Genomic DNA, 121,337 nt, shown 5'->3' on the forward strand with positions numbered 1-121,337 from the left:
GTATCTGCCAGATGTCACACAGGTTATTTAAAGGATGGTAAAATTAGATCACCTCAAAGATGACACATGAAAAATAAACCCGTCATAATAATGGTCACGTGTTCATACAGACCTGCGACAGGCGTAAGGACATTGGCTCCAGCTGGACCTGGCCTTCGATCCGGGGCGTGTTTCTGGACCTCAGAGGCTCCTTGGAGGTGTTTCTTCTGAGCAGCACGGACGCACACACCGGTTCAAAAATGTACTGATGCTCCCGGCTCTGCATGCACTGGGTCATCGCTTCCTGCAGGGTCACAAAATATCAATACTTAGACACACCTTGGGAGACTGTATAACCCTGGGTGATGAATTTGCATCCTCACTCAACATTACAGAGGTCGTGTTGCATGTCTTGAAGCTGCTCTTTATTTATTTCATTATCATTTATTGTCAATTTAAAGGTCACATATTATTCAAACACACTTCCCCATGTTCCTCCAACTCTAACATGTGTCTCTAGTCCGTCTCCCAATCCCCCAATAATGAGAAAAATGTGTACTCAGAGATGTTCCCTTCATGACATCACAAAGGGCAGTAGCCCCTCCCCCAGGTGGGTGACACTCCCACAGCTAGGTGTTTGTTCTGCCCTCTGAGTCTGCCTTCTCACCGTAAACAATAGGACATGGAGCCAGAAAGCAGCGAGTACACCCGAGCCCTTCCAGAGAGGGGGCGTGGTCAGACACAGCTCATTTACATATTTAAAGCTACAGACACAGAAACAGCCTGTTCTGAGCAGGGCTGAAATAGAGGGGTTTATAGACATGATCAAATACAGGATCAGAGTGGATTTACAACAACACACTTCACACACACGATGAAGAGGAGCGAGGACACTGATTTCACCTGAAGAAGAGGAGGTCATGTGACCTTTAAACTTATAAATGATTTCATAAAAAATAAATAAATTCTGCATAAAACAACTGAATCCTCTGAGGTTACTTGAGGGGCTTTTCCAGCTTCTTCACATCTCACTCCAAGTTCAAAACAACAAATCAATATATTTCATGACGGCCTGCTGCCTCGTGCTGCTGAAGGATCTGTACTCTGGAGTCTGAATGGTTGAGTTGGGTCGATCATAATTCAGGACAAACCGTGTGAAAAACAACGGCGTGCTGAAGCTGCAGAGTGCAGCGCAGGCCTGCAGCTCTCACACTGCACGCAGAGAAGCCTCCTCTCTGTTAAAGGTCACTGACCTGGATCTGATTGGCGGGCAGCTTTCCCAGCATCTCGCATTCTGTGTCCCAGTAGACACTGAAGTCCTCGATCTCCAGCTGCTTCTGTCTGAGCAGCCTCTGCGCCTGTGAAAGAGAATCCCAGTTCACCTCAAATGTTCTTCGTTCTACTGAGACGGGACTTCACAGTCTGATAAATATGTTCGACAGACATTAAAGCTACCGAGTCATCAGTTAAAGAAACCCGCCGTGCACCGGAAACAAACATCGTCAGTGATATTTTAACTAATAAAGCCTTAAAGGAGATCTAATATGCTCGAATCAGAACGGAGAGTTAAGTTCTCACTCGCTCCCGCGCAGCTCTTTCAAGGACACGCCCACCAGGAAGCTCACACACACACACACACACACACACACACACACACACACACACACACACACACACACACACACACACACACACACACACACACACACACACACACACACACACACACACACACACACACACACACACACACACACACACACACACACACACACACACACACTTCCCAGCGACGACTAACAGATCTGGCCAATCAGAGGAGAGTGGGCACGAGGGGGCGGGCCTTAAAGACACTGAAGGATCTACCTGACGTGAGTATCAGATGAATTCAGAGGTTTTTTAGCTTCACATTTGACTTCCAGACTTCATGTTGAACGTGGGTTCGATAGATCTCCTTTAATGAAACGAGCTCTCGTGTTTAAAACGCCTCGTAGCGACCGCTTACCGACTCTTTGGAAGGATTCTGAGCTGAAACGTTGTTGATGCAGACGCCAAAGGAAAAGGGTTTCTCCGGGTTGGAGAAGTCGTCTTCAAATCGAAGATGCACATCTTGAATTTTCAGCTACAAAACAAAACCAGAAAAAAACAAAACGTCAGTAACTCAGAGTCCATAGAAAACATTGAGTCCACGCTGAGGCGTTAGAAGGGTTACCTCGATGTTTTCCACGATCCTGGTGACCACGGAGGCGGTGGCGGAGTACCAGTAAGACTCTCCTCTCTGATCACACTCACTCTGCAGGAGACGGACACACACACCCTCATTAACACTGTTAGTGTGCTGTTTATACTGAGACTCACAGAGTGCTGCTTTTTACAGAAACCACTGCTCTGGTCAGGAGAGCTGGGGCGGGATTATGAAGATTTACAATCATTGCTTGGAGTCATTACAAACATCTATGCCGCACACACTTCAGCTTGTCTTTTGTCCCTGAGAGTCTGTGGTGATCTTGAAGCCACATCAGGTCACATTTTCTGACCTGAACTTTTAATCCACCTACTTTAAATTTGTCTTCGAGAGCCTTGAGGAGGCGTTTTTTGCGCTCGCTCTCCTCCTCCTTCTCCTTCTCGCTGTCGTACTCCTGCAGCTGGGCGGGGCCGATGATCAGGTTGAGCTGGGACATGGAGATGACCCACGGGTCGCTGTGAGGCCGGTAGAAAGGGATCTGCAGAGTAATCTTTCCAATGAAGCCTGATGAAGACAAACGGAGAGTCGGGTCACTCAAAAAGAAAACTCAGGCCGAGGTCATTCCAGATAATCTCATTCTGGATAATCCCACTGATGTATGGACATTTGAAGTGCACACACCTGTGGTGCTGCTCGTGTTCAAACCTGGAGCTTCTCTTTAAAGTTAGTGATGCAGCTGTCAATATAACCGTCTGACGGTGCTGATTCATGTCGTCAAACAGAACGATCAAATCCAAACGTGTTTATATGAAGAAGAGGAAGATTTACTTTATTCATCCCTGAAGGGGAACGAGGTTTTTACACTCTGTGAATCATGAAACACACATAGGCTGATCGGTGCCTTGCTCAAGGGCGCCTCAACAGTGCCCAGGAAGTTGCCTGGCATCTCTCCAGTTAACAAACCAGATTTTTTGTTCCGCACAGCGACTCGAACTGTGACTAGATTTAGTATTTCCTTACACACGGAGTATTTAGTCATAAAGTTTATCCTGCATGTAAATCCAAATCTGGGAATTGTAGTTCCGAGAGGAAACTAGACCCAAACAAAACAAAAAAGAAGAAACGAATCCAAAAGAATTCACGTGAACTAAAAGTCCTCGAGCAGAGTTTCCTCATCGTAACCATGGTGACGAGCGCTCCACACATGCAGCCGTTCCTGTGTTTCTGGTTTTTCACTTTGTTGTAGGTTCTGGTCTAGGTGGGGTCCCCATCAGGGGGGGTGAGGACTACACCTGGACCCAGAGTAGTCCTCATCCTCATTTTCACCTGAACGTGTCACGACTGATTTCATGACATTGTAAATAACTGTTTGGAGTGATTCTTTCATAAGAGAGTGACGTGATGAACGAGGGTCCGCTCACAGGCACTCACTGAGCGAGGTCTCGCCACGAGCTCGTCTTCAGACACTCAGCATGAAGAACGCAGCTCCGACCTAATGACATTAAAGCTCACCTCACCAGACGGGAAAATCCTGATTTGATTTCTCGTGGACGGGACACAGAGAGTTCAGAGGTCATGAGAGGAGGGACTAAAGTTCGAGGCAGAAACGTTCTGACAGTCTGTCCGTGTTTCTGTCCCGTCTGCAGGATCGTGGCCTGGAAGTATCGGAAATCTTTAAAACAGACTTTACTCTGTCTGACGCTCCGAACACAAACGTTAGTCTGTCTTCTGAATCTAAATGTTTGATGTGAGCATTTTAACGAGCGAATATTAATTTGAGTATAATTTATGAAATGACCTTCGGCAGTGTGTGAAGAGCAGAGAAGAGAAGAGCGCCGGCTGTGCACGCCGGAGTGTGTGCATGATGCGTGTGTTCGCTGAGAAGAGACGCGCTGCATGCCTTTCCTGTCTCCATGACAACGGCCGTGTCGTCTGACCGACACTGCTCCATTCCTGTGCACTGTGTGTTTTTTTTTTTATTGTTTTTTTTCGGTCGTTTATTTCCCGATCAGACACGGAGCGAAGAGGATGTGAGAACAAGAAACTCTGTGAGAATATCAAACATCTGGAAAAGAGCGCCGGTGACCTCATCAGCGCTCTTTGAAGACTTTGAAGTTGAGCAGTTGTCTCGTCGCGGCTGCACAAAGAAGACGGCGAGCTGTAAACGCTCTCTGCTCATTAAAACCCTGAAGAAAGACGCTGGCACTAAAAAATAAATAAATAAATACAAAGGAGGTGGAAACATGTTGTTGTTGGTACAGATGAGTAAAGTTTTGAGATCCTCCTGCTCGCTGACAACAAATAAAGGTGGACCAATCACATTCACCTGAGCAGTCCACAGACTGTTCAATAAATGAGCAGCCTTCACCTGTAGGAGGACACCTGAGTGTAAAGACAGTCTCACCTGCTTTGACTTCAAAGGGCAGGTCAAACTCTTGGAGAGCATCTTTTCTTAAAGGGAGGTTTTCCAGCTCGACCGCACCTGAGGAACGACAGGAAATACACAAACACTGACTTTACGATGACACACATCTCTGAATGACCGAAGACCAAACGAAGGTTTCTAACAGTTTTTAAACAGTTTAAAAAGATGTGTGTGTGCGGTGGGGGGCAGAGCAGGGGGGGTTCTTTCTATCTAAATGAGTGGCTGAGGAAGGAGGGTGTTTAATGCCCTGCACACAGACTGGAAGGACTCCTGAGACTGTCAGTTATCTGTTGGAAACAATGACAAAACGTGCACGAAGCAGCACCTGTTAAACTGGTTAAGCACTGAGCAAAGTCAACAGCGTGCATGCAGACAATCCCCCACGTAGTTCAAGTTCAAGTGGCACCTGCAGCCTCTGCTCTTAAAATGCCGGATTCCAATGTATTCGCTTGGAACGACATGCAGGAGAGGAGCCACAGGTCGGACCAGATGGGCTGTGCAACCGATCGGCTGCCGACGCCCCGACACGTCGCTCACTCTGATTAGAGATGCACAGAAATGCATCAGAGACAGAGACAGAGAGAGAGAGAGAGAGAGAGAGAGAGAGGGGTATGGCATGCAGGCAATGACGCACTAACCACTAGGCCACCCCCCCCCCCTTTGATACCAGGACTTTATCAAACTGGCCTCACCACTCACGCAGCATCACAAACACGTGTTGACCTAAAACAATCTGATTCTCATCGAGAAGACGAGGACAGAGGAGAAGAAATAAATAAATGTTCTTTAACATCCAGCACGTCACCTTTCAGCAGGGCGATGGAGAGCTGGTCCGTGTTCAGGTTGCTGACATACTTTCCGAGGTACGTGTTCAGCACCCAGGCGACCAGACCTTCCAACATCCTGTCGGCTCCACGAGGACGACCGCCACTCCTGAGAAATCACCTCCAGGTGGTAGCCCCCACTGTGGTGCGTTCAAAGTCTGATAAACCCAAAACACACACACACACACACACACACACACACACACACACACACACAGTTGTGTTAGAGAGGAATGAATGCACTATGTCTAACTTGCAACAATAAGAAGATAAAAAGTTGTTTCGGTGCAGTTGGGAGTCTTCCTGATACGTTGTGAACTATGGGACTTGTATTGACCTTGTTGTGCTTCAACGCAGACGTCTGCTGCACATCGTTTGGTTTTTACTCGAGACTGTATCAAGATTTAACATCAAAGTGAAAGTAGCTCAAACTGAAAGCAAAACTCAGACACGTGCTTGTTTATGAAACCACTAAAAAACAACAGAAGAAGAATATAAAGACTAATCTCTAGTTCAGGTACGATGTGTAGGAGGACATCAGCATCATACATTATGAAGGGTTGCAGAAACAAAAAATAATTAATAAACAATACATTGTAATGTATTATCTAGTTATAATCAGTTGATATGTGTCTGTTGAAAACCAATTATTTTGCTCTACCTTCACTCATTTACTTCACTATTCGTTTCTCTTGTATTTTGTCACTGCTGTCTTACACATGTTTTGTATTGTCAGATCGTTTTTGTGCTTTATTTGTCATGTATATTTCACCTGTTAAAATAAATAAATTAATATTGCACCGTACGAAATGTAAACTATTGCAGAAACATAAATACTTGCAGAGAATGAGTAAATTATAGCAGAAACATAAAAGTATTTAAATGTGGATAAATTCAGATTATTAGCCTTTAGATCACAGCTGATTAAAAGCTCAACTTTGATCCACAAACAGGACTTATCAGGAGGGTAGATCACAGCAGGTTAAATCACCTGTCACAGGTTGGCAGGCTGACAAACACTTTAACATTTATTTAAAGTTAGCAGCTAGCATCACACCGCTAATCAGGATCTTTTTATGTGAAAATAAATAAATGAACTCACCACCTGAAGACGACAAAGTCCATGTCAGTCCAGTCTAAAGCCAGAACCAGTATGTGGTCCTGTCCTGTCAGACATGGACAAGGTTGTGATCCAAACTTAGCTAGCCGCTTAGCTTCAAACTAGCATGCGCAGTTTGAGCAGAAAACAAAAACAAAAATAAACAAACAGCGGGCGGGAAATTTATCGTCTGGTGTCAAACTGGCCCAGAGTCGTTTTCACAGAAAACAAATTAAATCCTCCCAGAATGCTGAAGAAGTCTCTTCGGAGTTGTGTGTGTGTGTGTGTGTGTGTGTGTGTCCGCTTCATAAATAAACGCACTTCCGTACTAGCGCTGAACTTCCAACACACACTTCCGGTCACGTGACAAAAACAAACCATTCCTCTTGTGTTGCATTCAAATGAATCGGGATAAACGGACAGTCAAACAACACAGTTAGATTATGATACGATAAAAAATAACTTTAGGAATTATTTATTATTTTTATCTGAGGAATTTAAAATAGGCTTGGATGGGAAACGTCAAAGTATCGTGGCTTGACCTTTTTTTTTAATTAATAATCAAAAGTGCATTTTTACATGATTATGTAAGTTATTTAGGGTCTCTTAATCTTTAAAAATGTTACAGACAAATTACTGATATACTAGATGAATCTCTGGGAAATTAAATGATTAATAGGAGTTTCAACCAGGAAATTTCATGTTAATAAATAGCTTTCTTTTTTTCTTTTTTTTTACTGTACACTGCAAGGCACGGGGACCAAAAATGACCGTAAACACACCATGACCATGACACCAGCAACGAGAAGTTTTCGTTTCCTCCGAGAGAGGGCGCTGTTTACTACATTAAACAGCATGTAGTATCTTCACTCTGTGACACCTCAGAGAAAAAAATGTAACAAATACAAAGTGACCCAAAACAAAGCAGAACTAAAAATATTACAATAAAAACAATTTTCAGAGAGCATGTTTCCTCTCTGACTCAAAGTATTTCAGATATCGTCTTCACAGTTTGTTCACCCAATAGCAAAATAATAGAGGAGGTCATGACCCTGTCTAAGATGTTTTAGACACCCCCCCCCCCCAACATAACAAACAAAAACCACTTCTCAGATGGGAGGATTCAGAAACCCATGAGGGGCAAAATATGGAGAAGAAATGTTGTGTTTATTATGTTATGGTAACTCCAATTTTTGGCTTATCAGTAACATTTACGAGCCCTTATATCTAAGAGATAATGCACTGTTCCTCTATCCTGGTTACTAAGTGGTTCAAGCCCTCGAGCACAACCAATAAAGAAAGGTAATAAAGAAAAACCTAACCATGAAAGTGATCTGGTGCAGTGATGAAAAACCAATAAAGGGGCTGTAAACTTTTCACTTTTCAATATGTAATTGAGTAAATCCTTGCAAAGTTAGGCAGAGAATAAAAGCGTCCTGGAGCTTCGTGTGATGTAGATTGAAGTGGACTCGGAGGAGGAGGAGCGCTGAGATTTGTGGAGCCGCTGAGTCAACAGAGGAGGACTCAGTGAACATCACTTTAGTGAGCATTTGTTTTATAGTTTTGACAAATGTGACTGTACGAGGTCCCATTTAAGAGTCTTTATTGTGCTTGAAATTTACTGACAAATATGCACAGACCTTAAATTTCTTCCCTTAAAGGTGAAATGAAAATGTTGCAATAGGCTGCACTTTTGCAGCCACATTGATTACCCAGGTGCAAAACATTTCAGTCAGTCAATCAATCAGAGATAAATATTTGTTTTATGTGACATAAAGTTACTGTCAGAGAATCTTTGGTGCTTAAACTCCACAGGGAATCAAGTAGATCAATGATGGATTCCAGACACTGGTGGTGGAGTTTCAGCTGAAGATGTTGTCTGGGGCTGATGGGATGAAGAAGCTGGTTGAAATGGGAAGACTGGGGCGAGAAAGTCCATAAAATCCTCCTTAAACTGTCTCAGATCCATCTCTGAGAGCACCGACTTGCAGCCGTGAAGCACCAGAGATTCGTTCTTCTCCAACCAACTGGTGCCATAAATGTGAATAAAATTCAGCCTGTCCCATTGGTGAATATTAGTTCAGTGTTTGATGTCATTATTTTTATTTTATTTTATTTCGAGCCAAAAAGAAAATGCCTCACACAAAAATTATTTACTTTTAGATTTCATATGTTTTAGTTTCACACCTTTCTCAGAGCCGCTATATATTGCAAAGAAATAGCACACACACACACACACACACACACACACACACACACACACACACAGAGCAGTGGTTGTGGCAGATGTGATTCCCACTTTACATACTGCTGACACTGATAAACCCAAAAGCCCATTGGCTGGCTCTGCTGTCGCCTCCCCTTGTAATCCAGGGCAGCATGATGAAGACCCACAGCTGAGCGGAGGCCATCTGTTCCACCTCACAGATCCACTGTCACGCTTCTACAGCAGTGTGAGACATCACGATCACATCAACCACACACACACACACACACACGAGTATCTGAAATGATTCTGGTCACTTTGATTATATGTTGAACATACTTACATACACAGCTGTGCAGTGATTCATGCAGGGTAACTAAACAAACGTCCGTTCTCTGATTTCATCGATGGGGGGGAAGCTGATGAGAGTCAGGAAAGATGTGGAGGAGAGGGTCAGGGGAAACATGCAAAGGGCCTGGAGTTGAATCTGCACTAACGTTGAGATGTTGTGCAGACATAAATCAACAGTGATGCTGTTGCTCATTTCTCAAAGTCACAGAAGGGGAGATGAACAGCAGGGTGTCATCTGCGTAAAGGTTGACACAGAAAACATGCATGTGTTTGCACAGTTTCTGTAAATCATTAGTTTGCAATCATTATGCCTCAGAATTAAGCACAACAAACAGGACATTCACAGGTCGGGTGATAGCGTTAATGTGGGGATGGATCCCGAGGCTGCAGTGTCCTCAGCAGAGACGACCAGAGGAGGGGAAGTAGGTCAAGTTTCCCGCTGCGCCGCTCAGACTGATGCTGCTGTATCTGTGCACCTGCACTGTGAGGGCAGGAAGACAACACAATGTCATGACTGTAAATTATTAACACGAATGTACCGTCTCACATAAGCTCTGCAGAGAAGCAGCTTCTGCGTCTGTTCAACGTTTCAATAACGAAGCACTTCAAGGGTTTGCATCCAAGGCTTATTAAAAACAGGATTTTTGAGATCAAATCCAACAATGCGATCCATCTGGGGACAGCTATTGTGTGAATCTGAGGCTCTCAGTGCTGAAGCTTAATGACTATTAAATGCGCTTATCACCACTTAATGTGGGGAGTGTTTGGTTCCATCGTTCGGTTCTTACAGTCTTCTTATCTTGGTGATAACGGGACTTAATGGGATCGGGGGGCGGACATAATTTAGTGAGAATGTTCTTCTCTTGGTCTCAACAGTTCATCCTCCCAGCTGGGTGTGATCGTCTCATCTGCCCTCCTCCCTCACTGTGTTGTCCTTCGGCTCACTGGAGTGCGTCTGACATTGTGCTCTAGTTTCTCCACTTCACTGCCACGTGTTCACATCTTCGTTAAAACAATCTGTAACAAATCGTATCCCCAGAGAGACCGACAGCATGTAAAGACGTAAAGCAAGTTTTTTTTTATCAGAGTAGTAAGAGATGTTTCCTGGGATGAAGAACACAGGCAGGTGATCATTAGGCTGTGAATGACCAACATCATGTTCCCCGGCACGAGTCAAAATGACAAAAACACGGCAGTGATTTGTCGTCTGTCGTCAGGAAAGAAGAACAAAACAGACTTACAAAGTTCACATTTGAAATGAAAATAACTTTATTATGTAATTTCTGTTGTGCACCGTCACCCACACCTCTTGTTTCACACACTGAAATGTGCTGACAATCCTCTTTCATCCTCAGTAATCATAACACAAAAAGCCCTTTCAAAGTGGAGATTACAAATCTAGTTGGCACCCAAGTAATTGCACACTCAGACACGTAGTTTGTCCACGGAGAGGCGGAGACTCTTAGCATGCCTCGCGTGCCTCAAAGCCCCCGAGTCGGACCAGCACGGATATTTACAGAGTACCGCTGCTGCTAGTTAGCTTCATGCTTCCACATCCTTCCAGAATGGATAACAATATGGACTTGACTGGAGAAAGACCAGCATGTGAAGGGGGTCAGTAAAAGTCGATTAATAAACAGAGTAAAAGCTGTACCTTCCTGGAGTGAACTGATCGACCAACATCAATAATATGTTCACAAAAAGACATCTTCTGATGATAAATACCAGGAGACGCACCGTCTGATGCTCACCGTCACCAGAGTGGAAGAAAACGATGCAGTTCAACAGAGGGTACGAAGTCATGACAACCATGCAGTTATTTCCTTATACTGTTTCAGACTTGAACGAATAAGATTACCACAGACAGGAAGTGTATGGAGCACAATGCTTTCTGCCTTGTAAACTGCATAAATACACTGTTAAATATAGACAGGATATCTAAGTGATTGATGAACAACTCATGTTTTTTTCTCAGCGTTATGGAGAATGTTTTTAATCTACATTAAGATAACCAGTGAATCAGCAGCTACTGAAGCGATCATCTATGTTGGATATTCGCTCGAAGTCAAGTCGACCTGATTGGAAAACGATTTCACACAACAGCAAAAAAAAAAACAACTTGACAGTAGTTGTGTCTTCTCCCCAATGATTCATACAGAATAACAAAGTCCTTTCCATGAAACTTAAAGGCAGGGTCGGTCGTTTGCTCCAAATTCACTTTTTAAGATTCTGGTTGAAGTTGTCTTTAGGTCCTGACAGAAATTAATAACTCAGGTTCTCTGAAAAAGGAAAAAACAAAAGTCTGTAAAAACTTCGACCAATGTCTGCCACGAGGTACCAATCTGATGAACCAATCACAGCCTCCCTGTCTCCCTGCTCTCTGATGAACCAATCACACGCCTCCCTGTCTGACAATGAAGAGATGAGCTCTTCATTGTGTATTCATTCACTTCATTGAGCTGAAAGTGAGGGGGCGTGGCTTTAGAGGGAGCAAAGAGGGGGCGTGTGCAGATGGAGCACTGAGGGAATGCTACTTTTAAAATTATGCTAGTTTTTGAAAATGACCAACCCTGCCTTTAATTGGAAATTCTGAAAATGAAAAATAAACATTTCCGTGATGCTCTCCTCAACTGTTGTCCACACTGACACGATACTTGTTGGAAAGTCTGAAACGATGCAGTCTAAAAATATGAAAACAAACTTCATTTAACCTTTAAAACACAAATTTTCCAAACCTGGATCACATTAGATTAGGATAAAAATACTATCTTTTATCGGAAGATCTAGAAATGGAATTTTCTAAAGACAACATAAAGTGGCTATTTGTCATCTTAAGGCACTTAAGGCTCCGGCCTTTGGCCATCGTGGCAGTTACTTTGCTACAATTAATGCCAACAACAGTATGCATTGGTTTAATGTTAGAAATAATGATAATCAACAGACGGCTACAAACCTGTGTGTAGTGTGAGTCCCACTGCTCTGTATTTCTTAAGAAAACGGCTGATCAAATTTGAGTTAGAAGACAATATTCAGGAGGAATAATTACACATATATGTTGGATGTATGTGGCTCAAATAACCACAAATACCTGCCTTCATACTCGATGTGAGTCTTCATCCCATTTCTTGGGGTTAGCACCTAGCTTTAATGAAAGGACCTGTGTTTAACACTGGGCCTTAAACTCTGCAGAGTTGATCATCATGTAGTGTTTACCAGTGCAATATGATGAGCCAGAGCAGGCTGCTTCATCATGTTGTAAAGAAGTCTGCATTGGCCAAACCCAACTCGAGTATTGGGTAGTTGTTTGATATTTAAGACAACAGTGAACTTCCAATGCTGTGATATTTTGTGCTTGTCTCTTTGCTGACAATGTTGCACTTCCATAAAGAAATGCCTTCACAGATTGGTGTGGTTTCATCTTAACCGGCCTGCATACGACCTCAACCTCGTCCAACAACCTTGGATTGAACTGGAACACTGGATGAGCCAACATGTCCAAGAAGGGTCTATAAAAGTCCACCTGTGCTGTTTAGAAAACCCATCGTGGTCCAAGCCAGTGTCATCCTCAGTTCCCCTGATTGTCAAACATTGGTGAGCCTGGATGGTTTAAATATGGGCCCTTGATTGGCTTTTGACCTGGACTACATGGGTATTTTATGGCCCACTTGAGGTGCCATTCAGTATTCAAAATTGCACACACATTTCGTTCCCATGGCTAGCCCACTTGGTCTTGTTGGCTTGGTACGATGAGCCAGAACATCAAACATAAGCGTCTGACCTCACTAATGCTCTTAGGTCTGAAATCCAAACAGCCAGATGCCAATAAAATAATCTCCTCCGTCAGTTTCATAATCAATAAGTGAATCCATGTAAACTCCACTTCCCAGAAATCCTTTGAGAGGGGATGTTGCCCATAAAGGCCCAGGAGGTCTGAAGAGCATTTAGCTTTAACCTGACCATTTAGCTTTAAGCTGAAACGTTAATCAGACGTGTTTAGTATTTCTGCCTGCTCTAAAATTGCTTCCTGTTTAATGGTGAACGATGTTTTTAACATTTTTCCTTTTAAACCAAGTAACTAAGTGTTTCTGTTACTTCCAGACTGTGTTTTTAAAAGAGGCGCTAATGCTACCTAGCTAATGTTGTTTCAGCTGGCAAAGAGAGTCCAAATCATCTGTTCTGATATATCATCGCTTCACTGGAAAACAATGAGTTTCTGAAAGGACCAGAAGTTTGCAGGTGCAGAAGGAATCTACAAACTACACTGACAAGCGATGAAACAGACTCCCCAATATCAACTGCAGTGCACTGATGCTAACCCTTGAGCTAAGTAGCTGCAGCTCCACCTCGCAGTGTGGATAACTGTATGTATTGGGATGTAACATGGAGCATTCATTTCAGTGTTGTGAAATCAGTAAAAGGATATTTCAAAAGACCTGTTTTCATTTTTTTTTTCAAACACTTGAATTGTTTTTCATAAACCCAGATGCTGTGGAGCAAGGCACTTAGCCACCAGCTGTACCAGTGGACCCTCTCGGTGAACGTCTTGGGCCGACCCGAACCTCGAAAAAAACAGCTGACCCAACACAAAGCAGGTTTTTACATTTGTGATACATTGCATGAAATCCTTTTTGTAGGCGGGTCTCTTTTTTTAACTATAACCAATAGTCTATGTTGGTCATTGGTAAGATCAGACTACATGGTATCAGACCCTTCAGTGTTTTATCAATGTGTGTTTTGTTATAACCCCCTTTACCTTTCTCAGTTCTGCAACTTCTACAAACTGCTCTGTTGGTCAACTGGAGCAAAATGCCTTCACTTGTGCCCAACTGCATTTTGCATCATGTCATGGCAATGATGTATGATTTAACCAGACAAAATGACCATCTCAGAAGGCTAAAAGCTGCGTAGTAGAATCCTGGTTGATGCCTGTGAAAACCTCTAAAGCACAAGACCAACAACAAAACAAATGACGAGGGTTCCACTTCCAACAAAGACCGTGCCTACTGGAGATTAAATGAACATCTCATGCCAATCACTGATAGCTAATATTCCAAGTCTCAACAGGTTTGTCCCATTATCTGCATCTATAGTATCTTTACAAAAGATTTCATGACGGTAACTGCATATGTGACGCTACAAAAGCCGATGTCAGAGACCTGCAGTGTCTCTAGTGTTAGCAGTGTACACAGTGGTAAAAAATGGCTACATTCAGTGAAACCAAGACTCGTTCACAGTGATTCAAGTCTGTTGGAAGTCTTCCAAACCAGTCTGTGATTCTCATGATAGCTCAGGTACGACCTTTGACTCGACTTAGCTGCAGTCATGTTTACTTGAGCTCTCTCTGGAATACCAAAAGGACCTCTGAGGAGAAGTTTAGTATGCAACACCTGTGCTTTAGCGTACTCCATTTGCCCTTTACTTTCCCCCAATCAGTCATTCCCGTCTTCCTCGTCTCCTTTGCTGCCTTTACTGAGGCGCTGGAAGCAGTGGACTGTGGAAGCGAGGAAGAAGCTGGCCATGATGGCTACTACTGAGACGGAGATGCCGGAGAAGATGACAATGAGGTAGTCGGTGAGGCTGAGGGCACCGCGGCACTCCCGGAAACTTTCCTCAGAGAGTAAACTGAGAGGAACCTGACGCCCATCCATCGGCAGGGAGCACTGGATCCCCTCCATACCTGAAAAGAGAGGAAACAGACACTGAACTTTCACATGTCTAAAAATGCAAGGCGAAAAGTACCACTGTTGCAGGACCGTGTTTACATCATGTTTGCATGAAGCTGTTTTTAGTCAAGGACGAGAAAGAAGAAGGAGAGCAGACTAATTATTTGTTTTTAGATCACGTTCATTCTCTGTCAATGTGTGTGCAACGTAAAGCTACAGGCTAGCACAAGCCTGCTAACACAACAATGCAGGACACAGGTGATTGCAGACACTTTTTGTCCACCACTTGCACTTATTGGTGCTTAACTGTGGTGCGTTCTGATTCATGACTCCTGCGTGCAGCTTGAGTGGCGAGGGGTTGGAGGTGCGCCGCTGGAGAAGAGGTGTCGCCAAAAACAGCAGGATGTTCTGGATTCATGCTGGTGCTTCTACTGGATGAAGAAGTCTCACATTCATCTTTGACTTTGACTTCATCAGACACCTTCATTTTGTTACTGTTCCATATTACACCTTATTTACAGGAACTCAGATTTCCACTCACATCACAGCCAGCGAGACATCCTGGCTCATGGGTCTCGTTACAAAGAGGATTCTTTAACAAATCCAACCTGATCCTAACTGGGTGTCACTGCTGTAATTGCTTCTCTCCCACACACAGTTCTGCGACACACACACACACACACACACACACACATGAACACACCAAAATGAAGACACATGCACCATTCTCTAAATTACAAGTTCCTAAAATGAACAGGGGTAATTTCAAAGCATGGGTAAGCCCCTGATCACTCCCCAGGACAGGCTCCGACAGCTGCAGAGAAGCATGCGCGGGTGCAGACGCCTCGATACCGTACATGCTACGAAGCGTGGGGACCACACATGCCTGGGGCTGTACACACTCACTCACACACTGGATACGTGATGCTAACCTCCAGACAGAGGAGACTTCCTTTGATCCACTGACTCAGCTGAGTGAGTAAAGAGAAACAGTGATGTAGACTCAAGGACACAACATGGACATGCATGAGGCTCATCGTTGGTTTGCTTTTTGGTTTTTTTTGCACATGATTTCCAAAGCTCAAACTTTGAGGGGTGTAAATGTAGCTTCGGATTGCACACACACACACACACACACACATGAACACACCAAGTTAGAATGTGACGTTGGCATCAAAACTGTTGCTCACAAGCACAAATTCATGTCAAGATGGAAATATCCCCTCATGATATCAAGTCTTCAATTAATATACATGATACTGCTTCCATGAGCTTCATTTGGTTCCTGTAATTACCCACAAAGCTTCACTGTGCACAACATCCATGCTGCAGGCCAGCATCTTTTATGCATTTAACCTGATGAATAAACATGATCTGATATGTATTCATGATCGTCGCTGCACGCTGCTGTTTTGCAACACCAAGAAGAAGAAACTCGACGATGTGTCCGCTGTACTGATGCGTTTATCACCTTAAAAACATTTTGTGTTCAGAGAGGCACTAACATCTCGTCCTGACTCCTCTGGAGCGCTGCTGGACCCACGAGTCAGTAGACATCACTGTCAAGCTAATATGTGTGTTTTGGGGTGTGCGTGTGTGTTGCTGTTTGTGTGTGAGTCACTGTAAGACCAGAAGGGATTTTCCACATGAAAAGGGACTCGGTGACCTCATCGCTTGGTGATATTCCAGTCACGTGGCGCTACGACAGGCAGCCAGACTCACACACACACACGCCTCGCACAGACGAGCAGAAGACAGACTGACAGGCTCACACCTCCTCATAGGCAGGCACACACACACACACACACACACACACACACACACACACACACACACACACACACACACACACACACACACACACACACACACACACCTCCTCATAGGCACACACACACACACACACACACACACACACCTCCTCATATGCACACACACACACACACACACACACACACACACACACACCTCCTCATATGCACACACACACACACACACACAGAAACATACAGGGACACACAGAAACACACACACTGAAACACACACACACAAACACACACACTGAAACATATAGGGACACACACACACACAGAAACACACAGGGACACACACACACACCAAACATACAACATACAGACACACACACACACACACACACACACAGAAACACACAGGGACACACACACACACACCAAACATACAACATACAGACACACACACACACACACACACACACACACTGAAACACACAGGTGTGCAGGTGCACATGCAGAAATGCAGGTGCACACACGCGCACGCTTTGCACACAGATACAAACACACACACACACACACACAGAAACACACACACAGAAACACACAGGGACACACACACACACACCAAACATACAACATACAGACACACACACACACACACAGAAACACACACACAGAAACACACAGGTGTGCAGGTGCACATGCAGAAATGCAGTCAGGTGCACACATGCGCACGCTTTGCACACAGATACAAACACACACACACACACACAGAAGAAGGATCTGTGTTGGTTCAGAGACAGGAAGTGACTCTGTCTCAGACTTTAGCTCGGCCTCGTCTCAGTCTCAGACAGCGAGGACCCGTTGATCGGTCAAGACCTCGTCAGGACATCATCAGAATGCAGAGTGTCCAAATGCGGCCAATCACGTGACTCGTTTCTAATCAAATGAAGACATAAGAGCGCGACAGCCTCCTTCTTGGACGAGCGAGTGACAGAGATCTATCAGCAGAGAGTTAGGAACAAAAAGCTTCTTTAAATCCATCGAGGAGACGACAAGTTACTGAGAGAGAGTTCATTTAGAGTTGGAATGAAAGTGTGTGTTGCGTGCACCACGCATGACACCAGGCGTGGGACACGAGGCGTGGGACACGAGGCGTGGGACACGAGGCGTGGGACACGAGGCGTGGGACTCACATGGTCATTGTTTCTGAACCGCGAGTGCAGTGGGAGTGCCACGGCGTGCTTACAGATTCTCCAAGTCTGCAGGACGACCACCTCGAAAAGTCAATCAGCCAATAACCTTAGCAACTTTAATTTGACGTATCAGGTGTGTGTGTGTGTGTGTGTCTGTGTGTGTGTGTGTGTGTGTGTGTCTGTGTGTGTGTGTGTGTGTGTGTGCGTAATAATGAGGACATGTATCTCCGACAGCTCTGACCTCAGCGATGTAAACACAGGATTGTGTTTACAGGAAGTAGGTTGCCTTGTACTCATTGTTATTTAAACGTCAGTGTCAGGAGGACTCAGCTGAGAGGGGACGGACACGTTTCCACTGAAACACTTCAAATCAGTGAAGATCAAGTTACAGAGGTGAAAAAGTAAACAACAACAACAGTGACATGAAAAAAACCTGAAAAAGTGACTGTTGATGGTGTTTTATCTTCTTTAGCAGCAAAAAAACCTGCTATTGTTACAAATACTGTGTTTGACGTTTGTTTAGAGAAACAAATTATTTATCTTTTTGTTTCTTTTGTTCAGATGTTTATATTTTGGTTAAAGTTAAAAAAAGGGAGATCAGCAGCTGGAGGAGACGCTTTCTGCACGCCGTCTGTCTCATCTGTTATCTATGTGAAGTGATGATGAAGGACCTCTGTGCAACGTGTGTTTCTGTGATCACCAGGTGTGTGAGGACCACACCTCCATCATCACGGAGGGACATTTAGCTCAGCGACAGACGGTGACGTAACTCGACGATTGTTTCACGTGAACGAACTCGAACAGGTCACGTCTTTAAGAACGAGCTGGAAGTGAAGCTCCCTGATGCCTCCCACGTGGAGTCAGGAGACTCCTCCTGGCTCTGACTTCTACAGGTGAGGTCTGACAAACTGAGCTCAGAGCAAAGATCAGTAAACGTGATTACATTTCAGTGCTCAGTCAATCAGTGTTTATATAAAGAAATGCATTCTCAGGCAACAAAGGATTTCATCTTAAAGTCGATGAAAAAAACAGAAAATGTGTTCACTCTGTTTTTCTCTGCATTTGTAAATGTCATCCACGTTTAATTAAACTCCGTCAGAATCATTTCTGTCTTCGTCTCATCTTCTAACCTGATTCTGGGGATCCTGAGAAAACGTCCCCTCCAGCAGCAGACACACTCGACTGATTCACCATTTTGGGAAAAACAAACTGCTGATTTGTCTCCTTCAGAACACAAAGATGGAGACATGCTCTCTGTGTTGTTTTTCTCAGTCTGTTCCCTCTGTCCTAATTTCTGCTGCTCAGTCAAGTACTCAGATAAAACGGCTCTATGGGACTGATTTGATTTGTCTTGCTCTGGCGTGGGAGACAGACTGCATGTCCGTGCGATAAGCAGCTTATTTCTTACCATTTGGGAGCTTGTGACGGTTCTCTGTAAGCCATGCAAACAGTTTAGCAAACTGGCAGTTGCAGAGCCAGGGGTTCCCCTCCAGACGCAGCGTCCGGAGGGAGGGCAGCGACTCCAGGACGCCAACGTCCAGCTCTGTGAGACCATTCCTGTCCATCTCCAGCTCCCTCAGAGAGGACAGCCCCGTGAAAGCGTCACTGTCCACCATAGTCAGGAAGGGGTTGTTCCCCAGCCGCAGCTTGATCAGACTCCTGGACTCCCCGAACGTTCCAGAGGGGATTTCTGTCAGGTTGTTGCTCCCCAGGTCCAGGAAGACCAACCTGGAGGAGGTGGTGAGGGTCCCTGGCTCGAGCTGGGAGAGGGAGTTATTCCTCAAGTCCAGGTAGACGAGATCGCTGTAGAGGACCAGGAAGTCCGAGGGGATCCAGGGAATCCAGTTGTTGGAGAGCAAGAGGCGGCGAACATCCAACGGGATGGAGTCCGGGACGCTGGTCAGACCTTGGCCGGTGCAGTCCACGGTGTGGTGGTCCGGACACAAACAGCTGGATGGACAGTTGTTGGCTCGTGTAAGCAAGGTGGAGGAGATCAAGGCGAGGAGAGGCTGCAGCCAGTTAATGCATGGTAACATTGTTGAGGGGGCGATAGGAGACGGGGAAGGGGGGGGGGGTCTCAGCAGGGGGCGAGAAGGGAAGACTGACGAACAGACTGAGGGAGAGAAGGGGGAGGAAAGGTCAGGTGATGGAGGTTCAGCGCGGCGCCGGCATCCTTCTGTTTTCTCTGCACCTCGAAGCGTGAACAACCACGAAATCCATCGTGTAGCGAGGGAGCGCTGTCGTATTCCAGGAGATCATGTAACGAGCGGTCTGGATCAAATAGCAGCCTGCTGAGTAGAGAGAGGGGAGGAGAGAGAGAGAGAGAGAGAGAGAGAGAGAGAGAGAGGGAGAGACACAGAGAGAGAGGGAGAGACACAGAGAGAGAGAGAGAGAGAGAGAGAGAGAGAGAGAGAGAGAGCGTGCAAGAGAGGAAAGGGAAAAGGGGTGATGTGAGAGGGGAGAGGATTAACACAGAGGTAAATAGAGACTAACGAACCAGAGGCGAGGGGGGCGGGGTTTGTGGGTTAAGCCAGCAGACATGTGTTTGCGTGTGTGCATGTGTGTGTGTGTGTGTGTGTGTGTGTGTGTGTGTGTGTGTGTGTGTGTGTGCAGCAGGGGACAGCCCTCCACGCCTCATTAGTCATCCGCTGAGGTAGACCAACCTCTCTCTCCCGTCATCACTGTGATGAGTCGAGCGGAACAGCGGAGAAATCCCGTCTGTGTGGTTTGATGCATCCGCTCCTCCGTCACGCAGGAGTGAGGATGAGGAAGGAGGACGAGGACGCCGTCGTCCTTCTCTGACTCACATGTGACGCTTGTGCAGCGTGCACAGCGGCACACGTTGTCCTGTGGAATCACTGTTGTTTACCTCACTCCTCCTTCACTCCTTCACGCTGCCTCCTTCACTCCTTCACTCCTTCACGCTGCCTCCTTCACTCCTTCACTCCTCCACGCTGCCTCCTTCACTCCTTCACTCCTTCACGCTGCCTCCTTCACTCCTTCACGCTGCCTCCTTCACTCCTCCACGCTGCCTCCTTCACTCCTTCACGCTGCCTCCTTCACTCCTTCACGCTGCCTCCTTCACTCCTTCACGCTGCCTCCTTCACTCCTCCACGCTGCCTCCTTCACTCCTCCACGCTGCCTCCTTCACTCCTCCACGCTGCCTCCTTCACTCCTCCACGCTGCCTCCTTCTCTCCTCCACGCTGCCTCCTTCACTCCTCCACGCTGCCTCCTTCACTCCTTCTCTCCTCCACGCTGCCTCCTTCTCTCCTCCACGCTGCCTCCTTCACTCCTCCACGCTGCCTCCTTGCCTCCTTCACTCCTCCACGCTGCCTCCTTCACTCCTCCACGCTGCCTCCTTCTCTCCTCCACGCTGCCTCCTTCACTCCTCCACGCTGCCTCCTTCACTCCTTCTCTCCTCCACGCTGCCTCCTTCACTCCTCCACGCTGCCTCCTTCACTCCTCCACGCTGCCTCCTTCACTCCTCCACGCTGCCTCCTTCACTCCTTCACTCCTCCACGCTGCCTCCTTCACTCCTTCTCTCCTCCACGCTGCCTCCTTCACTCCTCCACGCTGCCTCCTTCACTCCTTCTCTCCTCCACGCTGCCTCCTTCACTCCTCCACGCTGCCTCCTTCACTCCTCCACGCTGCCTCCTTCACTCCTCCACGCTGCCTCCTTCACTCCTCCACGCTGCCTCCTTCACTCCTCCACGCTGCCTCCTTCACTCCTCCACGCTGCCTCCTTCTCTCCTTCACGCTGCCTCCTTCACTCCTCCACGCTGCCTCCTTCACTCCTCCACGCTGCCTCCTTCACTCCTCCACGCTGCCTCCTTCACTCCTCCACGCTGCCTCCTTCACTCCTCCACGCTGCCTCCTTCACTCCTCCACGCTGCCTCCTTCACTCCTCCACGCTGCCTCCTTCACTCCTCCACGCTGCCTCCTTCACTCCTCCACGCTGCCTCCTTCACTCCTCCACGCTGCCTCCTTCACTCCTTCACTCCTCCACGCTGCCTCCTTCACTCCTTCTCTCCTCCACGCTGCCTCCTTCACTCCTCCACGCTGCCTCCTTCACTCCTTCTCTCCTCCACGCTGCCTCCTTCACTCCTCCACGCTGCCTCCTTCACTCCTCCACGCTGCCTCCTTCACTCCTCCACGCTGCCTCCTTCACTCCTCCACGCTGCCTCCTTCACTCCTCCACGCTGCCTCCTTCACTCCTCCACGCTGCCTCCTTCTCTCCTTCACGCTGCCTCCTTCACTCCTCCACGCTGCCTCCTTCACTCCTCCACGCTGCCTCCTTCACTCCTCCACGCTGCCTCCTTCACTCCTCCACGCTGCCTCCTTCACTCCTCCACGCTGCCTCCTTCACTCCTCCACGCTGCCTCCTTCACTCCTCCACGCTGCCTCCTTCACTCCTCCACGCTGCCTCCTTCACTCCTCCATGCTGCCTCCTTCACTCCTTCACTCCTCCACGCTGCCTCCTTCACTCCTCCACGCTGCCTCCTTCACTCCTCCACGCTGCCTCCTTCACTCCTCCACGCTGCCTCCTTGCCTCCTTCACTCCTCCACGCTGCCTCCTTCACTCCTCCGTGTCTTGTGCTTCACGTTACCGTGCACTGGATAGGGAGGGACAGTATGTACTTCTTTGCCCGTAACCATGACAACTGTTGAAAAACTATGCATGAATGTCACAGGTCCAATACTGGATGTTTTGAGGCAGATTCCAAAATCAATGAAATGGTATAAAAATAGAGTCTGCAAGGGAAGTGTTCGCTGGTATCCGAAACAAACACGTGCACGATTTATTTTCAAAGAAAAATCCACTTTACAAAAATTAAAAGAGAAGTTTGGGGGCAGACGGTGGAGAGGTCAAAGGCCCCCCCCCCCCCCCCCCCCCCCCCCCCCCCCCCGTGGAGGTGTGGGTCCCACCTGTAGCTCCTTACAGCTCTCTCCTCCTAAATGTTGTAATCTTTCCGACCAGGCCAACAGTCCACACATGAAGATGCGACCATGTTTGGATCTGCGTGGACAAACTGCACGTGAACTGCAACTTGCCTCAGTTCATAATCTCTGTTTACAAAGTCGACTTAAAAACAGCAGAATCCGCATTCAGAGGGATATGAGGAGCTTTCTGCTTTGTCAAACTTTTTTTTTTTTTTACTAAAGTGGTATTGACCAATCACGTGTTAACAGGCTTTTGTGTACGCAGGAAAAAAAACAATCTGTTATAGAGCAAAAGCAGGCGGAACGCAATCTTCGTTAATGGCATCGCGGCTCCCACGAGCAGCAATCTGATGATGATTTGTTTATCTCTATAAACAGATATTTGCATTGGAAGTGCAGCTTCACAGATCACTCTGCTCCATGCCAGCTGTGTCTCCTTGCATCCTCTGAAGCCAGTAAGATGTGGTGACTCGGGTCTTCCAAGTGGGCGGAGCTAGTTGGGGTCTTACCTGTGGCTCCTTCCGGTCCCACCATTTGTGTTCCCACCCTTAACCTTTTCATTCCTAAGCAACACCCCTGTCGCCTAGCAACCACAACAGCTGCCTAAGAACTAGCCAATAATACTAACTTATTGTTTCAATTCCCTTCTCTTTCATAAAATGAGTATTGGTGGCATTTCAAGTGAGCTGAAAACGGTTCATTACATTTAAAACAGTTTCTGTTGGGAGCTGTGAGTCATTCAACTATAACCACAAGAAAAGTTCACCGTCACTCCAAGGGGCAAAATCGTGCTCATTAAGAGCAGCCAATGGGCTCTGAGCTTGTGCACCAGGTGATCCCTCCTGCAGACGGACTCAAACCTGCTGCACTCTTATTGTCTGCAGCATCCTGTTTGCTGAAACATCTTTATGCACACAAACACATTCAAACGTGCCTTGTTGAAGTTTTTAAAAATAAAATGTTCCAATATTTCACGCCGAACTGCTCGAACGTCAAACGTGAAAGTCATTAGAAAAGAATCAACGCTGGACTAATCCTGAATCCTCAAATCTTCTCTGAGCCAGCGATGTTGGGTCACAACAAACCCGTCCCTCGAGTCTGCTCTGGTCTCCGTCAAGTTGGGGGAATAAAGTAGGTCACACAGAGGGGCAGAAACATGGGAGAGGCAACACGGCGAGCGCAGGATGTTTGCAGTGCACCGAGCTGACCAATCAAAAAGCAAACAGGAAGAAGCAGAACAAAGCTGGGCTGAGAGGAAACTATTTACGGATTCTGCATAAAAGGGATAAATGTGCAGGCGTGGGACCACTTCATTTAACAACGGCTGCGTGAAGGGAAACAGTCTGAATGGAGAGTAAAAGAGGGGGAACGCCATATTGTCTTTCAGCTCCTCACTCACATCAACAATCAGCTGTTTTTAAATGTTAACCTCAAGGGACGTGAGGTCTCCAAATGCTTTGAATGGTAACTTGAGGTGGACAAACCCAGTGTCCCCAAAACCACCTCGCACCTGCCAAGGCCAGCAGCAGAGCGCCTCACATACCTGACACGAGGCCGGGCCTTCTAATTATAGGTGGAGATGTTTGTAATGACTGGAGGGTCAGACCACGTCAGTCTGAGAGGCGTTGGAAGGAGGAGGCGCTGCCCTCGAAGCTTTTTACAGCTCAGCCTCGAGGAAAGTGTCTGAACCCGTCTGCAACTTGACCCGGGACAGGTTTCTGTTGGTTCACACTCGAGCCTGATTCTGCAGGATTCAGAAACCACTTCACCTGCAGCGATCCGAAAACTCGAACATGTAGGGCATCGCAAATGTGTGCACGTGAAGCTGCACACAGGTGTTTATCCTCGGGTTATCTCACCAACGAGCAGATGACATTTACTGATACAGGTGGAAGAAGCACAAACAGACAGGGAGGCGTGTGATTGGTTCATCAGATTGGTGCCTCGTGGTAGACATTGGTCTACTGCTACAGATCACAGATTGTTCTTCAGAGAACACGGGTTATTAATTTCTGTCAGGACCTAAAGACGATTTAGAAAAAGTGGATCTGGAGAAAATGACCACGCGCTCTGTGTTTCTGTCCTCGGCACGCCGCCTTTGTTCCCGCTGCTTCAAAGACAGACAAAGGAAAGATGTGATCTCAAAGAGAATCATCTCACCTGCATGAAAAATCCAGTTTGGGGTTGTAGGTGTCCGGAGCCGATCCCAGCAGTCATTGGACGAGAGGCGGGGACTGTTCACCTGTCAATCACAGAGACAGACAACCAGCCACACCCACATTCACACCTACAGACAGTTCAGAGTCGGCAGGTAACCAGCGTGTGATTGGACTGTGGGAGGAATCTGGAGAGGACGCACGCCATGCACGGGGAGAACCACACAGAAAGGCTCCTGTCAGACGGGGATTCAAACCAGCAACCTCCTCGCTGTGCGACCTCTGACTGAATTCATCTTCAGTAAAACTTATGCAGCGCTCCGCTTCCCTCTAGTGTCCAACGTTTGTATTACAATGTGACCAAATAAACCTGGTTGCTCAGCTGTCAGTGTGAGCGAATGAAACGCTGCGTTTTCTGCATGTTTTTATTTTTTGATTTTATTGAAGACAGTCGCTACAAAACCGAGTTTGTCGTGATTTATTTTCTTTCTTTACTTTTCTTTTTCTTGTTTTGTACAAAATAAAACAATAACAGTATTACAAATAATTAAAATTGATACATCATTCACAAGTTTACCATCAAATATACATTTATACAGAAAAACAAAACATTTGATTTAAAAATAATAAAAAATAAAAAGTCAGAGTGAGTTCACAGTGGTAGGGCTGAAAGAGAGGCGTGTTTGGCTGTGGTGACCCCAGAAGACTCCGACCCCCCCCCAGAAGACTCCGACCCCCCCCCCCCCCCCCCCCCCCCGTGTCCCGTGTGCTTTGGACCAGAAGGATCTTACTGAACATGTGACCCGGCTGTAAAGAGTGAAGATGTGTTCAGGGCCGCCCGCGTCAGGTGACCTATTCCATGTTTCACTTTTATATGACAGAGAATTCAAAGGATGTGAGTTTGATGCAGAAGAAGAAGAAACGCTGTAACATGGCTGATCTGGAGTGCAAACAGGAGCGTGAAAGTCGTCCATTTTATAACATCCTAAAAATGAAGTTTTGTAATTTAAACATTTAAATACTCACGGCAGAAAATGTTTTCAAATGTGCAAAAAGTGACCACGCTTTCATGTTTCCATTCAGGGTGAAATAAAAACAAAAATCAATCAGTGATGTGTTTCTGTCAGTGCAAGGAAACTACGGAAGCCCAGAGAGGCAGTTTGAAAATAAATCAGGCGATACGTTTTAAATCGCCTTTAAATCTGAGCGTTTTGGTTTTTAGACGAGGTGTTCAGCTGAAGTTTTGGGAGGAAGCGCAAAAAAACAAAATGAACAAAGATTTTTCAGAAAGCTTCAGAATAATTTAAACTTTGAAAAGAAAAAGACTAAAAGAAACATTTTGACAAAGGGTGAAAGACTTCTGTGTCTTCTGCCACTCGTACATTTCTGTCAGCGCTCAGACAAATGCTCTGCATCGTGAACATGTGGAAAAAATGTTTTTCTTATGTTGGATAGTTTCATAAAATCTCATCTTTGTAAAAGTCTTTCAAACTTTTTAATTTCGGTTTTTGCACTTCCCAGCCACCGTAAGTAACATGAGGAATAAAATAATAAAAACAACCCTAAAACAAAAACAAACCTTTGTTGTTGTAATTCCCATCCTGGCCACACGGGGGGGCTGATGTGCTGCTGTACTTCATCATGTGAACAGGACTGACCGTGTTCATGTTTACAGTTACACTCAAAGCTTTAATAAGTAATGAGCATCATGAGAGCCTCTCTAACACAGCTCACTCCTGCAGGGAGGAGTCTGAACTTACAGCATGCTTTACTTCCTGTCTGTAACATCAGGAAGCGGCACACTGCAGCCTCTTGTGGTCAAAAAGAAGTATTACAACCCAGTGGAAAAGAGAGGAAGCGTTCAACGAGAATATTCCCCGCACTGAAAGTAACAAAAAAAACCTGCAAGAACCAGAAACATTTAAGATCTTTGAGAGTCCTGAGACTCAGACGAGGCCCGCACACACACACACACACACACACACACACAGACACACACACACACACACACACACACACACACACACACACACACACACACACACAATCCCAAACAAATCTGGGTGTTCTAACATGCAAGGTTAGATATTCAGGTGGGGGTCATGTGCTGCTCTGTGTGTGTGTGTGTGTGTGTGTGTGTGTGTGTGTGTGTGTGTGTGTGTGCCTGTGTGTGCCTGTGTGTGTGAACAACTTCAGCTTGAGGCTTTCAACACTGTTTCCATGACAACATTAAACCCTTAAAGGAGGGGCCGGAAGGTGTCTGGGGGATAAAATGGTGTCATCATATTTTTTGACTTTCTTCCTTTTTAAAGCAAATTAAAAAGATGTGATGTAGAAAAAAAAAAAAAAAACACTTTTTAAAGAGTTTAAAAAGCGAGCAGCATCACAGGGAGTCCAGAGCGCACCATGCAGACGCACAGCAGCGTCTTTGTGCTGACACGTGGAGGACAGCGGTCACAGTGACGACACGCTGGATCGTCTGCTGGAAGAGTTCTGACATGAGAAGATGTGGAAGCACCAACTGTGGTCGAAATCACACAAAGAGCGGCGTGACGTGACGGCGTGCGGAGCGTGTGGCGTGCTCCACCACACCCAAACACACACATGCACCAGGAAGTACTGAACTCAGATCATTTCTTTAAAACAAACAAACACAAAGTTGGAGCTGGTGTGACCGTCACACTCTCAGCCTCAAAGCATCTCAAGTCCAAAACACAGGAGGAGGGAAGAAGAGGCGTTTCCCCTCCGGAGGTCGAACTGACACAATCAGACGCAGCTCCACGAGTTTGGAGGTAAAAACTCGTGTGTGGTTGAATCTGTGTTTGTTGTCAGTAAAGGAAAAAAGTTCACAACGTGTCGAATGTCCCAGAACAAACAAACAAACAAACAAACAAATAAAAGACACGTTAAAAAAGAGCTGAGAATTCAATGTTTCGCACTGTGACAAATAAATTATTATCAGATCTGAATAAACTTTACAAAAACTTTATCAAAATTCACTTTAAAAAAACAAACAAAAAAACAACAAATCAAGTTGTGAGAGTTTTTCTGTGACGTCCCGTCATGATCCTCGCACGCCGGATCGTTCTGAAGCGTGACGTGTTCACGTGTTCACATGAACACGTGAACACGTGAACACACGTGAAGGGAGACGATGAGTTCAAATGGAGGATCTGAACGCTTCCTGCAGAACGCCTCCTGCAGAACGCCTCCTGCAGAATGCTTCCTGCAGAATGCTTCCTGCAGAACGCTTCCTGCAGAACGCCTCCTGCAGAACGCCTCCTGCAGAACGCTTCCTGCAGAACGCCTCCTGCAGAACGCCTCCTGCAGAATGCTTCCTGCAGAACGCTTCCTGCAGAATGCTTCCTGCAGAACGCCTCCTGCAGAACTCTTCCTGCAGAACGCTTCCTGCAGAACGCTTCCTGCAGAACGCTTCCTGCAGAACGCCTCCTGCAGAACTCTTCCTGCAGAACGCTTCCTGCAGAATGCTTCCTGCAGAACGCCTCCTGCAGAACTCTTCCTGCAGAACACTTCCTGCAGAACGCTTCCTGCAGAACGCTTCCTGCAGAACGCCTCTTGCAGAACGCCTCTTGCAGAACGCCTCTTGCAGAACGCCTCCTGCAGAATGCTTCCTGCAGAACGCCTCCTGCAGAACGCCTCTTGCAGAACGCCTCTTGCAGAACGCTTCCTGCAGAACGCTTCCTGCAGAACGCTTCCTGCAGAACGCTTCCTGCAGAACGCTTCTTGCAGAACGCCTCCTGCAGAACGCCTCTTGCAGAACACTTCCTGCAGAACGCCTCCTGCAGAACGCTTCCTGCAGAACTCTTCCTGCAGAACGCTTCCTGCAGAACGCTTCCTGCAGAACGCCTCCTGCAGAACGCTTCTTGCAGAACACCTCCTGCAGAACACTTCCTGCAGAACGCTTCTTGCAGAACGCTTCCTGCAGAACACTTCCTGCAGAACGCTTCCTGCAGAACGCTTCCTGCAGAATGCTTCCTGCAGAACGCTTCCTGCAGAACTCTTCCTGCAGAACGCTTCCTGCAGAACGCTTCCTGCAGAACGCTTCCTGCAGAACGCTTCCTGCAGAACACTTCCTGCAGAACGCTTCCTGCAGAACGCCGTGCTTTCAGACAAATGTCTGACGAGCTGCAGCAGACGTCAAAGAGAGATGATGTTCTTCCTTCATGCATACGTGTCATCACACGAGGGAACGACGGAGGCTTCAGCTCGTGTTAAAATAAAATCTGCGGCTCACAGATGTTGAGTGCCAGTAAAGAAAACGTCCTCAGTGTTTAAAACGAGTGTTTGAACAAACACAGTGAGCTGCAGATCCTGTGATATTCGAGTTACGCTGCGTGGAAAACACTTCTGTACAATGTTTGTGTGGTTTCTATAAAACGTTTGGGCTGAGGGAACTCGGACAGTCGTGGAAGTTTAATTTAAAAAAAAAAAAAAAAACATGACATAAAGCAACACAATGACGAGAACAAAGATTGCACGTTATCAGTGGAGTGGTGAAAAAAAAGGTTCTTCTTGGGTTGAATGCCAAAACGTAGCAGAGTGTATCGATATGTACAACATGTGTGAGGGGGATTTCTTTAACCTGTAAAACATGAAGTGTAGCAGCAGCTTCATGTTTGTTTCACCCAGGACCTAAAGGTTGACAGGAAGTGGACACAGCTTCACAGTAAAAAGGACGGTGAGATCACAGTGACAGACAGATTTACACACGGCCCATGTTAAAAATGTCCCTTTGTTGGCAAGAAGACGTGTGTAAAAAATACCTTTCAGATGAGCAGCTCACACAGGGTTCATTGAGGAGGCCATCTTTAAAAAGTCTGTGTGTGGACAGGAGCTGGGTGGTTCCTTCAGAAGTCCAGACAGCGTCTGCAGCGTGTGACAGCACAGGCAGCGGAGTGTGTGCTGACCTTTTTAAAAGGCCCTTTTAAAGGGCAAATCTCGACTTGTCCTTCCAGTCTGCTGCTCAGTGATCACCATGAGGACAAACCAACCAGGCCGGCGTCCGAGGAACACTGAAGAACTGTTCAGCAGCGCAGCCGCACGCTGACCACAGCGCACAACTAATCAGCTGTTTTCAACAAGCAAGCTGTTACTGCTGCAGCCTCTACCAGCTGCTCTGATGTGCTGGTTTGCGTGCCGTCGTTACGGCTCCGGCTCGAGTTGGAGCTGAATCGTTTACGTCTAACATGTTCAATAATTACGATTACAGACTGGGCTGCCTCCGAACAGAACTCCTCCAACAGCAGGATTAAATAACACGGCATCTTTTTTTTTTTTTTTATTCACTAGAAAAAACAAAAAAACAAAAGAAACCACACACACACACACACACACACACACACACACAGGTCTCCAGCACTTCTCAAACAAACCAACAGCATTGTGTTGTTCTGGCAGCAAGAACACCAAAGAAGAAGAAATATTCCAAATGAACAGAAATAGGAAGCATCTGATACGTTTCTGTTCTTCTGAGCTGATTTACATCTCTGCAGTGTTCCTCGCACAACTTGTTGTTTTGGCCTGGTGGCAGTAGAGTGACGATAAGTGACGCATAAATAAATAAAAATAACAGACGTACTGAGCAGACCGGCTTCATGACAGTCACCTGGACGTTCAGCAGCTGGAAGAAGATCTCACCTGTGCTGCGCTGCAGACTGGACAAAGCTTCTCAAAGAGTTCTGAGGGAGGGAGCGGGCCGAGGTCTCCGTCTTCAGCCCTCCTCCCAGGACCCAGCAGAGTGCAGGGATGTGTGTGTGTGTGTGTGTGTGTGTGTGTGCGCGTGCGCTCCTTCGATCACACCTCCACTGAAGTGATCTGATTCATCTGGGCCCTCATGGACTGGATGCTGTTGAGGATCTTCTTCTGGTGGCCGGCCAGCGTCACTCCCACTCTGAGGATGTCCCTGAGGAGAGAAGCATCCGTCACTTCCAGCTCCGCACGCAACCACACGTCACGTCTTTCCCGAGCCTTCAATCAAAGTCTAACCGACTATTCATGGGGGGGTTTTAACAACACACACACAGACACACACACACACACACAGACACACACACACACACACACACAGAGAGAAGAAGCCAACATACTCCATGGTCATTTGAGACACCACGTCGAAGCTGGTGAAGCCTTCGTTGGTGAAGTTCTCCTTGTACTGTCCCATCTTTATGGCGTCCAGCCACTCGTCCACCGTGCTGAAGGAGGAGAAGTCCGGCGTGCTGCGGTCCAGCAGAGGTAAGTGCACGCTGGCGGACAGAGAGAAGACCATGATGATGATGTTCTGTTCTCACAGTGGGGACTTGTAGCAGGCGTGTGTTTTCGTGTCGTACCTGGATGACAGCGGCGTCATGGCTTTGAGCGTGCTGGGGTTGCGGATCATCTTGTCCAGGGTGCTGACGATCTGGCTGAATTTGGGCCGGTTGTTGCGGTCTTTCTGCCAACAGTCCAACATCAGCTGGTGAAGAGCGCTGGGACAATCCATCGGTGGCGGCAACCTGTAGTCCTGCTCGATGGCGTTTATGACCTACGAGAGTTCACATAGATTCAAACATGCACGCTCAGAACCTCCGACTGTTTTTGAACTGAGGTACGAATCCTGCAGGCTTTCACTCACGTCTTGGTTGCTCATGTCCCAGTATGGCCGCTCGCCGTATGACATCACCTCCCACATGACTATCCCATAGCTCCAGCAGTCACTGGAGGAGGTGAACTTCCTGTACTGGATGGCCTCTGGAGCCGTCCATCGGATGGGAATCTTCCCTCCCTGGAAGGAAAAAACAAAATGGACGACAGCTCATCAGCATCCACGTCGTGACAAAGAGGATCTGTCGTGTCAGATCAGGACTCACCAGAGCGCTGGTGTAGGTGGGGTCCGAGGTGTCCTCCTCCAGGAAGCGGGACAGGCCGAAGTCGGACACCTTGCACACCAGGTTGCTGTTGACCAGGATGTTCCTTGCTGCCAGGTCTCGATGCACGTAGTTCATGTCACACAGGTACTTTATTCCTGCTGCTATCCCGCGCAGCATCCCCACCAGCTGGATCACCGTGAACTGCCCGTCATTTTGCTGCAGGAGGGAAAAACAACCATCAATCAGGTGCAGGTCAAAAATCAACCACAGACTCCAGACTTGTGTTTTTACTGGACTCTCTCTTCTTCTTGAGTTTGACCTCCCGTTGCTAACACGCTAACGCTAACAGAGGGAAGTGAAAACACCTTTTTGTCTTCTTTTTCAGCACCATGGACAGAGACCAGAGCTCCGTTTAAAGAGAAGCAAAGAAGAAGAAAAAAAACAACCGAACAAAACATACAGAGGGAGAGGCCATCTTTTAACTCCCATTAGCCCCGCCCCCTCTAACTGTGTAATAAAAGCTGACTTCCTGGTCCGGGTTTGCCGGGTAGGAAAATGGATCCGTGTGGAAGTTTACCCTGAGGAAGGAGTCCAGCGATCCGTTCTCCATGAACTCTGTGATGATCATCACAGGGCTGCTCTTCGTCACCACGCCCTCCAGGTGGATTATGTTGGGGTGGTCAAACTGGCCCATGATGGAGGCCTCGCTCAGGAAGTCCCGCCTCTGGCGTTCGGTGTAGCCCGCCTTCAGAGTCTTTATCGCCACCAGGATCTCTCTCTTCCCGGGCTGTCGGAGGTTTCCGCTGCACACCTCCCCAAACTCTCCTGAAGAAGAATGAAGGGGGAGACATTTTTAAAAAAAATGAAACATCATGAAGTTGAAAGCAAAAACAGCACTTTGTGATTATTTGCATTTTTACAGCGACAGATTTTCTCTCTTCGATGAGCTCAGCGTGATTCTGATTAGCAGTCAGAGGTCAGTTCATCTCAATGAAATGAAAACTTGATGATGGATTTATTTGGTCGGATATTTTGAGTTATGGGAGGAGCTGCGATGAACAGGCGGTGGAAAAGTGAACACGTCCTTTGGTGAGTGGGAGCTGCACGCCACTCGGGTTTGACTTGATCATTTTGATTTATTTAGTTTGGAAGTAAAGTGATGAAAACGACAGATCTGTGAGGACTCTACACGTTTAAGTGGAAATGCTTCAGAAACGAGAAAATCGTCGTCTTTGAAAAACACGGTACAGGGAGTCATTTAATGTCAACTGAGGACAGATTTCTCAGATCTAACGACGCTGTGTCCATCAAGTCTCGAACCCCTGCAGCCGTTTGAACCTGCGACGCACGATGTTGTGATGACGGAACGAGGGGACACGTCCCCGTGAAATGAAGATCTTTAGACTGTAACAGAGCGCCGCAGATTTACAGTCCTGAAGATTTATATCAGTCCCTTTTTGTTTTGGACAGAGGAAAGAAATCAGGGACGGAGGGAGGGGGAGGAGCCACAGGTTGGATTTGAAGCTGCGCTGCCCGTTCATGGCGCACAGGAACTAACCACTAGGCCACCGGTGCAGCATGTAGAGCTCTGCAGAGACTCTGTGTTTGTGACGTTTTCAGGACGAGCTGCAGGGTGACACATGCACGTCAGCACTCTCTCTTTCATGCACACTCGTTTTCTCTTAACCTGCACCAATGACTTGTTCGATCTTGACGCAGGAAATGTCGATCTCCTTGGCGAACTCTCTGACGGCCTCGTTGGGGTCTTCGTACGTGAAGGGGTCGATGTAGATCTTCATCCCGGGTGACACTTCAACAGAGAGAAAAGAAGAGACAGCAAAAGCTATACGTACAAAAAGACAACAAGAAAAACGCCCCCGGCGGGCGAGCGAGCGAGCGAGAGAGAGAGAGATTTGGCTGCGTGAAGTCGAACAGTACTTACTGTGACCGCTGGTGTAGTGCTGCTGCAGTTTGTCTGTGTACTCGGACTCGGTTCTGTCTGAACTCCTCCGGCTGCTGTGAAACACCAGGACAAACAAGGAGCCAATCAGAGCACGGATCCAAAGAGCAGGACGTCCCGAACGAGAGGACCGAGCTGGATTCTGATTCTAACAGTAAACTAGTGAAGAACAAAGGTTTGTGTTTCTCGTCCAGCTGCTCTGGTCTTATTGATCCCGACACAGACGAGGTGTGTGTGAGGGGACCAATAGAAACACAGCGTTTCAGTGTCTCTTTACTCAGCACTGTTATTGAAGTGTTGATGGTTTTTATTATGATGCATGAAGTCGAGGAGAGGCAAAAAGGAAACTACGAATAAATGTTGAGCGACTCTTCAGCCTGCACGACGTTTGTGCTGTCTGTTTGTTTGATGCTCTCGGTGTGTAAGACTAATATAAAGGTTTTCATTCATCCAGTCAGTACTGGCTCACCTGCGGCAGACTATGATGAAGACGGTGATGGCGATGATGAAGACGACTCCGGCAGCCGATGAGCCGATGATGAGCGGGAGCTTCTCCTGGATGCTGGAGTTATATTCCTCTGCAGGTGACAGAAAACAGACGGCATCAAAACAACGCAGCCGAGCTCGGGGTCACACGCTCCGACGGCTCGACACGACCTCCGCTCCGACTGCCTGACGCTCACTCGCCCTGACAGCGCTCGGGGCCGACTGTTACTATGACAACCAGAGTCACTGTGTCGCACCTGCCCTCCTTTTGTAGGCAGACTTTTGTTATCACACTCATGATGTCATGAATTAGCTCGCACGCTAACTGCAGGAGCGTGGACACTCGTCACTTTAGGTCTCCACAGCTGAATGACGAACACGAAGGGTCGAAAACATCGAGAGCGCCGTCAGTAAATGTTTGTTTGGAAGGTCAGTGTGCGTCGTCGTCGTGTAGCTGTCAGCGAGCTCAGGCTGCACATTCGGGTTCCTACCTTCCGTCATGGTTTGGAAGTACATTTTTCCGCTGAAGCGTCCAAACCCAGCGACGGTCCGAGCCCGAACCTGAAAGACGTAGATGGTTCCGGGTCTCAGGCCTCGGATGACGGCCGTGTTGGTCTGACTCCTCGTCAGAGACGAATTCCACTCGGCCTGGTTCTGCAGGACACGCACACGAAGACGTTAAAGAAATAAAAAAATAAAAAAATTAAGTGTTTCTGATCGAACCGTGCGCCCTGACCGACCTTCTCGTAGTACTGCAGCTCGTAGTCCAGGATGACTCCGTTGGGCTGGTCGGGTTGGGACCAGGACAGAGTGATGCTGCTGGTGCTCCTGCTGACCTGGTGGATGATGGACACCGACGACGGAGCTGAGAACAAAACAAGACCGAGACATGTCTGATGATTTGATCATGTTTCAGGACGAGTGCACATACTTGGACTTAGACTGAACTTTATTGATCCTTTTGGGATGACTCGGGGAAATTTAGGCTCCAGCAGCATATACAATAAAACGTAAAAAGAAACAATATAAAGAATAAGACAGAATAAATAATAGAACACTCTTCCGTTGGAAACAACGTAAAATATATATTATAGAGATCACCCTCTAAAAGTCTGATTTACAGGCACAGATCTTTCAATAAAGGGTCCCTTTACAGATAGAAAGATATTTAACAGACCGCCTTTACAACGCCACCAGACTCCATCAACAACATCACTCATTTTACCTCCTGAAACACAGGAAGTAAAAAAAACCCTCTGCTGCCTTCATCGTCTGTTTGCTGACTTTAAGCAGACTGATGTGTTTTTTTAAAGTGTGTTTTTCTTGAACCAAAAATTCTGTTCCTGTAGGAACAATCTGAGTCCGTCTGTGGCACATTTTCTATCCCACAAACTCGACTCCTTTATTCCTGTATTTCCTGCAGGGACTTTAAAGTAAGCATGGCCGGGTTGAGGTGTCAAACATTCGTCCCGCCTCACCAGCCTGGTTTGTGGTGATGTTGACTGCGGCGTACTGCGGCGAGTACGGACTCTGGTCCGACACTCCGTTCACAGCTTGGATTTCGAAGGTGTACTGCGTGTGAGCCAGCAGGTCGCTGATGTGGACGCTGTCCTCCGTCAGTCCCAGCTGGCGGGGGACAAACTGCACGTTGTCTCCGCAGCGCGTGCAGCCCCCTCGCCCGCTGCCGCAGCTCTTACAGATGATGTTGTAGACCACGTCCTCTCTGCCGCCGCCCTCCTGCGGCGGCGTCCACTCCAGACGCAGGGAGGTCTCGTTGACGATGGAGATGACGTTTTGCGGCGCGGAGGGAACAGCTGGAGAGGAAGAAAGGGAGCGCGTCAGTAAGAGCAGGTCAGGAGTGATGCATCATGTACAGAAGCTACGCTTTGAAAGAGAGCCGACACCTCGGAGTCAAAAGCTTCTCAGTCGCTGCCTCGGATCTAAATCGAGGTCATGACGAACACGCATGTGCAGCGAGACGTGATTCTGCAGAGCGAAGGACGCCGTGTGGTCAACGGTCCGACTCTGAGCACACGCACTTCAATCAGCTGTCCATCTCACCTCGAGAGTTACATCGCTCTGAACTCTGGCTCAGCTCCGCCTCCTCCCTGCATGTCGGGAGGAGGTCAGCGGAGACGCCGAACACAAACATCTGAATAAATGTTACAAACAGGAGTCGAGACTGAAGCGACTTTGGTCTGTAATTTGGTTATTTGACAAACAGACAGAAAAAGGACAGGACGAGCTGCAGGACATGAGCGCTGAGGAGGACGTCTGGTTTGTCTCTGTCGGCCTGCAGCGACGCTGACCTGATCGGGATGATTGTCAGAAAACAGTTTGATGGATGCGACTCTGTCAGGAGCCAAATAAAAACAAATGAGCGCTCTGCAGAATGATGAGTGTTTGCAGCGTGTTCAGAGGGGGCGGGGCCAAGGGTGGCATGTGCCCTACTTTGTACCTGATCAGCCCCCCTAAGATGCCACCCCAAAATCCAGGTCTATGATTGGCTATTTGTTTTATCAGAGGCGGGACTTAAAGACAAAATCATCTACTCTGCAAAACTAAGAACAAAGAAGGAGAAGATTCATCTGCTGCCAGATGTTGTTACCTGCACCTACACACACACACACACACATATATATATATATACATACAGGAACTTCTGGGTAATTCCTTTTTAAATGCATGTTGCACTCAGGGGTCAGCCCGGATAAAAAAAAAGTCTGGACACGCCCCTTTCAGCATTTCCCAAAACCTTACTGAGAGTTTGTTTACTGAAATCTCACCGAACATTCTCAGGATATGTTTGAAGAAAATGTTGCTTTATTTATCTGAGTGCATTTTTAGATGATTTCTCTGCGATGCACGTCAACGTTCATGACGACTGTGAGCATACGTACTTGTGCAGGGCATCTGTGGAGGGTCGGAGTCGGTGCGGTAGTAGCCGTTGCGACAGACGCAGTTGGTGGCTCCCTCGTTGGTGGTTCTGCTGTTAATGGGGCACTGCAGACACGAGTGGTCTCCCTGCGCTGCCTTGAAGAAGCCCGACACACAAGCTGGGAGAGAGAAAGGTGCAGACATGGAGAGGTGTGAGAACAGTGGGAGCTTTAGGATCCTCGAATCCTCTTTCCCCACGGAGCATGTTTATTCACGACGTGTGCGTTTCTCAAAGGTCAGCTCATTGAAGTGACGTGCTCTGGGACTCCTTCAGATCCTGTCAGCTCTGCTGTCCACGCCGTCGTAAAACATGTCAGAACATGTGGAGCGGAGGAGTCGCTCCGAGATTAACCACGACGAGAGACGAGGAGGAGAAAGAAGGTTTCCTGTTCTCCTCCTGTACCTCTGGATCAATCAGGTCAGTAAACGCATCACGATCACGGATGAGCTGCAACACACGAGTCACAACCTGACTACTTACGTTACTCGCCACGTAAAATACTGACTTCATGCAGAACGACAAACCTGCCACACAAACAGCCCCATTATTTAAAGACATGACTGAGATGAACCTGAAGAGTCAGAACTGATCAACGGTGACGTGAACTCAGCGTGCGCCGGTTTGAAGACATCGAGCACATGGGGATATTCTGGGAGTCTGCTCAGTGGCACTCGGGTTGGGAAGCGGAGGGTTGCAGGTTCAAAGTCCTGCTGTTGCACCAAATATGGAAGTTGCTATAAAAGCTGGAGAGGTGGTGCAGAGGCGCCCTTGAGCAAGGCACCATAACCCCCCCAGGAGATCTGGCACGCTCTCTGTGTGTCTTCATTAACAATGCATGTCCACAGGTAACGTGTGTGTGTGTGTGTGTGTGTGTGTGTGTGTGTGCGCTGTCTTTAAAGTTTGCTTTAAAAAGTCACACACACACACACACACACACACACACACACACACACACACACAAGTTAAAGTCCGAACTGTCAAATAGACGGCTCATGACGCTCCGCTCTAATCCCAGTCGAAGTTTGGGAGGGCGGAGTCTGCTGTCACCATGGCGATTCACACTCTATCCACGGCTATTTTTAAACCAGCCTGAAGTTTGGAGAATCAGCTCGCCGCTCCGCTCGGACTGCGGGAGCGTCTGATCGGGCTGTGAGCGATGCCTCGTGCTCCCCTGAACCCGCAGGGAATTCATCCTGACTTCAAAAGCACGAAACACGGGGTCAGAGAGGACCGGACGACGGCGTGCGCACGGGCTCATGTGGATGATGTCAGAGACGGTGAGAACGAGGACAGGAAACATCGTCTCAAAGACTCATTCATCCTTTTTATGTTTCAGGACTTCCGGGTCTCCGTGAAAACATAGATGGATTTATTCTGATGTTCCAGGTCAGGGAACTTTGTTTTACATGAAGTGAAATCTAATAAATATTCTGTAGAACATTAAAGTCATGCTAACTTCCCTCCTGCAGCAGTGAGCGGATCATGTGTCCTGAACTCTTTCAAGTCTCTTTAATGCATGTTTGACATTTTGTCACATTAAATGACCAGAGCGGCGTTAAAATCTAGCTAACGGCGTCACAATCTGCAGCGCCGTTTATTTTTGCTACATGTTCTTTAAAAAAATGACCGTCTACTTTACAGTTAACATCTCTGGAAATCATCTTTTTTTTTTTGTCCTGATGCACCGCTGAGACTCCAGACTTTCAGGGTGCAGAGCTCCAGGTATCACACGCCATCTATCTGCCCTCTGCTCGGGGTCATCCGTCAAACTCGCCGTCATCGGTCCGTATAAAGGAGACATCTGTTAGTCATGGACGTACTGATTTAATTGGCTGAGTGTACGAGGACTGTCAGGACACATCAGCATCCCGTCCACCTCTAAAAGAACGGAACAAAGATGTTCACGTGTGAGCCTGCTGGGAGGACTTCAGCACAGTTACCATTAAAGTGACAGAGCTGAAGGGTTTGTCACCAATTAGTTCTGACTCGTGACGGGTCGGCTCGTGCAGTGCTTACTTTTTTTTTTCTTCTTATCATCAGTGGCCCAAAACTTAAAAGCAAAGGGTTCAAACTTTGGCCCGATGAACTGGGTAAAGTTTGAAATATTTAGCCTGGGAATATGTTCATGTGGGAAGAGAAACATATTTTCAAACCTCCAACTCTGGAGACTTTGATTTGGCTGCAAACACGAAGATCCAACTCTCCTCAAAGACACATTAAAACAATCATCGACATCGACAGAGGTACTCTACCTACAGAATCATATTTGAGATGACGCTCTCTTCCTCTGTGATCAATCAGCCAATCAGAGAGCTGCTCTCTTCCTCTGTGATCAATCAGCCAATCAGAGAGCTGCTCTCTTCCTGTGTGATCATGAAGGAAACCTGCTGTGTTGAAGCTTCTCTGACAACAATGCAGCAGCCAGTATGTCCTCCTTCTAACTTTAGATTCTGCTCCTGAATGCTCTGGATCTGATTGGACCAGAGAAGGTAGGCGGGGCTTTGAAGGCCGTTTTGGACGCCCCTGGGTTTGCCAGATATGAGAGCAGTTATCAGGTGAACAGGTGTTGCAGCGATGGAAGCGGGCAGTGGAACTGCTTCAGATAGAAGTGATTGTACCCGAGCTAAAAAGCCTCTGCATGTTTCTAATAAGCTCCAGCAGCAGAAAGCTGCTCAAACTAGGATCAATGTTGGAGATGAAACATGGAGAGAGGTTAGAACGCAGAAAGCTTTACAGACCCATGCAGAGCTGGCTAAACACTGAAGCTACAGTGTCCACCACATGCAGAGCTGGCTAAACACTGAAGCTACAGTGTCCACCACATACAGAGCTGGCTAAACACTGAAGCTACAGTGTCCACCACATGCAGAGCTGGCTAAACACTGAAGCTACAGTGTCCACCACATGCAGAGCTGGCTAAACACTGAAGCTACACTGTCCACCACATGCAGAGCTGGCTAAACACTGAAGCTACAGTGTCCACCACATGCTGACCTGTGTGAGAGGAGGGGGGGAGACAGCTCTCTGTGATGATTAGAGTTTAGACTGCAGTACTCATTTTAAACACTAGGGGGCAGAGTGACGTACTGCTCCTTTAAATACGTGATATTAACAAAATGAAGAGCATGAGAGAGGAAACGTGAGCAGACATCATGAACACACTCTTCTCATCACATGGTGAACAACATGTCATTGGACACATCCACACACAGCTTAATCCCACGATGCCATGTGCGGATAAATCAGCCGTTGAGTCCTGAGAGAGTGTGCACTCAGAAAATCCTTTGACCTTCATTTGAAGACCATCATGCTATGTTTTGTCCTGTGTTGTGTTTAAGAGGATCACGTCATGTGCAAAGTCCTCGCTCAGCCAAGACACAGTATAGGGCCTGATCAGGATTAATGTTATGGATCAGATTGAGGCTTTAAAAACCAGGAACACTGTGCACATCTGGCACGCACGCACGAGGAGGTCTGGACAGCACATCCTTCATGTCTCTGACTCGTGCTCACTCAAACTTTGGAGCGTCTAATACAGAGAGCAGCCAGTTCTCATTAACAAGCCGACTAATACAGAAGCTTATTCACAGCCCCGGCTTCTCACACACACACACACACACACACACACACACACACACACACACACACACACACACACACACACACACACACACACACACACACACACACACACACACACACACACACACACACACACACACACACACACACACACACACACACACACACACACACACACAAAGGTGGCCTTTGGACCTGTTAATCTGCTCGGGTCAGCAGTCCAGACGGATGGAGGGTTTAAACAAGGTGGGACTTTTCTCCCAGGAGAGTCTCGTCTGAAACTCCTCCTCCTCCCTCAACTAAGGATTTTTTTTTTTTTTTACTTGAACCTGGTCAATCGAACAAAGTGTTACAAAGAAAGAAAAGAGACAGCTATGAAACACCATCCATCATCTATACTGCTTATCCTGTTCGGAGCTGATCCCAGCTGTCATTGGCTGAGAGGCCGGGTTACACGCTGGACTTAACGTCACCAGTTCCCCCAGTGCACATGATGCGTTTGGGCTGTGGGAGGAACGCCACACAGAAAGGCACCAATCAGAGCACGGATTCTCAGCATGTAACGTCTTAAGAGCACGCCGCCGACTGCTGCACCTCCACGGTCAATAACTACAGAATAAAACTGCCCTTCATGTAGCTGCCTTATTCTAGCTCTTCTTCTACCGGTGGATAAACTTTGAACAGCTCGTAAAGTCAGCCATGAAAACGGCTCAGCTGGTCGACCATCAGCGACATCATTGTTTTATATCGACATTCATGGTCACCAGTTCTTCTCGTGTCGGTGATCCTCAGGTTTGTTTGAGTGGGTTTAAAAGTCATGAAAAGGGTTCAGATCGCCCTCTTTTATTCTAAAGTTCGTCAACTTCAACGTCTAGAAAAATCTCAAACATGGCGAACACTTGTTTTCAGTCAAACGTTGCGAATGCGACACATCGAGGTCGGCAGAGCGAACTCAAACATCACTGCGCTCCTTACCTCTGCAGACGGTTCCGTTATCCACCGCCTCGTGGCCGGCTTTGCACATGCAGCGTCCGATAGGAACCATCCACTCGCCGTCGCCGTTGCAGTACAGCTTGATGGGTACGTCCACCTCCTCCCCGTTGGGCACGCAGACCCCCCTCGCTGCCACCAAAGAGGTGCTCTCTGCACCCGACAGAGTCTCAGGGAAGACGGCGCCGTTCTGGATCACTCTGGGACACTTCCTGTAAAACACTCGGACGGCGATGAGCGACATGCAGGCGCCGTAATCCTGGAAAGCGAGGTAGAAGCCGTTTCGTGAAACGGGGCCGAAACTGCGGACCTCGCTGTTGATCTTCATGATCCGTCCCCCGAGGTCCACCTGGGAGAAGCTCTCGTCAGCAGCGATGGTGTCCACCTTCACCCAGGGGTTCTCCATCCAGGGCGGGGACGTCTTCGAGGCCGTGTCCGCGTCAGACTCGTAGTAGTACAGGTTGAAGGTCTCCTTGCAGGAGCCGGGGACGTTGGGTATGGAGCTGCAGTCTCGCACCGAGAACTTCATCTGAACGTGGATGCGCTGAGCGCCGCGGCGGCGGATGTAATTGGTGCGTACCCAGTTGTTCTGGCTGCTGTCGAAGACGTTGCACACCTGGTACGTTCTGATGGTGTTCATGTTCTCATCGTAGCCGCTGACTTCTTCCCACTGCAAGGGAAAGACAACAAACAGCTAAATGTTGTGGCCGTTAGGAGATGTTCCCTTTATGACATCACAAAGGGCAGTAGCCCCTCCCCCAGGTGGGTGACACTCCCACAGCTAGGTGTTTGTTCTGCCCTCTGAGTCTGCCTTCTCACCGTAAACAATAGGACATGGAGCCAGAAAGCAGCGAGTACACCCGAGCCCTTCCAGAGAGGGGGCGTGGCCAGACACAGCTCATTTACATATTTAAAGCTACAGACACAGAAACAGCCTGTTCTGAGCAGGGCTGAAATAGAGGGGTTTATAGACATGATCAAATACAGGATCAGAGTGGATTTACAACAACACACTTCACACACATGATGAAGAGGAGTTTGGAGAACAGCTGAGGTCGGTAAAGTTCGCAGTGAATAAACACACATAAACATGAATAAATGCAAAAGTATGCAAAACAAAAACTTGCTTCACATACGCCTTAACAAACTCCGTCAGAGGATTTGCATTTCTATAACATCGGGACTATTTTTTCTCATTTCTTGGACTCGTTGTCTGAATGAGTTAGGAGGAGTGAAAGTGGAGAATGTACTACGAGCGGCTGGTTTCTGCTCAGAGCGGTCTGCTGAGATGTGGAGTCGACTGACATGTACATCAAGTCGTCTTATGTTAGACAAAGTGCATATCTGCACATTGATTATTCATGTTTGTACTCAGAATATACACACATGCACATGTAAGAGTCGTTGAGTTTGTCTCCTCGTGTTTTCTCCTCATGCATGTTTCACACACTGTTCCTCTTGTGTTGGTTTGTTCCACTCACCCCCTGTGAGGGCGAGATGGTCCAGCCCAGCTCTGCTGTCGCTGTCGTTGAATCCATCAGAACTTCTGCAGGAGACACAAAAGACAGAGATGAGCGTTTATCACACATACACACACGCTGAATAAACTATTGATTTGTTTTGTCGAAGAAATCAGGAGCCAACGTTTAAAATCTGACTCGGGATTATAATTCACACTCTGCCAAAAATAAACGCCGCCCCGCTGATGTCAGAAGATTTTACTTTCATCGAGTGTTCGGCCTCGGGGAAACTCAGACTGCATGATAATAATTCATGTTATAATCCGATCGCTAATGTTCAGAACCAGTGATTTAGGCAGAAATGGCAAAACAGGGGGTGCACATTTTTTTCAGTGTCACTCACGGCGGAGCGGAGATTATGTGCTCCCTAACACACTGGTTTTAAAGAAAACTGAATAAGTCTCTAAATGGTGCATTCTGTTCAATAAGATGCATTGTTACACATTTTAGTTTTCCCAAGCTTCATAATGTTGAGTTACTGTACAGCCCCTGGCCTGACACACCCCTTTGTCATCTGACTGTCACTCACATGGTTCATGTTGTCTAAGCCCTTTGTTGGCCCACTACTTCTATCTGCACTTTCTTTAAAAAACAAACAACAAACAAATAAATTCATAATATTACAAGTGTCATCCAGTAATAATAGATCCCTAGACCTTGATAAGTCAATCATCTGGAGCTAAACCCTGCAGTCCGTTGATTGGTTGAAAAAATCGTCACTTCCTGTGTTACGTCGGTAAACAGAACTCCGCCGTGTTTAAACCATTGACTGTAACACACAGCTGATTGTTTCTGTGTGTATTTGTCCTCGCCGCTCACAGCCTTCTCTGAAACAAAGCTGGATTATGTTCTTGTAATAAAGAGTCACATGCCAATGACAAAGTGGATGAACTACTGGATGTCTTCTTCGTTGGTTTTGTTTGTGTAGCGTTTTTCTCCTTTGTTGAATTTATTAGTTAGCGGTTAGCTGTTAGCAGTTAGATGCTATCATATGACGCTATTTACATAGCGGCTATCGTCATCCGGCTGACACGCCGTCTACCAAATAGGGCACAGGTGGCTGTAGAAACGTAAACGGGATCAGGTTTAAGCTTTTCAGTACCGGTATTCTGCAAACATATTCTTTGCCAGAATTAGAAAGTAGCCTAATCAGATATTTAGCGCACCGTATAGAAACCCATGTAGGAAGCACGTCTATTAAATGTAGATATTTGCACAGCTGAGGTCAAGCCGTGCAATAATTTCAAGGCCGTGTTTTTTTTTTTAAATAGGCCGTGCAAAAAGCGGTTTCGCGGCAGGAAACCTAAATCTATGTTCAGAACTGAAGAAGGCGAGGGGAAGGGAAACACATTTCAAGATCTTCAAATCAGTCCTGCTGCCTTTGGATCAAACTCTGAATTTACCGACAGCTGGATGAAAATCCTCCCAGCTGTCAGGAGGAGCTGATCAGGTCACCTCCGGCCTGTGTGAGAACACCGTGTTAAAAACTGTTTTACTGGAACTTTTATTTCTCAGACTGAACTCCTCAGATCTTATTCTGTCATCACACCACTTCCTGCTCCTCCCGACACGGCCCCTTTGCATTTTTTAAACTGATCTAATTTTATTCGAGACCTGCTGTCGAGCAGAACATCCTGACAGCCCGGCCGGCCCCTGGAGGCTTCTTGCTCTCTCTGACACCACGCCATCAGCCTCACAGCGAGGTGAGGCGCTCCACGCCGTCCCTGCACCGCTGTGGAGGACTCTGCGTCCCACGCCTGTTCTATTATTCACGCCAGCTTCCGAGCTGACTAGATTTTCTCTTTTAGTGGTTTTAAAGGAAGTCAAACGGGAAGTTGAACTTCATGTTAAGTAGAAACTAATCTGTGGCTTCCTCCATGTTCCTGCATTACTCAGAACGAGAAGGCAACGTTCCTTTCTTCTGTCAGTCCGCCTTTAGGGATCAAACTTGTTCCCTTTTTAGTGCCACTTTGTTCAGGATGAACCGAAAAAAAAACACACAAAGAGAAAGAGGAGTTCCTGGTTGTAGTTTAGTGATCAAGTATTTTTACATGTATAAAACTGAAGGAGTCAGCAGAGGCTGAAATATCGTCAGTCTTTATCAAAGTCCAGAAACAAAGGAGCTCAAGATTCCCGCGACGCAACCAAACTCCAACGGCTTCTGAAACATCCTCTCTGAAGAGTCTCTGTCACATCTGGTTTGGTCTCTTTTTTTTTCTTCTTCGATGCAACACCTCGAAGGCCTCGAGGAGGGACTCGTCTGGAAGAGTAAATTTATCCTCATTTAACCTTGTCACGTCTCCAAAGACTCTCGTTAAAGATGCAGAGCTGCTGGAGAGCAACAGCCGGCGCTCTACATTCAGCACGAGGGGGACCGCTGCGGTGCCAGGATGTGGTCCACACGTACGCAGGTACTCTGACAGAAGTCCTGTCTGCACACGCTCAGCTCTCAAAAACATCTGCGTCCACATGACAACGCTTCATGTCGTGACCACGCCGAGTTCATTTGAAATCTCGTCCATTCAGGCGCCTGTGTGAGCGGGTGAAAAAGGCCAGTTAGCAACGCTAGCTCCAGCGCTAGCTCGGTTATATCTGACGTTGCACTAATCTCACGTTAACTAAAGTGACAGCGACGCACAGCGACGCCACACGGAGGAGAAACCGGCGCACTGCGTGACGTTTCACCGTCTTCACATCAAAGCAGACTTTCTGAACATCTTCAGGCAGTTTGTGTACGAAGGGTCAAAACTAAAAAAACCCTCAAGTTATAAAACATAAACCCGTCTACGTGATGATTTATGACCGACTGAGGCGGGCTTCAAACTGAGATGGTTCAAGGCCAGGTTTTGGGTCCAATTTGCCCCCCTTACCAATCGGGGGCGTGGCCTGATTCTTATTCTTATTATTTCTCCACGTCGTCACGGTGACCAGAAGGAAAACGCCTCTTGGTTGGTTTTTAATCCCCGGATACAGCCGAGCGACACGCCCGCTGCACACAGGATGGGGATTCTTTAGAGACATTTACGGTCCTGGTCTTGACTCGGTCCTGATCCCTTCATGTCCTGGTCTTGCCTTGGTGTTGATTAGAACTGCATGGTGACTACTGTGTGTTAAATCCACGTCAGTGCAAAGATGAGAACTTTGCAGTATTATGAATCTTGTGTCGGGTTTTCAGTGTCAGGCTGAAATGCCAGCGTCCACTGTTGCATCTAAATGGCCCATTTTTCCGGCTGCTCGCTTCCGGTTAGTATCAGCAGCGATTAATGAGGAGCTGGGAGGGAGCGGCGAGCCAGGTGTCGGAGCCGCCGCTAAACAGGAATAAAGAGGCCACGAGCACTGACCCGCAAACGATTCCCACAGACTCAGCCAAGAAGGAACAAGGAGGGACAGAGGAGAGCCCGGATCTGAGTCTGCCTCTGTGGTGACACAGCCGACGGGTGTTTGATCAGTCATATACTCAGTCTGAAAAATACGCAGAAGAAGAATGAATCTAATAAAGGAGCTCTTCTTAATTTCAAAAGTGTCCCCGAAGTCTGGAGCTTTGCATTGCTCTCTGTTAAATCCTAATTTAAGCTAACAGCTTGACTCTTTCGGTTTGGCCTCAGCGCTCTCATTAACCCGGATATTTACAGTGAAAACGCTCTAATGAAGCTGCCGCACACACCAGACACAAACAGTTAAAGACTGGCCGTTAACATAGCGGACCAATTAGCAGCTAAAGGGACGGTTATTTCCCTCGGGGGGGGGGGGGGGGGGAATGACACAACGAGGACTTTTCAAAGCAGCCATCCTGAAAATATCATATTTATATTTAGTAACACTGTGGCTGCCTGGACTTAGTTTAAAATCTCGTACGACTTCTCGATCATGATTTTAGTTGATACTCTGAAAGACAGAGAGAATATCCTCACAATAAGGAAGTGCATGGTTGTTTTTAATAAAATAAACCACTTCACTTATTTATTAAAGGAGCAGTCTGTCACTCTGCCCTAGTGTTTAAAATGGGTACTGCAGTCTAAACTCTAATCATCACAGAGAGCTGTCTCCCCCCCTCCTCTCACACAGGTCAGCATGTGGTGGACACTGTAGCTTCAGTGTTTAGCCAGCTCTGCATGTGGTGGACACTGTAGCTTCAGTGTTTAGCCAGCTCTGCATGTGGTGGACACTGTAGCTTCAGTGTTTAGCCAGCTCTGCATGTGGTGGACACTGTAGCTTCAGTGTTTAGCCAGCTCTGCATGTGGTGGAGACTGTAGCTTCAGTGTTTAGCCAGCTCTGCATGTGGTGGAGACTGTAGCTTCAGTGTTTAGCCAGCTCTGCATGTGGTGGACACTGTAGCTTCAGTGTTTAGCCAGCTCTGCATGTGTCTGTAAAGCTTTCTGCGTTCTAACCTCTCCATGTTTCATCTCCAACATTGATCCTAGTTTGAGCAGCTTTCTGCTGCTGGAGCTTATTAGAAACATGCAGAGGCTTTTTAGCTCGGGTACAATCACTTCTATCTGAAGCAGTTCCACTGCCCGCTTCCATCGCTGCAACACCTGTTCACCTGATAACTGCTCTCATATCTGGCAAACCCAGGGGCGTCCAAAACGGCCTTCAAAGCCCCGCCTACCTTCTCTGGTCCAATCAAATCCAGAGCATTCAGGAGCAGAATCTAAAGTTAGAAGGAGGACATACTGGCTGCTGCATTGTTGTCAGAGAAGCTTCAACACAGCAGGTTTCCTTCATGATCACAGAGGAAGAGAGCAGCTCTCTGATTGGCTGATTGATCATTGAGGAGAGCAGCTCTCTGATTGGCTGATTGATCACTGAGGAGGAGAGCGTCATCATCTCACTCAGTAGATATCTTACTGATTTCTCTTCAACACGTTTGTTAGTGATGAAGAGCAGCGCTGCACTTGTGCATTTAAAATGCAGGCGGGCCTCCATTGGCTGGAGCTGCTGCTGATGGGAGCTGGAGCACAGAAATGGGGACAGCGTGGGCTGGCGAGGGCGGGGGTGCATTAGTATATGTTGCCCTCCTTTCGTGACTAGACATTTGTCATGTTAGCTCCTCAGCCCCTGCAGTTTGGGGGGATGCAGGGGTGCTGCTGGAAGCAACATGACGTGAACTGTTTAATATTTACACCGATGACATCCTGCTGAAAATGAAGCTGGAACCCTGAAGACTGACTCTGCTTAATAATGAATTCTTTTTATGAAGTGATTATATTTATGGTTTCGTTCTCGTCATCCTTCGCAGCTCTCTCTCGTTTTTCTTCTGTCCAATAACGTCTCCCTCCCCTTCCCACTGGCTCCATCTGTCCCTGAGTTCCTGCAGTATATATTTATATATGGAGAGAGAGAGAAAGAGAGAGAGAGAGAGAGCGAGCGAGCTCTTGTTCGGCCTTTCTCTGCATGATTCAATGAAAAGTAGGGCAAAGAGGAGGAGAGAGTGGGCCAAGTCCAGCACACATAATCCTTGAAGGCTGCACCACGCTCTCTACGCCACGCTGGATTAAACCCACGGGGACACATCAGACAAATTTACTTTGTTTTATGTCGCCGCCGCCACCGCCGCCACCGTGCAGCTTTCAGCGCCACCTTTAATACTCTGATTGATTTCCCTTTTCTCTTCATTTGACCTGTTGTTTTCACGTCAGATCCGATTCATTGAGTCATTCGAGTTAATGAATTTGTGTAGATTCTAAAAATCAGCCAATCCTTTTGTTCCTTGTTGTTGTTTTAATACTTCTGCTTACAATATATCTCGACTCGTCATCAAACAAACAACAACATCCCTCTGTAAAACTGAAACATGCGTTATAAAGACGAGGACAGCGAGGTTTAGCTAACAACATGTTTTAGCTCCGGCGCTCTCGGGTCTTGTAGGTAGTTTCCTCCGGATCGTGGACGAGGACGTCCTGCTGCTCTGATTCGTTGGAGAAACGACGTTCAGGACTAAGACGGAATAAATCGATCAGTCAATCCTGAGACGCTGACGATATACGTCTCAGTTGGTTCTGAGTAAGATCTGCAGGGACGCTTCTCACACCACCTCTCTGTTTTTCTCTTCTCAGCTTCCTCTTCGCCTCGCCGTACAGAGACGAGCTAACTGGCTAGTGCCGTATAGAACGCTCAAGAGGCCGGCGACCGGGGGCGAGCTGTGGACACGTTGCTCAGTGCTGTCGGAGTAAAACTCTTCCAGATGTGCAAAACGTTTGGAAGGATCTGAAAGAGAGTGCGACGCTTTGAGGTGTAGACAGACAAGCGTCTCAATCAGAACGACACACACACACACACACACATCATCTCTGAGCGCAGCACTGAGCAGCCTGATGACCTGTGACACGGTGAGAAGCTCTGACACGAACCATCACCTCGTTATTTCTCCTTTTGAATCAAGCAGTCATTATCTAAGGTTGCATACACACACTGTGTGCACCTCGCATTAAAACAATCACACTCACACAGATCAGCTTGTTGAAACCTAACAGCAACATTTCTTCATGTGGGGGGAATGTTGACAGTCAGCCTCCCTCGGGTGTTTCGTTAAAGGTTTGGGCTGCAGATGAACATCAGAGCTGTCGGAGGCCTGCATGCCTTCAGAGCTGTGCGTCCTCTCAAACTTTCACTTTTCTAACTTCTTCAACTCGCGCCTCTCGGAGGAACAGATTATTCTCCTCCCAGCTTTCGAGGATGATGTCTGACACACTGCCGAGGGAACTCAGCCCAACTATCTGTGTCAATCCCCTCGAGTCCTCTCCATGATTCACACTCCAAAAAAACTCCATATTTGTTTGGTGCTCGCACATCAGGCAACCTCTCAGTTCATCCTCTGACTGAAACTCCACATCAATCCTTTCTGCCTAAAAGCAAAGTTTTGTCTGCATCTTGGAGGCCTCAGCGTCCAATCAGAGAGCTGCTCTCTTCCTGTGTGATCATGAAGGAAACCTGCTGTGTTGAAGCTTCTCTGACAACAATGCAGCAGCCAGTATGTCCTCCTTCTAACTTTAGATTCTGCTCCTGAATGCTCTGGATCTGATTGGACCAGAGAAGGTAGGCGGGGCTTTGAAGGCCGTTTTGGACGCCCCTGGGTTTGCCAGATATGAGAGCAGTTATCAGGTGAACAGGTGTTGCAGCGATGGAAGCGGGCAGTGGAACTGCTTCAGATAGAAGTGATTGTACCCGAGCTAAAAAGCCTCTGCATGTTTCTAATAAGCTCCAGCAGCAGAAAGCTGCTCAAACTAGGATCAATGTTGGAGATGAAACATGGAGAGAGGTTAGAACGCAGAAAGCTTTACAGACCCATGCAGAGCTGGCTAAACACTGAAGCTACAGTGTCTCTACGTGCAGAGCTGGCTAAACACTGAAGCTACAGTGTCCACCACATGCAGAGCTGGCTAAACACTGAAGCTACAGTGTCAGCCACATGCAGAGCTGGCTAAACACTGAAGCTACAGTGTCTCTACATGCAGAGCTGGCTAAACACTGAAGCTACAGTGTCCACCACATGCAGAGCTGGCTACACACTGAAGCTACAGTGTCCACCACATGCAGAGCTGGCTCAACACTGAAGCTACAGTGTCCACCACATGCTGACCTGTGTGAGGGGAGGGGGCGGAGCCAGCTCTCTGTGATGATTAGAGTTTAGACTGCAGTACTCATTTTAAACACTAGGGGGCAGAGTGACAGACTGCTCCTTTAAGCAGCGTGCATGCAAAACTAAACTTGTGTTTCTATGTTTCCACTCAGTAATAATCCAGTCGTGAATAACTGACAGTTTGACGGCACAGATCGACATTTTTTCAATGATTATGAGAAACTTGGCTCCACAGAGAATCTGACTCAGAGCTTCTTGAGCAGGAGAGACTGAAGAACTCCTTACATGAAGTAAAGCTGGATGCAGACATTATATTCTGTGAAGGTGATTTATTACAGCAGCAGTTTTCTCTCATATTTAAAGAGTATGAAATGTGCCTGGAGCAGGTTAAAAACATTTGCTGTTATTTTCCCATGACACTTTGCCACAGATGGAGGCGAGCTCTGAGAGGTCTGACAGTGAGAGCCATGTGAGCTCGCCGTGCTCTCCTCCCTCCTGCACATTAGAACACATACTGTAGCGTCGGCGCCTCGGGCGGCCTGCTGGCCTGGATGCAATCAGCCGCTGCGCAGACTGAGGCTGCGTACAGTAGATTCATACGGAGGCACGAGAGGAAAAGTTAATGAGCAGAAAAAAAGGAAGCAGGCTCCAAATTAAATTAAAGAGTTTTCACCTCCCTTCTCTTCAAACTATTTCAGATTTACACATTAAAAAAATAATTTGTGAAACAGCTCAAGTGAGCGTCGTCCTTCATCTGTCCCCTCGTGCACAGTGACCTTCCTGCTGCGTATCGTTCCGTCTTTAACGCTCATTTCCACATCATGAAACACCGCGTCGTAAAGGAAGTCGAACCCTGACTGATGTCCAACGATTACAACAACAATCAATCAATAACTTTGTTTTCCCTCATTACGGGAGATCGATTCTGCAGCCGTGTGGGACACACAGAAACACAAGACCGACCAATCAATCAATCAATCAATCAGCCTTTATGGATTCTCACTCACACTGACTTTGAGTCAGAAAAGCAATTTTACATGAAAAGAAGATCCGCCTGTCTGGACTGTGACAGTCCGGTGAGTGGGCCCTTTAAGGGTCTGATTTATCAGAGATGATCTCTGAGAGTGCAGCATGCTCACAGTGAACACGCTGACTGGAGAGACGCTCACATTAAGGAGACGTCTTCTGTGAACGAGCAGCAGAATCTGTATCAGAACTGTCAAAGTGTGAGAACAGAGAAGCTGGCTGACAGCTCTCGTGTCATTTCACTCTCAGCTGGGATTTAAAGAGCGGCGTGTTGATGCCGCTGAGTGACACATCACACTGCTGCACGACGTCCTCTACCTGACGTTTTTATCAGACAGCCTCTCCTCAATCAACGAGTGTCTATTTCTATATCCATAATTTATAACTAATGTTATCTGAAGACACTTTACAGAAGAGATGACTCTTTCTCTTTTTATCCTCCAAAAAAACAAAAACCTCCCTGAAGGGGCTGAAATCTTCGATGTGCAGCTCTCAGCCCAAACTGCAGCAGGTCTCATGAAGGGGATAAAAACATGTAAATATTGAGTGACGTCAGGATGTGCACAGAACAACATTCAGTCCGCCGCTCATCATCCTGATTGTAAAGATCTTTCTGACTGCAGACGACACATCAATCGAGTGTTTATCACCTTTAGAAAGACTGAACAGACTTGGAAGAGGAGTTTGACTTTTGAACGTTTCATCACATTAACAAACGTCTGTCCTCTCAGCCGAGAGACTCGACTGCGTCCTCCTTTTCTCCTCCTGATTTTTTATTCCCCGCTGTTAATGAGCGGCGTGCGTGTCGTCCCCTCGGTGGAGCGTTCGGATGTTTTAACGTGCAGCCGACGCTCATGCTCATTCTGTCAGCCTCCTGATAGCGCCTGCCTTTTCCTCTGCTGTCACGGCGTCGCACTGCCGGCGAGCACGCTGGGCGCAGAGACTGATTGAGCAGATGTCACAAGGACTAAATCACAGTGATCTCCTGAGGAAAGAACACATGCTTCAGTGGATTCATGCTTTGCTAAAAAGTTATGCTTGGCTGCTTTCACAGTCTAAGTGTCTTAGTTGGGGGAGAAGGCACTCAAGTACTCGAGCCTTTTACCGTGGGGAGGACGTGGCGTCTGCCAGAAGGACGCGGTGTGACTCGAGCTGGCTCGTTTGTAAAGCCTCCGTGTGGATTCATGAGCTCCTTTAACAAATAATGCAGCAGGAGGAAATCTGACTCTGAAACGCCGGAGAGACCATCCAAAGGGGGTTTTTCCTTCAAACTCAAATTCCTGTAAAAAAAAAAAAAAAAAAAAAAAAAAACGAGTCCCGCGGTGACGGAATCACCAAAGTGAGAAAAGTGCACAGACGGCGCGGGCGGAGAGGTTTCCTCATCGCGTGAAGGATCGGATTTAAAAGGGAGCAACAAATATTTGGACAGTTAATAAGTGGGGCCACGAACGCTTCGATGGGTCGCAATGTGGCGTGAGGAAGAAGATGGTGACACTGGCGTTCATCGCCACATTAAGCACGTGACAGCCGTGAATCGAGTCCTCCATCATACATGTGCGTGCACAGTGTGCATGACACGCAGCACGTGACCTGTGACTCGTGATCAGATCGTAAAACGTCTGGGGACAGAAAGTCGCCCGTTCCGTTCCTGGTTTCCCGAGCCTGCAGACGTGTTTTCAAACTACCACACGTCAGGTCTCACCTGCACACTGACGGCAGAGGCTGCAGCGTAACGCCGCTCACACACGGTCCCATTAAAGCTTCATTAGATACCACGGGTAAAAAACGTTTAGAATCCGGCGTGAAAACACACATGTCCTCGCCGCTCTCTCCGTGGCGCTCACACACCTTCACACACTCACACAGAGGCCGCTGGAGATCTGGGTCATGAGCTGTTTCAGTGCTGCATGTTTTGACACTCGGCTCCCAGAGGCTGAAGAGCGCTGGGCCGATTCCAGCGCTGAATATTGATTGGCTTATTTCACTGACTCCCGCTGAGGACGACGTGGCTTACCTCCAAGAACGATCACAAAAGTGTCCCCTCAGAGGGACGAGGACAAACGACGGGTCGAGTGACCTCGGAGGGACGAGGACAAGCGGCAGGCTGAGACACCTCGGAGGGACGAGGACAAACGACGGGTCGAGTGACCTCGGAGGGACGAGGACAAGCGGCGGGTTGAGTCACCTCGGAGGGACGAGGACAAACGGGAGGGAGGGATGAGGACAAGCGGCGGGTTGAGTCACCTCGGAGGGACGAGGACAAACGGGAGGGAGGGATGAGGACAAGCGGCGGGTTGAGTCACCTGGGAGGGACGAGGACAAACGGCAGGTTGAGTCACCTCGGAGGGACGAGGACAAACGGCGGGTTGAGTCACCTCGGAGGGACGAGGACAAACGGCGGGCTGAGTCACCTCGGAGGGACGAGGACAAACGGCGGGCTGAGTCACCTCGGAGGGCCGAGGACAAACGGAGGGTCGAGTGACCTCGGAGGGACGAGGACAAACGGCAGGTTGAGTCACCTCGGAGGGACGAGGACAAACGGCGGGCTGAGTCACCTCGGAGGGACGAGGACAAACGGCGGGCTGAGTCCCCTCGGAGGGACGAGGACAAACGGCAGGTTGATGTTTGCGTGTAACCCTGGAGAGGCGGGTTCGTCTTTGACTGAACTCCACTGAGGCGAGGTGACACGCCAGCCGTCAAACACAAACGCTTTTCACACCTCCCCCTGACGTCTCTGACGACGTCTCTTCTCCTTTCAACACCTCGAAGCAGACGATCATCTGTCGGACGTCCTCACGCTCTTTCAGAGTCCTCCGTCTGGGCTCGGTGATCGGGGGCGAGGAGGACGACGTGTAATGACGTGTGACAAGTCTGCAGTGGGTGGACACATTCAGCCCTCTTAAACGTCCTCGCTCACGCCTCACAGCGGGACTCGTCCCTGCTGGAGGTCTGATAAGGGAGGACATCTTTTAAAACGGGACAATAACAGGCGATGTCTTACAACCTACCCAAGATGGCGGACAGAGCGCTGGGTCTCAGACTCTGTGATTGGTCATTTTCTAAAATCTCATAAGACTCTGAAAGTAGCATTTATTGCACGTCTCCTCCCTCATTATCTCTCCCTCTCTTCACTCTCCTCTCCCATAAAACAAGACAAGAGCAGGAAACCCTCCGGACCGTCTTCACATCAGGCAGCACAATAAAAAACAGCCATCAATTATTCAGCCTGTAATATCGCTCCTGGAGGAGTTCCCCCCCCCCCCGCAGCTCCACGTTTCGTCTCTATTCACACGACTTCCTGTTGTGAGGGAAACAATTATCATTCAGCTGCTGCTCAGCTTCCGTGTCAGCGTCTCAGGAACAGACGAGCACAGCGTGAAAGGCAGCTCCGGCCGCGGCTGGTTATACACAATTACGCCGAGCGCAGCTCCAGCTGAGAGGCGGCGAGGAGGCGTGATGGAGAGCTCTCGTTAACATCTGTGCTGCCAATGAGCCCAGTCAGGTAAAAATAGTCCGTCTGTGTCTGCGTGTGAATAAATGAGGAGGGAAAGCCCTGCAGAGAGAGAGAGAGGACCGTGAAGGCCGGTGGCGCCTGGATCGCTGGTTAACGTGGCTTAAACGGCCCGGATGGAGATGTGCTACATGAATCAGAGGAGGGAAGATGGCAGCAGAATGAAAAGAAGGTTAGCGTTAGCAGTGAGGACCCAGAGGCCTGTACTGGTGCCTCTTAAGTTATATTTACATCAGATGAAAAACAACAAAGTGTGATATCCTGCAGTACCTGGAGTGTCCACTAGAGGCTGGCTGCAGCAGCACAGGAAGTCACATACACACCCATTCAAACAGCCTGTTTTTACAGCAGACATGAACATGTTTACAGCCTGCTTCAAAAAAACTAATAGGTGTGATTAGCTCATGTCTCCATCCACACACACTGTACGGGGGGAATGTTTTGATGACTCAGCAGTTTTGATTGGATGAAGGATCAGAGTTATTCACAATAAGGCGTGTAGCTGAGCTGATTGACAGGTGGGCGCCGTGTAACGGTTTGTCAGGAGGCTTAAAACCCGCCTCAGCTCTCAGCCTGTCGTTAGCTTGACTCAAAGTTAGCCTGACACAGCGCCCCCTGCAGGAGCCGACAGGTGACGTCTCTCAGAAATGTTCTTAACAAGCGAAAAAGCTTGAGCCCAGACTTCTCGCTCGCCCGTCAGTCGATTCCTCATCAAACGCAAGATTTTAATTTGACCTTTCCGAAGCTCTCTGACCACACTTTACATTTCCGTATTAAAATGCCTCCCGGTAAATCCCAAAATCCAGGATTAAATCTGAAGGTGACCCAGCCTCTGTAGCCGAGACGTCCCACCTCTCGCCTGCGGTGGAAACGCTGCGTAAAGGACAACTAGCTAATCACAGATTAGGATTTTTGGGGTGGCCATTCAGATTTGAAGCCAACATATGAAGAACATGCGTGTGGGGTTGGGATCATTTCTGCCTCTCAGACACTAAACTTGTGTGCGGTTGAGTTTGGTTGATTTTGGTCTTTAATGATTTGTCTCGTGAGAGGCTTCCTGTCGAGGATGAGATCATGTGGGTCACTCTGTTAAACGTGTTACAGACTGGTAAGAGGTAAATAGGTGTCATGATTTTCTATTCTGGTTTAATCCGGCTGCAGGGATGGATCCGTCTCACACGAGAGAGAGCATTAGCGAGGTCAGACACTGATGCTAGCTGATCTGTCTCGCAGGCGTTTGATGTCCCTCGGGTCAGGACTCAGGGTGCAGGGTGGTCTTTGTCTTTGTCACAGACGATGTCTCCACGATCAAAGAGGAACATGTCAGCATGTGCTGCAGGATGGAGACTCCTTCTTTGAAGCTAAAGAATCACATGTCCACATGTACCGTCGCTCCAAGTCTGCGTTTGAGTTTCGAGGGAAAAAAAAGGGACAAAGATCAGCGAGGACGAGGACGAGGACGAGGGGATGTTCGAGGCGTACGAGCACATTTAAGCACAGCGACGCCGTCAGCGTCTCGGACGACTGACACTCACGAGCAGCGAAGGATTGAGAAAATTTTCCTGCCCTCCAGCGACTCATCATCAGTGGAGCAGACCGTCCTCTGATGGAGGCAAATAAACAGTTTGGCTCGGAGCCCGACAGAGAAGCTGTGAACAGCCTGAAGAGCCTGATTAAAGGAGTCAGTGTCACCACTATTAAACAGCCAGACTGGGAATTCAATTTCACTACACGGTTTAATTAGTGTCCAAAGAGTGAGGTAGAGAATAAGGTCAGCATGTCACACACCATGAAGTCCTTGATGCAGGAGTGTTTCATTTTTTATTGACTGATATATTTCAGTTCTTCCACTCTGACTCACGCTTCTCCACCGATGTGGAACAGATCTGATGTATGTGACGGGGTACGACGGCGCCCTGATGGCGTCTGATCGTGCGACTCAAGACGGTTCGTGTGCAGACTGAGAAAAACAGCAACGCTCTCAAAGCGCTGCGGTAATGAGAAGAAACTAGAGAAACTATAACTGATCTGTGTTCACTCTGCAGAGACGGAGCGAATAAGGGATCATCTGCAGGATACGAACATCGACATCTTAAACCCACGCCGTTTGTTTTTGTTGTTGCAACAATCCGGTTTGAAGGGTTGAAAGCACGAGAACGACTTTCCAACCATCCGAGGAGGACCTGAACGCAGCACTAATCCGGGACTCTCCTCCAGAGACACGGAAGATGACACACAAAGGCTTCAAAGTTCAAGCCCTTAATAAAAATGTGTAAAACTGGTGAACTGCCCCTTTAAATTTGATGCACAAAATGCTTTTAGGTAAAGCTTTGTGCTTAAATACAGTTTCAGGGATTTACAGATAATCCATCTAATATTCAAATCTAATCCAGTGAGTGACCCACAAGCACGGGGACAGCAGTCCTGAGAGCGGCCATGCAGAATCATTCATCATCATCATCATCATCATCATCAATGCTGCTGCGTTGGACGGCTGCAGGCGTGGAGCGGAACGCCGCCACAGTCAGGAAATGTTGGCGAACAAACCGACCAGCGAGACTGCGAGCGCCGGAGGCAGCGCTCGTCTGTGAGACGATGACTCCGTGCTGAATTATGAATGTGTTGGATAATGTGCGACTCCGAGGTTTCATTTTGGCTCCAGCACGGAGAGGATCGTTCATCCCGCTCTGCACATTCATCAAAACCAGTTCACACCGAACAACGTGCAGCTGCTTCAGGTCCAACCCTGATGATGTCACCGTGACATCATCAGGGTTTTATGCTGCATTCATGTCGTGTTGGACATCTTTGGATTAATGGTTACATTTCTAAGTTGGAACATGCAAAGTGGCGCCCGCTCGAGTCGCTGCAACAACAACAACCTCAGAAACTTTGGAAATAATCTGGTGCCCGCTTTGCCGTCGTATTCAACAATAATTCATCCTCGTCTGGACTTGATGCTCATCCTTCAACAAACGTGATCCAAACATGTCGTTTGGTAGCTCTACAGGCATCATCATGGAGGGCCCCGTGACGTAACAAAGAAGGATGAAGCAGAGCTGGCTGCTAATGTTTTAATAAAATAACAACAAAAAGACTTAAGTTAACTTTATTAATCAAACATGAGTCAGTGACGTCATGGTGGATGTCACGCTAAAATTAAAGGGGACACTCCTGTGTTTTTAAATGTGTGTTTGGGGAACCTGACCTGAGAGTCTACCGACCGACAACATGTGACATAAATCCCTCCGGTCCTTTGTGCTCTGCAGAAGTCTGACAACACAGAGAGAAACGCTCCGTTTCGAATGTGCTCTCCTTGTGATGTCACAGTGGGATTTTTTTTTTAAATTTTGCATATAAAGATAAAATTCTAAATGTAATGATGCCACTCTGACTCAGTTACACACATTCATCTACCCATCGGTTCAGTGTTTAACATCTCAGCAGCTCATTATTGAATCTTCATCATCACCATGTTTCCACTGGGTGACATCTTCACACTCAATCTGCACGGCTGCATCGTGCTATTAAAGGAAAATATTCCAGAAATTCCGTGTTAATCTATTCACTTTAGGATAAAACTGAATCACAGGACTTGTCTCTATATCCTTGGAAACAACAGTTTAATTAATGCTCAGCATCACTTTGTCCTGACAGCAGGTCAGTGAGGTTGAATGTGAGCGCTGAGGGAGCCTATGCAAAAAATAAATAAATAAATCAGTGTTTCAGTGCACGCAAATAAAAAGTAGATGACAGGACAGTTAAGCTTATGCATGGGTGAATGCAATTATCTGAAGCTCATATCCATAAATGTGGAAGTGTCTCCCCTCTCTGCATGGTGCATTCACTGCCTTGCATCCTGCAGGATCATCAGTCCATAAACACACCGAACTCTACTACAGATTCTGACTTCAAAGACGGATGCATTCAAGTCTGGCTTTAGTTTTTATTCTCATTTTTGTTGCATGCACGTTTTGCACACCACTATAAACGCACACATGTTGCAGAGACATAAACTAAAGGCTGCAGTCGGATAATGACCCGTATGAGCAATAACGAGGCGCAGGTCTCATAAAAATGAGGCGCAATAAACATTGATGATTTCCCCGCGGTTTCTCGTGATTAAAAAAGAAAAGATTTAAAGGCAGGATAGCAGATAAACTGCAAACATGTCTGCAGCCTCGGTCCTTCACAGCACAGTGCGCTTCGGCAGAGCTACATGGAAACACTTCTTCACTCTCTGCTGTTTAAACCTGTAGTCATGAATGATGGAGCTGCGCTGTCTGCGCTGCGCTGACTCCGTCTGCACTCATTCATCCAACAGTTCCACACCGGCTTACCTTCCACAGCCCACACCGACGGCAGCATCCACAGGAAACACAACATATCCATAATCACGCTTATTCCGGGTTTTGGACCGCAAAAAGCCAACGCGTTCATCACGCAGCCGTCCAGCAGCAGCAGGCCATTAACTGTGCACTCACACAGAGCTGCAGAGCGTCATCCTCCTCATCCTCCTCATCCTCAGCAGCAGCAGCAGCAGCAGAGAGGAGATAAAGCGCAGGAGCTGCTGCTCAGAGCAGTTTGGGCGAAACCAACAGGCAGGGGGCGGAACAACACCGGAAAAACTACAAAACATCCCAACTCCAGGTTCACTCTGACATCAGGACCAAAGACACTTTTATCAATCAACTGTTGACACAACTTTGATTTTTTTTTGCAACCTGAGAATTTTTTCTTTTGGAACTTTTTACTTCTCCAAGTCTGTCGTCCAAACTTTAACAAATATAGACAGAGGAGACAACAGTTTCCTTCTTAACTCACATTACACTCTTTTAAGACACGCACATGTAAAGGGTTAACTTTGATGAAGGCTGTGATGAAGCTTTTCATCAGCTGATTAGGATAGAAAATCTAAAAATGTGACTAAAGAGGACTTCAACTGTTAAAATAATTCATATATTTTATGTTGTTTTTTTTTATCATTGTTGATGTCAGTAAGAATTGAAAATAAAACCATATTTTTACACCTTTCATCCAGAACTTCTTTGTGGATACATTTGTTGTAATCCATATAGCGCCCTCTGGTGGTTAAACAGGTCTGCTAGTGTTTTACAATTCAAATTAAATCTTGTAATATCGGCGCATATCTGGGATTAAATTAGCTGATATTGATAAACTTGATAAACTGTCGACATTATCGGCTGGCCAATTTTGACTCGTGTTGTCCTGGTTTGGTGTGGGAGGTTTTGACTCGTGTGGTCCTGGTTTGGTGTGGGAGGTTTTGACTCGTGTGGTCCTGGTTTGGTGTGGGAGGTTTTGACCCGTGTGGTCCTGGTTTGGTGTGGGAGGTTTTGATTCGTGTTGTCCTGGTTTGGTGTGGGAGGTTTTGATTCGTGTTGTCCTGGTTTGGTGTGGGAGGTTTTGATTCGTGTTGTCCTGGTTTGGTGTGGGAGGTTTTGACCCGTGTGGTCCTGGTTTGGTGTGGGAGGTTTTGACCCGTGTGGTCCTGGTTTGGTGTGGGAGGTTTTGACTCGTGTGGTCCTGGTTTGGTGTGGGAGGTTTTGACTCGTGTGGTCCTGGTTTGGTGTGGGAGGTTTTGACTCGTGTGGTCCTGGTTTGGTGTGGGAGGTTTTGACTCGTGTGGTCCTGGTTTGGTGTGGGAGGTTTTGACCCGTGTGGTCCTGGTTTGGTGTGGGAGGTTTTGACCCGTGTGGTCCTGGTTTGGTGTGGGAGGTTTTGATTCGTGTTGTCCTGGTTTGGTGTGGGAGGTTTTGACTCGTGTGGTCCTGGTTTGGTGTGGGAGGTTTTGACTCGTGTGGTCCTGGTTTGGTGTGGGAGGTTTTGACCCGTGTGGTCCTGGTTTGGTGTGGGAGGTTTTGACCCGTGTGGTCCTGGTTTGGTGTGGGAGGTTTTGACCCGTGTGGTCCTGGTTTGGTGTGGGAGGTTTTGACCCGTGTGGTCCTGGTTTGGTGTGGGAGGTTTTGACCCGTGTGGTCCTGGTTTGGCGTGGGAGGTTTTGACTCGTGTGGTCCTGGTTTGGTGTGGGAGGTTTTGACTCATGTCGTCCTGGTTTGGTGTGGGAGGTTTTGACTCATGTGGTCCTGGTTTGGTGTGGGAGGTTTTGACCCGTGTGGTCCTGGTTTGGTGTGGGAGGTTTTGACTCGTGTGGTCCTGGTTTGGTGTGGGAGGTTTTGACCCGTGTGGTCCTGGTTTGGTGTGGGAGGTTTGGACTCGTGTGGTCCTGGACCTGGAGCTCCTCATTCTTTTGTGGCCTGAAACTAGAAAAGTAAAAGCTGACAAACGTGGGAAACGTTGTTCAGTTACTTTTTTCATGTATTTTGTTGTGAAGAGTTCAGAAGAGTGGAGTTTTGTGTCTTGGCTGCGCTGCTGTCAGACCCACAGTAATCCTGCAGCTGACGTCTCTGAGCTATTTCATAACACGAGACTAAAGGGACGAGCGAGAGAGAGAGAGAGAGAGAGAGAGAGCTCAGTGAGGAAATAGAGCAGAAGAATATGGGCCCGACAAAAAGGAATCCAGCCTGCCTCCAGATGAGTGAGAGCTGCACAACAACAGATTAGAGGAGCCCAGGGCCTGTTCCCATGGAAACCTTTGCCCAGGGAGACGGCGATGAGAACGCAGCAGATTGTAGGTCAGACGCGCCATCAGCGATCCAATCAGATGTAATCTGTGTTGACTTGTGGGTCATAGATTGAGCCGTAAAGCTGGTGCCTCTCTGTGGCTGCTCACACTGTCGGGGGGGGGGGGGGGGGGGGTCCGGCTCTGTGTCATCCCTGGAAGACTGCAGAGAGGTGTCAGGGTAAATGCTGGACACGTTCGCGGCCTGTAAAACTGCTTTCTCTGGTTTTTGTTTTCTTCCTGGATGTCAGAGTGACGAGAAGAATTCAGCTGAAACAATCATCTTGAAGATCGCAGACAAACTTCAACAAACAGGGCCATGTGCACTTACAGGGGGGGGGGGGGGGGGGGGGGGCTCTTGCTCTGTTGCAAACACAACAAATAGTAAAATCATTCATTTATAAATTTAACAAGTTAACAACACAAGAGGCCTCAATAAATGACCTGATGAGAAGAATTGAATGATGCTATAAAATAATGAAGCAGTTTAATGACAGGCACAGAGATGAAACCTGTTGCAGTGCAGACAGAATAAAGGTCAGCAGCTGAATCCTCCTGATCATATCCTGCTGCCGTCTCTCAGTCGGCTCACTCGGACTTTCCATGGAGAAAATTCAGGAGAAACTCAGGATGAAGTCCTGATGAATATTCAGCAAAGATCCAAAAGGAAGTTGAGTTATTTACAAAGATGGCGTGGAGCGAAGATGGAAGATCTGTTCTTTCTGAGACTATGTGATGCACAAATCATTTTAATATGGACTTTAATCAGAGGTGACCTGATGAAGTGTTTGGGTGTTGTTGGGTTTGCAGCTCTCAGAAATCTTTCTACAGGTACGAACAGCTCACACCGCCTCACAGGGAGAGCGTTTTGTATGCTCGCACCGCCTCAACAAACACAATTTCCCAGCAGCCCCGGACTCTCGTGGGATAAAAGGACTGTAGGAATAGGAGAGAGAGTGGTTGCGTGTTTGAGAGCACAGAGAGCGTGTGGGGGGGAGGAGGTTAAATCACGTTATTACTCTCTCTGACGGACAGAAGTGATGTCACGTATTTAAAAGCCGGCGTGATATTTGGGTCACGGCGAAACTGTCTTTCAGTGTGTTTAATGTATGAAAACACGTTTTGACTTTAACTTTGGGGCGGCAGGAGCTCATGGGTTGGGGACCGGAGAGTTGCTGGTTTAAGTCCCGCTGCGGACCAAAAATACTGAAGTTGTTCTGATAGCTGGAGATGTACCAGGGCACTTCTCGAGTACTGCCGAGGTGCCCTTGAGCAAGGCACTGCACCCCAAAACAGCTCTGGTGTGCATAGCAAAGCAGCCCCACCTGACATCAATGCATTTCCCCAGGTCCTGTGTGTGAATCTGTTATCATGACCTGTGTGTGTGAGAAGCATGAGTGTAAAACCTGAATTTAAATCAGGTAAAAATGACGTATTTCAAAATTCAAATTTAAGTTCATTACCTTGATGCCACATTTTAAGCATTAGCAGCATCCTGTGTAAAGTCATGACTGTCCCACAGGTGACGTCACCTCAGGTCAACGGGCTTGTTTCACCTCGTCCTGAAAGTGAACTTCATTGGATGGAGGGTGGAGATGAACCCAGTTATCTACACAGGGACTCCACCAGGTGGACTATGTGGGAACTCCTTTGTAAAGAAGTCAGATCTTTAAATTCACATTTTCTCCAGAATAATTCATCAATCATTTGTGACGACATGGTGAGCCCTTTAAAGTCACCGTTCTGTCCCTGACTAAAGACGAACACTTCCTGCACACACACACACAGAGCATGAGGAGGCTTGGGCTGTCCATGGTGAAATAAGAGTCCACAGTGCCCCCCAGTGGTCTGACTGGGAATGCACACTGATAAATCAACATGAGAGCACCATGAACACAAAGTGAGGTTTTGAGCTTGTGTTGTGCCTTTTCTAATCTGCTGACTCCTCCCATTCATACACCGCCACAGAAGCAGAGGGAGCAACTTGGGGTTGGGTGTCTCTCCCAAGGACACATGGGACATGTGGCTCAGACTGACTGAGTCTGACTAGCTTGTGCAATATCACGCTGTATTAGTAATAGATTCAATACGTTTGATAAGATATAAATGAAACATGTTCAGTTCCTCCATGGGGGCCCAATAGGGAGGATTTTATCTTGAGTCACATGACCCGAGTACCTGACCCAGCCCTCCCCTCTCAGTGTTTTCACATGAACTGAAGTTCAACCGCTTAATGCCCCTTCACCCCGCAGCCTGTCAAATGTCTGTTTCCACGGATACAGAAACCATTAAAGGGTTAAAAAGTCAGAGTGCGTGCTCCTGGCTCGTCTCAAACATTTCCTTTAAACGCTCTCACTCATTTAAATAAAAGTCATGTTATCTTTGTTCCCACGTCTCAGATGAGCTCGTCCTCCTCTGGTGAATGTCGATGAATTTTCACATCGTGATGCGCCGATGAAGAGCGTGGAGCGGTGGACGAGTGATGCATGCATGGCATTAACCCCCTGCAGGATGCGAGATGATTTGATTGCAGGAGGATGAGTGCTTAGCAGGTTTTCCACACAGGCCTCCTTACATCAAGCTCCAGGCACGGCTGAATCTCCCAACAGATTATGATGTCACGGTGGAGAGGGAATAGCATCAGCTCTCCATCTGAAGCCAGGGATCACCGGCCATGGATTAAGTGCGTGTAGGTGGTGGTCCGTGGACGCTGAATGCTCAGGAGCAGCGGAGCACACTTCATACATGTCGGGTTGGATTCCTTTCCCAGAGGAGCTCATAGGGAATGTGTGGATTTATGCTGTCGGACTATGAAGAGTGAAGGAAAGCTGATGAGAGACGACTGAGGACTGATTTCCCTTCTTTGGTAAGATCACTGACTCTCCTACTGCTGCTTCTTTTCAAAGTCATGAGCGATTCACCTGCCGAACAATCTCTGTTCATGTTCACAGCAGAAGAAATGAACCAATCAGTGAAGCTTTGAGAATGAAAAACACACCTGAGGTTGCACTTTTATATCTGAACTTTTCCCCCCCCCTCACATACATGAACTTTACGTGTTCTAGACTGCTGCAAGGACCGACCAGTCGTCAGCATGAAGGTGAAATGGACCATGCTGGGGATGGTGGTCTTCTTTCTGCTCTCTGTTATCATGACCTTTGGCTTCATATGGCAGTACAGGATACCCAAGCAGAAGAAAGGTAAAGTCTAGCCACCACAGAGGGACAGATTTAGCCCCTCAGACCACCGCTCCACACACACACACACACACACACACACACACACACACACATGCTTTTTATAACCCACACAGAATGACTTTTTAACCTGCAGCTTGTTATAGGCCGGGGTTTTCTTTAGCCTCTTAGGTTTAATTGCTTGTTTGCAGGACATGCAGCACTGTGGGATTACACAAAGCTGAAAATAGAGGCAGCAGGATTAAAGCAGGACTTTAACTCTCCTCCTTCTGAGACGCAGGAGGAGGAGGAGGCTCATTTGCTCGTGCATTTAGTTTTTTTTAGCTGCACCTGAAGGAGTCAATAAGTCCAATCATAAAAAACAGCTCTGCTTTTTGATCTTGAAGGTCTGGCAGCATGAAAGCACAGAGAGACATATTTACAGCTCTTAATAACAGATTGCACAATGTTATTGTTTTATAGCTCGTGTGCAGAAGCTGCGCTGATGTTAGTCGTAATCTACCTCGACCATGAGCAGGTTACTTCATCTGTAGCTGGGAGTTGATTATTTAATAGCCAGCGAGATAACAACAATCTAGTGTTGTAGTCAAGACCACACTAACCGAGAGCAAGGTCAGAGGCTCCAAGACCAAGACCAAGACATTCAGGGATCAAGACTGAGTCAAGACCAGGACCATAAATATTTCTAAAGCGTATAGGGGGCGTGGCAGTCACTCAGACCGTAACGAGGAAGGTGTTCAGGAGAAACCGTGGAATAAAAATGAATACATTTTAAAAAGTCAATTTAAAATCCAGAGTTCGGACCGAGTTAAAACACTTTCGATTCCAAGACAAGACCGAGACCTTCAAAAAGCTGTGATGAGACCGGTCTTAAGGTTTAGGTTTACTGCTCCTCATCGAGTCGGAGCCTCCTCGATCTGGAATCGTAAATATCATACATGTTGGATATTGGTCGGAGTCACTCGTGCTGCGAGTTTCATAAAGCGAAACACAATCCGTCTTCGAAGCCAGGATTTCATCCGCTTCTGTTTTTTTCACTGCAACAGGATCAGTTGAAACTCTCCTCATGTCTGTTGTCTCCTATGTTTTTAAAATCTGGCTGAGGAGCCTCCAGAGCCCCCTGCAGGCTGACGTTTCAGACAGTGTAGGTGTTTGATTTCAATTGTTAATAATTGGAAACAAGAAATGACCTAATGTGACATCTGTTTTTTGTAGTCATGGTATCAAATCAGGTATCCTGTTGGTTTATTTTTGCTAGTGGTCTTAAAAATGTTGCTCCCCTGACCTCCTCCGGAAAGTCCTATCCAAGCAAAAACCTCCAATGTTGAAATATGAAGCCAATGCACAAGTGCAAAATCCTGCAGTTCCTCGAGTGTCCACTTGAGGCTGTCTCACACACACGCGTTCAGAAAAGAGATTATTTTTATGGTCTGGTTCAAAAACATTGGGGTTTCCGTTTTGAATAACACGACTGTACGTGTTCGCACCTTTAGTTAGGTTCAATGAAAGTAGACAGGATTTCCAACATGGCGGCTGCTGCCGATGAGCCTCCAGAGCCCCCTGCTGGCTGACGTCTCTCATTAATATTTACAGTCTTTAGCCATTCTTCTCCTCGGGTCTCTAAACAGAAAAGGCTGGATTGTCCTGAGGACCACCTGAGGAATCGTTCATGCTGACCTACCAGAGGATCTGGTGTTACATGGAGGCTCTTAAGGGGTCAGGAGGTCGTCAATGTAGTCCTGAGCTGACCCTCTCCGAGCTTTAAAAGTGATCTCCAGCTTAGAGAGTCTGAATGTGTTTAAATCCTTCGTGAAGAGTTTCCCGTTTGAGCCGATGATTTTAACAGGATGTTTCTTATGATGAAACGGTTTTAATGTTGAAACTGTGAGTTGATGTTTTTGGCCAGCTCTGATCAAACTGGGACTCCACTGTGGGGATGAGTTGAAGTTGTGTGGAAGAACAAACGTTCACGTTTCATCCAAACTGAGATTTTCTTTGTCTCTTCCCACAGAAGTTGAGGAGAGAAAAGTGGAAGTAGAGGAGATGTGTCCTCGCTTCCCTGAGCCTGTGCCCCTCCAACATCCCATCACTTCTCTGAGGGTCGCCTTAGAAAAAGTAAAAAATCCTCCATTCATCCCACACACACACACACACACACACACACACACACACACATTAAAACGTTTTTTTTAAAATCCTGAACGAGATCCTGACTGACGCCCCTCCTCGCAGATCGACATCCTCCTGAGGACGACCGTTTTCAAGACCAAGCTGCCGGCCATATCAGCCATTGTGGTTTTAAACGACTCGATTCTGTGGAACGGAAACTTTGGCAAGAAGAACATCAGCGATCCGACCTCAGTGGCACCCAATGAGTATACAGTGTACAGGTGAGGTGGACAACAGGTGTGCAAGAGATTACCATGAAATATGACAAGAGGGAAGAGATTTCTTCAGGCTGAATATTTAGTCCGATTGGAGCTTCTAAGCCAGTACATGGTAACAGCAGCTCCATTTTCCATTCATAATGATTATCATACATGTCAAATTCTTACACTCAGTGATCTGAGGCTTACAAGTGGAATTAGGGGTAGGGGGTTAGGATTAGACCTTCATTGTAGTCAGTAAACAACATCCAGGAGCTGAGATCAATGTGACTGAAGCACTCTGTAAATTAAGAGCTTACATGTGATCTGTGCAGCAGCAGAGGGGATGATTTGTTTTATTCAACCTGGAAACATCCATTCAATCAGTGGGAATAAGCATGCGTTGTACTCCCTGTAATCCGTGTGATTGCAGAATCGCCAGCCTCTCGAAGATCTTCCCCGCTCTCATGCTCTACAAGATGTGGGAGAACGGCCAGGTGAGCTCGCTGGACGACCCTCTGGAGAAGTACGCCGACAACTTCAACATCAAGAACCCGCTGGGGAAAGGTGGGAGGCCGGCGCCGGCGTCTGTCAGGACCTCCGGCACCAGATCTCCTGCTCTCACCCTGCGCAGGATGGCCAGCCAGCTCTCTGGTAACTCCAGCACGCTGTTTTAACCACATGGCAGACATCGTCATCAACTGTACAGTCCCATGACCTTTGACCTGATCAGTTGTTTACCAGGCTTTACCTTCCAATGACATGTGACGCCGACCAATCAGAGCTCAGTTGGTAATATCAATGTCTTGCACAGTAGCATCATGAAAATGGGTGAACATATTGAACCATGACTGAAGGACACAAACAAGTTGTTGAAATTCAATTTACAGAAAAACAACAACTTTGAAACCATTTTTCTGCAACAGTCTAAAAACGTTTGTGCTTTACTCTACTACTCCCATTAAGTGCCACAATTTAATCCAGACCCATGTGAAAGAGTAAACATTTTAGTCAAGTCCACTATAGTGCAAGTTTCCCTTTGTCTTTATGGGTTAAATTCAAAATAGACCATTTAAACAAAAACAGCTCATTCCAGGTAAAGAGAAAAACAACATGGTGATTCAGAAGGCTAAAAAACTTTGGACCAAACATCAAAAGTATTATTTGGCACCCGATGAAGCTGCACAAACATCCATCAATCAATCATTATTTGTATAGCGTCAATTCACAACACGTCATCTCGGGATACTTTACAAAAAGCAGGTTAAAGTCCAATATGTGATGCGGGATGGGGAGTTTGGGTGAGATGTAGGAAGGATTTCTCCCTGGTATTCCTTGATGCTGAGGTGGAGGTCGGAGCAGGCCGTGCATGAATGAGGACTGCCGTGGTTCACACGAACACACTGGGGCTCCATAGCAGCAGGCCGTCCCCATCAATAATCAAATAAACCTCCACCATCATGTCTGACCCAGCCTACTCTCCCAACACAAACCTGATTTGCTAATGAGGCTACTTACCCAAAGCTAGCCTTTAGCACATAGCAGAACAATATACTATCTTAATTTGCAAAAAAAAAAATGTAATATGTTCAGAACATAAACTGTCATTGTGCGACTGGTGGTTTCACTTCCTGTCGCACCATTACATCACCGGCCCTGCTCGCTCAGACATGTAGGAGACCCTCATACTGCACACCGAGTGGTGTCATTTAAGGACCTTTAAGTCCTACAGCTCCTCCTACCTCCTTGTTCACATGAAAGGTGAGAGTACCTGCATCCACACTGAGCTGCGTCCAGAGATAGAGCTAATCAGCTCAGAGTAAAGACGAGGGATCAGGAGTGGGGGAAGCCCTGCTGGAGGCAGGAGTTTAATTCAGGACACTCAAAACGTGAACAGTGCAAAACAGAACAGAGGAGCACTTAACACAGTAACTGCTGGAATAGATCCTTAAACACAGCACTTGACGACTTGAAATGTGGATTACATGATGGGTTAAGATGAGAAGTTAGCATATAACCAACGTGAATACTATTTATCTTAAGGGGGAAAAACATGACATGTAGTTTAACCTCCATCCACCTGATGTTTGTTGGGATAAATTATTCTGAACTTCCTGTACTGCAAACACAGATTGTGATATTTGGGGGGGTCGAAGGAGTATAAGTACAACATATTCTCTGCAGAGTATTCTTTACAAAACCAGAGTCAACGCATGTCGATGAGAGTGTTGACCGAGTTTGTTCCTGATGCCGTGTCAAAAGCAAACCTGAGGTATAAGGATGGACCCGACTGGTTATTGTCACAAGCCTCTTGAGAGCCGAGACTTCAGGGGGTCTAAAGAGATATTTGAGTCACTTTAGTCCTAGCAGCTCGAGATCTACACATAAAGGTGGAATTAAGACATGACATTGATGTGACAAGCTTTGTCTTCTAAAGACACTCTAGTCTTTGTCAATAATAGTGGATGGGCTCTTAGATTACATTCGACCAATGCATTTCCAATCTTTCGCTCTCGAAACAAAATGTCTTCCTGCAGCGCTACAGCTCGCTCCAAAGGAATTTGGCCGATACTTCTCAGATGTGTAATGTTGAAATAAACTCTGCACTTGAATGCATATCTAGTGTATCCATTCAACTCTCAAGTGAAGCTCTTTTGAATGTCTGTGAAGGGCAGTTCAGTCAGAAGTGTTGGTTTAACCTGGCTGTTGGAATGAGCTCTGTTTGAGTCTGTTTATCAAAGGCAAGTCTTTTTCTGTTTGTCTGAAAACATGTGCAAACATAACACACACTGCAGGCACTTCAGATTGGCAGAATAATGGTCATGTCAAAGTGGTGGATTAAGCTCGAAATATCTGGTGATTTTTTGTGAGGAAGATTAGTCCCCCCCCCCCCCCCCCTTTAAAGAAGCCACAGCACTTATAGATTTATCAACAACTGACAGATTTGATGCCCAGTTTTACTCACGGAGGTTTTTCTACATTTGGACAGGGTTACCCAGAAGATTAAGGTCAACTAATCTGCTCTGGGGCGGTGACACAGAAGAAGCCCTTAATTTGTTACAGGATGATGTTCTCGTGGCCGATCCAGGCACCAAGTAAGACTCTGATGCCTTCCTGTCTTCCGACCTTAAATCTGTACATTCATGTGGTTAAAAAGCAGCGTTCAGGTCCTTAAAAGCAGAACCAGATATTGGATATCGCCAATGTTTGCAGTCAATTACATGCACGGATTGATCTTATGATAAATAATTCATCCTGACTGTCACTGGTGAAGCGATGGATTGTTTTTGTTTATTTGGTATAATGAACTACGAATGTATAACTTTGCTATCCGTTTCTTTCAGATGTCATTACAGCAATGTTGCTTTCTCGTTGTTGGCCAACGTCTTGGCTAAGAAGGTGGCTGGCACAGACTTTGAGAGCTGGTTGTCTGACAATATTCTGAAACAGCTCAACATGGACGACACTGGTTTCAACATAACTCCAGCCGTTCAGAAGCGAATGGCCGTCGGCGTGTACGGCAACGGCCAGCCGGCTCCTCTCTTCAACCTCGGCTGGTATCGGCCTGCAGGCCAGATGTATTCCACAGCCGCCGATATGGCGAAGCTCATGATGGGTCTTCTGGGCGCTTACAGTGGGAGGCCTCTTCGCCAGGACACCCTGAACACGATGATGACGCCACTCTATAAATGCCACAGCAGCTACTTCGCCAACTCCACGGGAACCCCGTGGGAGATCAACGATCAGAATGGCTATGACGTTCTCAGGAAAGACGGGGACCTGGACGGTTACGCTGCCACCCTCTCCCTGGTGCCAAAGCTCAAGCTGGGAATGGTGGTCCTGATGTCCGGGGTTCGGCCTGCAGATAAGGACCTTGTGACTACGGCCTACAGCTTTCTCATCCCTGCGATGGAGAGCGCCTTCAGGGAAGCTAAACGGACCCTCAGACCGCCACCTAACCCATATCCTTATGTGGGCTTCTATACTTACAGGAATATGACTTTCTATCAGATTAAGGTGGATTCGGACGGCGTGCTGATCATGCAGCAGTTTGGGCCGCAGGTCGACACAACCGTGCCAGCCAAGTACCGAACTATTCGCCTGGATTACCTGCAGGAGAGAGTGTTCAGGGTGGTGTTTGAGAAGCCGTATCCGTGCAAGCTGAAGGTCCACACCGCCTCGGTGTCACTGGAGGCGCAGGACCGACAGCTCTTTAACTTTTACCTTTTCAACAAGAGAGGCATATCGCCAGGGTTCGACTCCCCAGGACTCAACACCTACAAGGTGACGAGGATAGGAGGCAGGCCATACTTTACGTCATAAGGACAGGAAGGAAACGCTTTGCAAGTTTATCGCTGTAACTGGGATTTTGTGAGAAAAGACTGATATGACACCCGACTGATCATGCATTCACTGTCATTGGATTCTATCATGCTGTGGCTGATGTGAATATTCTGGACTTGTTTTTTAAGGTTATCATTTTCTCTTATGCCCATAGCTCCAATTCTCTCATTTAGTCTCGTAGAAGGAAATCATAGTCACTTGAAAGCACAAACTGAGCACGACTGATAACAAATGTTTACTGTAAAAATGTTTTCTACCACGTGATTGGTCAATGGACAATGTGGCAGTAATTCTCTTGGACCTTAAAGTGCCTGCAGTGTGACCCAGCCAGAGGAAAAAGGTGACAGGTCAAGTGATCGACATTTTCCAGATTTTTAATCCACCATGAAAATAAGTAAACATGAGAGCAAGACAACACAATGAATAAACCTGGTGTTATTAATGTCTGTTAAGTCCTATTTGAATGTTTATTAAGCACAAATGTTCACAATGTTTTCACAGTTATTAATCACGATGCTCGAGTGCTTATTGGAAATATGAGCTAATATGACGCCTATAAATAAATAAAGTGAATAGGACTGCAACAAACTGTTGAGAAAGACTACAAGGCTACAGGTTTAGTTGTTTGCATTAAAGCACATAGGATCAGGCTCTTATAGTTATGATAAGTACAAGAACCACCTGATATAATCATGAAAAAACTGGAAAAGCGCCACCCACTGGCCACTGCTTGGTTTCAAACCACTGCACTGCCACAGATGCGTTCAAGTTTATATCCATGAAGCATCCCGAATTTAGCGAGTAGCGAGTCCAGAGTCCTTCGGGACCCGAGGCAGATCATTCCTCTTTTCATTTTCCTTTAGTGGTTTAATCGTAATGACAGATTAATACAGCAGGGCGACGACACTGAGTGCAAACAAATGGGGTCCCCATTAGGGAGGTTTCCTACTGTCATTGCAAAATGTGCACATTTGGAGCGATTGCTGCAGTTTTAAGTTTTTCATCCAAGCAGTTTCTTGCCTTGCCGGTTGACAAACAGCTCCTCTACATATTGGTTCGACTGCTCCTGCAGGAAAGAAGCGACTTCCAGCAGGTATGACGGGGCTTCTCTTCCGGAGCAATCCAAAGGACTAGACATGCCTGAGGATGAATGCTCCCATTAATAACTCCCAGTGTCTCATTCAGAGAAGCGCCGTCTTATTGCAGCGTTAGCAATGGTTGACAAAGGCCGTTGCAAACTTCTGCATCTAAGTGCATTATCAATAAATGTAGGATGAACTCAACTAAAGCTGAGATTTAGACTTGTCCAAAGATGTGTTGTATAGGAACATTAGGTGTTTATGTTGTGATAAGACAGACAGAGCAGTCAGTGGTGCATAGAATCATTCAGACTAAGAGTCTTGTGTAACCTTCTTGTCAAAGGAAATCAAGCTGTTGTTGATTTGTAGCTCCTTTATCAGTATTAGAGCACAGAGTTCTGAACAAGCTTATCAACAACCTAAATGCACAACAATGATACTCCCCAAATATTTCCCCTCAAAATTTTCCACAGCTTGAGACAACAGAGCGGCTTTATGGCTTCATAATCAGAGTCTGATGTTTATTATTAACTAGCCTTCAGGCGGCGCCGGGGGTGTGTACCAACCGAGCCCTCTATAAATACACCGAAGACGTGCTGCGTTCACAAGACAGCTCAGAGACTCAGAGGACGACATTCATCACACGTTAGAGGAAGCAGCAAGATGAAGACCCTCGTTTGTGTGTCAGTCTTCTTCACGGTTTTGTTCCAGACGTCCAGCACTGTGACGGTGACGGTACGTGTCGTCAGACTAACAGAAGCTTTCAGTGTTTTCCTTTAGGAACTCGCTTGTCATCACAGATGATGAAAAACTTTTTTTTTTTTTTTTTTTAAATAATAATCTCAAACAATACAAATCTTAAATAATTGTAAATACAGCACTCTGGAGGTTTCCTATAAGCTCGACTGTTAAAGAGATATGAATCTTATCTTAAAGTTAAAGGTGAAGGCAGGTGATACGCTGGATATCAAAGGTAACGTTTTTCTAGTCTTCTGACTCCTCACAGGTCACACCGACACAGTGATGGTAGAGGCTGCACACATTGACACAGTGACGGTAGAGGCTGCACACATTCACACAGTGATGGTAGAGGCTGCACACATTGACACAGTGATGATAGAGGCTGCACACATTCACACAGTGATGGTAGAGGCTGCACACATTCACACAGTGACGGTAGAGGCTGCACACATTCACACAGTGACGGTAGAGGCTGCACACACCGACACAGTGATGGTAGAGGCTGCACACATTCACACAGTGATGGTAGAGGCTGCACACATTCACACAGTGACGGTAGAGGCTGCACACATTCACACAGTGATGGTAGAGGCTGCACACATTCACACAGTGATGGTAGAGGCTGCACACATTGACACAGTGATGATAGAGGTTAAAGGGATACTTCACCCATTTACATGAAGCTGTGTTTTCCCACTGAAAACTTTCAAGCAAACTTTTCCATCAGACTAGTTAGAAATGGAGTCTTCACAGAAAGTTAGTGTCTCGGACACGGGCAGATAAAAAGAGGTTTAACAAAAAAAAAAAAAGAGGTAAAAACTCACCGACATAAATCCAAAATGTTCCAAAAAGAAGAAACCAAGAAAATCCAGATGAGACCAAACGACGGGCTCAGACTACACATGACAAACACAATGAACTGACAACACGAGGGGAGGAACACAGAGACTAAATAGACCTGGGCTAATCAGACACAGGTGAGACGAGTAAGACAGGTGAGGACAATCAGGGTCATCAAGACAGGAGGGAAACACTGACAACACAACAAGATATTACAAAATAAAACAGGAAACACTTCAGACTAAACTAAGAAACACCAAACTAAACTAACCTATCGTAACACAGGAAACAAACTTACAGGCAACATAGACAGACGCAAGGAAACACACTAAAGACTAAAGTAAAACACACAAGGGAACACTCAACACTGGGAAACATTAACACACAGGAACACGAGAGAACAAGATGAAATATAGAAACAAAACCGTGCCAGTGAGCTGTCATTGGGTTTGATGTGTCTTCTTCTATATTTTGTCATTTTTTGGAACAAAAAGTGAGAATACACCTGCAAACAGCTGGAGGACCTCTGCTCATCACTTGCCTTACTTTGTAGGAAGGAGACTTTCACTTCTCTCTGGAGGCGGTGAAAGCTCTCGGGGCTCTGATGACCGCAGAACAGGACTCTTCTGAACAGGAAGTGAAGCTGGTGGAGGTCAAAACAGCGGCCGTGTGCTCTCATCCCCATCTGCCTGAAGACTTCAAACCTATGTGTCTGAGGGAAGATGCAGGAGCGTATCTGGCTCGACTGGGTAAATTCAGTTTCACTGTCTGAGTTCAAAATAAACGCCTTGTTATGTGAAAGCATAGAGACACATTTTTCCAAAAAGTCTTTATAGTTCAGGTAAAATATGGTGTTTTGTTAAAGTCACATATTATGTAAAATAAACTTCACAATGTTTTCTAACACAGATATGTATCCTTTGTCTCTCTACAAATTCAACGCTTCCCATGTTTTTGTATCCAGCTGTGGATCAGTGGTGGAGTTGATTGTTTCTCAACTGTGTGTGAATGTGTCTGAATGGATGAGTTAATACTGATGGACTCTGCAGCAGCCTCTACCATCAGTGTGTGAATGTGTCTGAATGGATGAGTTAATACTGATGGACTCTGCAGCAGCCTCTACCATCAGTGTGTGAATGTGTCTGAATGGATGAGTTAACACTGATGGACTCTTCACTCTGCAGCAGCCTCTACCATCAGTGTGTGAATATGTATGAATGGATGAGTTCATACTGATGGACTCTTCACTCTGCAGCAGCCTCTACCATCAGTGTGTGAATGTGTATGAATGGATGAGTTAACACTGATGGACTCTTTACTCTGCAGCAGCCTCTACCATCAGTGTGTGAATGTGTATGAATGGATGAGTTAATACTGATGGACTCTTTACTCTGCAGCAGCCTCTACCATCAGTGTGTGAATGTGTATGAATGGATGAGTTAATACTGATGGACTCTTTACTCTGCAGCAGCCTCTACCATCAGTGTGTGAATGTGTAGGTGTGACCTGCGGTGTAAAAGTGTTTTGATAAGTTCGAAGACTAGAAAAGAAATATAAAAGCTCAAGTCCATTTAACATTCATCTGTTATTTCTCTTGCAGCTGCAGTTGCTACCAACTCTGACGCCTGCGAGATCTGTGAATCTGTCGCCTGCACCGGCTGCTGAAGGGAAACCTCCATTCAGGTGTCATAAAAAAGACGTCTCTTAAATCCAAAAGTTACACTGTATTGAAAAGATAAAAAGGGAATTGATTTCTACAGTGACATTCTTATCCATTTAATCGTGTTTGATATCAGTTCTGTATCTTATGAGCTGAAAGCATGCGGTCAAAGTTTTGTACATCTGCTTAAGATGAAATATTTTTTATTGCCTTTTTGATGAAATCTCAATAAACTGTTTGAAAAATCTCCAAAGGTTTTGTGTGTTCATAAGTGGTTTGAGTGGTGCTGCGGTTGGACATTGATCGTGCAGTGAAAGTAGAATCATATCTGATGTACCAGGTGTCACATCATGACGAGACAGGAAGTAAAGACTGAGTGATGCAGGTATGTTTGACGTCTGTTTGAGACAGGAAAGACGTGGAGAAAGAAGCACTCAGAGGCCAATTAGTACATTTGACATCGATCCTCTTTGTTCAACATTCATGTAATAATTTAAACATCTTTTAGAACAATGCCAATATATGACAGATTAGTCTTACATACTTATCAATTTAAATATTTAGGTATCGTGATCTTCTGATGGCTCTTTGATGTAGTCAAGATCAAGCCATACCCGAGACCAGAGTGCTCTGACCCCGCAACCAAGTCCAAGACATTTAGCAATAGAGACCGAGCTAAGACTGTAAATATCACAGAAAATCGTCGTAGCCCAGTGAAAAATATTAATCAATAGTCAATATTGATTAATATTTGTTCATGAGGAATAGGTAAATAAATAAAGGGTTAAAAAAAAGTGTATTTAAAAGAGTGGTTAAAATATATTTATTTGGACTGTTAAAAATGTGTCTGAAAGTTCATGAGAATGTTTAAAAATGCTTACATGTATTTTATTTCATTTGTTTTGTAAAAGAAATGTTAAATCTTTGAGAGCTATCCTTTTGGAGAAATGTAGTGGTCACGAATGCAGTTTACGTTGCGTGTTTTTGGTTCACGTGATGTGCATGCGGGGGTGTGTGAGAGAGACGAGAGAAGGAGGAGAGAGCATCTGAGCATGCAGGAGTTGATGGCCTAAGCAGAGTTTTTTTGAGAAGTTATGCACAATAGACTGGTGTAGTAATGACATATTTTTGTAGGCCAACCTGAAAAAATGGCGCCGATGGTTCCTTCGAAAATTCGCCTATGGGATTTTTGAATTGGATTTTGGCTCATTGCAGAAAATAAGCTCTGTGTCAAACACACGTTTCTGATGCATGGCTGTCTTGTTCAGCGGGATAATCTTTACAGATGAACATCATTTATATGAAGTTTGAAGATTTAAAGCAACCGAGAGAAGTAAAAAGCTAACGTTGTGCGCTAGCGAACTACACCGCGGTCGGTTTATAATGACGTCACAACCGTTAAGCTTCATCTATCTAATCATCGGATTTGACAAGATAGCTAAACGTTAGCTTAATAAGTTGTTTATTAACCTAATATTTACAAGAACAGTGAAAAACATGACTAGAGGCTGTAAGGAGGATTAGGGAGAGAGTTCCCGGCGTGATGACGTGTAATGTCTGTGACAACCACTGTAGTTTCAGTTAGCTACTCGTTAGCAACCGCCGTTTAAAGTTTGCGTAAAAACTGTAAAATTCACAAGTGCAGTCTTAGCTAACGTAGTTTATCTCGTCTAACAAAACATCAACATCTCTTCAGCTTGTGTTAACCACACATCTTATTTCAGGCTTCTAACCACAAACCCATTCAAAATCCCCATTGACTTTTAGAGGTTAGAACCACGGCGCTTAAATGCTAACTCACTTCCTGGTTTTAGGACTCAAAACTACACCAGTCTATTAGCTTCTGTTCAAGGATTACCAGCAAGGTAATCTGCAAGAAGCTATGTTATCAGAACTTTAGCACAAAGTTCTGAGATGCTGTGAAGTTTATTAGCTGCTTGCTGGCCAAGTAAGTAGCGAGGGAACGCAGACGGACGGCGCGCCGCAGCTAGCTAACACAGGTTGTCCTCGTGGCTTCGTCTGGTCTGAGTAACCAATTGTGGGGTTGTTTTTGGCCTGAAAACAAGACGCCTCTACCAGATAGCGCTCTGAGCCACCCTGGATGCTCAGAGTTCCTCTGGCAACGCTGGAAACCTGCTGGACATCACGACTGCATCTGCATCCTGCTATTTTGCTCCACATCCGAGGTTGATGGATGGTAATCTCTTTGGCCCACACATCTCTGGAAAGGTACTGCCTGGATTTTTTGCTCTTGTGCACTTGGACATCAAGTGAGTTTTGATTTCAACGTATTCAAAGGAAGCAACGGGTATTTTATTTATGCAAAAAAGCAATTATTATGCCGGCTTAGCATAGAGTGTTGGGTTGACATATTTAAAGGAGAGTGTGATTTAATTTACACGTGTGGAAAAGAAACCACAAAGTAAATATTTTATTTTACTATTGTTATTAAAGTAAGCAATTACTTGTTCATTTTACTACAGTTTCTGTGTGTTAATGCGTGGTTGTTATATGTAAGGGGATTTTACAAGATTTAAAGGTCCTACAACATATTAATTCATACAAAATAGTTAAAGGTAAAGTTGTTTCCTAGTGTCAACAGTTCAGTTGCACTACCCAAAACTGATATTACATTAGGTTAATCTTAGATACCCTACCAACATAAGTATTGTTAAAGAGCTCAGGGCCCCTTTTCTACTTAGTTAGATGGTTGACGGGCTACATCGTTGTTTCAGAAAGAAGAGTTTTCCTTTGTAAAGACATTTTATAGATATTTTTTAAAAGCATATGTGGAAGGAGCGGGACAACAGTAAATCTTCAAGAGTCATTTTATCTATTGTTTTTCTAAATTTATTGTGGGAGAACCGAAGCGCTCGGCGTAAACCCAACCCCCCCCCACAGCAGTGGACTCAGGACCTTCAGTGGGTTGCTCTGAGTCTAACTATGTGGTCTCTCTGTGGTCCTGTGGGGACCTGAAGTCCTGCATCACATCCAGATTGAACTCTCTTTGCTGCCAGTCAAAGTAACACAGAGAGTAGGACGGACATGAAGCGGGATTTCAGGCCCCCCCAGTGTGCCATCCACCCACCATTATCCATGAAGACTCTTTTAGCCCCTTCTGAAGGTGGACACAAACAGCTTGGCCATGGTCTTGTACGCATTCTTGAAGAAGTCTTTAACCTTGTTGCTCTGTTCTGGTTCTAACAGACACTCCTGTAGAGAGTCAACTATGTACCTGATGACGTGCGGTTCTTGACGGATCATGCCCCTCAAGAGCGCCTCTTCACCAAAGTCCTCGCAGAACTTTTTCTGCAGCTTCTTGAAAGTCTTTTTCAAATTGACTGGACTGAGATGGAAAGTCATTTGGTAGTGTTGCATCTCTGTCCAGAGCAGCTCTGTAACTGTCCTGATGGTTGAACGGAAGGCCTCAAAGGACTCATCGAGCAGACTCTTTTTCAGAATCTGTTCCACCAGCCCAGTCACTATGACCTCACAGGTTATCCAGTCCCACGTGTTGTCTTGAATCTCCTCATATGACAGTGACTCATGACTGGCCGACGACATGTCACAGAGAGAAGTTGCAGGTGCTGGAGGCATCAACGTTTGCCTCGATGTTAATTCTGAAGCCGCACTCATTTCCTGGACTCCCCAGATCCCCATCAGAGCGGCGGTGGCAGAGTCTGTCCCCGATTCATGCTTCCGTATCTGCTGGTTGAGCCAGTTCAACATCCGCTTCGTGAAGGAGTCGAATTCAGTGCGGATAAACTCCATTAAATGTACCATTTGTTTGTTGGCCGCGGATAACTGGTGGCACAAGAATTCAGCCAGGTGCTTCCCTTTGATTTCATACTTCCCATTGTTGATGTCACTGGCCACTCTTCTATAAATACACATCACATCGGTTCCCTTGTTAGACTTCTCATGCTCTCTGAGCAGGTTCGTCACGAAGCTATCCACGCCACCAAGTAACAACTTCATGGATGCTTCGTCCTTTTTGGAAACTGAATTGGCAAAGTTCATCCTCAGCTTTGCAAAAATGTTAAGGATCGACTCTTTTGAAAATTTCCATACGTAATAGGTCTTAATTCTCCTCAGGAGTATCTGCTCGAAGTGTATGTCTTCAGATCGGACTGATTTACTCTCACAATCAAGTTGGGAATAGCTGTCAGTAGCTTCAACGATATCAGAAACTGCCTCGAGTAAATCATTTTCATAGTCGGACAGAAGCATGGCGATTTCTTCGTCTGACAATTCCTCGACAGCTTGAGCCTCAAAGGTCTTGATACCCCTTGCGTGTTGCTCCAGGATCATCTTCACGGTTTCAGATCTATGAAGACTCTCCTTAGGGGAACATTTCGACTCATCATCATCATCCATCAGGCGGGTCACAGGGGTCTGACGTATCTCGTCCAGCTCCTCCTCCGGCTCTGCGTGCATCAATGCCACAAGTTCACTCTCTACACTTGACTTGAATGACATGTTCTTCGCAAATGTTTGAAGGACTCTCATAAGACTTTGAGACATTTTATTCAGTCTACTTGCGAATTTGTTGGAGGCCTGTGGTTCTTTTCCCTCACTGACCCGGTCAGAGTTAATCCTGTCCGTGACTTCTTTCACAACAAGCCCGGTCACCTTGTCTACGCTCCGGCAGTGGATTTCCTTATTGACACCCATCGCCTCCGCAAGAGTCAGAGAAATAGTGTCACCCAGACACTCCTGAACTTGCTCTGCTGTTACGCTCTTCTGGGAGCTATCGGACCCTGAAGAGCGTCCTGATGACTTTGGAGGACTCTGTTTTGAGTCCATCCTCACCAAAGCCATGTAAATGTATTTTGCTAAAGTTTGCACTATATCTACACACAACGACGTGATCATTTCTTTCATCATCGTGTCGTGGGTGCCGTCCTCCAGACTGTCCCACTGTTCATCAGTGAGCCGATCTAGGAACATGTCCACGACAGGACGAAGGGTCTCAGTTGTCACTGTTGGGATTTTCTGCCCCGTTTTCTGCTCAGTGTTTGGGCTCTGCATTGTTTGATTCGCTGTTTGTCTTAAAAATGTCAAATATAAACAATTAATGAGCGGCCGACACTAAATTAGCTGTGTGGTTATTAATGTCTCTCCTGTCCAGATGCTGCGATGAGTGAAGACAATTTAACTTTCAGAGCTGACTTTACTAAGATCAGTGGCCTTTGATCTCTGATGTCATCGCGTGATGTCACAAGATTCCAACCACTTGTCACATGACTGAAGAACACATTTTAAGATATTTGAAAATAAACAAAAATGTCACCGATTTCAGATTTTAAATCAAAACAAACGGTGACATCAGTAGATTCCAGCGACATACCGCAGGACTGAAAATCATTGAGAGCCAAGATGGCGCTGGCTTAGTGAGTTTCTTAAACTTCTCTCCTCAAACAGTTTGAAGGTCTATGAACGGACAGCCAAACTGTGTGAAGATTGCTTACAATGATTATACAAAATACACAAATATAATGCAAACCTTTTTTTGTCCAATGATTAGGTGTCGTCTTTTCTGATTATTTGTGTTACTGTTATCTATTTTTTGGGGCTCTTATTTTGAAGGCGGGTTTTGTAAAACAACACAAACAGAAGTGTTACAGGTGGAGATGGGAGAAATGCCTTTAGAAATGAGAAGGATTCTGCTATCAGTGACGAGCTGGGTCATAGTCCAGATCATCCAAACACAGGGAACTTTAAAAACGGAGACGAAGAAAACAAATAACTGGATGGACAGAGATTTAGAAAGCAGCAGAACTTAAAGTTCATCAATTGAACATTAGTTGTTATTATTGCTGTTATTTTTGTATTGATTAGATTGAGAGGATATACATATATTTTTTCATATTTTATTATTCACAGAAAGTAGAACACGTTAGATACTCTGATCCACACTATATACTAACAGGTGGCGGAAATGCCCCAACTTGTTGTCATAAAACTTGAAGGGGGCGGGGTTTGGATACCTGTCAACAGGTACGGAAATGGATTGTTCTGGAAAGACAGCCGGTGAAAACAGGGAGAGGATTCGTGGGCTCCTGTGAACGAGGTAATGACGTCTCTTTCTATCTAAAGTTTAAAAAAAAAAAAGACAGTTTCCGAGTTGTAAAATCTACAGAAACCTGCTCAAGTCGGAACAATAACCTAAATAATTAGATGCCCTACTTGCAGCCATTTTTTTCATCAACTTGGGGGGCAAAACATGTTTTATGTTAAGATGTGTTATAATAGGCGTCAACATCTCTCCAGCTTGTGTTAACCACAGACCTTATTTCAGGCGTCTAAACACAAACACATTCAAAATCCACAATGACTTTTAGAGTTAGGAACCCATGGAGCTAAAATGATAACTCACTTCCTGGTTTTAAGACTCAAAACTACACTTTGCCCTGTTGTAAAATATGAGTGTACAGAGAGTGATGAGTAAGGAGAGAGAGGGCTTGGAAAAGAGCCGAAGAGGAGTGTAACTGCTCTAATGTTGAATGGTGCAGACATAAACTATACTGCCTTAACAGAGTATCTTTGATGACTAATTTAATTAAATTATTTAATTAATTACTACTACTAATAACTAGCAGGACTACTGAACCCTTTTTGGGTTCTCTTACTTTAATACACACCAAATATATACTTTTGAACAGACAAGCAGGAAGTAAACTTTGTTCAATGGAAAAAAACCAAGAATAAAACCAAGCATGGTAAAAACAAGCCCGTGGACAGACAGCTCTATTTCAGAACTAATCACACTTTTCTGACATCCATTTTGCTGTTGTATTTCCTGGGCGTAACCTGTTACCATAGAGACCTATGTGGATCAGACCTCGTCAATACTGACAGGCTCAAACTTTCCTCTTTGTCCTTCACAGGTCTAACTCCCTCCTGACGTCCAAGCAAGCTGAAAACCCTTTTCTCCAGCAGTGTGGAAGCTGTCCTGTTTGGATCGATATTTCTCTGGGTGCTAAACCTGCGTTGGTTCACTTCAAACAGACGATGAATCCGGCGGGTCTTCTTGAAGAGAGAATGACACTTAAATCATTTGCACCGTTTCTGGTAAATGATCTTACTGAATGATCTCAGCAGGGGTTCACGTTTGACATTTCTCCTCTTCAACATTTCTTTCTGTTTGTTCTGAATGATTCTTTTTCACATTTACAAACAGGACTTTCGGTCGGCCTCGAGGAAATTCTGGCAAACCGTCCGTCGCCTCAGGAGGGGGAAGCAAGGCTTCACCAACACTGTTTACAGTGGAGGTGGGGAGCTGCTGACCTCAACTGGGGATGTACTGGGGACGGTGGAAGGAATACTTCGAGGATGTCCTCAATCCCACCGTCACGTCTTCCACCGAGGGAGCAGAGGCTGAGTTCTCAGAGGTAGACTCATCCATCACCCAAGCCGAAGTCACCGAGGTAGTTGGCAAGCTCGTTGGTGGCAAGGCGCCGGGGGTGGATGAGATTCGCCCTGAGTATCTTAAGTCTCTGGATGTGCAGGGGCTGTCATGGTTGACACGTCTCTGTAACATCGCGTGGAGGTCGGGGACAGTGCCTCTGGACTGGCAGCCCGGGGTGGTGGTCCCTCTTTTCAAGAAGGGGGATCGGAGGGTGTGTTCCAATTACCGGGGAATCACACTCCTCAGTCTCCCTGGGAAAGTCTATTCCAGGGTTCTGGAGAGGAGGATCCGGCTGATTGTCGAACCTCGGATTCAAGAGGAACAACGTGGTTTTCGTCCTGGCCGTGGAACACTGGACCAGCTCTACACTCTCCAGCGGGTACTCGAGGGTTCATGGGAGTTTGCCCAACCAGTCCACATGTGCTTTGTGGATCTGGAGAAGGCATTCGACCGTGTCCCTCGCGGCACCCTGTGGGGGGTGCTCCGGGAGTATGGGGTTCGGGGCCCTTTGCTAAGGGCGGTCCGGTCCCTGTACGACCGGAGCAGGAGTATGATTCGCATTGCCGGCAGTAAGTCGGACCTGTTCCCGGTGCGCGTTGGCCTCCGGCAGGGAAGCCCTTTGTCACCGGTTCTGTTCATCACTTTTATGGACAGAATTTCTAGGCGCAGCCAGGGGCCGGAGGGAGTCCAGTTCAGGGATCACAGGATCTCGTCTCTGCTTTTTGCAGATGATGTGGTCTCGTTGGCTCCATCAAACCCGGACCTCCAGCGCGCACTGGGGCGGTTCACAACCGAGTGTGAGGCGACTGGGATGAGGATCAGCACCTCTAAATCTGAGGCCATGGTTCTCGACCGGAAAAAGGTGGTTTGCCCTCTTCGGGTCGGTGGGGAGTCCTTGCCCCAGGTGGAGGAGTTTAAGTATCTCGGGGTCTTGTTCGCGAGTGGGGGGAAGATGGAGCGTGAGATCAACGGACGGATCGGTGCGGCGTCTGCAGTCATGCGGTCGCTGTATCGGTCCGTCGTAGTGAAGAAGGAGCTAAGCCGAAAGGCGAAGCTCTCGAATTACCGGTTGATCTTCGTTCCTACCCTCACCTATGGTCATGAGCTTTGGGTCATGACCGAAAGAACGAGATCTCAGATACAAGCGGCCGAAATGGGCTTCCTCCGTAGGGTGGCTGGGCGCACCCTTAGAGATAGGGTGAGGAGCTCGGTCACCAGGGAGGAGCTCGGAGTAGAGCCGTTACTCCTTCACATCGAGAGGAGTCAGTAGAGGTGGTTCGGGCATATGGTCCGGATGCCCCCTGGACGCCTCCCTAGGATGGTGTTCCGGGCATGTCCCTCCGGGAGGAGGCCTCGGGGTAGACCCAGGACACGCTGGAGAGACTATGTCTCTCGGCTGGCTTGGGAACGCCTTGGGGTCCCACCAGAAGAGCTGGAGGAGGTGTCTGGGGTGAGGGAAGTCTGGGTGTCTCTGCTTAGACTGCTGCCCCTGCGACCCGGCCCCGGATCAGCGGCAGAAAATGGATGGATGGATGGATTTACAAACAGACAAACTTTTTTCCTCTTCACAGATCCTTCTGCTGAATGTTATCACCAGTCAAACTCACTCGTGTGAACCATACGAGTATCTGACACCTGATGGATGCTGTCCTATGTGTAAACCTGGTAAGATCCTTGTGAATGTTAACGAAACATAAATGTAAGTTTGTCAGGTTAGAGATGCATCTTAATCTTCTGTCTCTGTTTCTGAGAAGTTAACTTAGGACACGATATCCCCGCTAACGTAACAGTTACTACAGGAGGAGCGTTCATGTTCACTCAGTAAAAAAGACAACTCCTTCTCTTCTGACGGTTCAAGAAGAAAAATGACTTCATGATTTGTTTCAAACAGGACAGCGAGTTTATAAAGACTGTACAAGCTTTCCCTGTGCTCCCTGCACTAACGGGACCTTCATGGACCAGTGGAATTCCCGTCCAGAGTGCTACAACTGTACAGAGTGCGATGAAGGTAAATCTCTGACATGATTATAAAACTAAAGCAGAAACTGTATCCACACAATAAAGATCAGAACGTGTTACTAAGAGAGCCGTCCTCAGTCTGATGATCATCAGACAATCTGACCTGAGTGTTTGTGTCCACAGCTGCTGGTCTGAAGACGAAGACGTCGTGTACGACAGTATCAGACACAGTTTGTGAACCTGTAGAAGGGTTTTACTGCTCAGAGCCGAAGAAGGACGACTGTGTGAAAGCAACGAACCACACACGTTGTAAACCAGGAGAATACATCAGCAAAAACGGTTAGTGAAACACTAACCAGACTCTTCGTCTGGGAGGAAGACACAGATCACCACACCTTTAAACCACACCCCCGACATGTTCAAATAATGCCTCCTGTTTTTCCAAACAAACCTTCTTCTCTGACGAACCAAGACACCGTCTTTAATAAAAGAGCTTTGAGACACGAGGCTTATTCAGAGCGCCGTTTCAAGCCGCCATATTTCCCCCCCGGGACGTTTTGCCTCCAGTCTGAATGTTGTGGAGTTGTAATGGAGGATGAAGTGAACCGTCGTCAGAGGTAGTGACAGCGGCGTTACAGAGCAGAGACACTGATGAACACACGGGTTTATAAGCTCCTCCTGTCAGCTGATGGAACATTTAAATAACTCTTCATGAACACGTATGACGGACTGTGCTCATGTCCAAACAGCCGTGAAATAAATGGTCTCATGTGTCCTGCATGTTTGTGTAGGAACGTCCTCCACAGACACCGAGTGCTCCTCCTGCTCTGATGGAACATTTTCAGACGGGACGTTTACGTCTTGTCAGAATCACACTGAGTGAGTGAAGCTTCACATCACACATGGACACACCTGAGTTCATGATCCTCCACATGTTCCTGTAACAACTCTCCCTCTGTCATTACAGCTGTGAATCAGAGGGTCTAATTCTGCTGAGAGCAGGAACTAAGACATGGGACGCTCAGTGTGCAGAAAGACTGACCAGCTGTGTTGATTTGGATGAACCGATTGAACGGACTCGAATGATTGTACCGATTGTACTGATTGGACTTCAACTTGTCATTGTAATTAGACTTGCAATTAATCTTGTAATTGGACTTGTAATTGGACTTGTGTGTTGTCTCGGATGGAAGTTCCGGAAAAATCGACAACAGAAGTAAGGTTTTCACTGTGACGATGAAACATGATCATGTTTAATGTTAATATTATGGTCTGTCTTATTTTTTGTTTATATTTTGTTTTATTCCAGCAGAAGACAGTCAGTACTCTACACCCAGGTATGTTTTAAACTCTCTTTACTCTCAGTTTAATGTTCAATCCTTCGAAGGTTAGACAGCAGATCTCTGATCACATGTTTACTGACTCTGTCCTCTTTTTACAGCTTTCCTTAATGTTTGCTTTAAACTCTTTTCTCCTCAGATTGAACACCTGTAGAGGGAATCGTCTCCAGGATCCTGTTCTGATCCAGCCTCTGCACCCTGACACATTTAGTTTTCATCAATTTAAAACATTTCTCCCTTACACATAAAGCCCCTCACAGATGTCCTCCATTAGCCCACTACTCTATGCAGCCTCAGAACTCCCGCCTCCCTGACTCCAAACACTGAACCTGGAGCGTGCATAGTGCCTACTCAATCTGTCAGTATACAGAAGACAGTCCCTACGAGTGTGACCCAAACCGGCTGCTTCCGTACTCACTCGCCACATATTCAACACTGCACTGACCCTTCACTCATCAACACTGATTGTGACGTGTGCTCTGTTTGTCCTTGATGTTGTCTTCTTGTTTTATGTGCAATGTTGTTTGTCCTCAATGTTCGGACCTTTTTAAACTCATGTACAGTCTTTGAATTTTTCAAGAGTGCTCATAAATATATATATATATATATATATATATATATATATAAATAAATAATTTTAATTTATGGGTTCAAAGAAGTTAAACACAACAGACTCCCGTCACTTGTTTATGAAGGTCCCTGTTTATCTGGAGACATGTTTTTATTGTTGTTTGCACTTCTTGTACTATGAAGCATTTTGTCTACAGATATAAAATCACCTAAAAAAAACTACCGAGGTGATAAAGTGTATTTTAAAAAGGCAAAAATAAAAAAGATTTCACTATTTTAAAGTGTCAGACTCTTGAACAATAACGTCAAACTTTTTAATCTGTGTACTGCTGACCTCTGGTGGTTTTAAACAGAACTGTTTGACGGTCTGTTATTTTAAAGGGGACAAGAAAAATCCACTTGTCCATTTGTGTAACCTGAGCATCGACAGACCTATAGAATGTGAAATGGTATCTCCCATGGACTTCATCAGCAGCCTCGAGTAAAACTTTTAGGCAGGTCCGCCATTTTTATTCTCTCTACAGAGGAGTAATGTTTACTAGGAAAAAACTAAGGGGGCGGGGCTTATTTCATTTAAAGAGACACACACACCCAAACGGAGCATTCTGAGAGAGCTGGTTTCTACAGGGTCCTCTGCTGCTTGATTCATGTTACATTTGGACCAAAGCTCAGAAACACAGATGATTCATTTAAAGCACAGGGGGACTGTTTATAAAGAGGGGGACAATATGTCCTCTTTAACTTCAACACACTAAGCTAACGGTTGAAAGACTTCATAAAGCTCTCTGTTCAATATATCTAAGAACTCTGAATACTGAACTGTCTCAACGTCGATCTCTTTTCTTCAAACTCTTCTCTCCTTTGCTGATATCTGACTTCTGTTTTAAACTGTTTCATTTCACGTTTTTCTCTTTGCTCCTTTCCGCTTCGTCACTTCTCATTGATCTGGTTTTATTTCTTATCGATAATTGATCTGAAAAACGACACAAAACACTTTAGAGATTATATAAAACAACAAGTAACAGTTAAAGTCTAATGACCAACACAGGTTAACGAGGGTCACAGAGGAGAAATAAAAACAGTAGTTGGGATAGTTTACTCCGTGTCCTTACTGTGATAATATGAAGTCAGTGCATGAATGTGTTTTTCGACTGAATTTTGAGCTTTTAATTAAAAAAAACTACCGACATCACTTCTTTATCCACTCTGTGTTTTTTTAATTCATATATATGTATTTTAGAGTTTGTTCAAGTAGGATAAGAATGACGTCTCAGCTCTGTGATCCGAGCGTCAAAGTGTTTCATACAGTTCAGAAAGAGCACTTCCCTTTTTCCCCGACAACAACTTCAAAGAGAGAGAGAGACCAATATGTCCGCCTGTTGTCAGTCAAAGTGACACTGAACATTACAACCAATAATCAATTTATGTGTGGCTCAAAATGTCAACACTATGGTGTATCACAAAGAAATGTACTATAGCTGTCAATGTCTACAAAGGCCAACAAATACGAGTTCATAGAGGAAGGTTCCCTCTTTATATCGAGAAAAAACCTTTTTATTTTTCAAGTTAAAATCCTAAATGATGCTCATTAAAACTGTTTTTAAGTCCTGCATGTGAAAAGTGAAACACAGATGTTTAAGATGAGACTGTTAAACTTTCCTCAGTAATGCAGCGACTAAATCAGGAACAGTTGTATCATAAATCTGAATGGTCTCGTTGTTGCCGTGTTATTTTCTTTGGTTTTATTTTGAAATCCGTGACCTCAGCTTGATTGTTAAAGCTGAGACAAAATCCAAAGGAGGGACGAAAGAGTTCCTTCTCTTTATCCGACAGCCTTTTCCATCAGACTAGTTATAAATGGAGTCTTCACAGAAAGTTAGTGTCTCGGACACGGGCAGATAAAAAGAGGTTTAAATAAACAAAAAAGGTAAAAACTCACCGACATAAATCCAAAATGTTCCAAAAAGAAGAAGAAACCAAGAAAATCCAGATGAGACCAAACGACGGGCTCAGACTACACATGACAAACACAATGAACTGACAACACGAGGGGAGGAACACAGAGACTAAATAGACCTGGGCTAATCAGACACAGGTGAGACGAGTAAGACAGGTGAGGACAATCAGGGTCATCAAGACAGGAGGGAAACACTGACAACACAACAAGATATTACAAAATAAAACAGTCTTCTTCTATATTTTGTCATTTTTTTAAACAAAAAGTGAGAATACACCTGCAAACAGCTGGAGGACCTCTGCTGATCACTTGCCTTACTTTGTAGGAAGGAGACTTTCACTTCTCTCTGGAGAATACACTGTATTGAAAAGATAAAACAAGAAAAGGGAATTGATTTCTACAGTGACATTCTTGTCCATTTAATCGTGTTTGATATCAGTTCTGTATCTTATGAGCTGAAAGCATGCGGTCAAAGTTTTGTACATCTGCTTAAGATGAAATATTTTTTATTGCCTTTTTGATGAAATCTCAATAAACTGTTTGAAAAATCTCCAAAGGTTTTGTGTGTTCATAAGTGGTTTGAGTGGTGCTGCGGTTGGACATTGATCGTGCAGTGAAAGTAGAATCTTATCTGATGTACCAGGTGTCACATGACGACGAGACAGGAAGTAAAGACTGAGTGATGCAGGTATGTTTGACGTCTGTTTGAGACAGGAAAGACGTGGAGAAAGAAGCACTTAGAGGCCAATTAGTACATTTGACATCGATCCTCTTTGTTCAACATTCATGTAATAATTTAAACATCTTTTAGAACAATGCCAACATATGACAGATTAGTCTTACAGACTTATCAATTCAAATATTTCGGTATCGTGATCGTGAAAATATATCAAAACGTGCGCCTATTTGTGCTGTCGCTCACAGTCCAAACGGATCGGTGATATCATGTTTAGTTTTCAAGATATTTGAGGTTTTGCGAGCAGTGGTAAGCCCATTCAAATACATTGATGGAATGTTCTGGCAGATCAAAGCTGAATGTCAACCAATCAGTGAGCAGCTTATCAGAGTTAGTTTAGAGTGGGACAGAGTTCTGTCTTAGCTGTTAGATGGCACCATGCTTACTGCTGTCCCCCACACACACACACACACACACAGACACTCACGCACACACGGCAACCACCCTCACAATTTCTGCAGGAATTGTCTAGTTAATTTTACTATTGTTATTAAAGTAAGCAATTACTTGTTCATTTTACTACAGTTTCTGTGTGTTGATGTGTGGTTGTTATATGTAAGGGGATTTTACAAGATTTAAAGGTCCTACATAATAATAATCCATTCAAAATAATTAAAGGTAAAGTTGTTTCCTAGTGTCAACAGTTCAGTTGCACTACCCAAAACTGATATTACATTAGGTTAATCTTAGATACCCTACCAACATAAGTATTGTTAAAGAGCTCAGGGCCCCTTTTCTACTTAGTTAGATGGTAGACGGGCTACATCGTTGTTTCAGAAAGAAGAATTTTCCTTTGTAAAGACATTTTATAGATTTTTTTAAAAGCATATGTGGAAGGAGCGGGACAACAGTAAATCTTCAAGAGTCATTTTATCTATTGATTTTCTAAATTTATTGTGGGAGAACCGAAGCGCTCGGCGTAAACCCCCCCCCCCCAGCAGTGGACTCAGGACCTTCAGTGGGTTGCTCTGAGTCTAACTATGTGGTCCCTCTGTGGTCCTGTGGGGACCTGAAGTCCTGCATCACATCCAGATTGAACTCTCTTTGCTGCCAGTCAAAGTAACACAGAGAGTAGGACGGACATGAAGCGGGATTTCAGGCCCCCCCAGTGTGCCATCCACCCACCATTATCCATGAAGACTCTTTTAGCCCCTTCTGAAGGTGGACACAAACAGCTTGGCCATGGTCTTGTACGCATTCTTGAAGAAGTCTTTAACCTTGTTGCTCTGTTCTGGTTCTAACAGACACTCCTGTAGAGAGTCAACTATGTACCTGATGGCGTGCGGTTCCTGAAGGATCATGCCCCTCAAGAGCGCCTCTTCACCAACGTCCTCGCAGAACTTTTTCTGCAGCTTCTTGAAAGTCTTTTTCAAATTGACTGGACTGAGATGGAAAGTCATTTGGTAGTGTTGCATCTCTGTCCAGAGCAGCTCTGTAACTGTCCTGATGGTTGAACGGAAGGCCTCAAAGGACTCATCGAGCAGACTGTTTTTCAGAATCTGTTCCACCAGCCCAGTCACTATGACCTCACAGGTTATCCAGTCCCACGTGTTGTCTTGAATCTCCTCATATGACAGTGACTCATGACTGGCCGACGACATGTCACAGAGAGAAGTTGCAGGTGCTGGAGGCATCAACGTTTGCCTCGATGTTAATTCTGAAGCCGCACTCATTTCCTGGACTCCCCAGATCCCTATCAGAGCGGCGGTGGCAGAGTCTGTCCCCGATTCATGCTTCCGTATCTGCTGGTTGAGCCAGTTCAACATCCGCTTCGTGAAGGAGTCGAATTCAGTGCGGATAAACTCCATTAAGTGCACCATTTGTTTGTTGGCCGCGGATAACTGGTGGCACAAGAATTCAGCCAGGTGCTTCCCTTTGAATTCATACTTCCCATTGTTGATGTCACTGGCCACTCTTCTATAAATACACATCACATCGGTTCCCTTGTTAGACTTCTCATGCTCTCTGAGCAGGTTCGTCACAAAGCTATCCACGCCACCAAGTAACAACTTCATGGATGCTTCGTCCTTTTTGGAAACTGAATTGGCAAAGTTCATCCTCAGCTTTGCAAAAATGTTAAGGATCGACTCTTTTGAAAATTTCCATACGTAATAGGTCTTAATTCTCCTCAGGAGTATCTGCTCGAAGTGTATGTCTTCAGATCGGACTGATTTACTCTCACAATCAAGTTGGGAATAGCTGTCAGTAGCTTCAACGATATCAGAAGCTGCCTCGAGTAAATCATTTTCATAGTCGGACAGAAGCATGGCGATTTCTTCGTCTGACAATTCCTCGACAGCTTGAGCCTCAAAGGTCTTGATACCCCTTGCGTGTTGCTCCAGGATCATCTTCACGGTTTCAGATCTATGAAGACTCTCCTTAGGGGAACATTTCGACTCATCATCATCCATCAGGCGGGTCACAGGGGTCTGACGTATCTCGTCCAGCTCCTCCTCCGGCTCTGCGTGCATCAATGCCACAAGTTCACTATCTCCACTTGACTGTAATGACATGTTCTTCGCAAATGTTTGAAGGACTCTCATAAGACTTTGAGACATTTTATTCAGTCTACTTGCGAATTTGTTGGAGGCCTGTGGTTCTTTTCCCTCACTGACCCGGTCAGAGTTAATCCTGTCCGTGACTTCTTTCACAACAAGCCCGGTCACCTTGTCTACGCTCCGGCAGTGGATTTCCTTATTGACACCCATCGCCTCCGCAAGAGTCAGAGAAATAGTGTCACCCAGACACTCCTGAACTTGCTCCGCTGTTACGCTCTTCTGGGAGCTATCGGACCCTGAAGAGCGTCCTGATGACTTTGGAGGACTCTGTTTTGAGTCCATCCTCACCAAAGCCATGTAAATGTATTTTGCTAAAGTTTGCACTATATCTACACACAACGACGTGATCATTTCTTTCATCATCGTGTCGTGGGTGCCGTCCTCCAGACTGTCCCACTGTTCATCAGTGAGCCGATCTAGGAACATGTCCACGACAGGACGAAGGGTCTCAGTTGTCACTGTTGGGATTTTCTGCCCCGTTTTCTGCTCAGTGTTTGGGCTCTGCATTGTTTGATTCGCTGTTTGTCTTAAAAATGTCAAATATAAACAATTAATGAGCGGCCGACACTAAATTAGCTGTGTGGTTATTAATGTCTCTCCTGTCCAGATGCTGCGATGAGTGAAGACAATTTAACTTTCAGAGCTGACTTTACTAAGATCAGTGGCCTTTGATCTCTGATGTCATCGCGTGATGTCACAAGATTCCAACCACTTGTCACATGACTGAAGAACACATTTTAAGATATTTGAAAATAAACAAAAATGTCACCGATTTCAGATTTTAAATCAAAACAAACGGTGACATCAGTAGATTCCAGCGACATACCGCAGGACTGAAAATCATTGAGAGCCAAGATGGCGCTGGCTTAGTGAGTTTCTTAAACTTCTCTCCTCAAACAGTTTGAAGGTCTATGAACGGACAGCCAAACTGTGTGAAGATTGCTTACAATGATTATACAAAATACACAAATATAATGCAAACCTTTTTTTGTCCACTGATTAGGTGTCGTCTTTTCTGATTATTTGTGTTACTGTTATCTATTTTTTGGGGCTCTTATTTTGAAGGCGGGTTTTGTAAAACACAAACAGAGCGTTACAGGTGGAGATGGGAGAAATGCCTTCAGAAATGAGAAGTATTCTGCTATCAGTGAAAAGCTGGGTCATAGTCCAGATCATCCAAACACAGGGAACTTTAAAAACGGAGACGAAGAAAACAAATAACTGGATGGACAGAGATTTAGAAAGCAGCAGAACTTAAAGTTCATCAATTGAACATTAGTTGTTATTATTGCTGTTATTTTTGTATTGATTAGATTGAGAGGATATACATATATTTTTTCATATTTTATTATTCACAGAAAGTAGAACACGTTAGATATTCTGATCCACACTATATACTAACAGGTGGCGGAAATGCCCCAACTTGTTGTCATAAAACTTGAAGGGAGCGGAGTTTGGATACCTGTCAACAGGTACGGAAATGGATTGTTCTGGAAAGACAGCCGGTGAAAACAGGTAGAGGATTCGTGGGCTCCTGTGAACAAGGTAATGACGTCTCTTTCTATCTAAAGTGAAAAAGGACATGTTTTATGTTAAGATGTGTTATAATAGTTTAATTAACCCTTTATTGTGAAAATACATGGCCTAGAAAAAACTACTTTCTTAGGATGATTTACAAAACTAATATGACGATGTTAGGGCTGTAATGTCAGGGTTTGGATAGGCTAGGGTGACCAGACATCCCCGATTTCCGGGGCAAGTCCCCGATTAGGCTGCCCTGTCCCCGGTTAAAAGCTGTCCCCGGTTAAAAGCTGTCCCCGAATTGAATGGGAGAGAGAAAAAGTCGCCACATTTGATGCTCAGTTGTTATTGTTTTTCTCTACTTCCATCTCGGACTGTGTGCGTTTCAACCGAGAGCGGAGCTTCACCTTAGTAAAAACGAACGAGAAGCCAGAATTATAGACTAGTAATGACGTTTTTTTCTACTATAGTCTGTAGACTGGTATAGTTTGCGTAAAAACTGTAAAATTCACAAGTGGGGTCTTAGCTAACGTAGTTTATCTCGTCTAACAAAACTTCAGCTTGTGTTAACCACAGACCTTATTTCAGGCGTCTAAACACAAACACATTCAAAATCCACATTGACTTTTAGAGTTAGGAACCCATGGAGCTAAAATGCTAACTCACTTCCTGGTTTTAAGACTCAAAACTACACTTTGCCGTGTTGACATAAACTATACTGCCTTAACAGAGTATCTTTGATTACTAATTTAATTAAAAATTGTAATTAATTACTACGACTAATAACTAGCAGGACTACTGAACCCTTTTTGGGTTCTCTTACTTTAATACACACCAAATATATACTTTTGAACAGACAAGCAGGAAGTAAACTTTGTTCAGTGGAAAAACAACAACAATAAAACCAAACATGGTAAAAACAAGCCCGTGGACAGACAGCTCTATTTCAGAACTAATCACACTTCTCTGTCATCCATTTTGTTGTATTTCCTGGGTGTAACCTGTTACCATAGAGACCTATGTGGATCAGACCTCGTCAATACTGACAGGCTCAAACTTTCCTCTTTGTCCTTCACAGGTCTAACTCCCTCCTGACGTCCAAGCAAGCTGAAAACCCTTTTCTCCAGCAGTGTGGAAGCTGTCCTGTTTGGATCGATATTTCTCTGGGTGCTAAACCTGCGTTGGTTCACTTCAAACAGACGATGAATCCGGCGGGTCTTCTTGAAGAGAGAATGACACTTAAATCATTTGCACCGTTTCTGGTAAATGATCTGAGCAGGGGTTCATGTTTGACATTTCTCCTCTTCAACATTTCTTTCTGTTTGTTCTGAATGATTCTTTTTCACATTTACAAACAGACAAACTTTGACCTCTTCTCTCTTACATGGACTGGACTCTCTGTATTCATTTACACTTCTTTACTTTACACATTTCTCTTCACAGATCCTTCTGCTGAATGTTATCACCAGTCAAACTCACTCGTGTGAACCATACGAGTATTGGACACCTAATGGATGCTGTCCTATGTGTAAACCTGGTAAGATCCTTGTGAATGTTAAAGAAACATAAATGTAAGTTTGTCAGGTTAGAGATGCATCTTAATCTTCTGTCTCTGTTTCTGAGAAGTTAACTTAGGACACGATATCCCCGCTAACGTAACAGTTACTACAGGAGGAGCGTTCAAGTTCACTCAGTAAAAAAGACAACTCCTTCTCTTCTGACGGTTCAAGAACAAAAATGACTTCATGATTTGTTTCAAACAGGACAGCGAGTTTATAAAGACTGCACAGAGTCCAGTAGCACTCTCTGTGATCCCTGCACTAACGGGACCTTTATGGACCAGCTGAATCCTCTTCCAGAGTGCAACAACTGTAGAAAGTGCGATGAAGGTAAATCTCCAACATGATTATAAAACTAAAGCAGAAACTGTATCCACACAATAAAGATCAGAACATGTTACTAAGAGAGCCGTCCTCAGTCTGATGATCATCAGACAATCTGACCTGAGTGTTTGTGTCCACAGCTGCTGGTCTGAAGACGAAGACGTCGTGTACGACAGTATCAGACACAGTTTGTGAACCTGTAGAAGGGTTTAACTGCTCAGAGTCTAAGAAGGACGACTGTGTGAAAGCAACGAACCACACACGTTGTAAACCAGGAGAATACATCAGCATAAACGGTTAGTGAAACACATTTCACTTTATCTCAGAGACTCTGACATTCTTTACAGACTCTTGTTTTTTTTAGCCACAATCACAGATCACACGTCATCAAAACTGTTGTTTTTAAATCACTCTCCAAAACCTGCATCACAAACATGTGATGAAGGCGGAGCTTAGTTACAGAGCTTCCTGACTCCAGTCTTTATGCTAAGATATGCTAACCTGGTTCTTACTGCAGCTGTGTGCTGATAAACACAAACCTCCACCTGTCATGATGGAACATTTAAATAACTCTTCATGAACACGTATGACGGACTGTGCTCATGTCCAAACAGCCGTGAAATAAATGGTCTCATGTGTCCTGCATGTTTGTGTAGGAACGTCCTCCACAGACACTGAGTGCTCCCCCTGCCCTAACGGAACATTTTCAGACGGGACGTCTCCGTCTTGTCAGAATCACACTCGGTGAGTGAAGCTTCACATCACACATGGACACACCTGAGTTCATGATCCTCCACATGTTCCTGTAATAACTCTCCCTCTGTCATTACGTGTCACACAGGACTGCACTGATCATCTTAAGTGTTGCACTCTTTGTAATTGGACTTGGACTTGTAATTGGACTTGTGTGTTGTCACAGATGGAAGTTCCTGAAAAATCGACAACAGAAGTAAGGTTTTCACTGTGACGATGAAACATGATCATGTTTAATGTTAATATTATGGTCTGTCTTATCATTCATTTGTTTTATTCCAGCAGAAGACAGTCAGTACTCTACAACCAGGTATGTTTTAAACTCTCTTTACTCTCAGTCTGTTTAATGTTCAGTGATTAAAAATAAAGACTCACTTATTCATGTTTCTCTTACAGGGTCGTGTGACGTCAGAAGATTCATCTCAGACATCCGAAGAACTCAAAGAGTTGAAGGTAAGACAGCAGATCTCTGATCACGTTTACTGACTGACTCTGTCCTCTTTTTACAGCTTTACTAAATATTTGCTTTTAAACTAAATCTCTTTTCTCCTCAGGTTCAGATGGTTTAGAGTGAACTCCTGTAGACTGGATCATCTGCTGTTCTGTATGTATATATACACATAAATCTCTTTTCCACCGACGGCCGACATGGCCACTCAGATTCCTTATATACTGTATATATTAATGTACTTGTCAATAAAAAATGATTCTGATGTAAGTCTGTATTGCAGTTTATTCATGTGGTGAATCCAGTAGTAAAAGTTGTTAACTTTATACAAAAAAGGGAACTCCAGCACTTCATTACGTTCCTGGAGGAAACAGATGCTGATCACCAGGACTAACTTTACCACTCTTGTGTCCGCTGTGTGTTGCAAAGTGTGTGGGAGCTCAAAGAGGAGATTACTGCATTTTTTTGAGTCCGTTGGAAAATCCGACGAATTTCCTGAGTTGAATGACGAGAACTGGCTTTGCGACTTTGTGTTTGCTGTGGACATCATTTCCCACATGAAAGTGCTGAACGTGAAGCAACAGGGGAATGATCAGTGTGTGCACAACATGCACACAAATGGGAGAGCCTTCAAATCCAAGCGGACTTTATTCTCCAGACAAATTTCAAGCAAATCTTTTGCTCATTTTGTCACACTACAGCAAACACGTGACCTCCAACTGGAACTGATCGATCTTCAGTCTGACTCCATCTTAAAAGAAGAAGTTTAACTCTCTTAAACTGAACAAATTTTATGTTTCACTCAATGAAGCCACGTTTCCAAACCTCCGGAGGATGGCACTGAAGATGCTGGCGTAGGTTGGCGCTACGTGTTTGAGCAGATTATGGTTCCTATCCCACCTATCCCACCTGAAGCCTGCGTAACAGAGGCATTACATCCAGGACGGTGACAAGCCCACCTAAAAACGGGAGGTGTAACAGCTGGCTCTCTGGTGCAGTCACAACCATCTGGAGCTGAACATGCTCAGCACAGTGTCCACTGTGGACTCTTTCAGGTTCAGACCTGCCGCTGTGAAACAACCCTGAAACTAAACACTCACTGTGAAAAAAAAGTATATATATATATATATATATATATATACACACACACACCTTTTTTTTTTACATTTTTGTATTTAAATGATCATCTACGCACACTCTATAGACTGGTATAGTAAAGACGCATTTTTGTAGGCCAACCCGGAAAAATGGCGCCGGTGGTTCCTACAAAAATCCGCCTATGGGATTTTTGCATTGGATTTTGGATCATTGCAGAAAATAAGCTCTGTGTCAAACACACGTCTGATGCGTTGCTGTTTTGTTCAGCTGGATAATCTTTACAGATGAACATCATTTATATGAAGTTTGAAGAGTTAATGCAGCCCAGAGAAGTAAAAAGCTAACGTTATGTGCTAGCGAACTACACCACGGTCGGTCTATAATGACTGTTATGCTTCATCGATCTAATCATCAGATTTGACAAGATAGCTAAACGTTAGCTTAATAAGTTGTTTATTTACCTAATATTTACAAGAGCACTGAAAAACATGACTAGAGGCTGTAAGGAGGATTAGGGAGAGAGTCTCCATGACGACCACTGTAGTCTCAGTTAGCTACTTGTTAGCAATCGCCGTTTTAAGTACGCGTAAAAACTTTAAAATTCACAAGTGTGGTCTTAGCTAACGTAGTTTATCTCGTCTAACAAAACGTCAACATCTCTCCAGCTTGTGTTAACCACAGACCTTATTTCAGGCGTCTAAACACAAATACATTCAAAATCCATATTGACTTTTAGAGGTTAGAACCACGGCGCTAACATGCTAACTCACTTCCTGGTTTTAGGACTCAAAACTACACCAGTCTATAATGTAAATACTGTAAAGATAACTACCTCATGTTTACTTCATCATCCTTTTGCACTACTCTACCACTGCACTATTATCTTATTTAGTCTTGTACATATTAGTCTTTTATTGTTAATATTTAATGTTTACATTGTACAGAGAGCACAGTCTACTGAAGTTAAATTACTTGTATGAAACATACCTGAACAATGAAACTGATTCTGATGCTCGTTTGTTTTCAGTTTGAGGCGCACATGTCCATCGGACTCACTCACCCACCACATAATCACCACAGCACTGAGCCTTCACTCAACAACACCCGCCTTTTCAAAGAAGCTTTTAATGTGTGATTGTGATGTGTGCTCTGTTTGTCCTTGATGTTGTCTTGTTTTATGTGCAATGTTGTTTGTCCTCAATGTTCTGACCCCCCCCTCTATCCTATTCTTCTTTCTGCATCTCGTCCCATCTCCCCCATCCCATTTTCAAGCCCAGCACAGTTTAGCAGATGGCTGTTCCGTCATGATCCGGGTCTGCTGAAGATTTCTGCCTGTTAAAAGGACGTTTTTTCTTGCCACGCTATGACGGATTAAGCTGGGCTCTTGTAATATAGCCATCAGTAAGGTCCTTTACCTGCTTTTTGTAAACATAACAATGAGCATGGTCTTGTTACCTGCCCTTTTGTTAATGTTAACAGACAAACAGTAAGGTCCTTTACCTGCTTTTGTAAACTGTCTCGAGATAACGCCTGTTATGAATTGAGGCTATATAAATAAAGATTGATTGATTGACTCACCATAAGTCTGTTAAGTCATTTTATAGCTGTTTGTGTCACAACAGACTCACCTCACTCGTTTATAAAGATCACTGCTTATCTGTTTTTTATTGCCATTCTTAAAAGGCTGATCTAGGAACAGGTTTTTATTGTCGTTTGCACTTTTTGTACTGTGAAGCACTTTATCTTCGGATTTAAGGTGACATATTCTCCCCTTTTTAAACCTGTGGTCTAAATTAAACATCAGTATTTCTGAGCTTTGGTCCAAATATAACATGAATCAATCAGAGGAGGTTTGTGACCCTGTAGAAACCAGCTCTCTCAGAACGCTCCGTTTTGGTGTGCGTGTCTCTTTAAATGAAATAAGCCCCGCCCCCTGAGTTTTCCCAATAGACATCTCTCCTCTGTAAAGAGAATAAAAATGGCAGACCGGCACAAAAGTTTTGCTTTAGGCTGGAGGTGGAGTCCACGGGAGGAAATACAAAGGGAGGGGACTTTCTTACCAGAATTCAACTTGTGATGTCACAAACTTGGAAACAATGTCCCTTTTAGAATGACCCAAAGAAAAACTACAGAAGTGAGAACTGTTTTTTAAACAGTTTGATTTCTCTTGAGCTGATTCACGTTCTTCTCTTTGCTCCTTTCCGCTTTGTCACTTCTCATTGATCTGGTTTTATTTCTTATCGATAATTGATCTGAAAAACGACATAAAACACTATAGAGATTATATAAAACAACAAGTAACAGTTAAAGTCTAATGACCAACACAGGTTAACGAGGGTCACAGAGGAGAAATAAAAACAGTAGTTGGGATAGTTTACTCCGTGTCCTTACGAGTAAAAAACTACCGACATCACTTCTTTATCCACTCTGTTTTTTAATTCATATGTATTTTAATTTTTATGCACAGCTACAGATCAATATATTATAATCAATTTAAAATGAATAACAGTGATGAGGTCTGACTGTCATTGTGTAGTTCATGGAAGCTCCACTAGATGGTGGTCATGAGCTTTGTGTTAAAAAGAAGCAGATAATGTAATGAATCATCATGGCACTGGACAGAGTTTGTTCAAGAGAGAGACCAATATGTCCGCCTGTTGTCAGTCAAAGTGACACTGAACATTACAACCAATAATCAATTTATGTGTGGCTCAAAATGTCAACACTATGGTGTATCACAAATAAATGTACTATAGCTGTCAATGTCTACAAAGGCCAACAAATACGACTTGATAGAGGAAGGTTCCCTGTTTATATCGAGAAAAAACCTTTTTATTTTTCAAGTTAAAATCCTAAATGATGCTCATTAAAACTGTTTTTAAGTCCTGCATGTGAAAAGTGAAACACAGATGTTTAAGATGAGACTGTTAAATTTTCCTCGACTAAATCAGGAACAGTTGTATCATAAATCTGAATGGTCTCGTTGTTGCCGTGTTATTTTCTTTGGTTTTATTTTGAAATCCGTGACCTCAGCTTGATTGTTAAAGCTGAGACAAAATCCAAAGGAGGGACGAAAGAGTTCCTTCTCTTTATCCGACACCCTTTTCCATCAGACTAGTTATAAATGGAGTCTTCACAGAAAGTTAGTGTCTCGGACACGGGCAGATAAAAAGAGGTTTAAATAAACAAAAAAGGTAAAAACTCACCGACATAAATCCAAAATGTTCCAAAAAGAAGAAGAAACCAAGAAAATCCAGATGAGACCAAACGACGGGCTCAGACTACACATGACAAACACAATGAACTGACAACACGAGGGGAGGAACACAGAGACTAAATAGACCTGGGCTAATCAGACACAGGTGAGACGAGTAAGACAGGTGAGGACAATCAGGTGTTGATAAGTGAAATAAACAATTTATGTCATAAAAAAGATCTATCAATGGAAGAACATGTCAAGTTCAATAGCCTCCAATCTGACTTGGATAATTTATACTTGGAAAAAGCAAAAGGGGCTTTTGTACGTTCTCGAGCTCGTTGGTTCGAGGAAGGTGAAAAAAATTCTTCATATTTTTTTAATTTGGAAAAGCACAGACAAGCAAAAAAGAAAATTGGGAAGTTAAACATCAATGATGTAATTATAGACACGAAAGACCGAGTTGAGAAAGAAATAGGAGATTTTTACAGTAATTTATACAAATCAAATCTTTCGGAAGAAAGCTGTGCTCCACTTTTTCAAAGAATAAATGAACATAAGAAAGTGATGGATGCTGATTTTAAGCTTTGGAGGAGGATCTCAAAATTGAAGAATTAGATGATGCAATTTTGCGGATGTCTAAAGAGAAGTCACCAGGTGTTGATGGTTTAACCGTTGAATTTTATATATTGTTTTGGAAAGATATCAGAGAGATGTTGTACAATGCTTTTATAGACTGTATATCATCTGGGCATCTGTCACCAACTATGAAGCAGGGGCTGATCACCCTCATCCCAAAACCTAATAAGAATACACTTCTACTGGACAACTGGAGGCCAATAACCTTGTTATGCAATGATTATAAATTACTAGCACATGTATACTCTGACCGTTTAGATGGGGTTTTAACCGAGTTAGTTGATGAATGTCAGTCCGCTTTTGTGAAGGGTAGAAATATTCATAACCACACCAGACTGATACTTGATATGTTAGACTACAACGATTTTATTAGTACAGAAAGTTATGTGTTATTTCTAGATTTCTACAAGGCCTTTGATAGCGTTGAACAGCCCTTTCTGTTGAAAGCGTTACACGTTTTAGGTTTTGAAGACAAGTTCTGTAGCATCATTAAGATGCTCTAAACTGACATATACAGCTGTGTTTCCCTGAACCCTGGAATGACCCCGGGTCACATCCCCGGGTTAAGTGTCTGTTTATTTTCTGTTTTCCTCATGTATCATGTCCTGTGCTTGTTTTACCTGTCACTCACCCTGTGTCTCGTTTCAGGTCTGTTGGCTGCATGCCCTTCCCTCAGTGTGTCTCAGCCTGCTGATTACCTGATGTGTCTCACCTGTGTCTTAACTCCACCCCCTGTTCAGTATTTAATGTCTGTCTCCCCTTCACTCTGTGCCAGTTCGTCTTGTCTCTTTAGTAGCAGCGTCCCAGCATTCCTAGTATCTTGATTCTTGTTCTGACCCCCGTGTGTTTTTGGATTCCTGTTTTTGCATGTCGATTCTGAACCTTTGCTTCCTTGGACTGATTCCCGTGTACCGAACCCTGACGGGATTAAACGTCTTTGAGAAACTGTTTTTGCCTACCGAGTCGTGCATTTGGGTCTCTTTGTGTGTTCGTGACAGTACGAACTGGCCAAAGATGGACCCAGCCGACTCGGATCCTGTGTTCGGCGCCATTCATGCGCAGGGCAAACGTCTTGCCCAACAGGACCAGCAGATCAACGTCCTCTACCTGCAAGTAAAGGAGCTGACTGATCGGCAGGAGTCAGTGATGTCCGGCATCAGCTCTCAGATGAACACTTTGATGCAGATGGTACAAGCCAGTTCTGTATCTCAGGTCGTGGTACAGAACGTTCCAGAAGCCAACCCGGAGACGGCTGCAGTGAATCCGCCGCCAGCAGTCATGGCTGCCCCTCCAGTTAACCTCTGGTTGCAGTTATCCCAACCGGAGAGGTTTTCCGGAGATTGGAGAACTCCAGTCCGCCTCGTTCCCTTCTGATCGTGCCAAGGTTGCCTTCATCATCTCTCATTTAAAGGGGAGAGCCGAGGCATGGGCAACAGCCGAATGGGGCCGGAGATCACCGGTTTGAGAGACTTTGTCAGTGTTTTCTAGAACCTTCAGCCAGGTGTTTCAGCACACCGCTCCTGGTTGTGAAGCCGCCCGAGCCTTAGTCCGGCTTCGGCAGGGGTCAAGACGAGTAACCGACTACGCCATTGAATTCGGTACGTTGGCTGCAGAGAGCGACTGGAACCCTGCTGCCTTGTTCGACGCTTTTCTGGTTATTCCCATAGTGCAGATCACAGGGCGGTCAGCAGCAGCGAAGTCTTTGTATGCCTCCGACACCCGAAGAACAGAGAGGTCAGGAAGTTCCCCATGAAGGCCTTTGTACAGTTTACTCCTGTATTTTAGAACACACACACACACACACACACACACACACACACACACACACACACACACACACACACACACACACACACACACACACACACACACACACACACACACACTTAAAATCTGCAACAGAGTACTACATTCTGCTTGAGGGGAAGAGCATTCTGGAAATACAATACAATAACAGGTCATCTGAATTAAAGGGATATTTCACCCATGTACATGAAGCTGTGCATCATTAGAAACATGGTAGTAGTGTTGAATGGTCGTGAATCCAGCCCTCATTTTGATCCTGAGACGAGAAAAACATGTTTTTCTTTGCCTGGAAGTTTTCTTCATGTGATGCAATATGACGCTTTTTGCTCTCAGGGCATTTACACAAATCAAGTGACAAAAAATTGGCCAAAATTTGCCCCATTCAAAGCAGATGGCAAAATTTGAAATCCTCGAGTGTAACTGCCAAAAACTTCAGTTTTGGAAACATATTTGTAAATCGCCATCCTGAAGTCATTGTTGCTCGCATATATAAACAAAATACATCAAAATAAAGCTCTGAGTGTCCTCTCACTCATAAAGCAAAAAATAAAAACATAAAATGTTCCTGTCTCCCAGGAGAGACATTTGTTTGACAGTCACGCACCACATACACACACATTGGCCTCTCACTCTAACTGATGTCCAGAATTTCCCAGTATTCACTCATGTGTTGAAATTGCCACTGTGGTCACAGTCTGAATGCTAGATGAAAATACAATACATCAAAACGTGCGCCTATTTGTTATGTCGCTCACAGTCCAAACGGATCGGTGATATCATGTTTAGTTTTCAAGATATTTGAGGTTTTGCGAGCAGTGGTAAGCCCATTCAAATACATTGATGGAATGTTCTGGCAGATCAAAGCTGAATGTCAACCAATCAGTGAGCAGCTTATCAGAGTTAGTTTAGAGTGGGACAGAGTTCTGTCTTAGCTGTTAGATGGCACCATGCTTACTGCTGTCCCACACATGCACACACACACAGACACTCACGCACACACGGCAACCACCCTCACAATTTCTGCAGGAATTGTCTAGTTAAAAGCTGTTATTTGAACACTCTCGTCGTCCTTTAACGTCCGGACGGACGCTACAATATGCTGATGTGCACGGAGTGAAGTGAGCCGTGATTTTCAAAACCCCATCGCAACCTGTAGCGACTCCAAGCCCTATTGTCGCTGGAGAGGAAAACCCTGGGTTCGGTTTATTTGTATGACGCGCTGCTCGGCTGTCACAGAAGCACAGACTTCAACCAAATGCGGTTTTGTGGCATTTAATTAAAAGAGTGTGGTTGGTTCACATACATACATCGCTGCCATGGAGACCAAACCGTACTGGCGCCTGTGACTGGCATTGCCACGGTTCGCTCTCTGTTTTGTAGATTATTGATGATTATTGTTTCACTATATGTGATCTTAGCAGCCCAGATGACAAATGGAAGTGTCCTGGCTTTACTAACCTATGATCGGGACTCTTTATTTCGTATCAAAGAGTCATTGGAGGACATGTTTCATACCTGGGACCGTTACAAACAGGCATTTCTGCCTCCGTTTGAAATCGATCCCGTCTCACCTGACTACTTGGTGCTGTATCGGGTGCCGGGTAGGACCCGCAGGAGATCCAGAAAAAGGGGCTCTCGGTCCGGTATCCAAGTGAAGCGAGGGCGTGCTGCGGCGCACGGGGGCTCCGTCGGTTCCTGCGCCGGATTCCTCTCCTCGATGTGTGCGTCAGCGTGTCCTCGCTGCCGCCTGCCCGCACTTCAACAACTGTCCTGGACCCTTCACAGTGCTGGAGCCATGGTCAGGGGTTTTCATCGCCATCGCCTACTTCCGTGTTTATGCCGGCTTTTCCAGCATGGACCAGCTGGAGCTCACGTGACCGCTGGATGTGCCTTCGTCCAGTCCCGCTCCGCAACACGGACACTACCTCCGAGACGTCAATCCATGTCGGCCTATTGGATGCTCGTTCAATGTGACTCCGACACTTTCAAGAGTCAACTGGGGACGTTTTTATTTGTCCAGGCTTTTGGTTGGTCTCTTTTAGGGCTGCTATGATCTCTGTACTGTCTGTTTGTTGCTTGTGATGTTTTAAACCCTGTTTGTGAAGCACTTTGCACCTGCCTGCGAAAAGTGCTATATAAATAAATTTTACTTACTTTACTTACATCATTGCAGATCAGTGTACACGTTTATGGATGTATTCCAGTGCTGAATGAATGAAGCGAACGGTCAACAAAAACTACAGCAACCACCCTAAAAGAGAGGCTTGCCACCCCAGCTGCCACCCCAGTAGGCAGCAACGAAAAAAAAAAAAAAAGTTACGGCCAATTTCCCGATTTACGAGCGTGAAACTCCAATGTCCGACTGCCGCGAATGCAGCAGTCAGAGCAGCCAATCACAGAGACTGATTTGTTTTTTTTTAAATAAAGCGAGGGATCCACTGAGCTGGTAGTCCGGAGGAAAGACGACACGGAGGGAAGAAGACACGGAGGGAAGAAGACACGGAGGAAAGAAGACACGGAGGAACGAGGTAAAAACGGATTAACAATCTATCAAGAAATGAAATTACAATTTAAAAAAAAGTGCAAGTATAGTTGCAATGCTGATTTTAAGATGATGAAAATGTTGAAGAAAGTTATTTGGCTAACTATACCTGTAATGTTAGCTAGCTCTGACGTTAAAGTAGGCTACTCAAGCTAATATTGATTCAACTTCTGTCAAGGAAAACATTGTTAAGTTGCTTTGAATTTTACAGAAATGAAGAGGAAAGGTAGCATCTTTAGTTTTTTCTCACCGAAGAAAAAGGCGGGAGAAAATTAACAGCTGAGCCAGGTAGACGGAGAAGATGAGGTGGAAGGAGAAAGAGAACAGCAGAACAAAGTGGATGGAGAGAGAAAAGAGGAGGAAGGAGAAAGAGAACAGCAACAGAAACGTGACTGAGACAGAATACAAAGCCAAGGCGACCAGCAGGGACAGGAGGAGGGAGAGCACCACAGAGGTGAAGCTATGGAGGGAGAGCATCACCAAGATGAGAAGGCAGAAAATCAGAGACAAGATAAGGAGCAGGGCTCAGACAGTGAAAGGGAAAGGAGAGTGCCTGAACCATCACCAACCATCTCCAGTCGAGCTGGTCCACATGGTATGGAAATGGTATACTAAGTTACATAAGAATAAAAACTAATGACAAAATGGACATTTTGCTTTAAGGTGTTTTAAGAGAGATTGCTTAAAGTTTTTTCAAATAAATATAAATACTCGTTTGCTTGAATAGAAATAATTGGGAAAACTTGAAAGTGTGATGAGATGGGGACAGAGTCTGAATATTTTGTACAATGTATTTTTGATTTATTGCTCAGATTAAATTCCAAATTAATGAAATGAACCTAATAGCACTCTCCCGGGAAAAAAATGTTAGTCTTAACACATCTGGATGGTTATAACTAATGACAGTTCCAAATTGATTATCTTTTTACTATCTGCTACATTGTGTAATTAGTTTAGATGTAATGTAATTTAAATCTTTCCTCCTCTCCATCTTCTAGACATATCCAAGTCCAGGTGTGAGGTGCCAGTGCAGCCAATCCGAGAGAGTTTCCCTCAGACCCTCCAGGGAGGAGCAAGGAGAAGTTTCCACAGTAACTGGTACAAATCTCATCCCTGGTTAGAATACTCGCACTCCAAAGATGCAGCTTACTGTTTTGCTTGTAGGCATTTTTCCCTCCCCGATGCCCCAAGAACTGTTTTCACCTCATCTGAGGGATATCGTAACTGGAAAAAGGCTAGAATGAAAGACAGCGGTTTCTGTTCTCATGCCAGATCTGAAGGCCATGTAAATTAAATGTTTGCATGGACAGAGAACAAGAAAAGTGTGGATAAAAATATCTCAATGATTGGACTAATGGATGAGCAGAAAATGAAGCAGGTGGCTGAAAATCAGCGAGGTCACAGGGAGTCTTCTGATTCTGATAAAAAGGCTGTTTTTCTGTCTATGTTAGACTTGCTGGGTAACCATAACCCCATCATTAAAAAAAGTCTTGAACATCAAGCTAAAAATGCTAAATACACCAGTAAAACGATACAGAATGAAATACTCGAGTGCCTGGCTGCAATGGTCAAAGAGGAAATCATTCAGGAAGTTAAAACAAGCAAGCAGTTTTCAGTTATTGTTGACGAAACCAAAGATGTTCAGAAAAAAGAGCGAATGTCATATGTTCTGAGATATTTTTACAACGGTGTGGTTCATGAGAGCTTTCTGGAGTTGGAAGTTGCCGAACACGTGGATGCTGCTACCTTAACTGAAAAGATTATAGGCTTCTTTGAGAAGCATTGGCTGGAATACAAAAACAACCTTGTAGGTCAGGGCTACGATGGCGCGGCAGTGATGCAGGTGTTCAAGCAAAAATAAAAGAAGTAGCCAAACACGCCTTCTATGTTCACTGTAGTGCACACTGCTTGAACTTAGTTATAGTAGACGCTGTAAAGAGTGTGGCAGATGCAGGAAACTTCTTCTCATTATTGGAGCGACTGTATGTATTTATGCCTGGGTCTTATGTACACAACAAATGGCTGGAAGTGCAGCGGGAGATGTTTGATGGTGCACCAAGGGAGCTCCAACAGCTTAGTGATACACGTTGGGCCTGTAGGCACATGGCATGTCGCAATGTTATGGACAGATTGCCTGCAATAGTACATGTGCTTGAAGAGATCGCATCGGAAAACCATCCGCAAAGAGCTGTTGAAGCCAGAGGGATATTGGCTCAAATTGATCAGAAGTTTGCTGGATCTCTTGTTCTGTTCAGAAAGGTCCTGAGTGACTCCAAATATTTATGAGACATGCTCCAGTCTAAAACAGTGGACTACGCTAAGGCTGTTGAACTTATTAAACCACTTAAAGAGACACTGGTCCAGTACCGTAGTCAAGCCTCTTTTGAGGAAATGTGGAGTGAAACACTTGAGTTATGTCAACAAAGTAACATTGATATAACTCAGCGAAAACCAAAGAGGCTAAGACAGACAACAAAGATGCTTCAGGATACTGTCGTCCACTCCACCTTGGGACAGCATGTAGTGCCAGATAGCAAACACACTGTTTGTGTTTCTGTGTACTATCCAGTTCTGGATAACATGATTGGTGAAATAGGAAGACGATTTTCTAACACAAATTGTAATATCATGCAGGGTGTCCAGGCACTACATCCATCAAGTCCAACTTTTTTGAGAGAGGATGTGGTTCTATTATTGGCTGAAGCTTATGAGTCAAATATGGAGGATCTCAAACACGAGTTACATCAGACGAGGAGGGTGTTAGAAAGAAAAAAGGGGGAAAGGAGAGTCCTACTACTCTAATGGAGTTCACTCAGTTTTTGGACCCATACCAGGATGTTTTTTATGAGTTATTCAGGTTGTGTAAAATAGCGGTTGTTTTACCTGTGAGCAGTGCATCCTGTGAACAAAGTTTTTCATCTCTCAGGCTCATTAAGACTTATTTGCGATCTACTATGACAGAAAAGAGACTATCAAGTTTGTCTGTACTCAGCATTGAATGAAAACGCACCAAAGCATTAGATCTAGATAGATTTGTAAATTCAGCTGTTATATGACAACTTCAGGTTCTGCTCACTGGTGTGAATCCTGCTGAACATGAAGCAGTGTTGTTATTGTTGTTTTTGTTAATATACAGTATTAAACTGTCTAACAGCCTGTGTGAACTTTCAAAATGTTTTTGTACTTTTTCAGACTGGGAACAAATTGTATTTTTATGTGACTTCTTTTGAGGTTTGTAACTCTGTGAGCCTTTTTTGTAATTTGTTGATAGAGCAGCTTAGATTTACATGCATGAAACCTTTTATGCCACCTCAACTGCTGTGAATATTGTACATACTGTACCATTCAATATTTTTCATCACTTTATCAGTTACCTCTTCTGTAGAAAAAATAGTTGAATCTAGTGAGGGACACATTGGGAGAATTTAAACAATAAAAGCGATGTGCAGTACTTTTAGTGCTATGACCCATTTATTTCCACAGTATATTTATACCCACCTTAGTACAGCTCAGTCCATAGATCTTCATGGGCAAGTTTCTCTGACACAGTCAAAAACGGTTTGCTTGCCCTCGAACACATCTGCCACTCATCACCTGTGTCTCACCTTACTGCCTTTCCTGTGATAATACCCGACCAAATGTTCTCATACTTTTGTCTCCTATTAAGTGAGATCAAAATGTAACTGTTTCTCATGAAACCTCAAATGCAAGACATTAATTGTGTAAGATGAAGTTGGTCTGTGTGAGTATGTAAATGGAAGCCCCTGTCCTTTTATAGTGTACATACTATTTCTCATCAAACTATAATAACTGTGATTGCATAAAGTATGTCTGCCACATGTTGCCACCCCTAAAAATTTCCTGCCCCCTCTTGCCACCCCATAAATTTTTTTCTAGATCTGCCCCTGCTCAAAACCCATCGAGAAGCCCATCCTAGACAACCGATCGAAATACGATGCGCAGTCTATGGATTGGATATGAATGGATTGTTCTGGAATGACAGCCGGTGAAAACACGTGGAGGATTCGGGGGCTCCTGTGAACGAGGTAATGACGTCTCTTTCTCATCTAAAGTTTGAAACAGGGGAAACTTTGTTGCTTTGTTCTTTTGATTTAGTTCAGAGTGCACTTTATCAAGCGAGAGACACGAGTGAGACCTGAAGCTGCATTCAGGTGGTGTCGGGGACACACATACACATACACACACACACACACACACACACACACACATACACACACACACACATACACACATACACACACACACACACACACACACACACACAAAAAAAAACAGTTTCCGAGTTGTAAAATCTACAGAAACCTGCTCAAGTCGGAACAATAACCTCAATAATTAGATGCCCGACTTGCAGACATTTTTTTCACCAACTTGGGGGGCAAAACATGTTTTATGTTAAGATGTGTTATATTTTAATTAACCCTTTATTGTGAAAATACATGGCCTAGAAAAAACTAGTTTTTTAAGATGATTTACAAAACTAATATGACGATGTTAGGGCTGTAATGTCAGGGTGTGGATAGGCCTAACAGGCCTTGTTCACATTGCACCTTTAAAGAGCATATTGCAGGTTAAATAAAGTTTAAATTAACACTTCATGTTGTCAGATAAGGGCTGTAGAATAAGTACAGCAATTTTCTGTATGTTCTTCAACACATAAGTGCTCTTTTGTGCTGATCCAGATTGTATACAGTATACATTGTTTACAGGCAGATCAGGTCTGACCACAGTTTGTAATGTCAGTCAACTCAGATTTTGGATGGCAGTCTGTACAAAGCCTTAGTGTGTGTGTGTGTGGCTGTGCACACCTTAAACGTTTTAATCACTTCCAGGGACAATGGGGGTCCGACAGTTTAAAAAGAGCATCTCGTTTCTGCTAACGGGTTTGCTGCTCAAACTTTCCTCTTTGTCCTTCACAGGTCTAACTCCCTCCTGACGTCCAAGCAAGCTGAAAACCCTTTACTCCAGCAGTGTGGAAGCTGTCCTGTTTGGATCGATATTTCTCTGGGTGTTAAACCTGCGTTGGTTCACTTCAAACAGACGATGAATCCGGCGGGTCTTCTTCAAGAGAGAATGACACTTAAATCATTTGCACCGTTTCTGGTAAATGATCTTACTGAATGATCTCAGCAGGGGTTCACGTTTGGCATTTCTCCTCTTCAACATTTCTTTCTGTTTGTTCTGAATGATTCTTTTTCACATTTACAAACAGACAAACTTTTTTCCTCTTCACAGATCCTTCTGCTGAATGTTATCACCAGTCAAACTCACTCGTGTGAACCATACACCTATATGACACCTAATGGATGCTGTCCTATGTGTAAACCTGGTAAGATCCTTGTGAACGTTAAAGAAACATAAATGTAAGTTTGTCAGGTTAGAGATGCATCTTAATCTTCTGTCTCTGTTTCTGAGAAGTTAACTTAGGACACGATATCCCCGCTAACGTAACAGTTACTACAGGAGGAGCGTTCATGTTCACTCGGTAAAAAAGACAACTCCTTCTCTTCTGACGGTTCAAGAAGAAAAATGACTTCATGATTTGTTTCAAACAGGACAGCGAGTTCATGAAAACTGCACAGAGTTCGTGACTTTTGACTGTGATCCCTGCACTAACGGGACCTTCATGGACGATTGGAATCCTCTTCCAGAGTGCAACAACTGTACAGAGTGTGATGAAGGTAAATCTCCAACATGATTATAAAACTAAAGCAGAAACTGAATCCACACAATAAAGATCAGAACATGTTACTAAGAGAGCCGTCCTCAGTCTGATGATCATCAGACAATCTGACCTGAGTGTTTGTGTCCACAGCTGCTGGTCTGAGGACGAAGACGTCGTGTACGACAGTATCAGACACAGTTTGTGGACCTGTAGAAGGGTTTTACTGCTCAGAGTCTAAGAAGGACGACTGTGTGAAAGCAACGAACCACACACGTTGTAAACCAGGAGAATACATCAGCATAAACGGTGAGTGAAACACATTTCACTTCATCTCAGAGACTCTGACATTCTTTACAGACTCTTGTTTTTTTTAGCCACAATCACAGATCACACGTCATCAAAACTGTTGTTTTTAAATCACTCTCCAAAACCTGCATCACAAAGATGTGATGAAGGCGGAGCTTAGTTACAGAGCTTCCTGACTCCAGTCTTTATGCTAAGATATGCTAACCTGGTTCTTACTGCAGCTGTGTGCTGATAAACACAAACCTCCACCTGTCATGATGGAACATTTAAATAACTCTTCATGAACACGTATGACGGACTGTGCTCATGTCCAAACAGCCGTGAAATAAATGGTCTTGTAGCATGTATAATGCTGCAATTTAGTAATGTAATCGTAAAGTAAAAAATGTAAAGCTAGTATATAGAAGATTCTAGGCTGACTAGGAGGAAAAATGGGGTGCTCAATGAAATACAGACACAATATTGCAGTGCTTAATGAAATTGTATTTTGTACAGTGCAGGTGTGGAAAACAATTATTTACAATTTATACAAAGTGTACCAAGAGTTGCAACGATAACTGATATAGTTCACACAATGCCGGTTCCTTCAGCACCGACGGAGATTCACATAGTTTCTTTTTGGGTTCTCTTCTGTAAGCTCGCCATCCGATTTCCCCGGACCTGGCCTGGGTAAAGCAGGACCATGCATTACATTCAAAATATTGTTCAATGTTGTTATTTAAACAAGATACAGTATGCTGCTCAAAACAATCAAATGAGTACTCTTTAAAAAACACGTCTGTAACTTGTTCAAGACATTATATACATTTTGTATAAATGACATTAAATGTTCATATGTTTAACGGTGGTTTTGCATTTTAAGTGCAAAACCAGTACACCCAGCGCCAGCACCGGCATACTGGTTCACATTACACATAGCATGTTTAGCATGTTAGCTCATAGAACTCACCAGTTCCGCTCAAACAACAAAGAACCCGTCACAGTGGAGGTCACACACGGCAATAGAGGCATCTGAGGAGGTTGATAGGCATGACAGTGAACAATTGGATCAATACCAGAATAAATATTGTCGGACCATCGCCTACCTGCAGCAGCACGAGCGTCGGTCGGGTCCACACTCATGCTGTCAGTGCGGGCGCGGCCATTTTGAACGGGATTTAATCGCTTTGAAATCTCGCAGTATGTTTAAAATCGCGAGATTTCGGACGGAGCGCGAGTCTTTCCTGTGTTTTCAAATGTAAGCCCATCAGCATATGGTCACTCACAGAGGTGCAGGAAGCCATTGATGAATATCAAAGAGAGCATCAAGTGAACAAGTCCAACACAGCCAGGAGACACGTCGTCCAAGTAGCCACGGCCGTTACAGCTGTTGACCCACCGGAACCAGAACCCGATCATCTCCAGGTGAACACAACCAAATACACACCCTCTAACCCAGTTAAGCCAGTTGATGCACCTACCTCAGATCCAAATGCTCTAGAACGTGTGCTCAGTATGTTGTACTATTTGTGATAAGTGGTTCATGTTGCATTTTGGTCATCTGTCGATCTATTCTTTTGCTGTTTTGAGAAGTTCAGAGGGGAGTATGTAGCCGAGTAAATATTTTTTGTTTTAAAATATTTTCCTATTTAAGTTGTGAACATTCCCAAAACATGTTTAGAGCTGTACGATCACTTTTCCTGTGCGTTTTTATTTACATGGAGAGTACTGTTTGTAAATAGGTTAATTGGTTCCGCATTACCTGTTGTAGCAGGGGGGGGGATTATTTTATGGGACACAAGAACGTATATGTGCGTTGAAGCTGCGCGTTCCCGCCATAAGAGGGACGGCTTTTGTACCGGTAAGACGTGTGAGATGCTCTCTTCCATTGTTTAAGCTAGCGATTATAAAAAGCTGTTTAATCTGTTTTAAACTGTACAAAGATGTAACGTGAACTTATTTTGTTTGTTTGTTTATGACGTTTGAAGTTAGTTTTGTCCGATGGAAGTGATGTTAAACTACGATAAAAACGTCGGACAATTTGCCTCATTTGCATATTTTCGCTCGCTGCAGGGAGAGAGACCTTACTGCTGTCCGTGTGTACGTGTGACATACCCTCTTGCTACGTTACAGAAAATAAACGTGTTGATCCTGATGCCTGCCTGAGTGTTCGCCTTCGTGAATGCCAGCGTCCATCTTAAGTCTGCTACACATACACACATACACACACACACACACACACACACACACACACACACACACACACACATATACAAAAAAAAACAGTTTCCGAGTTGTAAAATCTACAGAAACCTGCTCAAGTCGGAACAATAACCTCAATAATTAGATGCCCGACTTGCAGACATTTTTTTTAATCAACTTGGGGGGCAAAACATGTTTTATGTTAAGATGTGTTATAATATTTTAATTAACCCTTTATTGTGAAAATACATAGCCTAGAAAAAACTAGTTTTTTAAGGTGATTTACAAAACTAATATGACGATGTTAGGGCTGTAATGTCAGGGTGTGGATAGGCCTAACAGGCCTTGTTCACATTGCACCTTTAAAGAGCATATTGCAGGTTAAAAAAAGTTTAAATTAACACTTCATGTTGTCAGATAAGGGCTGTAGAATAAGTACAGCAATTTTCTGTATGTTCTTCAACACATAAGTGCTCTTTTGTGCTGATCCAGATTGTATACAGTATACATTGTTTACAGGCAGATCAGGTCTGACCACAGTTTGTAATGTCAGTCAGTCAACTCAGATTTTGGATGGCAGTCTGTACAAAGCCTTAGTGTGTGTGTGGCTGTGCACACCTTAAACGTTTTAATCACTTCCAGGGACAATGGGGGTCCGACAGTTTAAAAAGAGCATCTCGTTTCTGCTAACAGGTTTGCTGCTCAAACTTTCCTCTTTGTCCTTCACAGGTCTAACTCCCTCCTGACGTCCAAGCAAGCTGAAAACCCTTTACTCCAGCAGTGTGGAAGCTGTCCTGTTTGGATCGATATTTCTCTGGGTGTTAAACCTGCGTTGGTTCACTTCAAACAGACGATGAATCCGGCGGGTCTTCTTGAAGAGAGAATGACACTTAAATCATTTGCACCGTTTCTGGTAAATGATCTCAGCAGGGGTTCACGTTTGGCATTTCTCCTCTTCAACATTTCTTTCTGTTTGTTCTGAATGATTCTTTTTCACATTTACAAACAGACAAACTTTGACCTCTTCTCTCTTACATGGACTGGACTCTCTGTATTCATTTACACTTCTTTACTTTACACAGTTCGCGTCACAAATCCTTCTGCTGCATGTTATCACCAGTCAAACTGCTCCATGTCATAAAGACGAGTATCTGACACCTAATGGATGCTGTCCTATGTGTAAACCTGGTAAGATCCTTGTGAATGTTAAAGAAACATAAATGTAAGTTTGTCAGGTTAGAGATGCATCTTAATCTTCTGTCTCTGTTTCTGAGAAGTTAACTTAGGACACGATATCCCCGCTAACGTAACAGTTACTACAGGAGGAGCGTTCAAGTTCTCTCAGTAAAAAAGACAACTCCTTCTCTTCTGACGGTTCAAGAAGAAAAATGACTTCATGATTTGTTTCAAACAGGACTGAGAGTTCATGAAAACTGCACAGAGTTCATGACTTCTTCCTGTGATCCCTGCACTAACGGGACCTTCATGGACGATTGGAATCCTCTTCCAGAGTGCAACAACTGTACAGAGTGTGATGAAGGTAAATCTCTGACATGATTATAAAACTAAAGCAGAAACTGAATCCACACAATAAAGATCAGAACATGTTACTAAGAGAGCCGTCCTCAGTCTGATGATCATCAGACAATCTGACCTGAGTGTTTGTGTCCACAGCTGCTGGTCTGAGGACGAAGACGTCGTGTACGACAGTATCAGACACAGTTTGTGGACCTGTAGAAGGGTTTTACTGCTCAGAGCCGAAGAAGGACGACTGTGTGAAAGCAACGAATCACACACGTTGTAAACCAGGAGAATACATCAGCATAAACGGTGAGTGAAACACATTTCACTTCATCTCAGAGACTCTGACATTCTTTACAGACTCTCGTTTTTTTTTAGCCACAATCACAGATCACACGTCATCAAAACTGTTGTTTTTAAATCACTCTCCAAAACCGGCATCACAAAGATGTGATGAAGGCGGAGCTTAGTTACAGAGCTTCCTGACTCCAGTCTTTATGCTAAGATATGCTAACCTGGTTCTTACTGCAGCTGTGTGCTGATAAACACAAACCTCCACCTGTCAGCTGATGGAACATTTAAATAACTCTTCATGAACACGTATGACGGACTGTGCTCATGTCCAAACAGCCGTGAAATAAATGGTCTTGTAGCATGTATAATGCTGCAATTTAGTAATGTAATCGTAAAGTAAAAAATGTAAAGCTAGTATATAGAAGATTCTAGGCTGACTAGGAGGAAAAATGGGGTGCTCAATGAAATACAGACACAATATTGCAGTGCTTAATGAAATTGTATTTTGTACAGTGCAGGTGTGGAAAACAATTATTTACAATTTATACAAAGTGTACCAAGAGTTGCAACGATAACTGATATAGTTCACACAATGCCGGTTCCTTCAGCACCGACGGAGATTCACATAGTTTCTTTTTGGGTTCTCTTCTGTAAGCTCGCCATCCGATTTCCCCGGACCTGGCCTGGGTAAAGCAGGACCATGCATTACATTCAAAATATTGTTCAATGTTGTTATTTAAACAAGATACAGTATGCTGCTCAAAACAATCAAATGAGTACTCTTTAAAAAACACGTCTGTAACTTGTTCAAGACATTATATACATTTTGTATAAATGACATTAAATGTTCATATGTTTAACGGTGGTTTTGCATTTTAAGTACACCCAGCGCCAGCACCGGCATACTGGTTCACATTACACATAGCATGTTTAGCATGTTAGCTCATAGAACTCACCAGTTCCGCTCAAACAACAAAGAACCCGTCACAGTGGAGGTCACACACGGCAATAGAGGCATCTGAAGAGGTTGATAGGCATGACAGTGAACAATTGGATCAATACCAGAATAAATATTGTCGGACCATCGCCTACCTGCAGCAGCACGAGCGTCGGTCGGGTCCACACTCATGCTGTCAGTGCGGGCGCGGCCATTTTGAACGGGATTTAATCGCTTTGAAATCTCGCAGTATGTTTAAAATCGCGAGATTTCGGACGGAGCGCGATTAGGAGCAAAAACACCTGGGTCATATCTCATGTGTCCTGCATGTTTGTGTAGGAACGTCCTCCACAGACAACGAGTGCTCCACCTGCTCTGATGGAACATTTTCAAACGGGACGTCTCCGTCTTGTCAGAATCACACTGAGTGAGTGAAGCTTCACATCACACATGGACACACCTGAGTTCATGATCCTCCACATGTTCCTGTAATAACTCTCCCTCTGTCATTACAGGTGTGAATCAGAGGGTCGAAGCCTGTGGAGAGCAGGAACTAAGACAGAGGACGCTCTGTGTGGAGGACACGTGTCACACAGGACTGCACTGATCATCTTAAGTGTTGCACTCTTTGTAATTGGACTTGTGTGTTGTCTCGGATGGAAGTTCCTAAAAAAACCGAAGTAAGTTTTTCACTGTGACGATGAAACATGATCATGTTTAATGTTAATATTATGGTCTGTCTTATCATTCATTTGTTTTATTCCAGCAGGAGACAGTCAGTGCGCAACAAACATGTATGTTTTAAACTCTCTTGACTCTCAGTCTGTTTAATGTTCAATGATTAAAAATAAAGACTCATTTATTCATGTTTCTCTTACAGGCTCGTGTGACGTCAGAAGATTCATCTCAGACATCCGAAGAACTCAAAGAGTTGAAGGTAAGACAGCAGATCTCTGATCACGTTTACTGACTCTGTCCTCTTTTTACAGCTTTCCTTAATGTTTGCTTTAAACTCTTTTCTCCTCAGATTGAACACGTGTAGAGGGAATCGTCTCCAGGATCCTGTTCTGATCCAGCCTCTGCACCCTGACACATTTAGTCATTATCAATCATTTCCTCCAACGCCAACCTCCCTGACTCCAAACCTGAGGCCTGTAATACGAAGTGTGTTCAACGTATCCAGGGTTTCTTTGGGTTATCTGGTTTAACAAACTCTGGTGATCATCAGTCCTACGATGCCGATTATCAACCTGATCCGTCAACCCGGGGCTGCCAAGAGCGCTCTCACGTAAAAGGGGCGGAGTTAGCGTCATTTAACCAATCACAATCATCACCGCGTTTGCCGTCAGCAGATCGTCATATCTACAAACACTAAAAACGATATTAACAATATAAATACGTTAAGACAAACAGGCTGCAAAGAGACACAGCTGCAGGAAGAACAAAACAAAGTAAAATGAGTAAAAACTGCAGCTTATATTTGTCCCATCGTTAGTTCACCTTAGAACTGACTCTAATAACTCGTTTCTTCTCTGAACTGAATGTGCTGCTCTGACTCTTTAAAGTGGAGAAAAGCTTTTAGAAGTTAAACTGCAGCTCTGACCATCACAAACAGAGCAGCATGGACACATTCTACTTTAATGTAAATACAATTCAAAGCCACAAGAAAATATTCAGAATTGTTCATCTTCAACTAAAATGTTCCGGCGCTTTCTTCAGTCTCTGTTGAAGGATATCAGTGAAACATAATCAATAACTAAACGGACTATAGTCTAATGTAAAATCATGCGGGACACATGAAGTGTCCTCCCTCCTCTCCATCAGCTCCGGGAGCTCCACCATCTAAAGATCTGATTGGTCAGTGGGCGGAGCTTTTCAAAGTTTGATCTCTTATCTCCAACATGACCTGCTCCGGAGCAGGTCAGGTGTTCAGCATCAGTTACCATGGTGATATACCCAGGTAAAAAGTAATCGACCCTCGTAGGACTGAAAACCCAGAGTTAACCCTGAAGTGACCTCGCTAAACTCAAATCCTGCTTCGTAGTCCAGGCCTCAGTCTGGGACAGAGGGTGCGTAGTGCCAACTCAATCTGTCAGTATACAGTCTCTTCTTCTGTGCTGTGTACAGTTAGTACCTACTGTTCAGCAGACATGCACTGGAGGAAGAGATTTGATTCTACTTTGTTTGAATCATTTCATGTGGAAGTGGCGTCATTAGTGCTGCTTCCGTACTCACCCGCCACATATTTAACACTCCACTGTGCCTTCACTGATCAACACTCGCCACATATTCAACGCTACACTGTGCCTTCACTGATCAACACCCGCCACATATTTAACACTGCACTGTGCCTTCACTGATCAACACCCGCCACATATTCAACGCTACACTGTGCCTTCACTGATCAACACTCGCCACATATTCAACGCTACACTGTGCCTTCACTGATCAACACTCGCCACATATTTAACACTGTACTGAGCCTTCACTGATCAACACCCGCCACATATTCAACGCTACACTGCACCTTCACTGATCAACACCCGCCACATATTCAACGCTACACTGTGCCTTCACTGATCAACACTCGCCACATATTTAACACTACACTGTGCCTTCACTGATCAACACTCGCCACATATTTAACACTACACTGTGCCTTCACTGATCAACACCCGCCACATATTTAACACTGCACCTTCACTGATCAACACTCGCCACATATTTAACACTACACTGTGCCTTCACTGATCAACACTCGCCACATATTCAACACTACACTGTGCCTTCACTGATCAACACTCGCCACATATTCAACACTACACTGTGCCTTCACTGATCAACACTCGCCACATATTTAACACTACACTGAGCCTTCACTGATCAACACTCGCCACATATTTAACACTACACTGAGCCTTCACTGATCAACACTCGCCACATATTTAACACTGCACTGTGCCTTCCCTGATCAACACCCGCCACATATTTAACACTGCACTGTGCCTTCCCTGATCAACACTCGCCACATATTTAACACTGCACCTTCACTGATCAACACTCGCCACATATTTAACACTGCACCTTCACTGATCAACACTCGCCACATATTTAACACTGCACCTTCACTGATCAACACTCGCCACATATTTAACACTGCACCTTCACTGATCAACACCCGCCACATATTTAACACTACACTGTGCCTTCACTGATCAACACTCGCCACATATTTAACACTGCACTGAGCCTTCACTGATCAACACTCGCCACATATTTAACACTGCACCTTCCCTGATCAACACTCGCCACATATTTAACACTGCACTGTGCCTTCACTGATCAACACCCGCCACATATTTAACACTGCACCTTCACTGATCAACACCCGCCACATATTTAACACTACACTGTGCCTTCACTGATCAACACTCGCCACATATTTAACACTGCACTGAGCCTTCACTGATCAACACTCGCCACATATTTAACACTGCACCTTCCCTGATCAACACTCGCCACATATTTAACACTGCACTGAGCCTTCACTGATCAACACCCGCCACATATTTAACACTGCACCTTCCCTGATCAACACTCGCCACATATTTAACACTACACTGAGCCTTCACTGATCAACACCCGCCACATATTTAACACTGCACCTTCACTGATCAACACCCGCCACATATTTAACACTGCACTGTGCCTTCACTGATCAACACTCGCCACATATTTAACACTGCACCTTCACTGATCAACACTCGCCACATATTTAACACTGCACCTTCCCTGATCAACACCCGCCACATATTTAACACTGCACTGTGTCTTCACTGATCAACACTCGCCACATATTTAACACTGTACTGTGCCTTCACTGATCAACACTC

The 121,337-nt window shown here is 45.3% G+C and overlaps 6 protein-coding genes and 1 long non-coding RNA gene across 14 annotated transcripts in view; 4 read left to right on the forward strand and 3 right to left on the reverse strand.

The window, feature by feature from the left end:
* The window catches only part of vps13d (vacuolar protein sorting 13 homolog D), a gene marked incomplete at its 3' end in the record, with an annotated part of 32,379 nt that extends 25,516 nt beyond the window's left edge, over positions 1 to 6,863 (reverse strand). Inside the window, exons 1-8 of the mRNA XM_079360054.1 lie at positions 6,516 to 6,863; positions 5,395 to 5,571; positions 4,569 to 4,646; positions 2,538 to 2,728; positions 2,192 to 2,272; positions 1,985 to 2,101; positions 1,233 to 1,337; positions 113 to 283 (exon numbers count right to left, since the gene is read on the reverse strand). Of these exons, the coding sequence (XP_079216180.1) occupies positions 113 to 283; positions 1,233 to 1,337; positions 1,985 to 2,101; positions 2,192 to 2,272; positions 2,538 to 2,728; positions 4,569 to 4,646; positions 5,395 to 5,491 (840 nt within the window). The 5' untranslated portion in view covers positions 5,492 to 5,571; positions 6,516 to 6,863. The remainder of the gene's footprint in view (positions 1 to 112; positions 284 to 1,232; positions 1,338 to 1,984; positions 2,102 to 2,191; positions 2,273 to 2,537; positions 2,729 to 4,568; positions 4,647 to 5,394; positions 5,572 to 6,515) is intronic.
* A 6,315-nt stretch (positions 6,864 to 13,178) lies between these two features.
* Positions 13,179 to 20,367, reverse strand: lrrc38a (leucine rich repeat containing 38a). Of its 2 annotated transcripts, XM_079358851.1 has the most exons (3): positions 19,091 to 20,367; positions 15,665 to 15,703; positions 13,179 to 14,746 (listed from the first exon to the last, which is right to left on the reverse strand). In XM_079358851.1, the coding sequence occupies exons 1-3, from the start codon at positions 19,716 to 19,718 to the stop codon at positions 14,499 to 14,501; spliced, it is 915 nt and encodes a 304-aa protein (XP_079214977.1). In that variant the 5' UTR covers positions 19,719 to 20,367; the 3' UTR covers positions 13,179 to 14,498. The 2 variants fall into 2 exon arrangements, with proteins under 2 accessions (XP_079214977.1, XP_079214978.1); XM_079358852.1 differs by lacking the exon at positions 15,665 to 15,703.
* Positions 20,368 to 30,112: 9,745 nt separating this feature from the next.
* Positions 30,113 to 60,328, reverse strand: ephb2a (eph receptor B2a). 2 transcript variants are annotated; one of them, XM_079359856.1, is made up of 16 exons: positions 59,579 to 60,328; positions 43,084 to 43,148; positions 41,588 to 42,272; positions 36,993 to 37,148; positions 35,571 to 35,906; positions 34,833 to 34,957; positions 34,584 to 34,746; positions 34,076 to 34,184; positions 33,589 to 33,662; positions 33,334 to 33,456; positions 32,224 to 32,471; positions 31,647 to 31,862; positions 31,412 to 31,561; positions 31,128 to 31,321; positions 30,888 to 31,043; positions 30,113 to 30,703 (listed from the first exon to the last, which is right to left on the reverse strand). In XM_079359856.1, exons 1-16 carry the CDS (start codon positions 59,676 to 59,678, stop codon positions 30,595 to 30,597), a joined length of 3,009 nt encoding a protein of 1,002 aa, XP_079215982.1. In that variant the 5' UTR covers positions 59,679 to 60,328; the 3' UTR covers positions 30,113 to 30,594. The 2 variants fall into 2 exon arrangements, with proteins under 2 accessions (XP_079215982.1, XP_079215981.1); XM_079359855.1 differs by having other exon boundaries at positions 33,334 to 33,459.
* Positions 60,329 to 63,400: 3,072 nt separating this feature from the next.
* Positions 63,401 to 72,352, forward strand: LOC306834094 (putative beta-lactamase-like 1). Its single transcript, XM_079359862.1, has 7 exons — positions 63,401 to 64,744; positions 64,944 to 65,078; positions 67,087 to 67,190; positions 67,308 to 67,465; positions 67,875 to 68,095; positions 70,431 to 70,536; positions 70,786 to 72,352. Exons 2-7 carry the CDS (start codon positions 64,973 to 64,975, stop codon positions 71,762 to 71,764), a joined length of 1,674 nt encoding a protein of 557 aa, XP_079215988.1. The 5' UTR covers positions 63,401 to 64,744; positions 64,944 to 64,972; the 3' UTR covers positions 71,765 to 72,352.
* Positions 72,353 to 73,462: 1,110 nt separating this feature from the next.
* On the forward strand, positions 73,463 to 89,898 carry LOC306834111 (guanylin-like). The gene is made up of 4 exons (XM_079359891.1): positions 73,463 to 73,599; positions 74,999 to 75,194; positions 76,046 to 76,144; positions 89,675 to 89,898. The coding sequence occupies exons 1-3, from the start codon at positions 73,528 to 73,530 to the stop codon at positions 76,108 to 76,110; spliced, it is 333 nt and encodes a 110-aa protein (XP_079216017.1). The 5' UTR covers positions 73,463 to 73,527; the 3' UTR covers positions 76,111 to 76,144; positions 89,675 to 89,898.
* LOC306834105 (tumor necrosis factor receptor superfamily member 5-like) lies at positions 81,931 to 119,593 on the forward strand. Of its 6 annotated transcripts, XM_079359882.1 has the most exons (11): positions 93,440 to 93,505; positions 94,041 to 94,181; positions 95,236 to 95,419; positions 95,601 to 95,694; positions 95,921 to 96,046; positions 96,181 to 96,336; positions 96,697 to 96,784; positions 96,882 to 96,989; positions 97,076 to 97,103; positions 97,190 to 97,246; positions 97,348 to 99,558. In XM_079359882.1, the coding sequence occupies exons 3-11, from the start codon at positions 95,360 to 95,362 to the stop codon at positions 97,360 to 97,362; spliced, it is 732 nt and encodes a 243-aa protein (XP_079216008.1). In that variant the 5' UTR covers positions 93,440 to 93,505; positions 94,041 to 94,181; positions 95,236 to 95,359; the 3' UTR covers positions 97,363 to 99,558. The 6 variants fall into 6 exon arrangements, 5 of the variants coding, with proteins under 5 accessions (XP_079216006.1, XP_079216007.1, XP_079216005.1 ...); XM_079359880.1 differs by lacking the exons at positions 93,440 to 93,505; positions 94,041 to 94,181; positions 95,236 to 95,419; ... (6 more) ...; positions 97,190 to 97,246; positions 97,348 to 99,558 and adding exons at positions 81,931 to 82,178; positions 82,996 to 83,179; positions 85,088 to 85,181; ... (4 more) ...; positions 86,785 to 86,812; positions 86,955 to 87,403; XM_079359881.1 differs by lacking the exons at positions 93,440 to 93,505; positions 94,041 to 94,181; positions 95,236 to 95,419; ... (6 more) ...; positions 97,190 to 97,246; positions 97,348 to 99,558 and adding exons at positions 81,931 to 82,178; positions 82,996 to 83,179; positions 85,088 to 85,181; ... (4 more) ...; positions 86,788 to 86,812; positions 86,955 to 87,403.
* On the forward strand, positions 110,505 to 111,928 carry LOC306834505. Its single transcript, XR_013780500.1, has 3 exons — positions 110,505 to 110,568; positions 111,460 to 111,643; positions 111,776 to 111,928. It is a non-coding gene; the product is annotated as an uncharacterized lncRNA (long non-coding RNA).
* Positions 119,594 to 121,337: the final 1,744 nt, after the last annotated feature.

This window comes from Symphodus melops, assembly GCF_947650265.1.
Source record: "Symphodus melops genome assembly, chromosome: 13".
In the NCBI taxonomy this organism is placed as follows: domain Eukaryota; kingdom Metazoa; phylum Chordata; class Actinopteri; order Labriformes; family Labridae; genus Symphodus; species Symphodus melops.

Coding starts and splice junctions, on each gene's coding strand:
- lrrc38a (XM_079358851.1), bottom strand. CDS start 19,718: ATGTTACCATGCATTAACTGGCTGCAGCCTCTCCTCGCCTTGATCTCC. Junction 15,704..19,090: donor CCGTCACAAGCTCCCAAATG/GTAAGAAATAAG, acceptor TTACTCACTCAG/CTGAGTCAGTGGATCAAAGG. Junction 14,747..15,664: donor GAAGTCTCCTCTGTCTGGAG/GTTAGCATCACG, acceptor CTCTCTTTTCAG/GTATGGAGGGGATCCAGTGC.
- LOC306834111 (XM_079359891.1), top strand. CDS start 73,528: ATGAAGACCCTCGTTTGTGTGTCAGTCTTCTTCACGGTTTTGTTCCAG. Junction 73,600..74,998: donor CCAGCACTGTGACGGTGACG/GTACGTGTCGTC, acceptor CTTACTTTGTAG/GAAGGAGACTTTCACTTCTC. Junction 75,195..76,045: donor AGCGTATCTGGCTCGACTGG/GTAAATTCAGTT, acceptor TTTCTCTTGCAG/CTGCAGTTGCTACCAACTCT.
- LOC306834105 (XM_079359879.1), top strand. CDS start 83,120: ATGAATCCGGCGGGTCTTCTTGAAGAGAGAATGACACTTAAATCATTT. Junction 85,182..85,407: donor CTGTCCTATGTGTAAACCTG/GTAAGATCCTTG, acceptor TGTTTCAAACAG/GACAGCGAGTTTATAAAGAC. Junction 85,815..86,266: donor AGAATACATCAGCAAAAACG/GTTAGTGAAACA, acceptor ATGTTTGTGTAG/GAACGTCCTCCACAGACACC.
- ephb2a (XM_079359855.1), bottom strand. CDS start 59,678: ATGAACGCGTTGGCTTTTTGCGGTCCAAAACCCGGAATAAGCGTGATT. Junction 34,747..34,832: donor AGCTGCAGTACTACGAGAAG/GTCGGTCAGGGC, acceptor CGTGTCCTGCAG/AACCAGGCCGAGTGGAATTC. Junction 31,044..31,127: donor ATGACGCCGCTGTCATCCAG/GTACGACACGAA, acceptor TCTGTCCGCCAG/CGTGCACTTACCTCTGCTGG.
- LOC306834094 (XM_079359862.1), top strand. CDS start 64,973: ATGAAGGTGAAATGGACCATGCTGGGGATGGTGGTCTTCTTTCTGCTC. Junction 65,079..67,086: donor GATACCCAAGCAGAAGAAAG/GTAAAGTCTAGC, acceptor CTCTTCCCACAG/AAGTTGAGGAGAGAAAAGTG. Junction 67,191..67,307: donor TGAGGGTCGCCTTAGAAAAA/GTAAAAAATCCT, acceptor CCCTCCTCGCAG/ATCGACATCCTCCTGAGGAC.